Source organism: Homo sapiens, chromosome 3, assembly GCF_000001405.40.
Source record: "Homo sapiens chromosome 3, GRCh38.p14 Primary Assembly".
In the NCBI taxonomy this organism is placed as follows: Eukaryota; Metazoa; Chordata; class Mammalia; order Primates; family Hominidae; genus Homo; species Homo sapiens.
The window spans coordinates 13,814,015-13,921,649 of record NC_000003.12 but is presented as its reverse complement, the minus strand read 5'-3'; the positions used below and the strand labels follow the sequence as shown (position 1 = coordinate 13,921,649).

The 107,635-nt window shown below is 48.5% G+C and overlaps 1 protein-coding gene and 1 long non-coding RNA gene across 6 annotated transcripts, besides 13 other annotated features; one reads left to right on the top strand and one right to left on the bottom strand.

Annotated features, from left to right (window-relative positions):
- Positions 1-13,707: 13,707 nt before the first annotated feature.
- On the bottom strand, positions 13,708-26,091 carry LOC105376957 (uncharacterized). 3 transcript variants are annotated; one of them, XR_001740602.3, is made up of 3 exons: positions 25,771-26,066; positions 23,294-23,347; positions 13,708-18,010 (listed from the first exon to the last, which is right to left on the bottom strand). It is a non-coding gene; the product is annotated as an uncharacterized LOC105376957 (long non-coding RNA). The 3 variants fall into 3 exon arrangements; XR_007095823.1 differs by having other exon boundaries at positions 16,527-18,010; positions 26,026-26,091; XR_007095822.1 differs by having other exon boundaries at positions 16,527-16,744; positions 17,714-23,347.
- Positions 14,065-14,234: an enhancer, noted in NCBI's record as "experimental_64801 CRE fragment used in MPRA reporter constructs". NCBI's record gives its function as "activates a minimal promoter by MPRAs in K562 erythroleukemia cells, with activity observed for both the introgressed and non-introgressed 3:13948998 variant alleles {active_cell/tissue: K562}" and the evidence as "EXISTENCE:reporter gene assay evidence [ECO:0000049][PMID:34662402]".
- Positions 17,364-17,658: a silencer, noted in NCBI's record as "tiled region #1925; K562 Repressive non-DNase unmatched - State 24:Quies". NCBI's record gives its function as "represses a minimal TATA promoter and a strong SV40 promoter by Sharpr-MPRA in K562 cells {active_cell/tissue: K562}" and the evidence as "EXISTENCE:reporter gene assay evidence [ECO:0000049][PMID:27701403]".
- Positions 25,816-25,955: an enhancer, noted in NCBI's record as "active region_19494". NCBI's record gives its function as "activates an Ori minimal core promoter by ATAC-STARR-seq in GM12878 lymphoblastoid cells {active_cell/tissue: GM12878}" and the evidence as "EXISTENCE:reporter gene assay evidence [ECO:0000049][PMID:35858748]".
- WNT7A (Wnt family member 7A) lies at positions 41,579-105,392 on the top strand. Of its 3 annotated transcripts, XM_011534091.3 has the most exons (5): positions 43,513-43,574; positions 43,723-43,795; positions 46,477-46,703; positions 66,847-67,118; positions 102,227-105,392. In XM_011534091.3, exons 3-5 carry the CDS (start codon positions 46,607-46,609, stop codon positions 102,704-102,706), a joined length of 849 nt encoding a protein of 282 aa, XP_011532393.1. In that variant the 5' UTR covers positions 43,513-43,574; positions 43,723-43,795; positions 46,477-46,606; the 3' UTR covers positions 102,707-105,392. The 3 variants fall into 3 exon arrangements, with proteins under 3 accessions (NP_004616.2, XP_047304819.1, XP_011532393.1); NM_004625.4 differs by lacking the exons at positions 43,513-43,574; positions 43,723-43,795 and adding an exon at positions 41,579-41,904; XM_047448863.1 differs by lacking the exons at positions 43,513-43,574; positions 43,723-43,795 and adding an exon at positions 42,089-42,151.
- Positions 41,601-42,102: an enhancer, noted in NCBI's record as "H3K4me1 hESC enhancer chr3:13921045-13921546 (GRCh37/hg19 assembly coordinates)". NCBI's record gives its function as "activates a minimal SCP1, AML or CMV promoter by ChIP-STARR-seq in naive H9 embryonic stem cells {active_cell/tissue: H9 hESC(naive)}" and the evidence as "EXISTENCE:reporter gene assay evidence [ECO:0000049][PMID:30033119]".
- Positions 42,605-43,106: an enhancer, noted in NCBI's record as "H3K27ac-H3K4me1 hESC enhancer chr3:13920041-13920542 (GRCh37/hg19 assembly coordinates)". NCBI's record gives its function as "activates a minimal SCP1, AML or CMV promoter by ChIP-STARR-seq in naive H9 embryonic stem cells {active_cell/tissue: H9 hESC(naive)}" and the evidence as "EXISTENCE:reporter gene assay evidence [ECO:0000049][PMID:30033119]".
- Positions 66,517-67,484: an enhancer, noted in NCBI's record as "H3K27ac-H3K4me1 hESC enhancer chr3:13895663-13896630 (GRCh37/hg19 assembly coordinates)". NCBI's record gives its function as "activates a minimal SCP1, AML or CMV promoter by ChIP-STARR-seq in primed H9 embryonic stem cells {active_cell/tissue: H9 hESC(primed)}" and the evidence as "EXISTENCE:reporter gene assay evidence [ECO:0000049][PMID:30033119]".
- Positions 66,517-68,454: a biological region, named in NCBI's record as "P300/CBP strongly-dependent group 1 enhancer GRCh37_chr3:13895244-13896443".
- Positions 66,704-67,903: an enhancer, noted in NCBI's record as "P300/CBP strongly-dependent group 1 enhancer chr3:13895244-13896443 (GRCh37/hg19 assembly coordinates)". NCBI's record gives its function as "activates an origin of replication core promoter dependent on BRD2, BRD4, P300/CBP, MED14 and CDK7 cofactors, with strong dependence on P300/CBP, by STARR-seq in HCT116 cells {active_cell/tissue: HCT116}" and the evidence as "EXISTENCE:reporter gene assay evidence [ECO:0000049][PMID:35650434]".
- Positions 67,485-68,454: an enhancer, noted in NCBI's record as "H3K27ac-H3K4me1 hESC enhancer chr3:13894693-13895662 (GRCh37/hg19 assembly coordinates)". NCBI's record gives its function as "activates a minimal SCP1, AML or CMV promoter by ChIP-STARR-seq in primed H9 embryonic stem cells {active_cell/tissue: H9 hESC(primed)}" and the evidence as "EXISTENCE:reporter gene assay evidence [ECO:0000049][PMID:30033119]".
- Positions 68,576-69,080: an enhancer, noted in NCBI's record as "H3K4me1 hESC enhancer chr3:13894067-13894571 (GRCh37/hg19 assembly coordinates)". NCBI's record gives its function as "activates a minimal SCP1, AML or CMV promoter by ChIP-STARR-seq in primed H9 embryonic stem cells {active_cell/tissue: H9 hESC(primed)}" and the evidence as "EXISTENCE:reporter gene assay evidence [ECO:0000049][PMID:30033119]".
- Positions 70,944-71,238: an enhancer, noted in NCBI's record as "tiled region #1149; HepG2 Activating non-DNase unmatched - State 20:ReprD". NCBI's record gives its function as "activates a minimal TATA promoter and a strong SV40 promoter by Sharpr-MPRA in HepG2 cells {active_cell/tissue: HepG2}" and the evidence as "EXISTENCE:reporter gene assay evidence [ECO:0000049][PMID:27701403]".
- Positions 86,417-86,917: an enhancer, noted in NCBI's record as "H3K4me1 hESC enhancer chr3:13876230-13876730 (GRCh37/hg19 assembly coordinates)". NCBI's record gives its function as "activates a minimal SCP1, AML or CMV promoter by ChIP-STARR-seq in primed H9 embryonic stem cells {active_cell/tissue: H9 hESC(primed)}" and the evidence as "EXISTENCE:reporter gene assay evidence [ECO:0000049][PMID:30033119]".
- Positions 87,606-88,106: an enhancer, noted in NCBI's record as "H3K4me1 hESC enhancer chr3:13875041-13875541 (GRCh37/hg19 assembly coordinates)". NCBI's record gives its function as "activates a minimal SCP1, AML or CMV promoter by ChIP-STARR-seq in primed H9 embryonic stem cells {active_cell/tissue: H9 hESC(primed)}" and the evidence as "EXISTENCE:reporter gene assay evidence [ECO:0000049][PMID:30033119]".
- Positions 105,393-107,635: the final 2,243 nt, after the last annotated feature.

Here is a 107,635-nt window from a genome sequence, read left to right as displayed (position 1 = left end):
TTAATGGTGCTCACCCAGATTGAGGGTGGGTCTGCCTCTCCCAGTCCGCTGACTTAAATGTTAATCTCCTTTGGCAACACCCTCACAGACATACCCAGGAACAACAGTTTGCATCCTTCAATCCAATCAAGTTGACACTCAATATTAGTCATCATAGTAAGTAATAGTAATTGAAATAAAGTGCACAATAAATGTAATGCGCTTGAATCATCCCCAAACCATCCCTGCATCCCCCATACCACTGTTCTTGGAAAAACTCTTCCACGCATCTGGTCCCTGGTGCCAAAAATGTTGGTACCACTGTCTTAAGAAATCTCTGCCTATGCAAATTGTAAAGATATCCTCCTATATTTTCTGCTAAAATCTTTATATTCTTAGCTTCTGCCATTAAATGTATTAATTGTCTTGAGTTAAACTTTGTGTATACTGTGAGGTGCTAGTCTAGGTTCATTTTTCTCATATCGATCCTGTTATTTCAACATCATTTGTTGAAAAACTTTCCTTTTCATGGGATTCGTTAGTACCTTTGTCAGAAGTCAATTGACTGTACACACAGGGGTATATTTCTTTGGTATCTATTTGATTCCATTAATATATGTGTCTGTCCTGACAATACCACACTGTTGCAATTAGAGCCACTGTGTAACAAGACTGGAAGTAAGGTGGTTTAAGTCCTCCAGATTGATTCTTCTTCAAGATTGTTTGTATAATGAAATCATTTGCATTTCCAATACATTTTATATTAAGGTTATCAAATCCTGTAGAAAATTCTGCTGAGATTATGATTGGGTTTGCAATGAATGTTTAAACTGATATGGGAGAAATGCAATTCCAGAAATGTGACACCTTTCTATATATGAACATGGGATACTTCACTATTTATTTAGGTCTTTAAAAAGATCTCTTAGAAGAACTGGAACCAATTTTACTAAAACTATTCCAAAAAATCACAGAGAAGGGACCTCTTAACTCATTCTACAAAGCCAGCATCATCCTGACACCAAAATCTAGCAGAGACAGAAAGAAAAAAGAAAACTTCAGGCCAATATCCCCGATGAACATAGATGCAAAAATCTTCAACAAAATATTAGCAAACTGAATCCAAGACCACATCACAAAGTTGATTCACTATGATGAAGTAGGCTTTATTCGTGGGATGCAAGGTTGGTTCAACATATGCAAATCAATAAATGTGATTTACCACATATACAAAATTATAAACAAAAATCATATGATCATCTCAATAGACACAGGAAAAGCTTTTGGTAAAATCAAACATCCCTTCATGATAAAAACCATCAACAAACTAAGCATCAATGGAAAAATACCTCAAAATAATAAGAGCCATCTATGACAAACCCACAGCCAATATACAGAATGGGCAGAAGCTAGAACTTTTTTCCTTGAGACCTGCAATAAGACAAGGATACCCATTATCACCACTTCTATTTAACCATAGGTCTGGAAGTACTATGTCAGAGCAATCAGGCAAGAGAAATAAATAAAAGGCATCCAAGCAGGAACAGCATCAAACTATCTCTCTTTGCTGATGATGTGATTCCATACCCAGAAAACCCCAAAGACTCCACCAAAAGGCCCCCTAGAACCAATAAACTACTTCAGTAAAGTTTTGGGATACAAAATCAATCTACAAAAATCAGTAGCATTTCCATATACCAGTAACATTCTAGCTGTGAGCCAAATCAAGAACACAATCCTATTTTCAATAGCCACAAAAAAATACCTAGGAGCACAGCTAACCAAGGAGGTGAAAGGTTTCTACAAGGAGAACTACAAAACACTGCTGAAAGAAATCAGAGATGACATAAATAGATGGAAAAATATTCTATGCTCATGGATTGGAAGAATCTACATTGTTAAAATGGCCATACTGCCCAAAGCAATCTATAGACAACAGTATTTCTATCAAACTACCAATGTTATTCTTGACAGAACTAGAAAAAAACTATTTTAAAATTCATATGGAACAAAAATATAGCCTGAATAGCCAAAGAAATCTTAAGCAAAAAGAGCAAAGTTGGAGGCCTCACATTACCCAACTTCAAACTATACTGTAAGGCTACAGTAACCAAAAGAGCATCGTACTAGTATGAAAACAGATACATAGACTAATGGAACAGAATAAAGAACCCAGAAATAAAGCTGCACACCTACAACCATCTGATCCTTGACAAACTCGACAAAAATAAGCAATGGTGAAAGGACTCCTTATTCAATAAATGGTGCTAGGATAACTGGCTATTCATATGTAGAAGAATGAAACTGGACCCCTACCTATTACATAGAAAAATCAACTCAAGATGGATTAAAGACTTAAATTTATGACCTCAAACTATAAAAATCCTAGAAGAAAACCTAGGAAGTACCCTAAATATCCTTGTTGATATCAGCTTTAGCAAAGGATGTACAGCTAAATCCCCAAAAGCAATTGCAACAAAAACAAAAATTGACAAATGGAACCTAATTAAAATAAAGAGCTTCTGCAGAAAAATAAAAGATCCATCAACAGAGTAAACAGACAACATACCAAATGGGAGAAAATATTCATAAAATGTGCATCTGACAAAAGCCTAATATCCAGAATCTATAAGGAACTTTATTTATTTTATTTTATTTTACTTTTTTATTATTATACTTTAAGTTTTAGGGTACATGTGCACAATGTGCAGGTTAGTTACATATGTATACATGTGCCATGCTGGTGTGCTGCACCCATTAACTTGTCATTTAGCATTAGGTATATCTCCTAATGCTATCCCTCCCCACTCCCCCCACCCCACAACAGTCCCCAGAGTGTGATGTTCCCCTTCCTGTGTCCATGTGTTCTCATTGTTCAATTCCCACCTATGAGTGAGAGTATGCGGTGTTTGGTTTTTTGTCCTTGTGATAGTTTGCTGAGAATGATGGTTTCTAGTTTCATCCATGTCCCTGCAAAGGACATGAACTCATCATTTCTTATGGCTGCATAGTATTCCATGGTGTATATGTGCCACATTTTCTTAATCCAGTCTATCATTGTTGGACATTTGGGTTGGTTCCAAGTCTTTGCTATTGTGAATAGTGCCGCAATAAACATACGTGTGCATGTGTCTTTATAGCAGCATGATTTATAGTCCTTTGGGTATATACCCAGTAATGGATGGCTGGGTCAAATGATATTTCTAGTTCTAGATCCCTGAGGAATCACCACACTGACTTCCACAATGGTTGAACTAGTTTACAGTCCCACCAACAGTGTAAAAGTGTTCCTATTTCTCCACATCCTCTCCAGCACCTGTTGTTTCCTGACTCTTTAATGATTGCCATTCTAACTGTTGTGAGATGGTATCTCATTGTGGTTTTGATTTGCATTTCTCTGATGGCCAGTGATGGTGAGCATTTTTTCATGTGTTTTTTGGCTGCATAAATGTCGTCTTTTGAGAAGTGTCTGTTCATGTCCTTCGCCCACTTTTTGATGGGGTTGTTTGTTTTTTTCTTGTAAATTTGTTTGAGTTCATTGTAGATTCTGGATATTAGCCCTTTGTCAGATGAGTAGGAACTTTAACAAATCAACAAGCAAAAAAGCAAATAATCCCATTAAAAATTGGGCAAAGGACATGAACAGACACTTTTCAAAAGAAGTCATAGAAATGGCCCCCAAACATATGAAAAATGCTCATCATCTCTAATCAGAGAAATGCAAATCAAAACCACAATGAGATATCATCTCAAACCAGAATGGTTTTATTAAAAAGTAAAAAAATAATAATAACAGATGTTGGCAAGGCTGCAGAGAAAAAGGGACATTTATACCCTGTTGGTGGGAGTGTAATTTTAAGACCAGCCACTGTGGAGAGCAATTTGGAGATTTCTCAAAGAAATAAGAGCTGAACTACCATTTGACAAAAACACAGAATCAACCCAGGTGACCATCAATGGTGGACTGGAAAAAGAAAATGCGGGACAAATACACCATGGAATATTACACAGCCATAACAAGAATGAAATCATATCCTTTGCATCAACATGGGTGCAGCCAGAGGCCATTACTCTAAGCAAACTAATGCAGAAACAGAGAACCAAATACCACATACTCTCACTTATAGGTGGGAGATAAATATTGAATACGTATGGACATAAAGATGGGAACAATAGACACTGGGGCTACTAGAGGAGGTAGTGAGGGAGAAGGCAAGGGCTGAAAAACTACCTTTTGGGTACTATGCTTTCTAGCTGGGTTACAGGTTCAGTCATACCCCAAACCTCAGCATCACACAATATACCTTTGTAGCAAACTTGCACATGTACCCTCTGATTCTAAAATAAAAGTTGAAAATAAAGTATCTCTCAGTAAATTTGGCAGTTTTCAATCTAAATATCTTACATGTTTTGTTAAATTGCCCCTAAGTAGTACATGTTTCTTTGATGCCATTTTAAGAAGGTGTGATGTGTATTTTTATATATTGGTGGGTTCAGTATCCTAAAATATTCACAGAGTTGTACAACCATCACCACAATCAATTTTAGAACATTTTGATAACCTTAAAAAGAAACCACATATCATTCAGCAACCATTCCCCAGTTCCCCTCAACCCTCTAGGCCTCCAACTACTAATCTATTTTACATGTTTATAGATTTTCTTATATGGGAAGTTTCATATAAATGATATTATACAATAAATGGACTTTTGTGGCTGGCTTCTTTCTCATAACGTTATGTTTGCAGGTCTATCTACGTTGTAGCATGTACTTCATTCATTTTTATTACTGAAAAATAATGATTCAGATAGATATGCCACATTTTATTTCTGTATTCATCAATTATTACTTATTTGGGTTGGTTTCACTTTTGACTACTATAAATAATGCCACTGTGAACATTCATGTACACTTTTTTTGAACAACTGTTTTCAGTTTTCATGAGTATATGCTACGTGTGAAATTTTTGGGACATATAGTAACTATTTAACACTTTTGGGGAAATCTCAAGAATGTTTTCCACAGCAGTTGCATTGTACATCCTCATATATGAAAGTTCCAATTTGTTCACATCCTTGCCAACACTTGTTATCTTCCATTTATTTTTATTATAGTCACCTAGTGGTTATGAAGTGGTATCTCATGGTTTTGATTTGAAATTTTCTAATGGCTAATGATATTAAGCATCTTTTTTTGGGCCATTTGTATATATTTTTTGGAGAAATGTCTACTCAGATACATTATAGATTGAATGTTTGTGTCCCACCAAATTTTATATGTTGATATCCTAACCCCTCCTGTGATCGTATTAGGAAGTGGCACCTTTAGTAGGTGATTAGGTCATGAGAGTGGAGCCCTCATGAATGGGATTAGTGTCCTTAGTAAAGAATTCCCAGACAGCTTCCTCACCCCTTCCACTATGTGAAGACACAGTGAGAAGAAAGGGACCAGGAAGTAGACCTTCACCTGTCCCTGAATCTACTGGTGCCTTGATCTTGAACTTCACAGCCTCCACAACTATGAGAAGTAGATTTCTGTTGTTTATAAGCCACCTAGTTTATTGCATTCTGCTATAGCATCCCAAACAGATTAATATGAGATCCTTTGCCTATTTTTAAAAACTAGGTTATTTGTCTTTTTATTATTGACTTGTAAGAGCTCTTTGTATACCTTGGATACAAGTCCCTTATCAGATATATGGTGTGCATATATTTTCAGTTATATCTTTGGTTGTCTTTTCACTTTTTAAAATAATGTTCTTTAAAGCACAAAGCTTTCGATTTTTATGAAGTTCAATTTATCTATTTTTCTTTTGTTGTTTATACATTTTATATTGTATCTTAGAAGGCTTTTTCTAGCCCAAAGCCATGAAGGTTTACTTCAATAGTTTCTGCTAGAAGGTTTGTGCTTTTAGATTTAACATATCAATTAATGATCCATTTTGAATTCATTTTGCTTATGGTATGATGAAAGAGTTCAACTTTATTCTGTTGCATGTGAATATCCTATTGTTTCAGCACTATTTATTAAAAAGATTTTTTTTCCAAATTAATTATGTGTTACACATATTGGATATCCTTAATCATCTCTTAATGATTATAGGATGTCTCCTCTCTTGTTACTGATTGGTGATCTGTGCTTTTCCTTTTTTTCCCCTAATCAGTCTAATTAGAGTTTTATGTATTAATTTATTTATTTCAATAGTTTTTGGGGAACAGGTGGTTTTTTGCTTACTTTAGTGGTGATTTCTGAGATTTTGGTCCACCTGCCACGCTAGCAGTGTATATTGTACCCAATGTGTAGTCTTTTATCCCTCACCCACCTTCCACCCTTCCCCCAAGTCTCCCAAGTCCATTATATCATTCTTATGCCTTTACATCCTCATAGCTTAGCTCCCACTTACAGGTGAGAATATGATATTTGGTTTTCCATTCCTGAGTTACTTCACTTAGAATAACATTCTCCAACTCCATCCAGTTTTCTGCGAATGCCGTTACTTCATTCCTTTTTACAGCTGAGTAGTATTCCATGGTGTATATATACCATATTTATTTATCTACTCATTGGTTGATGTGCACTCAGGCTGGTTCCATTTTGTTTGCAATTGTGAATTGTGCTGCTATAAATATGTGTGGACAAGTGTCTTTTTCATATAATGACTGCTTTTCCTCTGGTAGATACCCAGCAGTGGGATTGCCGGATCAAATGATAATTCTACTTTTAGTTCTTTAAAGAATCTTTATACTGTTTCCTATAGTGGTTTGTACTATTTTACATTCCCACCAGCAGTGTAAAAGTGTTCCCTTGGCAAGGCGCAGTGGCTCACACCTGTATTCCCAGTACTTTGGGAGGCTGAGGCAGGTGGATCACGAGGTGAAGAGATCAAGACCATCCTGGCCAACATGGTGAAACCGCATCTCTACTAAAAATACAAAAATTAGCTGGGTGTGGTGGCGCACGCCTGTAGTCCCAGCTACTGGGGAGGCTGAGGCAGGAGAATCGTTTGAACCTGGGAGGTGGAGGTTGCAGTGAGCCAAAATTGTGCCACTGCACTCCAGCCTGGTGACAGAGTAAGACTCTGTCTCAAAAAAAAAAAAAAAAAAAAAAAAGTGTTCCTTTTCACCACATCCACACAAACAACTATTTTTTTTTATTTTTAAATTATGGCCATTCTTGCAGGAGTAAGGTTGTATCTCATTGTGATTTTCACTTGCATTTCCCTGATAATTAGTGATGCTGAGAGTATTTTTTTTTTCATATGTCTGTTAGCCATTTGTATATCTTCTTTTGAGAATTGTCTATTCATGTCCTTTGCCCACTTTTTGATGGGATTATTTCTTTTTCTTGCTGATTTTTTTTGAGTTCCTTGTGGATTCTGAATATTTGTCAGATTTTGTGGATTCTGAATCTTTGTCAGATGCATCGTTTGTGAATATTTTCTCCCACTCTGATTGTCTGTTTGCTGATTATTTCTTTTGCTGTGCAGAAGCTTTTTAGTTTAATTAGGTCCCATCTATTTGTCTTCGTTACATTTGCTTTTGGGTTCTTGGTCATGAACTCTGCCTAATCCAATGTCTAGAAGAGTTTTTCCAATGTTATCTTCTAGAATTTTTATGATTTCAGGTCTTAGATTTAAGTCCTTGATTAATCTTGAGTAGATTTTTGTATAAGGTGAGAGATGAGAATCCAGTTTCATTATTCTACATGTGGCTTGCCAATTATCCAAGCATCGTTTGTTGTATAGGGTGTCCTTTCCCCACTTTATGTTTTGTTTGCTTTGTAGAAGATCAGTTGGTTGCAAGTATTTCACTTTATTTCTGGGTTCTCTATTCTGTTCCATTGGTTTACATGCCTATTTTTATACCAGGACCATGCTGTTTTGGAAACTATAGCCTTGTAGTATAGGTTGAAATCAGGTAATGCGATTCCCCCAGATTTGTTCTTTTTGCTTAGGATTGCTTTGAGTATTTAGGCTCTTTTTTGGTTTCATATGAATTTTTGGATTTTTTTTTCTAATTCTGTGAAAAATGATGTTGGTATTTTGATGGGAATTGCTTGGATTTGTAGATTGCTTTGGATAGTATGGCCATTTTCACAATATTGATTCTTCCAATCCATGAGCATGGGATGTGTTTCCATTTGTTTGTGTCATCAATGACTTCTTTCAGCAGTTTTTTTGTAGTTTTCCTTGTAGAAATCTTTCACATCATTGGTTAGCTATATTCCTAAATTTGTTTTGTAAAAGGGATTGAAGTTCTTGATTTGTTTCTCAGCTTGGTCACTGTTGGTGCATAGCAGTGCTACTGACTTGTGTACATTTATTTTGTATCCTGAAGCTTTACCGAATTCATTTGTCAGATCTAGGGGGGTTTTGGATGAGTCTTTAGGGTTTTCTAGGTATAGGATCATTTCATCTACAGAGATAGTTTGAGTTCCTCTTTACCAATTTCGATGACCTTTATTTCTTTCTCTTGTCTGATTGCTCTGGCTAGCACTTCCTGTACTATGTTGAATAGAAGTGGTGAAAGTGGGCATCCTTGTCTTGTTCCAGTTCTGAAGGGGAATGCTTTCAACTTTTCCCCATTCAGTATAATGTTGGCTGTGAGTCCGACATAGATAGCTCCTATTACCTTGAGGTATGTCCCTTCTATGCCAATTTTGCTGAGAGTGTTAATCATAAAGTGATGCTGGATTTTGTCAAATCCTTTTTCTTCATCTATTGAGATGATCATATAATTTTTGTTTTTACTTCTGTTTTTTGTGATATATCATATTTATTTACTTGTATATGTTAAACCATCCCTGCATCCCTGGTATGGAACCCACTTGATCATGGTATATTATCTTTTTTATATGCTGTTGGATTTGGTTAGCTAGTATTTTGTTAAGGATTTTTGGCATCTATGCTTATCAGGGATATTATCTTTAGTTTTTTTTTCTTGTTATGTCCTTTCCTGGTTTTGGAATTAGGGTGATACTGACTTCACAGAATGATTTAAGGAGGATTCCCTCTTTATCTTTTGGAATAATTTCAGTAAGATTGGTACCAACTCTTCTTTGAATATCTGATGGAAATCCGCTGTGAATCCATTTGGTCCTGGACTTTTTTTTGTTGGAAATTTATTACTGTTTCAATTTTGCTACTTGTTATCATTTGGTTCAGAGTTCCTATTTCTTCTTGATTTAATCTGGAAGGATTGTATATTTCCAGAAATTTACCCATCTCCTCTACATTTACTAGTTTGTGTGCATAAAGGTGTTCATAGTAGCCTTGAATGATCTTTAGTATTTCTGTGGTATTGGTTGTAATATCTCCCATTTCATTTTTTTTCTTCTTCTTCTTTTTTTTTTTTTTTTTTGAGATGGAGTCTCACTCTGTCGCACAGGCTGGAGTGCAATGGCACGATCTCAGCTCACTGTAACCTCCACCTCCTGGGTTCAAGTGATTCTCCTGCCTCAGCCTCCTGAGTAGCTGGGACTACAGGCATGTGCCACTATGCCTTGCTCATTTTTTTGTATTTTTAGTAGAGGCAGGGTTTCACCATGTTGGTCAGGCTGGTCTTGAACTCCTGACCTCAAATGATCCGCCTGCCTCAGCCTCCCAAAGTGCTGGGATTACAGATGTGAGCCACCGTGCCCAGTCTCCCATTTCATTTCTAACTGAGCTTATTTAGTTATTCTTCTTTTCTTGGTTAATCTCGTTAATGATCTATCAATTTTGTTTATCTTTTCAAAGCACCAGCTTCTTGTTTTATTTATCTTTTGTATTTTTTGTTGTTATTTAGTTCTGCTCTAACCTTTGTTATTTCTTTTTTATTCTTTGCAATTTCTTTCTATTCTTTGCTATTTTCTTCGGCTGGATTTGGGTTTGGTTTGTTCTTGTTTCTATAGTTCCTTGAGGTGTGACCTTAGATTGTCTATTTTTACTCTTTTCAGACTTTTTAATGTAAGCATTTAATGCTATGAACTTTCCTCTTAACACCACTTTTGCTATAACCCAGAGGTTTTGATGTCACTATTATTGTTCAGCTCAAGAAATTTCTTAATTTCCATCTTGATTCTACTGTTTACTCAAAGATCATTCAAAAGCATTTTATTTAATTTCCATGTATTTGTATAGTTTTGAGGGTTCCTTTTGGAATTAATTTCCTGTTTTATTCCACTGTGGTATGAGAGGATACTTGATATAATTTCAATTTTCTTAAATTTATTGAAACTTGCTTTGTGACCCATCATATGGTCTATCTTGAGAATGTTCCATGACCTGAAGAAAAGAATCTACATTCCGCAGTTGTTGGGTAGAATGTTCTGTAAATATCTAGTAAATCCATTTGTTCTAAGGTAAAGTTTAAGTCCATTGTTTCTTTGTTGACTTTCTGTCTTGATTCATGTCTAGTGCTGTCAGTGGAGTATTGAAGTCCCACACTATTACTGTGTTGATGTCTGTCTCATTTCTTAGGTCTAGTAGTAATTGCTTTATAAATTTGTGAGTGCCAGTGTTAGGTGCCTAATATATTTAGGATGGTGATATGTTCCTGCTGGACTATTCTTTTTATCATTATATCATGTCCCTTTTTGTCTTGTTTTACTGTTGCTGCTTTAAAGTCTCTTTTGTCTGATATAAGAATAGATAATCCTGCTTTTTGGTTTCCATTTGCATGGAATATCTTTTCTCACACCTTTACCTTAAGTTTATGTAAATCCTTATGTGTTAGGTGAGACTCTTTAAGGCAGCAGATACTTGGTTGATGGATGTTTATCCCTTCTGCCATTCTATATCTTTTAAGTGGAGCATTTAGACAATTTACATTCAACATTAGTATTGAGATGTGAGGTACTGTTCTATTCATCATGTTGTTGCCTTAAAACCTTTTTTTTTTATTGTATTATTGTCTTATAGGCCCTGTGAGATTTATGCTTTAAGGAGGTTCTATTTTGGTGTACTTTGAGGTTTTTGTTCTAGATTTAGAGCTCCTTTTAGCATTTCTTGTAGTGCTGGCTTAGTAGTGACGAATTCTCTCAGAATTTGTTTGAAAAAGACTGCCTTTCCTTTGTCTATGAAGCTTAAGTTTCACTGGATTCAAAATTCTTGGCTGACAATTATTTTGTTTCAGGAGGCTAAAGATGAGACCCCAATCCCTTCTGGCTTGTAATGTTTCTGCTGAGAAGTCTGCTGTTAACCTGATAAGTTTTCCTTTACAGGTTATCCGATGTTTTTGTCTCATAGTTTTTAAGATTCTTTCCTTCATCTTGACTTTAGATAACCTGATGACTATGTGCCTAGGTAATGATCTTTTTGTGAAGAACTTCCCAGGTGTTCTTTGAGCTTCTTGTATTTGGATGTCTAGATCTCTAGCAAGGGCAGAGAAGTTATCCTCAATTATTCCCTCAAGTAAGTTTTCCAAACTTTTCTCTTCTTCCTCAAGAACATGAATTATTCTTAGGTTTGGCCATTTAACATAATCCCAAATTTCTGGAAGGCTGTGTTCATTTTTTTCAATTTTTTTTTCTTTTTGTCTTTGTCTGATTGGATTAATTTCAAAGCTTTGTCTTTGAGCTCTAAAGTTTTTTCTTCTACTTGCTCTAGTCTATTATTGAAACTTCCCACTGCATTTTTATATCTCTAAGTGTGTCTTTCATTTCCAGAAGTTGTGATTGTTTTTTCTCTATGATATCTCTTTCTCTGGTGATTTTTTCAACCATATCCTATATTTTTTTAAATTTATTTAAGTTGATTTTCACTTTTTTTTTGGTATCTCCTTGAGTAGTTTAATAATCAACCTTCTGAATTCTTTATCTGGAAATTCAGAGATTTCTTCTTGGTTTGTATCCATTACTGGGTAGCTGGTGTGATTTTTGGAGAGTGTTATAGAACTCTGTTTTGTCATATTACCAGAATTACTTTTCTGGTTCCTTCTCATTTGGGTAGGCTATTTCAGCAGAGAGGTTTGAAACTCAAGGCCTTCTGTTCAGATTCTCTTGTCCCTTTGCGTGTTCTCTTGATGTGGTACTCTCCCCCTTCCCCTAGGAATGGGGCTTCCTGATAGCTGAACTGCAGTGATTGTTATTTCTCTTCTGGGTCTAGCCACCCAGGGGGGCTACTAGGCTCCAGGCTGGTGCTGGGAGATGTCTGCAGAGTCCTGTGATGTGATCTGTATTCAGGTCTCCCAGCCATGGATACCAGGTTTCTCAGGTGATGGGTGGGGCCATGAAACTCCCAAGAGTTTCTGTGTTTTGTGTTCGGCTACCAAGGCAGGTAGGGGCAGGGTTAGGCAGGTCTGGGCTCAGACTCTCCTTGGGCAGGGCTTGCCACAACCACTGTAGATAATGGGGTTGAGAGTGGTTATCAGGCCAATGGGGTATGTTCCTGAGGGGCTCTTGGCTGCCTCTGCTGTGTCATACAGTTCACCAGGGAAGTTGGGGATAGCCGGTAGCAAGAGGCCTGACCCAGCTCCCATGCAGTTGGTGAGGCTGGTGTCACGCCCACAGTGCCCCACTCAGACCTTGCCCCAGGCCATGAGCTACCCTGCTGAGAAAGCACGCACAACTTTCGGACCTCACCCCTCTCTGTCTGCCCGCTCTGTTGGCAGCAGCTCCTGTGTTCCTGCACGCATTCATACCCACAACAGCTCCTGCTCATCCCCCAGACTCTGTTCAAGAAAACTTGTGCCCAGTCGAAATCACTACCAATTTAAGTTGAGAACTTCTTTTGCCCCACAACCCCTCCCCAATTCCACTGTCTGCCTTCCCCAAGGGTCCCTGTGAGATATAGTCAGGGATGGCTTCCCTGGGCTTGGCTGCTTCCAAATCTTGGTTATTGTGATGGTGCTGCAACAAACATGGGAGCGCAGATATCTCTTCAAAATACTGATTTCCTTTATTTTATAGCATATACCTAGCAGTGGGATTGCTGGATCATATAGTAGCTCTATTGTTAGTTTTTTAAGGAACCTCCAAACTGTTCTTCATAATGATTGTACTAATTTATATAACCACTGACAGTGTACAAGAAGTTAAATCCTTCTCTCATGATCTAGATTTTCAGATTCCCCAATGGGGATGTATGTTCAGAGGGAGGTTTTCCCCCTCTCACACTTTGGGAACCTATAGGTTTTCACTTGTTGCACAGAATTTGCAGTGGCATGTCACTTCTTTCAAAGGATCTGTGAATTCTTATGGTTTTCCTGATATGTTCCTGCAATGGTTCTTGAGCAAAAGATCACAGTGTAAGTCTCCACATGCTGTTCCGTCCATCCATTTGGTAGCTGCCCATTAGCCCTGTCTCCTACCCACCACTTCGCCTTTGATGTATAATACTTTTCATGTTCTGTTGAAACTGTTTGCTAGTATTTCATTGAGGATTTTTGCATCCACATAAATCATGGATATTGGCTTGTGAGTTTTTTCTTGTGATGTCTTTGGCTGTGGTATCAGGGCAATGGTGGCCTCATAAAATGAGTTTGAAAGGTTCCTGCTTTATTTTTTGAAAGAGTTTCAGAAGCATTGGCATTAATTCCTTTCTGAATGTTTGTTAAAATTCATCTGTGTGGCGCGTGCCTGTAGTCCCAGCTACACGGGAGGCTGAGGCAGGAGAATGGCGTGAACCCGGGAGGCGGAGCTTGCAGTGAGTCGAGATCGCGCCACTGCACTCCAGCCTGGGCGACAGAGCGAAACTCCGTCTCAAAAAAAAAAAAAAAAAAAAAAAAAAAAAAAAAAAAAATTCAGCTGTGAAGCCATCTGGCCCTGGGCTTTTCTTTGTTGGGAAGTTTTTCGTTGCTAATTTAATCTTGTTTGTTACTGGTCTGTTCAGGATATCTATTTGTTCTTGATTTGGTTTTGGTAGGTTGCATGTTTCCAGGAATTTATCCATTCCTTCTAGGTTATCCAATTAGTTAGTATATAATTCTTCATAATAGTCAATTATAATATTTTTATTTCTGAGGCATCTGTTGGAATATCTCATTTCTGATTTTTAATAGGATTGTTTGTAACACAGAGATAAATGCTTGAGGTGAGTGATACTACATTCACCCTGGTGTGATTATTATGTATTGCACGCCTGTATCAAAATATCTCATGTACCCTATATAAACTGTAACTATTATGGATACATAGTATATATATAAAAAAACTAAAACTAAAAATATGTTACAAGATGAGTTAGTGCAGTGTATTCAAAATAATTAATCATAGTACACAGGGTATCTCAAGATTTATGTGCCAGGACTGAGGACAAATCACAAAGTCTAACTATAATTCAAAATACTTAATATATGAGAAACCAGGAAAATGTGATCAATTCTTTTTCTTCAAGTTCAAAGGGACATGTTCCAGATGTGCAGGTTTGTTACATAGGTAAATGTGTGCCATGGTGGTTTGCTGCACAGATCATTCCATCACCTAGGTATTAAGCCCAGCATCCGTTAGCTATTTTTCCTGATGCTCTCCTTCCCCCTGTCCCCACGACAGTCCCCACGTGTCCCCAGTGTGTGTTGTTCCCCACACCCCATGTGTCCATGTATTCTCATAATTCAGCTTCCACTTGTAAGTGAGAACAAGCAACATTTGGTTTTCTATTCCTGTGTTAGTTTGCTGAGGATAATGGCTTCCAATTTCATCTATGTCCTGATCCTTTTCATGGCTGCATAGTGTTCCATGGTGTATATGTATCATATTTTCTTTATCCAGTCTATTGTTGATGGGCATTTATGTTGATTTCATGTCTTTGCTATTGTGAATAGTTCCGTAATGAACATACACGTGCATGTATCTTTACAATTAAGTGATTTATATTCCTTTGGGGAAAAACCTAATAATAGGGTTGCTAAGTCAAATGGTATTTCCGCCTCTAGATCTTTGAAGAATCCCCACAGTTGAACTAATTTACACTCCTACTAACAGTGTAAAGGCATTCCTTTTTCTCTGCAACCTCGCAACATCTGTTGTTTTTTGGCTTTTTAGTAATAGCCATTCTGACTAGCATGAGATGGTATCTCATTGTGGTTTTTATGTGCATTTCCCTAACGATCAGTGATGTTCAGCTTCTTTTTCATATGCTTGTTGGCCATGTGTATGTCTTCTTTTGATAAGTGTCTCTTCATGTCTTTGCCCACTTTTTAATGGGGTTTTTTCTTTCTTATAAATTTAAGTTCCTTGTAGACTCTGGATATTAGAACTTTGTCAGATGGATAGATTGCAAAAATTTTCTCCCATTCTGTAGGTTGTCTATTCACTCTGATGATTGTTTCTTCAGCTGTGCAGAAGTTCTTTGGTTTAATTAGATCCCATTTGTCGATTTTTGCTTTTGCTGCTATTGCTTTTGGCATTTTCATCATGAAATCTTTGTCTGTGCCTATGTCCTGAATGGTATTGCCTAGATTTTCTTCTAGGGTTTTTATACTTTTGTGTTTTACATCAAGTCTTTAATCCACCTTGAGTTAATTTCTGCATATGGTGTAAGGAAGGGTTCCAGTTTCAACTTTCCGCATTTGGAAAGCCAGTTCTCCCAGCATCACTTATAAAATAAAAAATCTTCCCCCATTGCTTGTTTTTGTCAGGTTTGTTGAGGATCAAATCACTGTAGGTGTGTGGTCTTATTTCTGAGTTCTCTATTCTGTTCCATTGGTCTATGTGTCTGCTCTTGTACCAGTACCATGCTGTTTTAGTTACTGTAGCCTTGTAGTATAATCTGAAGTCAGGTAGCGTGATACCTCCAGCTTTGTTCTTTTTGCTTAGGATGATTTGGCTTTTCAAGCTCTCTTTTAGTTCCATACAAATTTTAGAATAGTTTTTTGTAATTCTGTGAAGAGTGTCAATGGTAGTTTAATGGGAATAGCATTGATTCCACAAATTACTTTGGGCAGTATGGCCATTTTCACTGTATTGATTCTTCCTATCCATGACCATGGAATGTTTTTCCATTTGTTTGTGTCCTCTCTGATTTCCTTGAGCAGCCGTTTGTAGTTCTCCTTGAAGAGGTCCTTCACTTCCCTTGTTAGCTGTATTCCTGGATATTTTTTTCTTTCTGTAGCAATTGTGAATGGGAGTTCATTCATAATTTGGCTCTCTGCTTGCTTGTTATTGGTGTATAGAAATGCTAGCAATTTTTACACATTGATTTTATATCCTGAGACTTTGCTGAAGTTGCTTATCAGCTTAGAAGCTTTTGGGCCAAGACAATGGAGTTTTCTAGATATAGGATCATGTCATCTGTAAACAAAGACAATATGACTTCCTCTCTTCCTACTAGAATACTCTTGATTTCTTTATCTTGCAGGCTCATAGCTGTGGCCAGGACTTCTAAATCTCTCTAAAGGAGAGAAACATAACTGGCTATTCTGGTTGTCGCACCTGTATTGTCTTATCATGATTCCTAGCTTCTTTGCATTGGGTTATAACATGCTCCTTTAGCTCTGTGAAGTTCATTATTACCCACCTTCTAAAGTCTACTTCTGTCAATTCAGCCATCTCAGCCTCAGCCCAGTTCTGTGCCCTTGCTGGATAGGTGTTGTGGTCATTTGGAGGAGAAGACACACTGACTTTTTGAGTTTTCAGTGTTTTTGTGTTGATTTTTTCTCATCTTTGTGGGGTTATCTACCTTCAATCTTTGAGGTTTCTGACTTTTGTGAGATCTTTGTGGATGTTGTTATTTTCTGTTTGTTTTAACAGGCCACTCTTCAGTAAAGCTGTTGTGGTTTGCTGGGGTTCCACTCCAGACCCTAGTTGCCTCGGTTTTTCCCATACCTGGAGGTATCACAAGTGATGCCTGCAAAACAGCAAAGAGGGAAGCCTGCTCCTTCCTCCAGAAACTCCAACTCCGGGGCCACTCACTTGTTGCCAGCCTGAATGTGGCTGCAGGAGGTGGTTGAAGACCCCTGCTAGGAGGTCTCACCCAGTGGGAAAGAACAGGATCAGGGACCTACCTAAAGAAGCAGTCTGACTGCCCTTTGGTAGAGCAGGTAAGCTGAGTTGGGGAGGACCATTCCTCATCTGGACCATTTGTATTCTCCAAAGCCAGCAGGCTGGAACAGCTGAGTCTACCAAACTGCAGAGATGGTAGCCACCCCTCCCCCTGGAGCTTTGTGGGACAAAGCTCTCCCTGGGGGTAGAGATCAGAGCTCTGTCTATAGAACACTTGCTGGAGTGGCTGAAGCCCCTGCAGGGAGGTCTCACCCAGTGAGAAGAAATGGTTCAGGGTCCTGCTTAAAAAAGCAGTCTGGCCAAGATCTGGCAAGGCAGCTGTGCTGTCCTGTGGGGATCCCCCCCTTGTTCAGACCACCTGTATTTTTCAAAGCTGGCAGGCTGAAACAACTGAGTCTACCAAACCACAGAGATGGCAGCCACCCCTACCCCTGGGAACTTGGTCCAGACTCAGGCAGACTCCAGCCTACTGCTGCCGGCTGGCTGGAATTCCAAGCCATTGGGTCTCAACCTGTGAGATGCCATGGAAATGGGGCCTGCAGAATGATGCCACTTGGCTCCCCAGACTCAGCCCCCTTCCTAGGGACATGCACAGATGAATCTTCTGCCTTGCCACAGATCCTGGGGCTGGAGTATGCAAAACTCCTGGGTGTCTGTGTGTGCCTGAGTGGCCACTCTGCCAAGACTCCACACAGGCCATGTATCGAGCCCAAGACCCTGGTATTGTGGCTCATGAGGGGATCTCCTGATCCACAGCTTGCAGAGATCCATGGGATGAGTGTAATTTCTGGGGAAGGGTCACGCATTGACTCACCACTTCCCTTGGCTGGGGGTGGGGGTTCCCTTGGCTTGGTGCTGCTCCCAAGTGGGTCATCACCCCACCCCACTTCTTTTCATTCTCTGTGGGTCAAGCTATTTGCTTAGTCAGTCCCAATATGAGAACCCGAATATCTCAATTGAAGGTGCTGAATTCACTTGCTCCTTTCATTCCTCTCTGTGAGTGCCACAGACTGCAGCTACTTCCAATCAGCCATCCTGGCCCCTCAACAACCAAATGTGATCAATTCTTAGTATACCATCCATACACATGCTGAAATACCAAAAAAGATTTCTGAAAAGAAAGCAAAATATTACAGAAATAAGTGCAATTACTATTTCAGCACAAGATTTTTGGTAGAGAGGAAAAGATTAGATTTTGTTAATTTGGGCTCAAATCCAATGCATTTTTCCCTCTACCTAATGAAATATTACTGAATTATCATATGGCTTAGAGACTCCATTGTAGGGTTCACTTATACCCCCACATTTCAACACCTCTGAATCATGATGCATCTTATAATCAATGAAATACCATAGTCTAGGAGGTTTTTTAAGTCTTAGTGGTACACAAAATAATGGCATATCTCACAGTTCATTACAAGTTTGATTTGATAAAATATGGTACATGACCCTCATAAATAGGTTTCCCTTCTAACTTGTTGGTTTAAAAAATAAAAGTAAGGTACTACGAGAGTAGGGACTCTGAATCATACCCTATCATATTCCTATTCCTTTCCAGTGTATTTGAATTTTTATTCTGCTACCTGAATTAATTTAAATTATGCAAAAAATTATAAACACTATACTGAAGAATCTTAAAGCTTATAAGTTTTTCTTTTTGGTATCTGATAATATCAATTTATTAGAATATGTTTACATGAATTCCAAATTTTCCAAATTAATAGAATAATTCAGTATGTACTCAGGATGAATTTAGTGATTTACAAAGTTTCTTTTCCAGGTGATTTTCCCAAACTGGCTTTTCACCTGTATGAGTTCTCACATGTTGTTTATCCACGTGCATGAGTCTTTACATGCCAAGTAATTAATGAACTCTTATACATTCTGATGAATGTAATAAATTGATAATGTTTTCTCCAGTGTAAATTATTTGCTCTCTAAATGAGGTCTTTATAGCTAAAGGCTCTGTGACATAATCATGAGGTTTCTCTTCAATGTGCATTCTCTGTGGTTAATGAGGTATCTAAATAATTTAATACATTGACTATATTAATGAGATTTAGGAGTATTAGGAGTTTTTACATTAGTAAAAGAGAAGTTATTTTGAAAAGTATTTCCACACTAATTACAGTTTATACTGTATTCTCTCCAGTATGAATTCTCCAATACTAATGAAGGATGATTTATAGTTAAAGAACTGCCCACATTGCTAGCATTCAAAGGACTTCTTACTATTGTTGTACAGAAACTGAGCTACAGGTACAAGGTTTCTCACATTTACTACATTCACGGGGTTTGTAGTGGGTTGAATAGTGTCCACCTCCCCCTCAAAATTCACATCCACCCAGAATCTTGGAATGTAACTTTATTTGGAATGGGGTCTTTTCAGATGTAATTATTGAAGATAAAGTCATACTGAAATTAGGATATGCCCTAAATATGATGACTGGTTTCCTTACAAGAAGAGTAGAAGAGACAGAGACACACACAGAGAAGAAAGCCATGTGAGGATGGAGACTGGAGTGATATAGCTACACATCAAGCAATGCCAAAAATTACTGGCAACCAGCAGAATCTAGGAGAAGGGCATAGAACAGTTTCTTCTTGAGAGCCTCCAGAAGGAACAAACTTCCCAAATCCCTTTATTTCTGACTTCTGGCCTCTTAAGCTGTGAGAGAATAAACTCCTGTTGTTTTAAGCCACCCAATTTGTGCTTATCTGTTTTGGCAGCTATAGGAATCTAATTTCCCCTCCTGTGTGATTCTTCTGATATACAATAAAGTATTATCCACTGAAGAAAGCTTTGCCATATTTGTTATATTGATTAGGATTATCATTTCTACAAATTTTGGGTGGCTAAAGAATTTTAACCCCTGGTACTGTGGCTTTTTACTTTAATTAAAATCATAAAAATTCTCTCCAGTATGACTTCTCTATGCACAATGAAGTGGAATTTTCTAGTGAAGGCCTTCCTACATTTATTACACTTATAGGAACCTCTACACTATGAACCTCTTGATGTCTTATGAAGTTTGTTATAACTGAAAGTTGTCCCACATTATTATATTAAAAAAAGTTTTACACATGCATAGGTTGAACTAATAATTTCCCACATTTTTATGTTTATAATATTTCTTGCTAGCACAGTTTCTCTCAACTGTATCAAAATTACACTTCAAATGCCCTCAAATAACTATGAGATGCTGCTTTCCTTGGAGGAATTAGCTTTGAGCTCAGATAAAAACTGGCTTCCAATTTTACTATATTCATTTCCTTTCTCCACAGTCAATGCTTTATTGAAGATGAATGTACCTAGCTTCAAGTCTCCCTCCCCTCCTTTTGAAATAAATTTTACAAAGAGCTTTTCCTTGTGAATATTCTTTCAGTCAACTTAGGAATACCCTTGTTCAGAATTGTCCTATTGTATGTTTCATGTCTCACCTTCTAGAACTATTGAGAGCTCAATTGCAAATGACCTCTTCCCTAGCTGAAAAAGTACTCATTGTAAGACAACTGGTGCAGAAATAAACAATTCAGGGAAGATAACATTTGAGTAATTTCAAACATGATCTTGCATTATGCAGAAAGCCAATAAAATAATCAGAAGGAAGATGAAAAGATGAAAGAGAAAGTATATAGAACAGAGAGTAAGCACAAAGAGGACTGGACAGGAAACGGAGTTACTAGAAATAGCAGCTAGAGTGATGTCAGAAGGGAATGGCAGAATAAGGACCTCCAAAACTCCCCTACTCCATAAAAGCAATGGGAACACAGGCAATAATTATTGAAATCAAGTCTTTCAGAACTCTAGAAATTAACCAAAATCTTATAATAATCCAGAGAGCATTTATTCAAGAAAATGGCTGAATATTGGTAAGGACAGCATTTCTTTTGGCATATAAATTGCTCTATTCTTACTCACTTTATCCCAACTGCACAGCACCTTTGAAAATCAAAAATCAGTAATCATAGTTAAAATCTGCAACCTAGCAGCTACTGGAGAGGAAGAACAGGTTGAAACATCCAACACCCCAATCCTAGACAACTGTCCTTATTTAATCTGGAGCTTCCTAAGAAAGCGCCACTCAAAGGTCTTCTCTTTATTTTACCTCACTCAGATTTCCTGCAGTGTGAAAGGCCTTTTCTCCACAGGCATTCATCAAAAATCATCAATGGCAAGTGTTTAATACTGCAGCTGCCTGAGGTAGTGATAAGAGTGGATCAAATAACAAGCTAACCAAAAAAGCTTTTAAAAAGTAAAATCCAGGGAACAAAGTGTCCATGGGGGGCTTTAAGCATGCATAGGAATAGCATGCATACTCAGGACTATAAGTATGCTAGGAAAGACATGACAAGGCCCTAGGTTCTCACCTGAGGCTGTCCAGGAAGCTCTGCACGAGCCAGAAGTAAAATCTAAGACAGGGTCATGAACTGCCTCTCCAAGTGTTGAGAGCATGCCTAGACACACACACACACACACACACACACACACACACACACAGTGCCCCTCAGCAGTCCAAGAGTCTTAGTTCTATACTTTAAAAAAATATATCTCCAATTCATAGCTGATTTGCATGGTAGCAAAACAGAGAGTTCAGTGGCCACAAATGAGAACAATATACAGACTTTCCTGAATGAGCCTGATCCCATATCTCAGAGCCCACCAGTGTTAATACCCTGGGTGGGTATCCTTTCATCTCATTCTCTTTAGTCATAAAAAGTATCTATCTATGGTTGTTGCCTCCATTTCCTCAACTCCTATTCTCCCAGAATGCATCCAACTGGCTTCTGTTTCCTGCATCTGAAGGAAAGGACACTGGTTCCACTGAGAGCCTCAAGTAACATTCATGGTGCCAAAACTAATGGTTCCCTCTTAGTCACTCTCCTGCTCACTTTCTTAGTGGTCTTCAATGCAAGGTGGCCCCACCTTTCTTCTTGAAATCATCTCTTCTCAGATATCCATGTCATTACATTTACCTCGTTTTCCATCTACCTAACTGGATGTTCTTTTCTATCTCTGTCATAGACTTCTCCTCTGCTCCATCTCTAGATATTGATGTGCCCCAGGACTCACAGAAAGGCTCTCCATGCTTCTCTATCTGCACCCTCTTCCTGGCATTCAATATTGTCCACATGCCTATGCCTCCCAAATGTAGATCTACTTCCCTGTCTTCTCCTGTGGCTTGCAGACCTCTCCACATGAATATCTAATAGGCAATTCAAACTTAACAATGGAAAAATAGAACTCCTCCCACCAAAACAAAACAAAACAAAACAAAAAAAACACCAATAATACTTTTCCTGCTCCAAGTCTCTTTTCCTCTCTGTCAAGAATCCAGTGTTACAAACCCCCATGTTGCACATGCCAAAACTCAGGAATCAGATTTGGTTTCTTTTATCCTTTATCCCCCATGTATATCCATCAGTAAGCCCTGCCTACTCTACAGCCAAAATAATGTATATCCAAAATTCAACCACTTTTATTCTACTGCCTACTCATGCCATCATGTAATACAATATATAACCTATTGATAGGCATGACTATTGTGGCAAGATCTGCTTGATGCTCACAAATCTTCCCCACATAAGAATACTACATTTCCCAGTCTCCTTTGCAGTTACTTTAAGACAGTGTGACTGAGTCCTGGCTGTTGGAATATGCAACACTCAGTATATGCTACCTCTAGCTGAGCCCCTAAAATGTCCCACTCAATCTTCCTGCCACAGGTTAGAAGCAAGGGATGAGCATTACTTTGAGCCTAGACCCTGAGACACCTTCTGGAACAGCTGCCCAGAGTCACCTCCCGACCACATCACACTGTGTGTTGAGCAAGAGATAAACTTTTTTGTGTTAAGCAACTGAGATTTGGAAGCTTTTCTGGCACTGCAGCTAGCATGTATACTAATAGACATATAAACCACATGCAGACATTGATCCACTTAGAACAGCAGATACCTCTGTGAAGGCTGGATTTCAGCCTAATCTGCAATTATTTTTATTTTTCACAAGGATAAAGAATACGTGTAGTTCAGGTGCAGATAACAAATTTAAAAGACAATTCCTGCATTCCCCTCCTCTTGCAGCTGGAACACCCTGTCTGTATACCAACTGCTCTTCCCTCACTCACTCCCAGAGTTCCTTCATCTCCACGGCTTTGGTTCACAGCTAGGGCAGGAAGGCAATTATGAGACACAGTCAGTAAATCAGTCCACAGTTACTTACCAGCACCCAACAGTCAGGCCCTGGGCATGGTGCAAGCCAGGCACCAAGAGGTGAATAAATCATGCTGTCTGGCCTTGAGCAGCTCCACAGTCTGGCAATTTCTTCCCAGAGTGACCGCTCTTCACAAGAAACTGCTGTGTTAACAAGCTCACATGCTGAAGATGGACTTACCTGAGATCCAAGGTCATCCAGTCTCTAGATTTGTTTCTTCATCTTTGTCCAAAACTAGCAGAAGAAGCAGAACAGAAAAGATAATTGCGTCATGGCTAGGATAGAGGAGTGTACTCAGATGGAAGAAGAGGAGGGACATAAAAGGAGAAGTTATCAAATGAGATAGACTTGAAGACTTGCTTAAGTGGGGTCTTAACGACTGAGTGGGAGTTCACCAAGAGCACCTAGAGTAAGGGAAGGTACATGCAAGGGCACAGAGGGGTGAAATGATCTTTTGCTTTCAAAACACTGATGGCTTCAGTTTGGTAGAAACACAGGGTGTGGGAAGGGGAGAGGCAGTCAGGGTAGGCTCCTCTGTATGAACTTGGACTTGATCCACAGTGTTGTCACAACCCTGTGCAGACTTTGCCTTAGGGTGCCTGGTCAAATGGGCAAGTGGGACTGAAATCCGGTAAGGCTCAACTCACCAAGTCATGTACCCTGTCACGGGTTTGGATCCACCAGGAGAAAGGGGTGCCATTTCCACCATGCCCAAAGATGGCTGTGTGGTCTAACAGGAGCCCTGTTTATCCTGCCCCGGCATCACAGCTTTCAAAGCCTTTTTACACACAAGATCTCACTGTGTTCTCACAACTCCATGAAGAAGGCATTGTGAGTACCATTTTATAGATGAAGAAACTGAGGCTGAGATGTGAAAAGACAAAACCTACAGAAGACATTCCTAGAGAGGTCCCTTCAGGTTCCAGTGATTCCCCTTTGGCTAGAAGATCCTGGGAAAACCAACAAAGCTCTTGGCATTTGTCCTCTAGCAATCTTTTCGTCATGGAAAAACACAGGCTTGATGTATACAACTGACTCATAGTGTACACTACATTACACGGCCACAAATACAAATTTTAAAAAGTGAGGTGAAATACTAACTACTTCTATCGTTCTAAGATTTTTCCCCACCCCAACAGATTGTCTTTGTAGGAAACTCATCTATAAAGGATGCCAGCAGAGACCAGGTCACATCTGTTTTAATTTTGGATGAAATTCCATTTCGTGGCCTCTCCTCAGATGGGGAGGTGCCTGCAATCTCACACATTTCAAATAAATTTTGCTGAGAAACCAGGGCAGGTAATATCTGATTTTTACCTAATACTAGCTTGGGGAGAAAATGGGACTTTGGGGGAAATTTCCCCAAATTTTTGGTTTACAAAAATCATTCTTGGTTTAAAAAATCAGAGCCCAACCAAGAGAAGGGAATTTCCCCTACCTTGGCCAAGTTCCCTAAAGCATCCCGGCAACAACACTGTAGGAAGAGATTGTGAGTGAATTAGGAACCTTAATGAGCTTCTGAGTAAAACGGCCTGGCTTGCTCTCTGAGGAGTAGATGATGGTACCGAAACCCTTGGGGCAGTAAGTTTCATAATATTCCCCTTCCTTTTTATATCTAGAAAATTTATTCAATACATAAAATTCATTGAGAATTATACTAAAAAATATATGGGCTGTCTATAAAACAAATGCTAAGGGGCTTTCTAAAGGTTCCAATAACCAAGCCAGTTAACAGGTAGGGGAGTACTCCGCGGCCATTAGAGAAAGCCTTCAGTACAGTTCTGGCGCCATCTCGTGTCTAACATTGAGCTCAGCACTTAGAAAATACACAGCAGAGGAATGTACTGGGAAGAGTGAGTGGCCAGGTGTTCCTGAAAATTTACAGAAGGGATGGGGAGATGCAACTGGAAAAGTAGGCTAGGGCCCGCTCCTGACGGTCTTTATCTCACAGGCGCTGGCAACTAAGCCACATGATCAGATCTGTGTTTTAGAGCAATTCAGCAGTAAGCACACAGGCACGGTGGGTGACAACGGCTCAGATACCTAAGGGCTCAGTGCTTCATGCCCATGTTCACTGCCTGAAGTCTTGTGCCAAACCACTGGATCAGCAGCTCCTACTAGAATGTATGCAGGCATTACTGGTTGATTTGTTCACGTCTATATCCCCACTGCCTAGAACAGTGCCTGGTACCTAAATGTTTTTATTTTAAAATAAAAGGACATTTTTTCCATATATGACTACATGATAACACTGTCAAAATACAGAGCCCCCACCCCATCCAGCTGCACAGCAGCCTGAGAGGAAGGCATCGCTTTCCTCATCTTACAGATATAAACAGTGGGGCTCAGTGAGGTTGCCCTGGTAAGGGCAGAGGCGCAGCCCCCCGGGTAAAATTCCTTCACAGCCAGGCTGCAGGGACCTCCAGCCTGTTGCAGGTAAACGAGCTGGACTTCGGGATCCAGACCAGGCTTCCCCGGCGTCCGTTGCGTCACGCACTGACCCTTTCTAGACCTCAAGTGACAGCATCTACACAGGAGGCGCCAGGACCGTTCCCCAAAAGCAAAGTCTTTAAAGTGACATTCCCCAGAACCCCCACCCGCTCCCAGGTGAACTGGAGCCGAGGGACTTCAACGGAAGACACCACATCCGATCCTACCCGAATATACGAAAAGCGGACCCGAGCGGGGGGCCTAAGGCTCCGCACACTCGTCTTCGGCCGCCCTCCCCGCTCTCATTTTATAAAATGCCGACGCCGAGGCCGCCAGTGAAAAAGATTCTCGTCGGTGGTTACAACTCGGGTCAGGGGAATCCAGGAGCCCCAGTTTTCCGTTGGGACGGAAACGGCGGAATCCAAAAGTGACAGTATGACAGGATTTCCAGAGCCGACAGACCAGCCCTCAGCAATCCCCACCTCTTCAAGTCGGCCCGGCCCTCTCGGCCTCCGGCTTCTCACTCGCTCGGCTCCGCTCGGCTCCACCCGGCTCCGCTCGGCTCCACCCTGCCCCGCTCGGCCCCACTCATTTCCGCTTGGCACCACCCGACCCGCGCCTCGTCTCTGTTCGGCTTCACTCGGCTACTTTCGGCTGCGCCCCACTCCCTCGGCTCGTCCACTTGGCCCCATCCGCTCCGCTTGGCCCCGCCCTCTCGCTCTGCTCCGATCGGCCCGCGCGCTCGCCCTCTTTGGCAGGTGGAACAACGCGGGATGTCCTGTTCGCCCCGCCGGGCTCGGGTTGGGGGTCGTTTGTTCCATCTGGCTTAGCTCCCGTTTCGGCCCACAGCGGGTTGCGTCGGGTACAGGTCGGCTCCATCGGGCCTGCTTCCCTCCCCTTCTTCGGTCACCTACGAGGTCAGCTCGTGCACCTGTCTCCCCCTCACCTACCCGACAGCTCTAGGGCAGCTCGGTTCGAAACGACCCAGGAGGGGTCTTGCAAAGTCTTCCATCATCGTGGGCACCGCTCAGGCTGAGGAACGAACTGAGCTCCGGGGTATCTTGACTTGGCGACGCGTCTCGGGACCCCCACATCACACCTGGATGCCCTGGGGTAGCCCTCGCACATCTGAGTCTCCCCATCTGCAAAATGCAGCTGTTGCTAATTCTGCTCTCCCGGGCCCGGCGGGAGGATTAGGGGCCAGTGAGCACTTGTTGAGAGCCCTTTGTGTGTAAGGCGGAGTGTGGACGCAAGGGACACCCGAGTGAGCGGACAGCGAGGTCAGGACCCTGTGTATGGAGGCGCACACAGAGGATTAAACCAGCATGTTTGCAAAAACGCCTGGCCCTCTGCTTTTTCCGCTGGCTGTGTGGCGTTGAGCACGTGGTCTAGCCTCTGGAGCCGTTTCCCCTCCCTAAGATGGGCAGAGCTCCTTGGCAAGCAAGAACTGTCCGTGTGTGCCTTGCCCTCCAGCTCCAGACATCTCACAGAGGCAGCACAGGTATCTGTCTCCTGTCCCATCCTTCAGGAGGTTGGGTCGCAGGAAGGATGGCCTGTTACAATGACCCTCCGCATGACTTCAATTCATTCCACAAACTTCTGAGGGCCTGGAACTCAATGTTGGGGAGACAGGGCAACAGTTGGGTACTTAACTTGCAAGCTGCAGAAACTGACTTAGCCACTTTAAATAAAAACAATTTGTTGGAAGGATACCGGGAAGGTGGTGGAATACAGGAAGCCTGAAGACAAGGTTCAATAAAGCAAGAGTTGGGCTGTGCCAGGTAGTCTTGGTGCCAAAGACCTCTAAACAGTTACCCTTGGACACTGCTGCTATGTGAATGCACGCTAACCCTTTCTGCTGTCCCCGTTAAGTCTCCAGAGAGAGGGTCTGATTGGCTGGGTGTAGGTGTCAGGAACTTCTTCACGTTGAACTAGGTCCTGAAGGATGAGTAGAAATTTGCTAAAGGGAGAAGGAAAGAACATTCCAGGTAGAAGGACCAGCATGTACAGGGCATGTACATCACTGGAAAGAAATCTCGGGGCCATCTTGGACTTGTGCTTGCCACAGTGTGCCAGGTGCTTTCCTGGTCATGTCATTCAGTGCTCAAGAGAACCCCATAAAATTGATACGAATAATTTTTTGGAAAAAAGTATTATATTGTCTTTATTAAAATGATAAGTGCTTTTATAAACCATTCAAGCTATATAGCAAAATGTTGCCAAAATGGAGAGAGGAGGGCAATCATTACAAACCCTAGTTCCCCAAACCTAGAATTAATATTAGGCAACATCATTCCAGATGTTTGTCTAGGTATATATTTGGAAGGTGGAGTGGGAGTGGAAGAAAGGATGGGAGACGTAAGAGAGGGAGGATGGGTAACAGGAAGGAAAGAAGAGAGGCAGTGTGCAAGGAAGGAAGGAAAGGAATTTTATTAAAATGAGATTATACTGTATATGTCAATTTAAACAATAAAATACATGAAGCATATTTCCATATGAATTTAACCAAAGGAAAGGAAATTTGAGTGAAATAAAAGCAGTTGTTAACTTTACATATTCGATTTGTTAGCAAAATGAGTATTTTTTACAAGATCACTCCAGGTTTGTGGAGAACATTAAGAGATTAGGGGCCATCTCCCCGCTAAATTACATGTTTAAATCCTAGCATTTATTTTTCCCTGTTATGAAGAATGAGAAAATTAAGTCCTTCACACTTTCTATCATGCTCACACCTAACATACTGCCGTTGGGCTATTGATTCTATTTATTTATTTATTTATTTATTTATTATTTTTTGGAGACAGAGTCTTGCTGTCTCCCAGGCTGGAGTGCAGTGGCACAATCTCGACTCACTGCAACCTCCGCCTCCCAGGTTCAAGCGATTCTTCTGCCTTAGCCTCCCGAGTAGCTGGGATTATAGGAGCCCACCACAATGCCCAGCTAATTTTTGTATGTGTTTTCAGTAGAGATAGGGTTTCACCATGTTGGTCAGGCTGGTATTGAACTCGTGACCTCAAGTGATCCGCCTGCCTCACCCTTCCAAAGTGCTGGGATTACAGGCATAAGCCACTGCCGCACCCAGCAGTGCTATTGATTTTATAATGCCAAGGTCTGTAATATTCACAGACCTTGTAATATTCTGCCACCTCCCTTCCCTTGAATATTTAATCGTAGTTCTGGGTTGGTTTGTTAGCATTGCTCACCTCTAGTCATACATTGACTTTTCCCTTTCCTAGTTTCTTTTTTTTTTTTTTTTTTTTGAGACAGAGTCTGGGTCTGTCACCCAGGCCAGAGTGCCAGTGGCATGATCTCAGCTCACTGCAACCTCTGCCTCCTGGGTTCAAGCGATTCTCATGCCACAGCCTCTTGAGTAACTGGGATTACAGGCATGCACCACCACACCCGGTTAATTTTTTTTTTTTTGTAGAGATGGGGTTTCACCATGTTGGCCAGGCTGGTCTTGAACTCCTGGCCTCAAGTGATCTGCCCTCCTCGGCCTTCCAAAGTGTTGGGATTACAGGCAAGAGCCACTGTGTCCCTTTCTGAATTTCTTATTTAGATTTATCTCTTGATTGCCATAGACCCACCTTATGGATAGGAACATTAAGGCTTGTTCAAAGTCACATTGCCCATGGCAAATCAGTGCAGAGCCAAGATTCTGACAAATATTTGCCTCTCCAGAGGGAGAGCTCAGGAGACCCATGGCAGCTGTGAGATTTTGGACTTGGGTATTGGCATCTAGGGAAGGAGGGAGTCACTCTCTCTTCTTGAACTTTCTGGGGCTGCCAGAGGAGCCTGGACAGGACTCGGGGCTAACTCTGCCTCAAGGGGTCAGATTAAGGGTTGGACAGGTTTCCTGTAGTGCCTCTAACCCAGCCCTAGAGATCTAAAGAAGGAATTAGTGATTCAGGTGACTGGTTCTAGATTTTTTTGGACACGGAGGACTAAGAACAGAAAGTAGGACAATGAGGAGGCCCAATGCATCTGTTTTTCTTCCACTAGAAACAAAAATCCCCCAACCCAGAGGCCTAAACAATAATAGATTTTTCTGTCACTTAAAAAAAAAAAGCCCAGAGGCAGGCTGCGGGGCTGCTATGGCAGCTCAACCATGCCATCGTGTCCCTTCTTGTTTTCCATTTGGCCGTCCTTCTCAAGATGGCTGCCAGAGGAAGGGGAAACTCAAGGAACTGAAAGCCCAGGGGCTTCCACCTACATCTCTTTCAACAGAACAAAGTCATGGCTGCCCCTAGCTGCAAAGGATGCTGGGAGATGTAGTTTCTAAAGTCAGTCACAAGACAGAAAAAGTTTATCTTCAGGATAATTGAGATTTTTCACTACTTTTTAGTCTACAATAATGAAAACAGCTACACTTAGTCATTTACAGATATTCATTTGAAGTACCATCGAGGGACCAGGCACAGAGCCAGCTGCCTTGTGTAAACTGGTGAACGAAGGGCTTGTCCTCTCCTCACCTGACTTACTTAGGGAATAGTCACTGTGTGCAAAGTACCTAGTATCTATTACTTCATTTAATGTTCATAACAGTACTAGGAAGTAATTACTATTATCCCCATCCTACACACAAGTAAACAGAAGCTCTGAGAGGCTAATAATCTATCAAGGCTCCATAATTATGTAACAGATCCAGAATTCAAATCCATGTTGGTCTAGTCCAGAGCTTCAGCCATTAACTATTCCATACTAGTGGGTTCCATCCATGGCTGTGTCTTAGAACCTCCCTGAAAGCTTTTTATATGCTCCACAGAGATTCTGATTTAAGTGGTTGGAGGTAGGGTTCAAGCATCAGTCTGTTTGTAATTATCTTATTTAATCCACACAACAACTGGAGATGAAGGTATTTATCTTTCTATTTAAAAATCAGAGAAACTAAGACCCAGAGATGCAGACTCACTTGCCTAAAGTCACACAGTAATTCCACAGTGAAACTGGGATATATGATCAGATCTGTCTTCTCCAAAAAGCCATCCTTAGCTCCAGAGAAAGGCAGCCTCCCTAAAGCTGGGGGATATACTGGCCAACCACTCTGCTCCAGCCCCAGAAGCCTCCCAGGGAATGTGTGTGCATGAGGGGCAGAGCGCCAGGTGGCAACTAAGTGATAAACAGGCCAGGACATGCCAGGATGTGTGCCGGAAGCCCAGCCCACTAAAGGCAGAGGTGTGGCTGGGCCAGGGTGGGGGCCGGACGTGGGGATGCACTTTTTCCCCAGCACAACAAGCTGTGGGCTTCCTCCCTCCCAGCTGAGCCCTGCCTGATATGGCAGGCCCAGAATGGGTCGCTAGCTAGAGAGTGGAGGGGTGGCAGGAGGGCAGGGGCCCAGGGCCAGTCCCCAGAGGAAGTCACATGGCTGGGGGCACAGGCATGACCCAGGAATGGTGAGGGGAGGGAGATATTTCAGGCCCGAGAGGAAGGGCCCAGCCCATGAGATGAATCACCCGGGCCGGAGATTATCCTGAGGAAGACCTTGGGGGTGGAATGGTGATAAGTGCTCTCCTCCCGAGGTGACCAGGAGCCCACGGGCAGATGGCCAGCGGCCGGTGAGGCAAAGTGTGGCTGGGAGCGCACAGATGAGTCTGAGAGGGCCCACCAGATCCAGGTGCTTTCCAGAAGGGACTTCTCAGTGACCCTACAACATGAGGGGAAGCCCTGGAGACCAGTCACTTGCACAAGGTCACAGGGCCAGAGATGGGATTTGGAGTGGGAGTGTGCCTTTCTGTTTCCGCAGCTTGTCTCCCCAAAGCAGGGAGCTAAGACTGCCACTGCCCTCCTGCTCCAGGGGCTTCCTGGGTGGACATGAAACTTCACTGATAAGACACCAGGCTTTAGACTCCGAATGGCAAACCAGGTGTCAGAGCTTATGCTTGCTCCTGGATGAGGCACTAGACTTGTCCCAGCTTCTTATTGCAGGAATGGGAAGTAGGGAGTCCAGAGGCTCACCCAGAACAAGGGGCTTACCCAGGATTCCAGAGCAGGCTGGACAGAGGCCAGTGGACCTGAGTCCTGCCTCCCAGCCCACAGATGATGATCTTCTGGATCTCTAAGGGTGGCCATCAGCATCACCTGGGAACTTGTTAGAAATGCACATTTTGGGGTGCATTTCATTCAGTCCCAGATGGACTGAATGTGAACCTGGGCAGTGGGCATCCCTCTGAGCATTAACAAGCCCTCCTGCAGGGGATTCTGGTGCCAGCAGAACATAAAGTACACACACACACACACACACACACACACACACACACACACACACACACACACATATTCACCGGGTGGTATTTGGTATAAAATGGCCTCACAATGGTCTTTACCTCAAATTCAATTAAAACAATCCCATCCACCTGATGATCCATCCATGGGCTCACAAACCATGAGAATGCAGAGGTCCTTCAAAATCAACAGGGATTTGTTTCTCAAGCTGGAGGGATATGTGGGCTCCTTGAAAGGGGAAACTTGTACACTACTCCCCCTGGCCAATAAACACACTCAATGGTGGTTTAACTAATTTTTAGTACACCATTGCTTAGATATGTACTATCATAAAACTAAGCGTAGGCTCTTATGCTATTAAAATCTGCAAGTTCCAGATGAAATATAAACTAACATAAACACCAGAAAATCTAACTTTTAAATGAATGATAATTGACATATGCCAGAGAATGTTACTTTGCTGAAGCCAAGTGGCAGCTTGTAGCCTGATCATGGTGTCAATTGTCACCATGTAGGGCCCATTAAATTTGGCACCATCTATCACCCTCTGTCATGAGATGAATCAAACCTCCCAACCCCTTTCCTCTAGCCCACCTCCTCCTAACCCTTTCTTCACACAGGGCAGGGGCTTCAGTGAATTACTGCTTTCTTCTCCTGGGCTCCAAATCACAAAAGTGGTTTTCCTGGGAACCTTATGACCATAAGCAAAAATGCAAACTCAAACAGCAAAGTTAATTAGAGGACAGTTATCAGTTATAATGAGGTCATCCTAATAGTTTGAAATATGAGGATGTTAGATTCATGTTAAAATGAAAAAAAAAAAAAGACCATTTGAAATTCTCATTCTTGGAGCCCTGAGCATTCCTCTCTGGAAACCTGGGAGTCCATAGATCCCTTTTGAAGAGACAGAGACTTAGAGCTGGCATGCCTTACTCCATTTCTGAGCTGGAGAAATCAAGGGCCACAGAACAGTGGGGACCCACTGTTCCCTTCTCTGATCCCTCTAACCTCTATCAGCTGATTTCTCACTGGTATGAGGAAGAAGTGTCCCAGTCACCATTGTATCCAAATGCAAGGGGCTCCCCTGGGATGAGTGAGCCGCTCTCCCTGAGAGAGGTTTGAGCACAGTTGGCCACTACTCAGTGGAGATGGGATAGACTTCCCTCCACCTCTGCCAGGAAGTCCAACTTGGGAGGTCTTGAGGGGGACCTGGGCATCTGTTTCATACCTAAGTAATTTGGATGCACATAGTAGTTTGAGAAACAGTGGCCCTGATCATCTTTAAGATTCCTCTGATCCTAGAGGGCTGGATTCCAATACACATCTTTATCGCCATAATCATCATCATCAAATAACTATCATGTGTTGAGTGCATGCTATGTGCCAGTTGCTCTGTGAAATGTGAATGTGTTATATATATGATTGCTGTAACCTATGAGATGGCATTATTATTATCATCATCTCCATACAGATACGGAAATAGGCTAAGGGAGGTTCACCATTTTCCTAAGGTCACACAGCAAGAGGCTGAGCCGAGACTCAAAGCTGGGTGTGTTGCCCCAGTGCCCTAGCAGTATTTCATATCCAACTCTGCCCCTAGCTGGCTATGTGCCTTTGGAGCCTCTCGGGCCTGCAATGGGGCTCAGTCTCCCCACCTGTAGGATGGATTGTCTCTTTGCAGCCTCTTCCACAATCTTGGCCCCCAGATTCACAAACAGATTGATGGTTCAGCAAGGGAGTCAATAGGACTTTGGCAGCAGGGGGAGGGAGACATCAATTTTCCAGCCCCAAGGCCCATGTTCCAGCTCCTCCCAGTCAGGATGCTCTGGTCCTACCCATTCTGCCCCCAACTCCTGCCCCCTTGATAACACTGAATCACTGGCCTGGGTGAGGCCTACCTCGTGCATAGCAGTGGGTATTAGGAATGCTGGGATGGAGATGAAATCTATGTAGGCGAAATCAGTGCAAAGGAGCCTATTATTAGCAGGAGTGAGGAGATGTGGGAGAAGACAAAAAGGGAATGGAGACATGTGTTAACATAAGTGCCAGACACTCAGCTAGACGCTCAGCTAGATGCTGGGTAAGCAACTTAACCCCTCAACATCTCAATTTTCTCTTCCGGAAAATGAGGTTTTTATGAGGAGTGCATGAGAATCATCCAATTATTCATGTGTCTAACAATTATTCATCAAGGGCCGCCCATGTTCCAGGCATCATTCTATGAAATGCAGCTGTTAAGTAACAAATATTCCTACTTGTGGGGCAGACAGTGCAATGAGGAAGATAGACAAACAAAAGTCAACAAATACACAATGTAAAGTTGGGGGGTGCTGATACATTCTAGGCATATAAATAAAGCCAGAGTAAGAGGTGGTCTAGACAGTGCCATGAAAGCGCAGGGTACTCAGGGGTCACCCCCATGGGGCAGCGATGTGGGAGGTGATATTCTGCTTGAATGAAGTAATGGGTGAACCATACAGCCATCTGGGAAAAGTGCTGCCAGCAGCAAAGAAATATAAGGCATCCATCAGACAGCCTGGCACATACTAGGTCCTCAGTAAATTGTGCATGCTATCACAGTGCAAAGAGAGAGGCTGTTTCCTTATTTGAGCAGATGGATGGTCTCTGTGTTCCTGCTGCTCCCCAGCTGTAGGAATGTAGTCTTCAGACCCCAGCTTTTTGCCCTGCCTGCTCTAATCCTGGGAGAGAGGACCTGGGGGCCAACAGCTCCAAGGCAGAAGGAGGAAGAAGAGATTCCATCGGAGGCAGCACAACCTCCTACCAGCCTGGCGCACAGAGGGGGGCTCCCCAAGCAGACACCATGGTGCCAGTCACAGGAGTTGAATGCTGGATAGCCACAAAATAATAGAGGCTGATCTCACTGGTGAAAACCCACATGGGACTGGATAACAGCCCTGCTCTGACAATGTGGGTGCCTTCCCATCTACAGGATGAAGGCTACAGGCCTTTACAATTGACACCCTAATGGCTTCTGCCACCTCCTTCCCACCTCTCCTTCTTTCCAGCTCCTCTGCTCTCCACGGGCTGATTACCCGGGGTCTGGTGATCATCACTGGGTGTGCAGCTCTGGGTGCCCTCTGGAGGTGCCCATGTCAGGGGATGGGGAGCAAACAAACACACAGATGAGGCTGTGGTGTTTGTGGTGTTTATGGTGGCTGCTTGAACAGGGGCTAGCACAGAGGCTGTGGAGGTCAATATCCTTTTGGAGGAGTTGGCCAGGGATGGCTTCTGGAGGAGGCAAAATGAAGCTTGTTCAGTTCTCAGCTCTTCAGAGCCTTCTCTGGTCACACTACCTGAGGTTCCCCACGGAGCTGTTCTGTGTCACAGCTCTGAATTTCATTTTCTTCTGAGAACTTTCCCACATGAGAGTATTTCTTTCCTTCATCAATTCATTCAACAAAAATGATGCTCCCGCTGGGTGCAGTGGCTCACGCCTGTAATCCCAGCACTTTGGGAGGCCGAGATGGGCGGATCACAAGGTCAGGAGATGGAGACCATCCTGGCTAACATGGTGAAAGCCCGTCTCTACTAAAAATACAAAAAATTAGCTGGGCATGGTGGCGGGCACCTGTAGTCCCAGCTACTCGGGAGGCTGAGGCAGGAGAATGGCGTGAACCCAGGAGGAGCTTGCAGTGAGCCGAGATCGAGCCACTGCACTCCAGCCTGGGCGACAGAGCGAGACTCTCTGTCTCAAAAGAAAAGAAAAAAAAAATGCTCCCAGTACAGGGCTCCCAGCAGCTCCAAACACTTACTGAAAGCTTTGGCTATGGTTTATGCTGCTGAAGTTTTCTTCTAAGCATCAATGAAGAAAACGGAGGGACCAAACACAGGTGGAAAGTCTCTATAATCTCACCCTGGGGGACCCGCCGTTAGAGACCACCTTAAACACAAACACCCTTTCTTGATCCGTGGCAGCACCAATGGTGGCGGTGGCCTCTCTCTTAATTTAATTTACAAGCGTGTACACGGCACTGGCTATGTTCCTGGCAATGTGCTAAGCACTTTACTTGTAGTATCTCAAACCTCAAAACTACCCAAGGAGGTAGAAACCATTACTGTGCCCAGTTTACAGATAAACTGAGGCAACGAGGGATTTAAGTAACTTTTCCAAGGTCACAAAGATAATAAACGGTGGAGCCAGGATGTGGACACCTCTAGAGCCCTCACTGACAGCAGTGTCTGGTATACAGCAGGACTCCATATCCCTTAGAGATTATTGCTGTGGCCGAGATCTAAGCTGATCTCCTTCTGTATCCAGCAGGGGGCGACAAAGCACCTGGCTGACTGTGCACCTGCCCCAGGTATGGTTGATTTGGCTTAAAGAGGAACAGTACCTGCTGAAGAGGTATCCTTCTCACTTCTTAATCCAGGCAGAGGGAGCTAAATGGGGAGAAAAATTCTGGGCTAGCATGACTCTGCCAAAGAAGAACTTTCTGCAATGGGTCCCATTGAAACAGTCATGAAACCGTTATTCACACTAGGTTCCAGGTTTTGGAATGAATCCTTGGAGGAGCTCCCAGTCAGGTGAAGGATTAAATTACCTGAACATTATTAGGCCCACAGAAATCCAAACAAGTTAAAAATAAACCGTTCTGGATCACGAAGCTAGTAGGTCTCAGAGTTGGGATTCAAACTCAGACCTATCTGACCCAAAAGTCTGAACTCTTTTTACCAAACCATGGTCCTCATGTTGATGAAAGCCCTGTCCTGGGTGCTGGAGACAGAGATGAAGGATACAGCGTTTTTCCCACAAGGAGATTATGTCCTGATGGAGGAGGGAGGGGAGTGAGGCCATACAACATTTGGGGTGGGAAGGGCTCTGCCAAGATCAGCACAAGAAGGGTGAGAGCACAGAGGAAGAGATGCATTAAAAGGTGGTCCCTTTGAAGATCATATCTATTGTGTTTACTGCTGTACCCCAGCAGTGAACCCAGCCCAGGGCCCAGCACAGTTTAATCCTCAACGAATGTTTGATGACTGAATGAATGAGGAAGACACCAAGTGCCTAGGATAGGAGTAATGTAGATCAAGGAAGGCTTTTCAGATGAGTTGACATTTGGGTGGGATTTGGAGGATAAGTTAGAAGTTTACCAGGTAGAAAAGAGCTAAAGGCATTCTAGACATATGCAAAGGAAAACAGGCTGCAGTAGTAGTCTCTCAACTTTTTAAAAAATCCTAACCCAAAATGTATACACATACACATCCAATACACACACACACACACACACACACACACACACACACGCACACACACAGTTGGAACCTTATGCATAATGCCCTCTGTTATTTTCTGATCTATTTCTTTTTGTAAATGCTAGTGGCAACCCACTAATTTGTTGTGATATGTGCACAAGTGTTTGGGGAAAGTGGAGGCTGTAAAGGTAATTTTGAGCTAGACCATAAAGATCTCTGGATGTTAGGCTGGTAAGATGGAACCCTTTTTAGTTCTGCCTCTCCTTCCTTCCCTGTGAAGCCAAACACTACAAATTCCTTTTCCTTCTCTCACTGTCTGATGAACTCCCTGCCTCTCAGGCTTGTCTTTGTCACCTTTAGTCCCTCCATTTCCCCAGCTGGTTCTTTAAATCATGCTGAATTCCTGGGGCTCTGCACTGGGCCTTCCCCACTCATCCTTCTTGGTCTCCCAGGGTGTCCTCTCCTTGCCTTGATTTGAATGTCTGCCCACTTCTAGCTGGGGATATCCAACCTAGAAGTGACAGCCCCAAGCCTCTCCCCGAGCACCAGTCACCCTTCAGTGACCTACAGACACTTCAGACTCAGCATGTCCAAAACCAAGTTTCACTCCCTGAGACCTCCTGCTCCCAGGGTCCCCAGTCTGTATTTTTCTCACCAGCCACACTCTCACAGGACAGGACACTGTCCTGGAGGCCTTCCTTATCCTGTCTACCCTGCCTTCAAACTCGGTCTCAAATCCACCCCCTTCTCTCCCCACCATCTGTCCAGGGTAAGCCTTCTCTCCCACAGGTAACTGTTGAGACCTCCTGACTTGCCCTCCTCTCTTGCTCCCTCCTCTGTTGGCTCCCATGACAGCCACCATGAACCTTCTGAAACAAAAACCTGATCATGTAACACTGCTACCCCCCTTAATATGCCCTGTGTCCCTAGACTCCCCATTGAGCCTCTTCCCTGCATATCTCCTTCCCTCTAACGCCCCAATATCCAGGCACCTTGAACCTCCGTGGCCCTGTTTCCTCTGGTTTCAAAAACTCACTTGCTTAATACCAACTCACTCTTTTAGGATCCCATTTTAGGAACACTTCCTCTAGGAAGCCTTCCCTGATCCTCTGAGACTGGCTGAGGAGCTCCTCTGTGTTCCAACAGCCCACTGTGCACCACACATCTTGGTGCCTAACACCTTTTTTCCTATTGGAGTGTCCCAAGTCCTTCCCCCTCCTCCATTAGATGGGCAGCCTAATGGGGCTGGGGGGTGGGTTAAGAGCAGATGCTGAAGTCAGTATTTTCTAGGTTCGAAGCTCAGCTCAGCCATGGACTGGCTGTGGGAATTTGATACTTTATTTAATCCCTCCCTGATTCACTTTCCTCATTCTATCAAATAATGATGGCTGTGATAATGATATCAACAAGTGGAGTACCTACCCCTTGGCATTTTCAGGGGATTCAGTGAGTTGATATGCTGAGGCTGTAAATGACAGTGCCTGGCATGTAATAGTGCTACCTATGTGTTTGATCATGAAATCGGTCCTCAGATGGGTTGCTCCAGGAGGGGCAGAGACTGGATTTATTTGATATACTGATCTGTCTTGGCCATATTCTTCCCTGCTGTGTTCCTCCTCTTCTTCCTCCTCCTCCTCTCTCATCTTCCGATGTACCCAGCACCTGCATGGGCTATTGGTATGTGCCTAGCACCTGGCCTGACATCCGGTCACAAGTACACCCCAGCATTCATGACATGAGTGAAACTTTGGTCTAGGAATGATGGTGAATGCAGAAAATAAAGGTCATATTTGGAGATTCTTTGGAGGTAGACTGCTCAGGGCTTGTGCTGACTTCATCTGAGGGTGGAAGAGGAGGAAGAGGAGGAGGAACAATGCAGGAGGGAAGAACATGGTCAGGACAGACCTTGTGATTTCCTTTACCAAACTCTTAGCTCCTCCAACCATCTCCAGATCATTACAAGCCACCTCCATTCACCCAAATACTCCAGCCAACATCGGGGTCACCTATCATTCCTCTTTCTCTTTCTCTACCCACCCCCACCGAATCCTTTCAAGTCCTGTCTGTGCAAGACACAGGCCCCGTATCCTGGGTCCTTTTCTCCTCTCTGCACCCCACTTCTACCCTTATTGTCCTAGTTACAACTGCTGTGTAACAAGCATCCCCTCCAAACTTAGTGGCAAAATAATCATTATATTCACAAGTTATAGGGCTCAGGAAGTTGGGCAGGGTACACTGGGGATACTACACGGCCACTGTCCACCATGCTTTAGCTTGGCAGACACAAAGCCAGCATGACATAATGGTGGAGGTACCTTCACCCACATTTCTGGCACCTGGGCAAGGTGACTCCAGTGCTGAACTCACCTGGGACTGTGGGCTGGAGCAAGCACAGGTGGCCTCTGCCTATGCCTGGGCTTCCTCACAGCATGGTGGCCTCTAGGCCTCTTCCATGGTGGCTCAGGGCCCCAGCACTGGTGCGCCAGCCAACAAAACAAAGACTGCATTGTCTTTTATCGCGAAGACTTGTAATTTTTGAGCATCACTTCTGCTACATCTTATTGGTGGAAGCCATCACAAGCCCACCCAGATTCACGCAGGCAGAGCACAGAGAACCCACTTCTTCATGGGAGGAGTGTCAAATAATTTTGTGGTCATGTTCTAAGAGCACCACCCTAACCCAAACTACCAATGTCTCACCTGGACCCCTACTGTCATCTCCTCTCTGGTCTGCTTGATGGCGCACTTTACTCACCTGTCCCCATTCCCACAGTGTGTTCCCTTAGGACAGCCACGGGGAGCTTTTGAACACACAAATCAGATCAGTCACCCCCTTCTTCATCCCTCCAATGTCCCCAGCTGAACACACCACTGAAATCCAAGCTCCTTGACGTGCCCACACAGCTTTGTGGATCTGTGTATCCCCATCTCCCTTCAAGCTCAGGCCTTCTCTCTCTCTCTATTGCAGCCCACCATCTCCTCCCTGGGGCTCATGCCCACCTCTGAGCTTTTGCACCTGCTGGTCCCCTTCCTGCAGTGCTGGACCCCTGATGCTGTGTCCTTCAGGCCTCACCTCAAATGCCACCTCCTCAGATCTAAAATTAACCCTCCAACACCCAGTATTCCCTCTCCCATCACCCTGCTTAATGGTCTACTATCTGCAACTCTGTTCTTGTTCACTTATCATCTGTCTCCTTCCTGGCCCCAAGAAGAAAGACTGTTGCCTTTCTTCTTCCTTGTGTCCACGGTGCCCACTATCGTGGTTGGCACAGAATATGGAATATGAATGAATACCTGAATGGTGGCTTTCGGGTGTGTGTGTGTGTGTGTGTGTGTGTAATTTAGAAAGGCAATCTTGAAGGATAGTCAGGACTGGGTGCAGGAGGTTACTACAGTTGGGCATACTTTGTTTCCCATATGGTTGTGCCACTCGCTAGCTGGTGACTCTGGGCAAACACCTTCACCTCCTTGAGCCTCAGTGTCTTCAGCTGAAACCTGAGTTCAGATTTGCCAGACCTGGGCATAGGGACAGCAGGTCCAGCAGGAACACCAAGCCAGGACCACAGCCACTCCCAGGGAGCTCAGTCCCTGGAGCCCGAGAGGAACACTCTCCGGAGGCGCAGGCGCAGCCGCTCCTAGAGACTGGGCAACCCCCAGGTGGCAGGCGGGACCGGTCCGTGCAAACAGGGAACAGGTACCCGGAGGATGGACATTCGCTGGCAAAAACATAAACTGCCGCTCGGAGTCTTGGCACCACCCAATTTCCAGGGACGGTTAGACTCCCCCTAGCTCACTGGATGAGGTGTACACCAAAGAAGGGTGTTAGCCCCCTCGGGTCGGCCAGGGCACTCAAAGCATTCTGTTCCCGGGAGCGAGGCCGAGGTGCACCACCCGCCGCGTCCGCCTGGTGACGCCGCGAGCGCGCTCTGAGCGGCCAGCTGCGCCCCTCACGCTCCCGCGGCTCAGGCGCCCCACTGCTGTTCCGCGCGGGGCAACTGGGCCTCAGCCCGACTCAGTCTGTCGGCTAACAGCAGGATCCCAGAGGAGGCTGCCCAACCTGGGCACCCCCTGCCGCCACTCTCGAATAGGTGGGAGTAGGGAAGAAATACACTGAGCCAGTCAGCCCGTCGCTCCGCGAAAGGGGGCGCCCTCCCCTGAAGCTGGGGTTGGGGAACTGGGGTGTGCCCTGTCAGCCCCAGCTCCCTGTTCCGGGCTGGAGGGAGCAGGGCAGCAGACCAAGGCACTAGGCCTCTCGGCCGAGTCTGGTCCACTCCACCCGAGGGCAGCCTCTGGACGCCCACTCGCCCTGCAATCTGCAAGTTAGTGACGGGTGGGGGGCGAGCGGGCTCCTACCGCCTCCAACCGGGCTGTGCTCCCCAGCCTGCCACCTGCACCCCGGAGCAGGGAGGGGGCCCCCGGGAGCGCGCATGGAAAGGCGCGAGCGCGCGCCTTGTGCAGGCGGCCCTGTCCCGCGGGCGCAGGGGCGCTGGGCGGGCGCTCCGGGGAGGCGGGCGGGGGAGGGGGCGGGGGAGGGACGGGGGAAAGGAGGGAGGGGCGGGGGCTGGAGGCAGCAGCGCCCCCGCACTCCCCGCGTCTCGCACACTTGCACCGGTCGCTCGCGCGCAGCCCGGCGTCGCCCCACGCCGCGCTCGCTCCTCCCTCCCTCCTCCCGCTCCGTGGCTCCCGTGCTCCTGGCGAGGCTCAGGCGCGGAGCGCGCGGACGGGCGCACCGACAGACGGCCCCGGGGACGCCTCGGCTCGCGCCTCCCGGGCGGGCTATGTTGATTGCCCCGCCGGGGCCGGCCCGCGGGATCAGCACAGCCCGGCCCGCGGCCCCGGCGGCCAATCGGGACTATGAACCGGAAAGCGCGGCGCTGCCTGGGCCACCTCTTTCTCAGCCTGGGCATGGTCTACCTCCGGATCGGGTAAGGGCTGCCTGCGCCCTTTCCGCGCGTGTTTCGACAAAGTTGGCACGGCCCGGGGAGGGAGGTGTGCCGCCTGCGAGCCTCTGCCGGCCAACTTCCACAGCTTCTCTGAGAGGCCGGGTGGGTGCGGTGTGGGAGCGGTGGACGCACAAAGGCCCCCCGCAGGACACCCCAGGAGATATAGGCAGGGGGACTGGCCATCCTGAGGACGTCTGAGTCTGGAATCCCCCAGGACCAGAGACAGCCGGTAGGGACGCTCCAGCCTGAGGGACTCTGGGGGAGGGCTAGCTGCTGCAAAGGTTCAGCCCATCCCGGGGACCCTTCGGACCCGGGCATAGGGACAGCAGGTCTAGCAGGAACATCAAGCCAGGACCACAGCCAATCTCGGGGAGCTCAGTCCCCGGAGCCCGAGACGAACTCTCTCAGGAGGCGCGGCACAGCCGTTCCTAGAGACTGGGCAGTCCCCAGGTGGCTGGCGGGGCCGGTCCGTGCAAACAGGGAACAGGTACCCAGGAGGAAGGACATTCGCTGGCAAAAACATAAACCGCCGCTCGGAGCCTTGGCACCACCCAATTTCCAGGGGCCCTTAGACTCCCAGAGCCCCTTCCCGGGCCAAGGGGACAGCACGTCCCACCCCCAACAAACACACACAAAGGTGGGACGAGAGGCGGTCTGAGACACAGAGGGAGACAAGCGCTAGAGAGAGGCGGGACACCCCGCCCCCTGGAACTGGGCAGCAGAGGCGGCCGGGCGCGCGAGCAGCCCTCCGGCTTCACCTAGCGTTTCTGTGGAGGTGGGGCTCGGGGGCGCTCTGGCTGGAAGGTGGGAGGGGGCAGCTCGGGACGCGTCCTGGAGCTGCTTGTGCAAAGCCGGTCACCCTTTGTACTTAAGACAACGCGTGTGAGGCTCGGAGCGGTGTGGGGGCGGGGGGATCTGGGCATGGATAGAGGTTCTGGCGCTGAAGGGCCCGCTTGGTAGGTCTCACACACCCTGCCCCTCCAGCCCCCAGCAGTGAACCCATTACCATCCCTTTTGAGGAGGGGTGGACCGCAGGGGCTGCGGCGAGGGGATGTGCGTGGCAGACCCTTTGTGTTTTGTCACTACTACCCCCCTACCCCGTCACTTCCCCAGTCCACGTCTCTGGAGCGGGGATTTCGCAAGTTGTCCGGCCGCGGCCGCTAGCAGGTGCGTGCAGAGCCGACCAGGGGCCGCCAGCCCGACCAGCGGCGGAGAGGCGGCTGCGGGGCTCGCGCCAGTACCGCCAGCCTGCCGGTGTGTTTTAAGTGTTATTGATTCGCCCGCGTCTGGGTGGCTTTCCTTTTTTTCCCCTGCTTTAATCTTCATCTTGGCCCGCGCCCCGCCGCCCCGCGCACATTCAGCATCCAGGAAGCCAGTAGGGCCGATTGGCTCGAGCCGATTGACTCGGGCCGCGTGCGGCTTTATCTCCTTTTTAATTAGAAACGGGGAGGAGGGACACGGGTGGCGGGGGAGACAGAAAGGGAAAACAGCAGAAAATAACCTCCCCTGGCCGCCCCGCCCGCCCGCGGGCCGCCCTCCCGCCGGCGCCGCGGCCTCCCCGGATTGGCCCTGCGGGGGCCCAGCTGCCCGGCAGGGAGGGAGGGAGGGAGTCCTGCAGGGCGCTGGCTTTCCGCCCCAAGCTGCCCTCTGGGGTAGGGAGAGGTCCAGGTCGGAGAGGTGGGAGTTGCAGGTGACTTCGGGCCAGGCCCTGCTGCTCCCTGCGCCTCGGGCTACTCATCTGTATAGTGGACATGAGGGGTGAAGTCTCAACGTCCCTAAAAGGTTTTTCCATTTCCCCAGACGTGACGGCTCTACCCGCTTCTGGCTGATGGTGGGGCATCTGCGGTATTCTTATTTTGCTCGGATAGTTCAGGTGACTCCGCACTAGCCTATTGCAACAATCAGATCCGATAACGATAATGATAATTACAACACCACCACCACATTTATGGGGCACTCACTATGTGCCTGGCACCTTCTAAGCACTTTCCATGTTCTAGCACATTTGATTTTCACAGCAGCCAATGAGGTGGGGACTAGTTATCAATACCCTAATTTAGCCATGGAGAAACTGAAGTGCAGAGGGAAGGAAACTTGCCTAAGATCGCACAACTAATAAGTGAAGGAAGCTTGGATGAGAACCTAGGCCAGACCCTTAGGGGCTAGTCTATTGCACCTATGAATTTTTGGCCCCAGTATGCCAACCTATCCACTCTCAGCTGGTGTAGAAATTTCCTGGTGGCCAGCTAGGTGCTCAGAGGGTCCTCCTGACAAATGATGCCAAAACGTCTCCACTTAATCTTCTCATGCTGCTTCTTCCTCAGACATTCCCAGCATTCTAGTGTGTGTTAGACTCGGGTTTAGCGCTGAGATGCCAGTGCAAAGCCAGGCTGTCCCACCTCCAACACCTGCTAGCTGAGAACCTTCCTCCAGGTCCCAACCTCTGTGAGCCTCAATTTTCAAATATGTGAAACGGATGTGATGATTCTTGCCCCACAGGGCTGTGTGGAAAGGTCACATGAGCTGCTGTTTGTGGCAGCACCCACCATACTGCCTTGGCACATAGTAGGGACACTGCCCAAGTTTACTGATGCATTTGATGCATATTTGGGGGGCACCTGCCATGTAATAGGTACTCACCCGGAGCCACATCTTTGAAGTGCCACAATCCATTTATTCAGCAGTCATTTAGTGAACCAGCAGACAGCCTCCCTGCCCTCAGGGAGCTCATCCTCTCAGGAGGAAGACAAGTGATCAAGTGAGCATGCAAATTAAAAACACAGACATGAAAACATTTCAGTAGACCATGAGTAATCAAGAATATCCAGTAAACAAAACAGAGATTGTGATGGGAATTTATTAGGGGTAGGGAGGGGAGGGAGGAGCCCTTAGCTGGGCTGGTCAGGGAGGTGACCCTTGAGGTCATGTGAATAATGGCAAGAAGCCAAGCTTGTGAAGATCAGGGGTGAGAGCGCTTCCAGGGAGAGGAGGAGCAAGGACAGAGTGCCTACTGCAGGGAGAAGGCTGGCACGTGGCAGGAGCCTAGGGAAACGGCAGGAGTGATCAGTTGTGCGCTTGGAGGGCATGGGTCCATGTCACCTCCTTGAGTTATTGGTACAGGAGAACCTCACTCTAACAAATTGCAACTCCAGAAAACTGCCCACAGCTGAGCCCCAGGACGAGGCACTTGTCCAGTGGCTCTACCTGCAGCCCTACCACTGCCACCAAGCCAAGCCACCACCAACCCTAACCTGCCTAGTCCCTCTGCTCCTGCTCTGGCACCCCACAGGTCTTTCCTACATGGAGTGGGGACCACCAGGTCATGTCAGTGTCCTGCTTACACCCTTCAGTGCTTCCTGGTGCTGCCTGATGCACCTGAGAAAATGCCAGCCCTCAGCCATCTCCTCTTCCCAGGATCTCCCTGCATCTCAAGCCCTGGCTTTGTAGCAGTTTCCATGGGTTCTTTCTATTCCTTGAAGACCCCGAACTTGTCTCCTAGAACTTTGCATTTTCTGTTCCCTCTGCATAGAATACCCTTCTCCAGATCTTCCCACAGATGCCTCCTGGCAATTCAGATCTCTGTTCTGTTCTAATGTCAACTCCTCAAGGAAGTCCTCTTGATCACCTCAGCTAAAGTGGCCCTCACTTTCCTCACCACCCCCACACCCCAGTTGCCATCCCAGCATCTTCCTTTACTTTCTTCATAGTACATATCACTGTCGAGATGGCCTGTTTTATTCATTTGTGACATCTGTGTTGTCACCCTCCCTAGTTCCTTGAGGGCAGGGCATTGCCTGTCAGGTGCACAGCTGTCTCCTAGCATGGTACGTGGCACATGATGGGTATCCGATATATATCAGTGAATAGTTGAGGAAGATAGGAATTCTCCTCATAATAGTCGCACACATCCTCTAGGCCAGTCATGCCCGGAGTGGGATACATGTACTCCATTGACAGCAGGAAGAAAATGCCAGGACTTCTACTTACAATTACTTTTTAAGTTTTTTTTCCAACAATAAAACATATACATACATGAGAGTATATGTTACATATACATTAAAAAACAGATTTTTTTAATGAACATCTGTGCACCCATCACTCCTTCAAAGGCACCTGCTGCATGAAACTTTGAAGTCATCATTTCCTTGCTTGCCTTTACAATTTTACCAAAGAGATGATTCCCTAGCAATATAGAGCTTCTTTTGCATGTTTTTGAACTTCATCTCAATTGCATCCTACCATAAACTCAAAGGCAACTTGCCTTTTTTACTCCATGTAATGTTTGTGACATACATCATCTTTTTTTGTTTCTAAAACAAAAATCAAGTGTGTGTATGTTTCACTGATATTGGGTATACGCATTGATTCAAGAGCCTATGTAGAAATTATAGGGTTTCTATTCGAATGGACATGAGTTAGGGGTGCAGGATCAAAAAAGTTGGGAGACCACTGCTGGGGGCAGTGGGGTGGCCAGTGCTGGACACCTACGAAGGGTTCCCAGGCCATGCCCCCTTGCTGGCCTAATGCTCCATCTCTCTGTGTCTCTCCCTCCAGTGGCTTCTCCTCAGTGGTAGCTCTGGGCGCAAGCATCATCTGTAACAAGATCCCAGGCCTGGCTCCCAGACAGCGGGCGATCTGCCAGAGCCGGCCCGACGCCATCATCGTCATAGGAGAAGGCTCACAAATGGGCCTGGACGAGTGTCAGTTTCAGTTCCGCAATGGCCGCTGGAACTGCTCTGCACTGGGAGAGCGCACCGTCTTCGGGAAGGAGCTCAAAGTGGGTATGTGCTCACCCAAACACCCCCGCAGAGTCTTACCGGCTCTAGGGACACCAGAATACCCTCAGGTGCCCTCTGGAACTCCCTCACCTGCCCCTGCTAGAATATCCCTCAGTATGGGGTCCTGCAGGTGCATTGACTTGCATTCAGGACTCTCAGTGAGGGTCAGGTCTCTGGTTGAATCCATACCCCCTCAATCGTTTATTGACAGAGGTGCAAACCAGCAACCAGTGACCCAAATGTTAACCTCTGATACAGTGCTGGTGTTGTGTTTTGAATTGAAGCCCAAATTTTAAAATTTGTTGTTTCACCTAAAATATAGGAATTTCTGGTTTCTTTTGAAAAGTTGGCAGATCTACTCTTAATTTACATGTGTGCCCATGTGGTTGCAAAGACCTTAAACTGAGAACACAACTCCCTTTAGTTGCAGCAGTGAATGGGCAACCCATTCACTGCCGCAGTCCCCACCACTCCCTACTGCTGCCCGTCCTGTGCATTCCTGTGACATGATCCGCTTGACTCCTGTGGGCTTTTGACTTTGCAACTGTTTTATGGGAATGGCGTGTGCAGACACATACATACACACAGAGTTTTGAGCCACACATTTGACTTCTGAAGCAACTATAACAAAAGTCTGGTGGAAAAGGGTCAGAGAGAGCAATGCTGGTCTCCAGGAGGCCCTGGTCAGTGGCAGGAGGCCGTGCTGTGTGTCTTCTGGCTTGTGTGCGTGTGCATTAGGGGACCAGAAACTGCCACAGGCTGGCTTCTGCACTGTGAACTTCCCTGAAAGCCAGGTCAGCCTTGGATATCTTTGGGTATCCTGCCGCCTCCTCCTCAGGTCACACTGCTGTCACATCTGGGCTCCCAGGCTGTCCCACGCTCCCCCATCTCATTGCCCTGTTGCTCCTGGCCATCCTGCAGTCCCTTCTGCACCCAGCAGGCAGGATCATCCTTTTACATGGAAATCAGATCATGTCACTGCGCTGCTTAAACCCCTCTGGAGGCTTTCTTGCATCAGAATGAAATCCCCACTGCTCATCTAGCTGCTGCTGACCTCTGCTGCCATCTTCCCCCTTCACCTTGCTCACTCAGCCTTGTCCTTTTTCCCAAACACACCACACTGGACACCAGCTATTTCTTCTGCCTTAGCTCCTTTCCTCAGCCCCATGCCCCTGACCCTGTCCAGGTCTTCTAGACCTTTTCGACCTTGTCGAAAGTCCCCTCTCACCTCAAAGCTCCATCCCATCAGCCAAGCACTTCACACTGTCTCAATCCATTCCGAACTGGTTTGCAATGTCAGCTTCATGAGGGCAGGGGCTCTACTCCCATGCTTACCACTGAACGCTTTCTTCCCCTTGCCTTTTGGAAGGAAGCACAGCCTTACCCATCCCTGCAGCAGGCCTGGTTTTGTCACCATATTCTGTGAGTGCCTTCTTATTTGCACCTTACAGAACTGTAGACAGGATCTCAGTATGGGGTCCTGCAGGTGCATTGACTTGCATTCAGGAATCCCAGTGAGGGCCAGGTCTCTAGTTGAATCCATACCATCCCAATAGTTTATCGACAGAGGTGCAAACCAGCAACCAGTGACCCAAATGACACCTGGTGACAAATGTCACCAGGTGACATTTGGGCCACTGGTGAAGTTGGCAGAGGATCTTTCCAGAGGCAAACCTTTTCCAGGGTCTTTGTTGTGTAGACTTTTGCCTTGCACCGTCTGCCCTGCTTTTCCCTCTTCCCAAGCCCAGGGCTCACTTTTTAGTTGGAAACAGAGGCCCAGAGAGAGAATGGGACTGTCCCGGGTCACATAGTGAGTGGCATCAACACTGAGACTCCAGTTTAGGTTGCTTAATCTGTCTTGTGAGCCTCCCCTTGCTTGTCGCTTGTGGTTTTTGTGCTTTCTTCTACTCAGATAACACACACAGACACACACACACACAAAATTCCTGGGACCCAGGCATGGGCTCCAGCATTGTTTTAAATTTGTGGCTTCTGATATATAAGATGTTATAGATGAGGAAACTGAGGCTCATAAGGGACTTGCTCGAAGTCAAGTCAAATGAGTGGCAGGGCCTCTCAGGACTGGGTTCATTCCCGTATAATTTTCAGTCTCAGAACAGTCAGTATATCAACTGGCATTGGAATAGTCCCCACAGAGGTCTGGGGTGGAGCAGGAGGGCTGCAGTGCAGGGCAGTGCCTGGACAAGGATCCTCTCCTGTTGAGCAGCCCCCAGCTGGCCATGGTTGTAGAAGAGAGGCTGAGGAGGAATACTGCCAGCGCACACCAGGGAGGAGCAGAGGCCAGTGGCAAGAGGCATTCTAGTGGGCTTGGCAGGCAGAGGTGGCTGGGGGAATTCCAGCAAAGAGAGGTGCCCAAGAAAATCCTTGGGACAGCGATGCAGGGCAGTTGGTCGGAGGAGCCTGGAAGGAAATAGGAGCTGGAGCCAGGAGGTATACAGGGTCAATTTAACAAGTTTGAATTTCTGAGTGGGAGTCGTTGGAGGATTTTGAGTGTGGGAGTGACTGCCAGAGGATAGGTTGAACTTATGAAATTGCCACTATGAAATGATTTTTGGCCCACAGAAGTGGCAACATAATATATGTTGATATACATATATTATGCATTGACTTGCATTCAGGACTCCCAACGAGGGTCAGGTCTCTGGTTGAATCCATAGCCCCTAATAGGAATAGGAATCCATTCAACCTTATAGGAATTTTAGAAGATTCATGAAAGAGTGAGTATAAGTTCATTGATTATAATACTTGTTGATTTATTCATGCATTCACCAAGTTATTTGGTGTCCACTGTGGCTGGAGGCTCCTGTTCCAGTGTGTGTGTCCAGGGAATGGCTCTGGATTTGTGAGGGAGGTGAGCTATGGGCATGTCTGGGGAAAGAGCATGTCGGGCAAAGGGAACAGTAGATGCAAAGGCCCTGAGGTGGAACGTGCTTGGGGGTGGCTTAAGGAACAGCGAGGGGCTGGGGTGGCTGGAGTAGAGTGAGGAAGGCTGAAGGGGAAGTGCCAGGAGCTGGGTGGTGCAGCATCCCTCAGGCCAGGGCAGGGGGTCTGGATTTCCCTTCATGGGAATGGAGACCTTCTGGAGGGGAGACAATAAGGGAGGGACAGTATCCGACTTTGGGTTTAGCAGCATCACTCTGGCTGCTGGCAAAAGCATGAACTGCAGGGTAGGGTGGCAGTGGGGGTCTGGAGTCTGGTCGAGTCTTCCAGGAAGGAGGTGATGGTGGCTCAGCCTCAGTGATAGCCATGGAGACCTGCTTTGAAATCCACCAGCCAGGAAGGAGGGAGAGTGACAAACTAAGGGCCAGCTAGGAAGAAGGGAGGGTGACAAACTAAGGGCCAGCTAGGAAGGAGGGATGGTGACAACCTAAAGGCCAGCCAGGAGGGAGGGAGGGTGACAACCTAAAGGCCTGCTAGGAAGGAGGGAGTCACTCTGGTCTAGACTTCTAGGGTAGTGGCAGTGGGAAGAGGAAGATGAGTCAAGATGAGAGCCCTGAGAGTCTGAAATGCCCCTGAGCTTAGGTTTCCTCATATATAGACAGGTGTCCTGCTCCAGGACATCAAGAAGCAAGCATGACATTTAGGGTCACTGCGCTCCTCCTCAGTGCTCTCACCCCCATGGGGTTGCCACTTTCTGGGAATGACCAGCTAACAAGGGCTGTCTTGCAGGGGTAAAAATCTGGCCTTTGGAGCTGTGGCCATTAAGTCCTGACTTTGAGCACCAGGACCCATTGTCTGCCTTTAAAGAGAAACTTTCCAAAGCTCCACCCCATACTTCTGCTTACATATCATTGGCCAGAACTTAGTCACATGGCCACATCTAGCTGCAAGGGAAGCTGGGAAGCGTAATCTTGTATTCAGAGTGGACATGAGACCAGCTGGACTCTGTGACTGAAGAGGAAGAGTTCTTCATCGCATGCCTGGCTCCCTTCTGAGTATTCAGTTTTCCTGCATAGAGCTGAGAGGCAGCAATGGGCAGGTACCAGGCAAGGTCCCCTTGCATGCTAGAAATTGAACCCCAATTCAAGCCACCTCTGGTGAAAGGGGGACTTATGTATGCCTAAGGAACTGGAGAGCCAGGGCATGGTGCTGACTTTCGAAATGGACTGGACCAGAGGTAGCGTTGGCATCCGGCAACCCCAGGGCCACCTCTTGGGGCAGCGGGACGGCCTTTGCACCTGCAGTGCCACACCTTCCAGATTCAAGTACCCCCAGAAAGAGCATTGGCCTTTCTCTAGCAGCACTTGGAGAAGTTCTAAGATTCACTCGGATTGGACCAGCTAATGGGGCTTTACTTTTGGTTGTGTGCCCATCCCAAACTAATCACAGTGGCCAAGGGCAACAGTGCTTTTTCTGGCCCAGCCTGGTAGCCCCACCCAGACCATCTCTCAGGGGAGAGGAACTGCTCACGAGTGTACTAGTCTGCTAGGGCTGTCAGAAGAAAGCCCTGCAGACCAGGTAGCTTAAACAGCAGAAATGAATTGTCCAGTTTCAGAAGCTGGACGTCTGCCATCCAGGTGTCAGCAGGGCTGCTTTCTCAGAGGCCTCTCTCTTGGGCTTGCCACCTTCTCCCTGGGTTCTCACATGGCCTTTCCCCTTGTATATGTGCCCCAGGAATCTCTTGTGTCCTGGTCTCCTTTTTTATAAGGACACGAGTCATATAGGATTAGGGCCCACACTAACAGTCTCATTTTAACTTAATTATAATACTTCTTTAAAGTTCCTATCTCTAAATGCAGTCACACTCTGAGGTACTGACTCAGTTCACAGCAATGAGTGGCCAGAGTGCAGCATGGTTCAGGCTTTAGGGAGAAGGCAGAGGGAGTGTGGCGGGCTCTCAGAAGTGAGACCTCAGGATGGAGGGAGGAGTCTGGACAGTGGAGATGGCCCTTGATCTGGGACTTGGAGGGTGGGGAGAAATTTATCAGTGAGTGGGATTCCAGGCAGAGGAAACAACAGAGCAAAGGCATGGTCATGTGAGAGCTATGGTGGGAATGAGCAGGGGCCTGCAGCCTCAGGAGACGGTGGCTCAGAGAGTCCCCTGTGAGATGGCAGGCTAGCTGTCAAGACCCTTGAATGCCAGGGATTGTTTGAGTGGGGTGTGTGGCCCCACATCAGTTTGACCAACTGCTACCTTGGGCGGGGGGTGTCTAAGAAGGCCTTCACTTCCCTCTAGACTTTTCTTTCTTTCCTTCCTTCCTTCCTTTTTTTCTTTCTTTCTCTCCTTCTTTCTCTATCTTTCCCTTCCTCCCTCCCTCCCTCCTTCCCTCTTTCTTTCTACTTTTCTGTGTCTTTCTTTCCTTTCTTTCTCTTTCTCTCTTTCTTCCTCCCCTCCTTCCTTCCTTTCTCTCTCTCTCTTCATTCCTTCCTTCTTTTCTTTCTTTTTTCTTTCTTGCTCTCTTTCTCTTTCTCTCTCTCCCTTCCTCTCTCTTTCCCTCCCTCCCCTCTCTCCTCCCTTTCTTTCTTTCTGTCTTTCTTTCTTTTTCTTTTCTTTCTTCTTTTCTTTGTTTCTTTCTTTCCTTTCTCTTTCTCTCTTTCTTTCTCTCCCTTTCTCCCTTCCTTCCTTTCTCTCTTTTCCTTCCTTCCTTCCTCCCTCCCTCTCTCCCTCCCTCCCTCTTTCCCTCTTCCTCTCTTTCTTTCTTTCTCTCGTCCTTTCTTTTCTTTCTCCCTCTTTCTTTCTTTTCTTCCTCTCTCTCTCTCTCTCTCTTTTCTTTCTCTCTTTCTCCCTTCCTTCCTTGCTTCCTTCCTTCCATTCTCTCTTTTCCGTCCTTCCTTCTTTCCTTCCTTCCTTCTTTCTTTCATTCCTCCCTCCCTCTCTCTCCCTCTTTCTCTTTCTCTCTCCCTCTTTCTCTCTCTCACTTGCTTTCTCTCTCTCTTTCTCCCTTTCTCTCTCTCTCACTTTCTCTCTTTCTCTCTCTCTTTCTTTCTCTCTTTCTCTTTTTCTTTCTCTTTCTCTTTCTCCCTTCCTTCCTTCCATTCTCTCTCTTTTCCTTCCTTCCTTCTTTCCTTCCTTCCTTCTTTCCTTCCTTCCTCCCTCCCTCCTTCCTTCTCTCCCTCTGTCTCTTTCTCTCTCTCTCTCACTTTCTCTCTCTCTTTCTCTCTTTCTCTCTCTCTCTCTTTCTTTCTCTCTCTCTCCCTTCCTTCCTTCCTCCCTTCCCTTCCCTTCCCTTCCCTCCTTTCTTTCTTTCTCTTCTTTCTTTCTTTCTTTCTTTCTTTCTTTCTTTCTTTCTTTCTTTCTCTCTCTCTCTCCCCCTCTCTCCCACTCCCTCCCTCCTTTTTTTCTTTCTCCTCTCTCTTTCTTTCTTTCTCTCTCTCTCTCTTTCTTTCTTTCTTTCTCCCTCTCTCTCTCTCTCTCTCTCTCTCTCTCCCCCTTCTTCCCTTCCCTTCCCTTCCCTCCCTCCCACCTTTCTTTCTCTCTCTCTTTCTTTCTTTCTTTCTTTCGTTCTTTCCTTTTCTGACAGGGTCTCTCTCTGTCACCCAGGCTGTAGTGCAGCACTGCAAATATAGCTCACTGCAGCCTCCACCTCCTGGGCTCAAGCAATCCTTCCACTGGGATTACAGGCACACACCACCTCACCTGGCTAATTCTTTTCTGTTGTCTTATAGAGACGGGTCTCACTGTGTTGCCCAGGTTGGTCTCAAATTCCCAGCTTCAAGCAATCCTGCCTTGGCCTCCCAAAGCAATGGGATTACAGGTGTGAGCCACTGCACCTGGCCATTTTTTTCTTAAATAATATTGTGACCTTCCTCGAATTTACCCCCAACACAACTTGTCATCCACGTTTGTGAGCCTCCCTCATGTCTTCCCTGCCTCTCCCTCCCTGGCTACACTTTCCCTACCTTGAATCTTGAGTTTCCCATTCCCTTGCTTATTTATGTTTAATGTATCATATGGAGATCTTCCCCAAAAGTAAATGACTTCATTTTGGTTGGATTGAATTGCTATTGTGCCAAGCTCCTCCCCCGCTGGAAGCACAGCTCCAACACTGGGACTGGCCAGCTGCATGTCTGCCCAGTGAGTGGGTGAGAAAGACAATCTAACAGCATCCTGATTTGCACTTCCCTGAGAAGTGATGAGGTTGAAATATCTTCCTGTATTTACTGGCTGTGCATGTTCGCTCTTCCACGAGTTACCTCTTCATGCTTTTTCCCCATTTTTCTGTTGGGTTGTGGGTTCTCCCATTGGGTTTGGCCAGTGTGGTTGTAGTCACAGTGCAGGGAAACCAGGGTTAGACCAGGTAATGCCTAGGGATGAGTGGGTTCCTTGGGGTGAGTGGGCTCCTCAGGGTGAGTGGGCTGTGGGAGGCTTCACTCTATCTTGTATCTTTTCACTGAGGATCAGTGTGGACCAGGAGCCAAGATAGCCCTTTCTCATCCGTCACTTCATTGGGTCCTTGGCACCCTTGAAAGAAAGTGTGTCCACCTCCGTCTCATTCCTGGGAGACAGGCTTAGAGTCAGGCAGAGGCTGACCAAGATCATGTGGCTGTTTTGTGGCAGAGCTGAAATCAGTTGTGAGTCCCCCCTTGCTAGAGGGATTCTTCTGTTTGTGTGATCCTGCCAGAGATTCTCAAGTCTGCCATGTATTTGAGAACCCCTTGTCTTGCTGCAGGTGTGGGGCTGCCAAGTGAGTACTGAAATCAGAGTCACATGGCCGGGTTTGCATCCCAGCCCCACCCTTACCTTGCAGATGACTTTAAGTGAGTACTTCACCTTTCTGACAGTCTGCAGAATGGGGGAGCCACACACCCACCTTGCTAGGTGGTAGTGGCATTACATGATACGGGATGTAAGAGCCTGGCTCATTGTTATCCATTGGATGACATCCCCTGCCCGCTTCCAGGAGGCCTGTGTGCCCGTGTCATATGAACACAAGCTCAAGGAACCCGGGACCCATGCTCTAGATTTTCTTAGTGATTACCATCCTAAGCTGACCATTTTGACTCTACCTCCAAACTATATCCCCCAATCTGTCCAGTTTTCACCACCTTCACCACCACCTCCTGATTCAAACCGCCATCTTCAGATACTTGTTGCCTGGACAATGACATCAACCTCCAAATGCACTCCACCTCCTCCCTTTCATCCTGCAACCCACGCAGCCATCCAGCATGACATCTTCTCCGTGTTGCTCCGTGTGGCATCCTGCTGTGTAAAACCCTCCCGCGGTTTCCTGTTGTTCTGAGAATAAAACGCACACCCATCCCCTGCTCCTTTATGGACCTCTGCCAAAGTCCCTCCCACCTCAGGGCCTTTCCCTCACTGTTCCCTCTGCCTGGATGCTCTTTGCCAGCTTGGCTCGCTCCCTCTGTCTTTCTATCCTCTACTCACCTGTCAGCCCCTCGGAGAAGCCTTCATTACCCCCTCTCTAGTGTACACTGCCTGTCCTTGTCCGCTCTCACTGTGTAGCATTTTCTTTATGTCACTTTGTTACTCCAGGATGTATTCTCTGTAACTTGCTCATCTGTGCAGCGCTGTGTAGTGGTTCAGCCCTGAAGCTTACTGCTTGGTCATTTACCAACAGTGGGCCTTGACCAAACGGGAGTGATAATGGCACCATTCCCACAGGTGGCGAGAGGATGAGGTTAATTACTGCACTCAGAACTGTGCCTGGCACACAGGAAGTGCCCCATACATCGTAGCTGTGTTGTTATTATTGTCTGTCTTTCTGGCCAGAAGGCAGCTCTGTGAGGGAGCAGGGGCCTCTGACCCAGTGCCTGGCACATGGAGGGCACAGTCCCTGTGGAGGTGCTCAGTGGATGTAGGGACATCACAGGTACCAGAGCAGCCCCCTGCCCCAACTCCTCTCTGCAGCAGGAGATGGCACAGAGGGTACTTGGGAGATGCAGCTGAGTGATAGTGGGCAACCTGTCATATCCTGCATATGCAGGTCTCCACTCAAAGGCCACCTCCTCCAGGAGGTCTTCCTGGACCATCCTGTCCAAGACAGCACCCTCCACCCTTCCCTGACAGGGCACCCTGCACTGTTGTCTTTGCAGCACTTACCACTTTTGGAAGTGACTTTGTTTACTTTTGCAAGAACCCATCTGACATTAGTCTTCTCTGCCATCATGAGGCTCCATGGGGCCCAGATCTGCTGATCCTCTTCTCCCCAGACCGCCAGCATGTGTCCTGGGGCCTGGCACACAGTAGGTCCTCATGGAACACGTGAAGAAGTGTATGGCCCCCAGGCAGGCCAGCTCCTTTCTACCTTGTGTGGCCCCAGTTGCTCCGAGCCCTTGAGGACAGGCCTGGCCTTGTTTATCTTCCAAATGACGGGTCTGGGGAGCACCTCATGCACAGCAGGTGCTCCGTTTTCTCTGTTGCGTGAGTGACGGCTGTTTACTTCTCACCCCAAATAAAAAACTGCACGTTCATGTCTGCACATTTTCATTGAGCTCCATTCTAGCTGGGCAGCCTCACTCATCAAGATCTTTTTAATGTCAATTTGATCAACCATCCTGTTAGCTATCCTGTCCATCTCTGCATTGGCTCAAAATGGGATAAAAAATGTTGACTAGGTCTAGTGCCTAGGAAAGACCCCTGTGGCATGATTCAAGAGGAGCTGTGCCCGTTCCCAGGCTCCACCTGCCGCCTACTGCCAGCTGCCCCGGGGAGAAAAGGACATTCCCTTGGACAATAAAATGGGGGAACTCAGCATGTTATACTCCCTGCTCCTGGAGAGTCAGGGTGCCTGCCGGCATATTAAAGGTGCTGAAATGTCCTGTAGATAAGACAGCAGCTTGAGCTGACTCAATCTAGAGGGTCCACTCATTTCCATCCTTGGACTCACTGACTGCCCAGTGGAGCTGCTCTTAGGGGCACACACACTGGGGAATATCACCCTGGAGACCCTCACAGCTTGACCATACTCAGAATGTGGTTTATAGGTCAACTTGGAATCTACCAAAAAGTATATCCACCCACCACCAATTTCCATATCTTTCCCCAAGGGTACAGAAGAGGCACATCCTCGCTTCGGACATTGCCATGGGCAGCGAAATCCATTCTAATCCACATTACCATTGAAAGTCCCTTCAATCATGCATAAAATTCAGAATGCCTGAGTTTCCATACAAGTACAGGAAAGCATGCACATACATGTAAAATGTATATGCGACAACACAGTGTATAGAATGAAGAGTATATATCCACAATATAAGTATATAATATTTTAATTTTTTTCTGGTACATTTGGTTCAATTTATGGAAGTTAAATGTTCATGGGATAAGACTCCCCCACTTGTATGTCCACTCATTTATTCACGTCCTCATCCCACAGATATTTACTAGAATCTCTGCAGTAAATGCTGGGGTGCAGGCTCTGTCTGGGGCACTTGCTATCTGGTGGGGACAAACTGGGAAGTCAAGGCTGAAAAGTGCTCTGAGGATCTAGTGGAAGAGAAACAGGCACTGGGAGATGAGCACAGAAGCTGCCCACATGGGTCACCTGAAGTAGGGGCCGTCCACAACCCAGGAGGGGAAGGGGAGTGGCAGCAGGAAGGGCTTGGCTGGGCGACGCAGACAGGAGCCCTGGGATCCAGAGTGGCTTGGCACGAGGGACTGCAGGGCGTAGCGTAGGGAGGGTAGAAGAGGCTGGGGAAAGAGGTGGGACCAGGCATCCTGCAGGGTTTTGGGACCAGACTCAGGGGGTTTGCTTGGGAGGGAAGTTGTCAGAGGTATTTAATCAGAGGAGAGACAGGATGTAGGAAGATAATCAAATTCTTTGCACACACAGAACATTGCTATGTCTCCAGCATTATCATCGGCAAAGAAATGGTGATTTCCCGCCATGTGCTCCTGGGGATGGGTGCATTCTTTTCCACATGCTCACGACCTCCTGTTTGGTACCCCCCTGCCGGAATTTTTCCAGGGATGGGCACAAATGACCTAGGAGTCAACCCCTGGAGTCCACCCTCCTCTGTCTACAATCTGGGAAACTCTGATGCATTTCTGGGCTTCTGCCTCTGTAGAATTTGTCACCACTTCTCTTGGGCAGTCACTTGAGCAGCTCTCTCCTCTCCCCAAGGTGACTGCCTGGGCTGAGGGTCCCATGTCTGGGGATCCCCACACTCTGCAAAAAGGACTCCATCATTTTACCCATCTAGGGCTGTGAGAGTGCAACACATGTCTGGTGAGCTGGTGAATGCTTAGAAGGATGGATTTGAAGACCTTTCCAGTGAGAGAGACAGAAGCAAGGGGCGGGCCAGCTCCATTTTCTCTCTGCCATTTCTTAACAATACGCCATCTTGCCCAAGCAAAAGACCTATTCTTTCCTTATTCTTGCTTAGAATGCAGCTAACAAAGGACTTTTTGTCTCGTTTGCATTTTTTTTTTGCAAGCCTCAGTTCATCCTGGGTTTTAGCTCTCCTGACACTATTCTCTGAGATGACTCTTTTGTTATAATGTTCTCTTCCCAGCTTTCATGTGGTAGACAGGCAGGCAGGCAGGCGTGCGTGCGCATGCAACATGCAGACACACACACACATATACACATACACACACACACATATACACATACACACACACACACTTGCTTTCACATGCACATTCATTCATTCATTCAACTGTTGAGGCTTCACAGATAAATAATCCAGGTCCCCACAACCTAGTGGCGAGAGACTGATCATTCAATTCAATACAAAGTAAGGATGGACAGGGTGCTGGGCCACAGGTGGAGGGAGGGGACATCTGGGAGGCCCCTCAGAGTAGGGAACTTGGGAGCCATGGCTTGATGGATAAGGTGCTAACCAATAACGCATCTAGTAAGAGCTACTGTTTATCGATCCCTTACCAAGTGCGGGCTGAGCTTGTCATGTGCATTGGCTTATTTAATCCTCCCAACAACCCTGGGAGGTAGACATTTTGTATTCCCACTTTACAAATGAGGAAACTGAGGCCTTGAGAGGTGAGTTAGCTCATTCAAGGTCCCGCTGTCAGGAAGAGGGGGTCAGGATGTGAACCCAGATTTATCCACCTCCAGGGCTCTGTTTTAAAACTTCCTGGGCTACATTCACTGCCCCTTAGCAGGCAGATGGAATAAGAAAGACAATTGCAGGCTGAGGGAACAGCATGTGCAAAGGCGTGAAGCCAGGAAGGAGTAGATGCTGACCATTGGCAAGTGGTCAGCAGTGTGCTCTGGCCTTGCTCAGTGGGAAGAGAGACCCTTGGATGGAGAAAGACAGAGGCTGGGGCTTGCACACACCCCTCCCCAGTTTCCCGAGCTGTGGGCCTGTTACCTTACCAAGCTCCGCCCAGACACAGCTCCCTGCACCCCCAAATCTTCCAGTTATTCATTGAGAGGCTCCCTGGTTCCTCTTGGTGAGACAGCCCCATGTGGCATTCTGAGCCCAGAGGGGCTATGAACTGCCATGCCACGGGGCTGGCAAGCGCAACCTTTTTCCATCTGTATATTTTCCAAATCATATATTTCAGCTTGTGTCACTGCAGATTGCTTGCTCTCTGACCCATTGGCTTTAAATAGCAAAAGAAAAAAAAATACAATGCACTTTGTGGTTTCCAGTAAGATACCGTAAATACACCCAGATAATATTCCGGTGCAAACCATTTACAGTGGCTACACAGGGCGGTGGAATGGAATCTTTTGGGCAGGCTTGGACATCAGTTTATTTCCTCTGTACCCGCTGGGATCGTTATGGAGCTGGAACCACAGAGGGCGTCAGCTGGGCTCCCCATTTTCGTCTCAGTGATAATATGTATCGTTCTTTATCCAGCACCTTCTGGGAGCTCCATAGAGGCTTCATTCCACAGTGGTCTCATTTAATTTTCACAACTTGGCAATGTCCTCCTAAGGGTTCCCACTTCACAGATGGGGAAGCTGAGACTCAGAGAGGCAGAGTCCTTGCTTGGGGCTCCCCCAGTGAATGAGAAGTAGACAGGAGGGACTGACGGGTTTTGTCTTATCTGAGTTCTGAGCTGAAGTCACCTGGGATATCACAGGAGGGAAGGTCTCTTGGCTTCTGGATGAAAAGTTTACCTGGAGATGTGGATGGATTGAGAGGTAAGGAGGGCATGGGGGAGGTGAGGGAGCCAGGGGATCTTCTGGTCTTGCTGAGTCACTGGTGACCTTGAGCAAGTCTCCCATTCTCCTTGAAGCTATCATTCCAGTAGGAGCCCCCTGGCTTTGTTTCTGTGGCTCTAGGAATCTCTTCTCTGATTCTGGGGAGAGGAAGGGCTGGCAGAATCCACACCCGCCCACAGCCTCACCTCCTCCGGTGCCGCCCTGGCTCACCTGCTCCCGCCACTAGCTGACCACACCACACCAGGGCCATCACTCAGGCTACCCCTTGGCCTGATGCCTTCTTTGCCCCTAGAGAGCCTCATGACCTCCCCACTCAAGGCACCACCCCAGATATCCCCACTCCCATCACTGCCCTGTGTCACCTTCTTCAAAGTCCTCAGCTGCCACGGAGTGGCATGATCCTACTGCCTGTCCTTCTACGAAGGCAAAGCCATGTCTGAACTCCTCATCTGAGTTTCCTCATGCCCTAGAACAGTGCCTGGCACATAGTAGATGCTCAAGAAATATCTGATGAGTGAAGGAACAGACGGCTTGGTCAGGGAGGTGGAGGGGAAGGCAGGATTTGAGGGAGGTTCTTCCTCTGCTCCTGGGCAGGAGGGAGGGGCAGGTCCTTCACAGCAGACTGTCCCCACTGCCAGGGGTGGAGGATCTGATCCTGGAGGGCACACAGGCCATGGTGGCCAAGCCCAGGGTTCACTCACAGGCTCCACATGGATGATCTGGGCAAGAATGTAGGCCTGGAGTCAGTAGGACTGGAATGGTTTTCAAAACCTTGAGGCAAGGGAGTGGGTCAAACTCTGGGGCCAGCTGTACGAGTTTGAGTCCTTACAGGTTGTATCACATGGGCCTCAGTTTCTGCATCTGTAAAATGGAGATAATAGCAGCCCCCACCTCCCACGTTGTTGCCATATATTGTAGATCTATATTCAGTGCTTAGAACAGAGCCTGGTGAATAAGAAACATTTTGTATGTCTTTGCTCAGCTTTTTATGTACTATATGTCATTGGACATATGATCTCATCCCATTTCCACAGCAATAGAACAGACCACCCTTGCAGGTGTCTCCTAAGATAAATGAGGCATTTATCTTAGGCATTCGGGAAATTACCCACCTGAATGAAGGGGCTTCCCCGTACAGCTGAGAGAAGGGCTGTTCTCGGAGCAGTGAGCATGACCAGGGTCCAAGGGAGTTCTCTGGAGTGGTTAGGCACAGCAGGTGACCTCCAGATTTGCATCCTAACTCTTCCTGGGCAAGTCACCTCATCTCCCCAAGCCTCAGTTTCCCTATCTTACCTAGGATGAGTAAAGGAAGCAGACATGGATGGAGTCTGAGATTTATTTTAAGATTCCAGGAGGCTTTTCTGCTTTCTACCATCAAACCCTGTTCTCAGCTCAGCAAGCCATCCGATTTGAATGGTTTTGATAAATTATTTATTGATAAGTTTTAATTGATAACAACTGAATGCCATCTCGTTTTAGAAGTAAGTGCATTCTGACAAGAGTTGATGTCTTAAGCCAGAAGAATCTCTAACCATGGGGTTTCCATGCACTGGTGGGCCAGGAAGGGAGCTGGGGTGGGGCTGAGGAAGGACACAGACCAACTTGGGCCTTGAATTCCAGTTCTGGCCAGTTTCTAGCTGGGTGACCTCAGCAAATCACTCTAACTCAGAGCCTCCATTTCCTCAACTGTAAAACCATGGGGAATGACATCTACACTGGGGAATGTTGTGAAACACCTTCACAGAGGACCAAGCATGGGTCCGGAACCTAGGAGGTGCCCAACAAATGTTACCTTCTCTCTACTCTTTCCCATCTTCCTTAAAAAAAAAAACCCAAGTGTCTGGCTAACTCTGTGCTCATGCCTTGGGGCAGTCTTGATTTGATGAATGGGCTAGGAGATGGGCTATAAGGGGCTGGAGTTTATCACAGGTTCCACACCTGCCTGGTTAGATCCTCTTGGAGCCTCAGTTCCCCCATCTGTAAAGCAGAGAGGCTGTTATTACCTCCCTTGAGGGTTGCTTTCCTAGGGAATAGATGGGCATTCTCTTCTAACATGCTGAGCATGGAGTCTGGCAAACAAAAAGCACCCAAGAAAGACCATGTGGTTGAAGGCACACAGTCTGTGGAGACCAAGTCAGAGCTTTCTTTCATTCATTTATTCATTCCACTGCTATTTACTGGGTACCTACTCTGTGCCAGGCCCTGAGGACACAGCAAGGGCCATGACAAAGTGCTTATCTTCAAAGCAATTATATCCGAGAGGGACAGGGGTCATGGTGGTAGGGCTGGTATGGGGAACAGATAATCAGCAGCTAAGTCTAAAATGGCAGGGAGCAATAAGGGCCATGGATAAAACAGATGCAGGGCAAGTTCTTCTCTGTACCACCCAGTGGCACCTATAATTTCATCAATTATTATAATTATAATGCTCACTACTATTTGTTTAAGTACCTGCTAGGTGCCAGGTGATGTCTACCTCTTCCTACAGGGTAGGTGCTAATAACAGATGAGGAAATGGAGGCTCAGAGAGGTTAAGTGACTTGCCCAAGGTCACACAGCTTTTGGCAGGGTTGAAATTAGGACTCAGGTCTGTCTCACCCCTCACACATTTTGGAGGAGGTTGGAGACGGTGGGAGTGACAGATATGGTCCCTGTCATCTTGTAAACCTTAAATTTGCCTGGGCAGACAAACACTGGATCAGCCTCACATACTTGCCTCTCTGCTGTGACCTTCAGGACATTGTGAAATGGGACTCGGTGATAGTAACAACAACAAAACTACAACGCAACGGCTGATGTTTACTGAGCACTCACGGCATGCCAGGCACTGTGCTCAGCACCGCTCAACACCCCTTGTTTTGTAATTCAGTTCACTTAGACACATAGGTGCTGTGTAATTGTACCCATTTCACAGAGGAAGCAACGAAGGGTCAAAGAGGTTAACAGCCCTGACGTTAGTCACACAGCCAGCTGGATGCCCAGGGTAGTTTCCTCCATGGTAGTGTGGGGGTGGAGTGGGATTGGATCATCCCAGTCTAATGTGGGCAGGTAAGGCCAACGTCAAAGTTAATGGCAAGAGTCAAAAGTGACTCTTCCACATCCAGAAGGACTGGACTTTACCAGCCAGTACCTGGGTCCCTGAGAGCTCTGAAGCCAAGAATGACTGGCCCTCATCGGTGTCTTGACTACAGCCTTCGCTTGTCAGGGGCAGTGGGTGCTGAGGAAGCCCAGCTTGGTGGGGAGGGGAAGGCCATGGCACTTGATGAGACCTCACTCTGGGCTGTGGGGAAGAAAGCTCTCCATCTGGAGCTCGGGGGGGTGAAATGTGCCCCAAGGTGCAGCTGCCCTTCCCCACCTCAGGGGTGGGATGGAAATGGTGAGTGGGTGGAAGCCATCTGTGGTTAGCTGTCCATTTCTCACCATCTGCACCATCATGCACTGCTCCAGAGACTGAGAGACCCAGGGACGGTCACCACTGGGCTGTAGAGCAGAGGACACACGAAATTACCACAGGAGTCTTGGGCTGACAGCCCCCTCCTCTGCCTCCTGCCCCTTCCCCAGGGAGAAACCAAGGGAGAGGGGCCAGTCTTTGAGGACAGGCCAGGCTTTCTGCCCCGCCTTGATTCGCAAACTCCATTCTTGGTCTGATAAAGAGGACACAGTCTCCCATCAATGGCTGGAGCCTGCCGGTGGTGCCTGCCCACTGCACCTGGGAATCATTTCATCCCTGGGGGCAGTTCTTGGTCTACATGGGGTGCCCAGAGGCCGGGTCTGCAGCTCAGCTCTGCTGCCCACATGTTGGGTGTCCCAGGCAAGCCAAAAGCCTTTGTGTCTTCGATTGTAAAAGAAAAGCCCTACTCCTTACCTCTCAGCCCTCTTGTACTTGTAGAGACTTGTTACCTCCATCATAGATAAGAATTGTTATAATTGGAGCATTTGGGGCCACTTCCTCATGCCAACCTCTGTGCTAAGTGCTCTACCATTGTTAATTTTTATCATCACATTTTACAATGGGGGAACTGGAGCACAGAGAGGTTAGGTGACTCACCCAAGGTCACACAGCTGGAAAGCAGTGGAACAGATTTCTTCCCTGCCCTCCATCTGATTGTCCTTTTCTCTCACGTCCTTGAGGGTCTATTCTGGATATTGACTGTCTCCCTGAGGGTTTGGTTTTCTTGTGAGTTTGATACTCTCGAGTGTGAGCTGGTGCCTGGGGTTGGAGAGCTTTCTCTTTGCTCTTCTAGGCTCTCGGGGAATCACTGGACCGGGGGTGAGTCTTCCCACTTGCCTTGGAGCCCTTGGAGCATGCAGGGGGATATATTTGAGCCTCAAATCTATGCAAATGCAGGAAGTGGCGATCAATTTCCAGGAGATTCTGGCTTCCTCCAACCCCACCTGCCCACCTCCTGCGCTGGCTGGTGTGGACCTGTGTGCCTGTCTAGCTTTGCTGGAGGGTGGGGACAGGTGCAGACTTTTCCTGTCTGTCTGCCGTTTCTTTGCCCGAGGATCTATCCATGAGGCTCTATCTCTTTACCAAGGCCCTGCCTCAGCAGCACTCAAAGCCTGGTCTCCTGACACCTCATGGGCTTAATTCCAAAGCTCCCTCCTTGGCAGAGCTCAGCAACATGCGTCTATTCCCACCTATCTTGCTGGCAGTTCTGTCTTCAACCTGTGGCTGAGACAGCTTCCCTTGTCCTCCTATGGCCTGGTCCAGCATGCAGATCTTACACAGCATTTCTTGATTTCATGCAGCAAAGGCATTGTTGGGTTTTATTGCTGGACCAGAAATCGAGCCTGTTCCTGTGCCCCATGGCTCCCCTGTCCTTGCTGCCCTGTGCTAGTCCCTCTGATGGGCGTGTGTTACTCAGAGATGTTTTCTTCCTTCTTCTTCTTCTTCTTCTCCTTCTTCTTCTTCTTCTCCTTCTTCTTCTTCTTCTTCTTCTTCTTCTTCTTCTTCTTCTTCTTCTTCTTCTTCTTCTTCTTCTTCTTCTTCTTTTTCTTCTTCTTCCTCTTCTTCCTCTTCCTCTTCCTCTTCTTCCTCTTCTTCTTCTTCTCCTTCATCTTCTTCTTCTTCATGGAGTTTCGCTCTGTCACCCAGGATGGAGTGCAGTGGCACAGTCTTGGTTCACTGCAACCTCCACCTCCCAGGTTCAAGCAATTCTCCTGCCTCAGTTTCCCAAGTAGCTGGGATTACAAGCATGTGTCACCATGCCCAGCTAATTTTTGTATTTTTAGCAAAGACAGAGTTTCACCATGTTGGCCAGGCTGGTCTTGAACTCCTGACCTAAAGTGATCTGCCCACCTCAGCCTCCCAAAGTACTGGGATTACAGGCGTAAGCCACCATGCCTGGCCCCCTCAGAGATGTTTTCTAGTACTAAGGAAATGACTAATGCAGAGAGTTGCGAGCCCGGTAGGTGCTAAAATAATACCCTTTCCCGACCCCCAAAGTTGAGCTGAGTTCCCCAGGGGCTTCATTCCACTTGGTGCCAAGTTTCATGTTTGTGGAGCCAGGCACTGGCTATGCATTTCTGCATTTGACATGCCCCCTTCTCCTGTACCTTCTCAGCAGCTCCTGTCAGGCAGGCGCTGGCACTCTCCAGACTGAGATGCGGACAGGAGAAGGAGCTCGCCCAAGTCCCAGTCAGTCAGTGGCGGAGCTGGGACTTGAGCCCAAGCATTCTGACTCCAGAGCCTCTGTGTTAGCAGGGACACCATGGGTGGGCTGGCATGGCACGCCACGGCAAAGACAGCCCTGGCATGGGGAAGCTGTCCAGTCCAGCAGGTGGACAGGCCTACCTTCTGCAGGGTGGGAGGGCAGCGATGGGGTGGGGGGACAAGTTGTTTGTGTCTGTCTCCCCCTCCTGGGGAGGGAGGTCCCAAGGTGAATGAGAAGGTGGGTGGGGAAGGACCTCCCTGAGCATGGGACAGAGTGACCTGAGGCTGGAAGCAACTTGGAGCAAGTCATCTGCCTCCTCACTTGCTGCTTAAGCCGTCTCCATCCTGGCATTCTGAAACACCTTCTCTGGCCCCCCTTTGCCTGCTCTGGGTTCCAGGGCCTCTTCTTCCAGGTGCCTTCCCTGAAACCCACCCAGGCTACATGAGAGTGAACTTGCCCAGTGCTCCTCAGGGCTTATACCACACACAGGGCTTCCCATAGGTTGCTTTGGTCAGTCTTCACCCTGTAAAGCAGACGTAGCCCTTGAACCCATTTTGCAGGTGAGGAGACTGAGGCCCAAAGAGGCTAAGAGGCGAGGTGGCAGCACCATATTTAGGCCAACTCTGAGTGACTGCCTGTCCCACGCTGTCTCCTGCACCCCAGCTGCTCAGGACCCTGCCCTACCACTGGAGATACTCACAGTCCAGTGAGGGGGCCACAGAAGAAGGGAGGGGATGGACATCTGAAATAGCAGGTGACACACAGAAAGAGTAGTAGTGGCCACGAAAACAAGAGGTAGGGTGCAGTCAGGTTCCATGAATGAAACATGGGGCCAAGAGCTTTCCATGGACAAACTCATTCTCCCTCATTGCCATGAGAAAGTTACCAATGATATGTCCCCATTTTACAGCCAGAGAGACTGAGATGCAGGGAGGAGTAGTCCTTGGCCAATAGTCACAGATCCAGGGATTGATGTTCCTGGGATTTAAACTCAGGCCTTCTGGCCCCAGAGCCAGTGTCCTCTGTGGGTGTTGGGGAAACGCTGCTTTACGATGCTGTGAGCTTTATGCACGTGTGCAGTTTACATGGTTACGTCAAGTGTGCTCAGGAGTGGGGAGTGGGGACTGATGGGCTAGAGGGGTCCCCCACATCTGGCCTTCCAGATCCTGGGCAACCAGCCCACATACCTTCCTCCTTTACTGCCCAGTTGACTCCCCAGGTTCTGGGGTTGAATGGATGTGTGTGTAATGGGAGGTGCTCAGCTCATCACCCTAAAAGGGAGCTTTGTTGGAAGTTAGGAACGGGTACTCAGTCGAGCTTTGGAGAGCCATTGCATTGAGCTCAGCCTCACTCTTCAGTCAGGCCCAGCCTCCTCTCAGATGCTTGGGACCTGACCCCAACTTGTCTCCTCTTCTCTCCTCCTCGCAGGGAGCCGGGAGGCTGCGTTCACCTACGCCATCATTGCCGCCGGCGTGGCCCACGCCATCACAGCTGCCTGTACCCAGGGCAACCTGAGCGACTGTGGCTGCGACAAAGAGAAGCAAGGCCAGTACCACCGGGACGAGGGCTGGAAGTGGGGTGGCTGCTCTGCCGACATCCGCTACGGCATCGGCTTCGCCAAGGTCTTTGTGGATGCCCGGGAGATCAAGCAGAATGCCCGGACTCTCATGAACTTGCACAACAACGAGGCAGGCCGAAAGGTAGGAAGCCAGGGAGGGCAGCTGGGCGGCGCTCGCGGAGATGCTGCAAAATGGCTTGTTTGTAACATCTGGTGCTGGGTGTCTGTTGAGGAGCCACAGGGCTCTGCCCTCAGCCTCATTCTGCTTGGTGCTGGCATCAGCTTGTAGCTGGTCAGGATTTGTGTATGGCACGAAGCTTGTCAGTTACTGAAGAGGTTGGATAATTGAGTCTGCCTTAAGACGAATTGAATGTTACTCAGCAAGATGGAAAGAGGGACAGATGTGAACTCTTATCCTTGGGAGGGACCAAATTAGCCTTTCTCCCTTGCTCCCTTCCTGCCTCTCTCCCTCCTTTTTTCTCTCCCTCCCTCCCTCCTTCCCTCCGTCCCTCCTTCCCTTCCTCCCTCTTCTCAGGCTTCTGGCCACATCCTGTGTGTCAGAGCCTCACAGGTGGCCTTGGTGAGTCACACAGGGGAATTGCTCACCTGGTCTGCCCCAGGATGGTGTCCTGGGGGAAATTACCAGGCCCTGCCTGTCTAGTCTCATGGCTGGGAGCTCCTGCCCAGGGTGGTGCATCCCTGCAGTGGTCCCAGCTGCTCCCTCCTCCCTGTTTTTGTGGTCCAATCACCCTGCAGGTCCCAGGTCCCAGGCTCCCTCCTGCCTTGAAGCCCTCACTTCCTTGAGGCAGACAGGAGGAGGACACGTGGCTTCCCTCTCCCAGCCTCAATTTCCTCACCCACGGCTCCCTGGCTGGGCCATGGTGAGAATTAAAGGAGAGAATAGCACGTGGCCCGCAGCAAGTCAGGGTCAGGATGGATCCCGTGGGAGTGTGTTCTGTGAGCCACACAGCTCCACTGGGCATGAGGCTTGTGGCTGTTGCTCTGTCATACTGCCATGAGCCCGTGGGCAACACAGACACTGGGAACTGTCAGAGGCTGTAAGACCAATCTCAGTGGGCTTCCTGGAGGAGACAGGCCTCGAGAGATGAGCGAGGTTTGGCTAGGCAGGGAAAGGAGGTGGAAGCAGCCAAGATCTGGTGAGTGGGGGAGGAATGGACACAGACCCAGAGGTAGGGGCAGGGGGCCAGTTAGGGACCACACTGGCTAGTCTGTGAGGCCCTGAAAAGGGAACCCCTGCAGGTTGGGGCCGAAGAGTGCAGCCTTGTGTTCTGCCCCCAGATCTGCCTGTGGCTGCCATGTCCTTGTCCTTCAGGTTTCAGCCATGATGTCCTCTCCCCAGAGAGGTTTCCCTTTACATTCCTTCCTAGCCTTTTCTCCGAGTTTGCCTTGTTCCGTGGCTTTCTCCCCTCTCTAGACTTTAAGCATACCGAGGACAGAGGCCTGGGCTGTCTCAGACACAGCAGCACTCCAGAGCGTGGCACACAGTAGGCACTCTACAAATATGTATGGAGTGAATGGATGAGTGCCTTGTGGTTGCTGGGGAGCCACTGTGGGGCAGAAGTCATAGACCCTTGGGAGGCAGAGGGCTACTTTGAGTGGGGTCAGGAGCTGGGTATGAGTGGAGTGCAGGCCAGGCCTGACCTGATGTTTTTGAGCAGGAACAGCCCTCCCATCTCAGGAAAGCTCAGTAGAGGGCCATACATCCTCCTGCCTGCCCAGTGCTCTCTGGTTAGGGAGGACCTTTGGGGATGGCTTTCTAGAAAAGCACTTCTACAGACACTATGTATTTCCTGAGCCAAGAGGTGGGACTGTGGACTCCCCGGTGTATGCAGAGAAAGGGCTGAGTCACACCCGTCCCGCCCCTTTGTGCTACAGGGATGGAAATGGAGGCTCAGAGAGGGTACCAGCTGACCTGTGGGGACTCAGGTCAGTGACCACACACACCACTCAGCCAGAGCACGGTGAGGTGGTCTTCCAGCCTAGCCCCAAGTGGCCAGTCCCTCACTTGCTGCCATGGGACACCCCAAGGGCCCCGACGAGGGCAGGAACAAAGACAGCCGCCAGCTGCTGTGGGTTCCAGCCCCTCTTGCGACCTCAGTTTCCACATCTGTCGATTGGGACTATGACCCACTCCTTGTTCCGACCGGTGCCAGTCAGTTCCCCAGGATTTTGCAACACGCCATTTACTCAAAGGCATGGGACCCCACCCCAGAAGCCCCCTCCCAACAGGCTGCCATGGGCTCCACGCATGGCAGGGCTGGGAAACCGACAGGAGCAATGGGGCCAGCCTACTGCTGCTCCTGGCTGAGAGCCTCGGAAAGGCTCGCAGATGTGTTTATCACCCGCTCCCTCACTCCTGCCATGAGGAAACAAGACTCAACCTGACCACAGGCTCTGGGGCTTGTTGGCAGCTGGTGTGAGAGAAGGGGAAGCGGGGAGGCTGGGGTGGGGGGGTGCACCATGTGGCTTCTGCAGACCTGATGAGGGGCTGCCCCTGGGCTGAAGGGGAGCCCCCAACTCCCCTGGCAGTCGAAGGAGAATAAATGCTGCAGGGGCGTCCTGCCCTCACAGGTCCCCAGTTTGAGTCTAAGCCCAGCAGGATGTGGGCCATGGGGCAGGGGCAACACCGCAAGGAAGCTGCAGGGCATCCCCTCCTTTCCCTCATTGTCTCGTCAATTGTGTGGTCTGCAGGCCGAATCAGAATGGTTAGGTGCCAATATCTTTTGGCGAGGTGATTTTAGAATTATAGTTTCCCCTATTGGCATTTCGGGGCCTTTGTACTTTGGATTGAAATCAGTGGCCGCTCAGGTCGGGGGTCCCAGAATACGAAGTTCACATCCTAGCGTATGATGTGTGGAATCATAGGCTCCTCAGTTGGGAGGAAGGGAAGAGTCAGAAGCATTGTGCTGAAATCTTTGGATGGTGGAATCTTTGTGGCTTTGAATAATTTCTTTCCAGCCTTTTGGCCGCAAGGAAATTAACTACCCACAGTTTTTGCCCTCAAGACTAGACGTTCAGTCTAGTGAGAGAATCAGGTACAAGAAGCAAAAATTGTGATTCAGGGCTACACACTGTAGGAGAAACGTGATACAGAAAGTGAAGAAAAGAGGTCAGAGGAAGAGTGGTTTGTTTCCTCTTGAAGTCTAAGAGTGCTAGGCAGAAGAAGGGAACTCTTAGCAGGGCTTTGAAGGATAAGGAGTCCAGGTGGACGAGGCATCAGGAAGGAAGAGGGCAGTTCAGGCAGCACAGGCATGTTCAAAAGCATGAAGTCCTAACAGCATGCTGTGGGGGCTCCGTGTGGCCGAGGGTGGGGAGGACGAGTGACGAGGCTGCAGAGGGGCTAGATCCTAACACACAGCCTTGAATGCCAGAACAAGGAGTGGGACTTTGTCTTAGGCCAGAGGTGCCCAGAAGAGGCTTTGGTGGGGCAGTGCTTGGGCAGGTTTCTGGCCCTGTCTGGGATAGAGTGGAGTACAGAGTGAAGGGGCTGTGGCCACGGTTGGTGCCTAAACCCAGCAGGAGCCTCGGGGCGCACGGCTGGGGAGGCTGTTTAGGAAGCCTAATAGGTAGGAGATGTGTCAGGTGTACTTGGTGTGGAGGAACAGGGTCGTAATGGAAGCCATGGTGTTTGTAGGATTGCCCGATGGGAGGGTTAAAGGGGGAAAGCAGGAGAGAGCCTGGGCCACAGCCTGGGCAAATGGGTACTGGGACGGGAGGGCTATGGGAAGGGAAGGACAGTCAGGGAGGTTGGAGGAGAACCAGAAGAACCTGGGCCTTCTGGGTGCATTTGTGAGTGCGTGTAGACATCCCCCTGCAGGAGTGCAGAGAAGCCTGGGCAGCTGCGAAACCCAGCCAAGGGCCAGGGGTCTCCGAGCCTCCATGATAATATTGTACCTGGCAGGCCAGGCTTTCGAGTCCTTACTGTACAGAGAGAGAAGTGCACCAGGGAGCTCCGGGGGCCTGGGGGAGGGTGGAGGCTCTCAGCAACCCCTTCATGAGAGTGTGGTGACTGAGCCCAGGAGAGGCAGCCCTGGGGATGGGGGCCCAGCTGGGACGGGGCTGGCCCCTGCTGGAATGCGCCTCTTGCTCCAAGGGAGGTGAGCTCAGGGGGATGGAATTCCGCCGAAGTGAAAAGTCACCTCCCAGTCCCTGCCCAGCCTCTTGCACACGGAGGGGTGTCGGTCTTGTCCCTTCCTGCCCTGCCCCGTCTGGTCCGGGTGCTCCTGGGAGCTGGATTCCCACCCCTGCCCTGGCCGCAGGCAGGCCTGTGAGTCAGGGGACACCAGGGACCAGCCCCTGGCAGCTGGGGCGGAGCCCAGATAAGGCCTGCTCAGCTATGCTCCTCTCTGCTGTCCCGAGGGCCACTTGCATATTTGACCAGATAGAGTGGCCAGTGGTGGCATGTCGAGGGCCTGAGGAGCCAGGCCCCGCCCAGCCCGAAGCTGACTGGCCAGGCCAGGCTGGAAGGAGGCATCCTCAGTCTGCCGTGCCCTCCATTCCTGCCCCGCCCCTGGGCACAGGTGTGGGTTCTTGCCCTTGCGAATGGAAAGGCTTGCAGCCAGGACTCAGGGGACTTGGAGCAGGAATGGTCTTGCACACATCTCAGCCTTTCAGGGCCTTGGTTTCTTCCATGGCAGGGGCTTCTTTCCTTTGCTCCCAGGAGGGTCTCCAGGTCTGACATGTGGGCTGGGGAATGACATGGGGTTCTTGGGACCATTGTACCCCAACCCTGTCTGCAGCTTCTCTCCCACACACACCACCTTCCAACCACACACTCCTGCAGTCAACCAAGCTTGTTCGCACCTCAGGGCCATTGCACAGGCCGCTTTCTCTGTCTGCAAAGCTCTTTCCTTGAATCTTTGCAGAACTAGCTCCTTGTATTCCTTCAATTCCTGGCTCAGATGTTGCCTTAATGGGGAAGTCCTCCCTGACTTCCCTCCCCTGCTGTCTGTCTCATCTCTCTCCATCACCCTACTTTACTTGCATGTGAAACCACCGCACAGAATGATCTCATTTGCACAGCTCTTTGTGTCTTTATTGCTTGTTGCCTCCCACTGCAGGGTCAGCACCACAGGGTAGTGATGGCCTAAGTTCACCCCTAAACCTAGAACAGTGCCTGGCGCATCGTAAGTGCTCAAGAAATATTTGTTGAGTGAACAAATGATATGGCAAGTGCTTGCTCTGTCTTGGGGGGATTTCCAGGAGCAGGGCTGCAAGGTATAATACAGGACTCCCACTTAGAGTTGAATTTGAGATAAACAAAAGTACGTCCAAACTATTGCACAAGACATACTAAAAAATGATTCGCCATGTATCTCAAATTCAGATTTAACCAAGTTTGTGGTTTTGAATTGAGCTGATATTGAGATAATTGTAGATTCACATGGAATTGTGGAATATGAAGAGATCTTGTGTACCCTTTGCCCAGTTTCCCCCAATGGTGACAGCTTGCAAAACTATAGGACGAGGGTCACAACTAGGATGCTGATGCTAGGACAGTCAAGATGCAGAGCACACAATGGTCCCCAGGTTGCCCTTGTATAGCCACTTCTACTTCCCTTCCCCTTCCGAATCCCCAGCAAGCACTAATTTGCTCTCCACTTGTATACTTTCATTATTTTAACGATGTTACATAGGTGGGTCTTACAGTATAACCTTTCCAGACGAGCTTCTTTTCATTCAGCACAATTCCCTCAAGCCTCCTTCAAGTGTTGTGTATCAGTAGCCGGTTCCTTTACCTTGCTGAGTAGTATTCCAGGGCACAGAGTCTCCACAGTTTGTTTTGCCATTCACCTCTTGAAGGATGTCTGGGTTGTTTGCAGGTTATGACTATTACAAATAAAGCTGCTGTGTCCATGTGTGTACAGGTTTTTTTTTTGTGTGTGTGAATGTAAGGTTCTATTTCCCTAGAATAAATGTCCAAGAGCACAAATGTCTGATGGCTGTATGTTTAGCTTTATAAGAAAGTGCCAAACCATTTTCCATTTTGTGGGAGAGTGGGTGTGTCATTTTATATTCCCACTAGCAATGTGTGAGTGGTACAGTTGCTCCACATCCTCACCAGCATTTGGTGACATCACTGTTTTTAAAATTTTTTTGCCATTCTGATAGATGTATGTTATACCTCATTGTGGTATTGATTGGCATTTCCTGAATGGCTAATGATGTTGAATATATTTTCATATGCTTATTTGCCATCTGGATAGCCTTTTCAGTGTAGCATCTGTTAATGTCTTTTTGCCTATTTTCTAAGTAGGTAGTTTACTTTTTTAACTGGTGAGTTTGGATATTTCTTTATATACTCTAGCAGCCAGTATTTGGTCAGACATGCGGTTGGCAAATATGTTTTCCCAGACTGTAGCTTGTCTTTTTTATCATCTTCATAGGGTCTCTCACAGAGTAAAAGTGTTTAACCTTGATAAGTTTTAACTGATAAGGTCCAATGTATCTATTTTTCTTTGAATGGACTGTACCTTTGGTATCATCTAAAAACTCTTTGCTCAGCCCTAGATCCCAAAGATTTTGCCATATTTTTTTTCCTAAAAGTTTTATGTTTAGCATTTAACTCTGTGACCTGTTTTTTTTAAAAAATTCATTAATTTAAAAAAATCAATGAAAATTTCTTTTTTAAATTGTATGTTACGTTTTTATTTATTTTTAATTGTGATAAAATATACTTGGCATGAAACTTGCCATGTTAGGCATTCTTGGGTGTGCACCCCAGTGGCATCAAGCACACTCTCACTGTTGTGCTGCCATCCCCACTTTCCATCTCCAGAACTTTACCATCTTCCCAAACGAAGACTCTGTCCCTGTTAAACAACCACCTCCCATGTCCCCCCGCCCCACCCCAGCCCCTGGCACCCACCTTTCCACTTTCTGTCTCTTTGAATCTGACTGCTCTAGGCGCCCCACATAAGAGGCATCATATAGTTTTTGTCCTTTTGTGTCTGTCTTATTTCAGTTAGCGTAATGTCTGAAAGGTTCTGTGATTGCTTTGAATTAACTTTTCTATGAGGTGTAAGTTTAGGTCAGGTTTCGTTTTTCAGCCTATTTATGTGCTAAATCCGGGAACCCTCCCTAGCCTCCACTGTCAAGGACGGTGGCCTCGGGACAGTGCCAAGGAAAGCTGTAGGATTGTTTTAGAGCTGGAGATTCTCTCTTCTGTGGGCATTTAATCAATGAGAGACTGAGACCCTGAACTGGAGGGGCCCCGCCAAAGCCACACACCAAGGGAGTGGAGAAACAAGAGCTGCACCTAGGGCCTGGCTCCTGGCTCAGACCTCCCTTCCGCTCCCTAGAGCTGGCCAGGGTCGGGGAGCTGAGCTGGATGAGAGGCTGAGGTAGGGACCAGGAGGTCCATGGTGGGCTTGAGAAAAGCTTAGTGGGATGACCAGGCCAGGGTGTCTGGGCCTAGAGAAAGGAGCCCAGACTAGACCAGAGAGGAAGCTACCAAGGATGGGTTGGAGGGGGACCAGCCCAGGCTGGGGCGGAGGGTGCCCACGAGGCCTGAGGTTTTGCCAGTTTTCTCTGATGACACAGCGAGGGCAGAGCCCAGCCAGGTCCTGTCAGTGATGCCACAGTGATAGCAGTGGACAGTACCCGGGGAGGAAGGGGATGAGATAAGAGAGGCCGCATGGGTAGGGGCAGGGGCGGCCCTTCCCACAGAGACTGGAAACGTCTGTGACCCCAGCTTCATGCAGCCTGGTCCCTGGCATCCCACTTTGCTCTGGGCTGGTAAGACCACCCCACCCCCAACCTGGATGGACGTGGGCAGCCGGGGCAGGCCCTGAGGAGGCGCTGAACACCCAGGCCTGGAAGGAGTCAGGTGGCTCAGCCATGAGTGGAGCAGCCTCAGGAAGGTGTCACCATCCTGCAGTCCCTGAGGACTGGGGGTGGTGTGGTTAGGAGGGTGGCAGGCAGGACCAGGACCCACGGGATGGAAGAATATGGGGAAAAGGCAGCTCAAGTGAGAAGGAACTTGCTATCAGGAAGCAGGATGCAGTCCCTATCAAAGCAGGTGGTACAGGTGGAGGGAAGGTTTTCATTTGCTGGGAGAATATGGACATGATTCTAATATCAGCACTTGAAATATATATACTAATTTAATCCCCACAGTAGTCTTATGAGATCAACATTCCCTGTTCTCTCCGTTTTACAAATAAGAAAACGGAAGCACAGAGAGGTTAAGAAAGTTGCTTAATGCCACACAGCTGGCAGGTGCTGTGCTGGGATATAAACCCAAGCAGCCTAGCTCCAGATCCAGGTCTTAACCTCAAACTATCCTACCACCCTCAGGAGTCTTGGACTCAGATGCCTTTATCCCCACAGTCTCCTGATCCTGAAACCCTGTGATTCCAAGATGTTAACCTAAGATTCACAGATGCTCTGATTTGAGGAATTTGGAGACTACAGTCCTCGGCCCCTAGAAGGCCCCACTATGTGGTCATTTGGGTTGTGGGTTATCCAGGCACGCACACGTGCATCCTCTCCTACTCTGGTCACTGTGGCCTTGGGGCAGTCCTTGAGCCACCACCTTCTGCCTGGGAGAGGACACATCAGGGCCAGGGAGGAACCCGGTTGTGAGTGAGAAGAGGGGATTCTGTGTGCCACCTTGGCAGGTGAGGGGCCCCAGGCTGTCATGGGGGTTCAGGATGAGACTGGACAAGGAGATGGCCAGACAGAGACCCACACCTGGTGCAGGGACCAGGGCACCTCCTGTTTTAGCAGAGTTCTGGACTTGTTCAGCCTGATGAACAGCAGTGGGAGAGACTTCTCTTCTCCTCCGATCCTTCCAGGTAGTCGTGAGACTCGCCTCGGTGTCTCTCAGAGCCCAGCCTGGGCCTGGCATACTCTTGGTGACATAAAGTGGCACACATCCTAGGCCATGTCACAAACAGCCACCAGAGCACCACAGGCAGTAGGGCTGGGTGCATCTGTCCCTGCCTTCTCATTCCCAGGAGTGTACAGGGGGCAGGCAAGAGGCAGGTGCTCCCTGTGCTGTGAGGTGGGCTCTGGAGTCCACTCCTGGCTTTGCTGCTTGCTAGCTGTGTGGCCTTGGCCATGTTACTCTGCCTCTCTGTGCCTCAGTTTCTCCAGGGACACTTAATAGCGCTATAGAGTATTATGAAGATTACATGATTAAAAGAATTTAAACTGCTTATAGCTGCACTGTCCAATATGATCACAAGCCACATAGGGCTACTTAAATTTAAATGAATTACAAATAAATAAGATTAAAAATTCTATTTCACAGTCCATGTTTCAAGTGCTTGGTAGCCACCTGTGGCTCGTGGCTTCCTACTAGACCATTCCGTGGTGGCAGGAAGGTCTGTTGGACATCACTCTCTTAGAGTGGCGGGCACGGAGTAAGGGCTGAGACGTTGACTACTAAGGGGCCTGAAAATGTCTTAGCTGCGGTGGAAGCTCATCCTGTCACCTCCCTGGCCTCCTGCCAGCCCAAGGGGGTCCCAGATGCTGGCCATCTGATTTATCTTGGAAGGAATTCCCAGTGTGGCTGCTGGCCTTGCAGCTGGGAACTCATTTGAAACTCACCTGAGATGGGGAGGGGGCAGCATGGCGAGGCCCTGAGAGCCCCCTAAGTGAGGTAGAGTCAGGGGCTCAGTTACACCACAGTGAGATCAAGTCAAAAGACGCACACCGGGGACAATTGCCGCCTTTGTCCTCGGGAGGGGGATTGGGACTCCTGGGTGTTATCAAATCTGCCGGGAAGAGGGAGGGAGGGGAGCCAAGTGATGGGAGGAAGGTGGGTGAGGAGAGGGGCAGGAGTGGTCCTAGAGGGAAGGAGAAACTAGGTGTTCTGGAGGGTCTGGCACCAGGAGTTGGCAGCTGTCACTTTTCCTAATCCTCAACACTTGTGTCTTTTGAAGAGAAATCCAGGTGCACCTGTGTCCCTAGGAAGGACTCCTTGCCTGACAAAGGCACTTCTTTAAATTACCTCCTTTCAGTGTGCGTTGAGACACTGTCAAGGCTGCTCACAGTGGCAAGCACTTGCTCTCGCTCTGTCCCAGGTGGGGTTCTAGGTGCTTTCCTGGGGTTACTCCGTTTGATTGGCCCGACATCCTTGGGGACCCTTGGTAACTCCATTTCTCAGATGGGCAGCTGAGGTCTGGGCAGTGAACGTGAGCAGCATCCCAGGCTCCTGGACAGGAGAGCTGGACTCAGGGTCTCAGGGCCTCCCCAGGCCATGGTGGGGAAGGGACAGATTCCCAGCCAGCTGGGCATGGGCAGTGAGGCCAGCACTCAGCTGCTCACTGCAAGGCACTGTGTGCCCCTCTCAAGGCCTGCCCTTCCATGTGCTGGTCCCATCCCAAGTGCTCTTTGTAAATGATCTCACAGGGAAGGGCCTATTGTCATTCCTGCTTGACAGATGAAGAAAACTGAAGGCACAGAGCAGTTCAGTGGTGTGCTTGAGGTTGACCAGGTAAAAAGCATCTGAGCCAGGGTTCCCTCCAGCCATCCCAACTCTGCAACCCAAGCTCTGTTCATCCTTGGTGCAGCCTCTTCTTAGCTCTCAATTGTGTGTGTGTGTATTTTTGGACCTAGATGGATTGGTAGCATTTTGAAATAATAAAGATTCCAACAAGGCCAGGCACGGTGGCTCCCGCCTATAATCCCAGCACTTTGGGAGGCCAAGGGTGGGTGGATCACCTGAGTTCAGGAGTTTGAGACCAGCCTGGCCAACATGGAGAAACCCATCTCTACTAAAAATATAAAAGTTAGCTGGACAAGGTGGCGGGCACCTGTAATCCCATCTACTTGGGAGGCTGAGGCAGAAGAATCAATTGAACCCAGGAGGCAGAGGTTGCAGTGAGCTGAGATTGCACCACTGCACTCCAGCCTGGGAGACAGAGTGAGACTCCATCTCAGGGGAAAAAAAAAAAAAGATTCCAACATGACATTGGTAAAACACTTTATGATTTGCATGACCTTTTTTTTTTTCAACATCTTTTCCTGGCCAAGTCTCACAGCTTTCCTCCAGGTGAGCAGTGTAATTGTGCCCGTTTTGCAGGTGAGGCAGCTGAGGCTCTGGTTGGGTACTGCTCAGTCCCCCGGAGGTGTTCTCTGCTGGGCTGAGAGTTTTGGATGGGAGGCAGGTCAGGAGCTCCTGGCCAGACCATGCGGGGAGGTGTGAATGACCTGGATGTGGAAAGAGCTCCGATCAGAGCCCCGACTGTGCCACTTGTTTGCTGTGTGCCCTTGGGCAGTCACCCTTCTCAAGCCTCAGTTTCCTCATTGAAAAAAAGGCAGTGAGGATTTGTACTTGTCAGAGCTGTTGTGCAGATTGCATGAGATAATGCCCCTGGAGTGCCTCGTCCTACGCTCTCAGGCATGATGAGTGCTTGGAAAGCAGTCATTGCTGTTATGAATATCATTGTTAGTATCAGTAGTAGTAGTGATTTTAAAGCCACAGTCAAGTTTTAATTCTTACATCTTATTCCTAAGGACTGTTCTAGCTCTAAAACTCTGTTTTGTCCATTCGCTGGCTGTAGAGTGTGCTAGCAGACTCAAGAGAAGGAGCGGTCCAGGTCGCCATTGAGATTTTTTGCTGCACTGAGCAGGGAGGGCCACAGGACACCAAGCCATGGCAAGGCCACGCTGGTCCTCCTTTATCCAAAATAGGTGATGTCCACCTAGGTCTTTCAGTCCTTGTGAGCAGCCACTTCCAGAGGGGGCCTCTGCCCTTGTCCTTTCAGCCCCATGCCACACATACCCAAGTACACACCACATTCCAGGACCTTTAAAGTTGTCCATAAAGTCCAGTCTCCAGCCCAGACCTGCCTCCCGAACACAAGTCCTGTGCATCCAGCTGCCATCCTGCCTCCCTGCTCCAGGATGTCTACTGGCCCATGAGCACTCGTCTACCACAACCTAACTCCTGATCTTTCTCCCACAAACTTGCTGGTGCCTTTGTCTCCATCCCCTGGTTCAGTAAATAGCATCTGCATCCTTCCAGTTGTGTAAGCCAAACCCTGGCCCTGGCCTTGGCCATGACACTTTTCTTTCTTTCACACCCCACATCCAACATGTCAGTTCTACCTACAACATCTGTCCAGAGTCTGTCACCAAATAACTTATACCCCCGAGCTCATGATCCAAGCCACCAGCCTCTCTTCCCTACAGTGACACAACAGTCCCCTGCCCCAGAGTCCTATTCACCAGCATCTCTTCCCTGACATTGCACAATTGTCCCCTTGCCCCAGGGTCCTATCCACCAGCATCTCTTCCTTGCAGTGGCACAACGGTCCCCTTACCCCAGGTTTCTACCCACCAGTATCTCTTCCCTGCAGTAGCAAAACAATTCCCTTACCCCAGAGTCCTATCCACCAGCATCTCTCCCCTGCAGTGGCACGACAGTCCCCTTACCCCAGGGTCTTATCCATCAGCGTCTCTTCCCTGTAGGAACACACCAGCCTACTAACTTGGGCCCCTGCAGGCTTTTCAAATGTCAGTTAAACTCTGCCTCCCTCACTTATAATCTCACCATGGCTCCCATCTCACCCAGAGTAGACACAGAAGCCTTCACGGTGGCTCACAGGCCCCTCCCTCACCCCTGTCTCCTTCCCCTTCGCTCTCTCTGTCCCCCTGCAGCGGTCTCCCTGTGGCTCCTCACACACACTGGGTATGTCCCTGCCCCAGGTCCCTTGCACTTACTGTTCCCTCTGCCTGGAATGCTCTCCCTGCAGACACTTACCCTCTCACCTCCTCAAGTCTTTTCTCAAATATCACCTCTCAAGGAGGCCTTTCCTGACCACCATATTTGAACTCACCCTCCAGTCTGTCTCGCTGCTTCCTGTTCCCTTCCACGTTTTGTTTTTCTGTGTAGCACTCATGGCCACCTGATATAATATTGGTACTTTGCCAAGTGATCCCAGTGTGGCTGGGAAAAGTTAGAGTGCCTGCTGTAGAAGGCCTCCTGTGGGAACGGCACAGGCCCAGACAGAAGCTTCCCTCCCACCTTTTCCCCTCTGTGCCTTCGATATTTGTTCCAGTGGGCCAGCAGCACATGAATATTTTATACCTGTACAGCTTTTGTCTTACTCCAGGCACTGTTCTAATTACTTCATACGCATGAATTCCTAAAATTCTCATAAGAACTCCATGAGATCAGCCTGGCATTGTCTCCCTTTTACAAATGAGGAAACTGAGGCACAGAGCGGTTCAGCGACTCGCCCAAAGTCATACAGTTGATAAGCAAAGAGCCAGGATATGAACTCAGGCAGTCCAGCTCCAGAGGCTGCATTCTTGCTCTACTTCCTCTCTTTTGTGTATTCATCCACTTATTCATTCATTAAGAATTTATAGAGTGTCTTCTTTGCCTTAGGTGCGACGTTTTAGAGACGAACAGATCACTAAAAACTGGTTCCTGCCATCAGGAAGCTTAGTCTAGTGGGAAACGCTGAACAAGTAAATAAGGGAAAAGGAAAATCATATTCATTCAGCAACCATTCACTGACGCCTGAGATTATTTCCCAGCCTTTAAAAAGTTAGAGGAGGCCAGCCCCTGGTGTATTCCCTGATTGTGTTCATTTCTAAGCCAGAGAGCCGAATCCCTATATGCCAGCTCTGTTTTAGGCACTGAGGTCTGAGATAAATAATATACCATTTTTGAATTTGAGGGGGATTACATTCTAATGACAGAAGGAGAAGAGTGAATTACTGCATGTAAATATGACAACATGAACTGGATTTGGTAGAGGAGTGTGTAGGGGACTATGGGACCCCAGGATAGGAGCTCTAACCATTTGGGGATTGGTTTGGATGAGTGCATGGCTGAGTGGTAGGATGAATGGATGGATATATAGATGGATGGATGGATGCATGCATGCATGCACAAATGGATAGATGGATGGATGGATATTTGCTAGATAGATAGTAATGGGAAGGCTGGTTGAATGAATGGAATATGAATGAATAGATGGATGGATGGTTAAACGGACAGATCTTAGAAGATGGTTGGATGGATGTTTGGGTAGTAGGATAGATGGATGGCTGAATGGGTGGATGGATGGATGGATGGATGGATGGATGGATGAATGAATAGCTATTTGGAAGGATGGTTGGGTGAATGGATGAGCAAAAAGCTGAGCTCACTGCTGGAAAGTTGGACATTTTCCCAGTGAGATCACCAGATCAGCTGAAAGAAAGGATGGAAATCCATGCATTCGTTCATTCATTCATTCAACAAATATTTATTAAGCACCTATTTATGCGTCTGGTACTGTTTTAGGCTCTGGGATTAGACATGGTACTTGCCTTTATGGAGCTGACATTCCGGGGGAAGGGAGACAACAAACAAATAATAGAATATATATATGGAATCTGTTGTCAGAGAGTTATAAATGCTATGATGAACAAACAAAGCAGGATGAGAGGGCACAGATGTCAGGAGCAGGGGCATTTTATTTTAGGCGATCAGGAGAGGCCTCCTGGAGAAGGTAAGTTCTGAACAGGAAGTGAGGAAATGAGCCATCTGGGGAATTGCATTTGAGTCAGAGGGAATTGCAAGGTCAGAGCCCAGAGGCAAAGAGGCCAGTGTGGCTGTCAGGGAGGAGAGGAGGTCACAGAGAGATGTGTTAGAGAGTGGGGAGTGCAGGGCCCTGCTTCCCTGTGAGAGAAGGGTTTGTCTGCATCTTGGAAGCCTGCGGAGGACATTGAACCCGGGCTGATCAGCGTTAGGAAGGGCACCACCCTCCCTGCACCCCTGCTTGCTGGTTCCCAGCCCTGCTCCCTCCTGGCTGCTTGGCAGTTGGGAGGCTGTCAGCATTTTAATTACAGATCCACGCTCTCAATGGTTTACAACTCAACTGTAAAACAGGCCCTGGGCAACATGTGGCACCTCTGAGTGATTTACTTGCTCACCATTTCTATATTTAGTGCCATTTAATGCTTGTTGGCCAAGTTTTCAGAGAGAAAAAGAAGGAGGAATTTGGTGGTAGAGTGGGGAAGGGGTCGGTTAAGTTTTGTTTGTTTGTTTTTAAAACACACAGATGTATTTTTCAGTTGTTTTCTGAGATTATTTCCCAGGCTTTAAAAAGTCACAGATGGACCAGCTCCTGGTGTATTCCCTGATAGCGTTCATTGCTAAGCCAGAGAGCTGAATCCCTTGCAAAGTTGCCCTTTTCTTCTTAAAAGCTGTGTGCACTTCCTGGTGAGGGTTAGGTTTAAAGGACGCCATGGGCTGAGGGTATGACTAAGGGCCAAAGGCATCAATGACTTAATATTTCACCTGTTACGGGCTGGGCTTCAGGCCATGTGCTCCCACCCCCTATCTGGGCTCCCCTCTGAGACCCCCAGCCTCAGGCTCTTCACAGCTTCTCAAAATTCACCTGGGGAATGTGTGGAAATGCAGCTCCCGGTTCCATGTGTGGGTCTGGGGCAGGGCCTGAGATTCTGCATTTCCGACAAGTTTCCAGGTGATGTGGATGGTGCTGGTTGGTCCAGGAACCACACCTTGAGCAGCAAGGATTTCAACCAGCACTGTCCAGTAGAAACATAATACCAAACACATGGGTCATATGACATTTGCTAGTTGCTACATCAAAAAGGTAAGAGGTGACATTAAATTTAATAAGATATTTTATTTCATCTAAGATATCCCAAATATCTATCTGATATTGATTACATATCATTTCAATATGTAATCAATATGCAAATACTGAGATACTTTTTAATTTTTCTGTAATAAGTCTTTAAAGTCTGGCATTTGTTTCACACTCATAGCACATCTCAATTCAGACTAGCCACAGTTCAAGCACCCATATTGCTCATGGCTCCCGTTTTGGAGGATGCAGATCTAAATCCAGCTTGAGTACCCTGGTGATAGGGAGCTCGCTACCTTCTGGAAAGTCCACTCCATACCTACAGAATCCGAGCTGAGAGTTGCCCTTTGAGACTAGCTGGGGAGACCCAGCTTTACTCTCTGGGTCCCTAAGCCAGTTGGCATTCTTGGTCCAGAGCAGTCCTGCAAAACTTTGGGGGCTCCAACCAGGTCCCCTTGAAGCCCTTTCCCAGCTCCCTCCTGTGAGTCGGGTACCTCCCGTTCTCTGCCTGAGCCAGCCCCAACAGCAGCCCTGAGATGGTTTTTTAGGTAGTTCATAATCTCTGATTTTCTTGTTGAAGGACCAGGCTCAGAGAGGTTAAGTGGTATCCTGAGGGTGACCCAGCCAACAGGTGGCAGAGCTGGGGCTTGAAGAAGGGACTTTAAAACCTCTTCCTCTGCTGTGGGAGTCTTCAGTTCCTTCCGCACACCGTGGTTTCAGAGGACCTTTCAGGTCCACTGTTGCTCCTGCACATGCACCAGCCAGCAGGCCTACATGGTGCTGACAGAACCTCAGAGACAGCAGGAGGGTGAGGACCCGAAGCCGCACAGCTGAGAGAGAAACCCACGTCCCTCTGGGCCCTGGGTCTCCACTCCTGCAGCAGCTCCTTGTAGCTCAGAGCACTGAGAAATTGGTTATTTCTCAACCATGCCCCCCACCTGCTCTGCCCAGGGGAAGAGGCCCCACCGCACCCTCAGCTGGGAACTGCAGACGCATAGAGATAACCGGGGTGTATTTCCATTTGCCCGACTGGAAAACCTCTACACCACCAAAGGCAGGAACAGAATATCTCAGAGGTGTCTTTGCACACACATCCGGGGGCTGTTGCGGGGCAGCGTGGAACCTTGGTTCAGGCCAGTCCAGCCTCTTGGACACCAGCTCCTGCACGCTGGACGCCAACACAGGTCGGGAGAGGCCAGAGCTGCTCCTCATGTCTCAGGGAGCTCCTGTCTGGGATGGGAAGTTCATAGGGCTTCTTTGGTAGCTGGCCACCTGGGCAGGGCCTTGCTGGGGCCCAGGCAGCTCAGATGGAGGTGGTCAAGGGCACAGAGGATGTTCAGCCAGGTGTGACCCGGCTCCTGGGTCCTTCCTCCATGTTCCAGAGCATCGTCGCCTGTGTCCCTGCCCCAGAGACTTTCCGGGATGCTTCAGCCTTGATCTTCTGTGGACTAAGTCAGGGCCTCTTCTACAATAACCCACCATGAAAGAATGGCTATCTAGACTCCTGAGCAAAGGTGAATTCATTCATTCATTCATTCATTCATTCATTCACTCACCCAGAAAATGCTTGCTGGGTGTCTCCTGGGAGGCAGACCTCCTCTAGATGCTCCCGAATACAGCAGATGGGGGCTCTGTGTTTCTGGAGCTGACATTCAGGAGGGGAGGGGAGAGCAAGCAAGTCATCCCAAAGTACCTCAGGTGGCCGGGGGGATGTGAGACAGGGGGATGTGAGAGGGGCTGATGCGGGGCACTGTGGAGAGGGGGCCATCCAGGGTGGCTTTACGTTGCTGAGCCGGAGCTGAGGAACTGGAGGAAGGGTGTCACAGGCAGAAGGATCAGCTGCTGTGGAGTCCTGGGGCAGGAATGGGCTTGGTGTCGTCCTGGAATACCTGACATTTTAAGTGTTCACAGAAGGGTTTTGGCGGGGCTGAGAGGCAGTGGGTGCCCTGGGGCCTCAGAGGACAGGGCAGAGGATGGTGTTCTCATCAGAGGCTACCACTTGGCCTCCGGTAACTGCCCACACCCCCAAAACCAGACACCCCCAGTAATGCCCTGCAGTGTGCTGGGCTCCAGCCAGGAGGAGCAAGGTCCCTGGCTCTCAGCACTCAGTCTCATGGCAGTTCCATCTAGGCCTCCCTTCAGGTCCCAACTTGCCTTCCTTTCCTACCTGGGGCTGCCACTGCTGCACCAAGCTTCTCTTCTGCACCCACACCCGCTCCCTTGGTTTTTCCAGCCCCAGGGCATTGCACTCCTGCTCAGGCACAGGTGATACCCTTCCCTCGAATTTCCAGTGGCGAACTCCTCTTCATCCTTCAAACCCCACAGGTCACTTCCTCCAACTGCTCATGGGCCCCATGGCAGTACATACAGGCCTTTATTTTGGACCAGTCTTCCTTCTACCGGTCTGGTTGTCTCCCTGACTATCTGGGCTTTTCTTGAAGACAGAGACTTTGTCCAACCACCCTCACTTTACTGGCACCCAGCACAGGCCCTGCAGTGGGAGGTTCCACTGGAGGGTTCAGGACTGCCAGAGTGGATGGAGGACATGACCAGGGCTCTCCACCCCTGGCCACATGTGAGAATCCTGAGAAGCTTTTTAAAATAGCAGACACCTGGCCACACCTGAGACCAGTGAAATCCTAACCTCTGGGGGTGGGGTCCAGGCATCAGCAGATTCTGAAAGGCTGGGATTCTGCAGATGACTCTGAAGCAGAGCCTGGGGAGAGCGTGCGGATGCTGCTGTGCCCATCTGGAGGCCAGGGCTGAGCCCTGCATGCCCACACGAGGGCCGACACCCCTGTCATTGCACGAGCAGCTGTGCTCCATGGCCCAAGTTCCTAGGGACACTGGCCCAATGGGGTCTCTTGTCTTTTTTTTTTTTTTTTTTTTAAAAACCAGCTTTACTGAGATATAATTCTCATGCCATACAATCCATCCTCTTAGAGTGTACAAGTCCAAGGTTTTTAGGGTATTCACAGTTGTGCAACCGTCACCACAATCAATTTTGAAACTTCTCAGCACCCCTCAAAGAAACTCTGTACCTACTAGTAGTCACTCCTCATTCCCTCTCTCCCAGCCCCTGGCAGCAACTCCTCTGCTCTCTGTCTCTATGGATTTCCTGTTCTGGACATTGCATACACCTGGAAGCATACACGCTGTGGTCTTTTGTGTCCAGCATCTTTCACTCAGCATAAAGTCTTCAAGGTTCATCCATGTTGCAGCCTGTGTCAGTACTTCATTCCTTTTTATGGCTGAATAACGTTTCATTGTATGGAAAGACAACATTGTGTTTACGCATTCATCCATTGATGGACATTTGAGTTGTTTCATCTTTTGGTTATTATGAATAATGCTGTTATTGACATTTGTGGACAAGTTTGTGTGTGAGTGTGTTTCTGGTGTTAGTGTTCCCCCAGCCTCGTGGGGAGGTCCCATCCCTCTTTGAAGTCCACCATCTTTGGGGTTGTCCCTGACAGAGCCCAGGTCTCTGGCCAAGAGAGAAGGGTCTGAACTGATGTAGGGGGCCCGTGCTCTGGGTCCTCTAGCTCTGTGTCCCATTGCTCTGCATCCCCATGGGGGTGGCCAGAGCCAGGCAGGCCAGCAGGAGCTGAGGACGCTGGCTCAGCCCTCATCAGATGCACAGTTTGTAGCTGATTTACCACCAAAGGGGTTCACAGCGGTTTTGCCCTCGGAGCTGGCCAGGCGGGTGGTCCTCTGGTTTCTGCGTGCTTTCCCGTTCTCTCTCTGGTTCTACCTGACTGAGCCCCCACCCTGCTTCTTCCTGCATCGCAGGACCTTTCTGCTCAGGTCTCTAGTCTGTCCTCTGCGTGGACACCTGAGAGAGCTTCTCCAATGCCATTCCACATGTGCTCCTCTGACCCCAGCGAGAACCATCAGGACAAAGACCCCGCCGGCCCTCCAGCCTGGCCCACTGCCCTCCTTCCTGTTTCCTGACTGCTCCCTGCTTCCTTCTGCCCTCGGCCTTTGCCCATGCTCTTCCCTCTGCCTAGCCTGCCCTTTCCTCCCTTTTTGTCTCGTCGACTCCTCTTCAACGTCTGGTTCTCAGCTCAAGGTCACTTCCTTACCTGATCACTCCAGTCGCTTTCTTTCTTACTGCTCTCAGTCATTCATTTGCAAGTATTTACTGAGCACCCGCTATGTTCCTGGTCTAGCTGCTGGGGACACAGCAGGGGATGGACAGACCGGGTCCTTGCCCCTGGGCAGTTGACATGCTGGAGGGAGACATGATAAGCACAACTAAAACGTGTGCTGTGTCACATTTGACGCAAGCTAGGGAGCAAAACAAGCCGGGGCAGGGGCGGGAAAGACCAGGGCAAAAGTCAGGGAGAGCCTCATAGGGAAGGTGAGATTTGAGCAAAGGCTAGAAGCACTGAGGAAGGGAGCCATGTGGAGAGTGGGGAAGAGTACCCCAAGGCAGAAGGGCAGCAGGTGCAAAGGCCCAGAGGCAGGAGCATGCCTGGGGTGCTGGAGGAACAGCAAGGAACCCACTGTGACCAGCATGGAGTGAATGAGGGCATAGGAGATGAAGTCAAAGAGGAGATGAAGTCAAAGAGGCAGCAGGGGATGCCTGGAGGACAGAGGGAAAGAACAGTAAAAGGAGCCCCGTACACCCGACTCCCAGCACGCACCCAACCCACAGCGTGCACCTGACCCACAGCGTGCCCCTGACCTCCAGTGTGCACCCGACCCCCAGCATCAGCAGCCCCAGCTTGTGGTCCAAGTCCTCTACCTCGTTTTCTCTCCTCAGCTCCCCACAACTGGAAGGGTTTAAGGAAAACCCTAGACAGCTTGTTATTTCACCCACACATGACTGTGTATCTCCAATCAATAGGGACTTCTAAAAAAAAACCATGGTGCCATTATCACCCTGAGCAAAATAAACAATTGCTCAGTGCTGTCTAATACCCTGCCTGATTCAGATTTCTCAAATTGTTTTAAAAACATTTTCCAGCCAGGCTGTGGGGGAAACTTCTGGGAGCTGTGACCACAGGAACGGGAGCAAGTTTGCGCTTTCCTTCAGGGCCACCATTGGTGGAAGCTGGTATCAGCCTTATGCCCGTGTGACAGTTGACAGCACAGCCACCTCCCCCTCCAGAGCTTAAGCTTCAAGGGAGTCAGGGGCTTGCCTCTTTCTGCCCACCTGGCCACCAACCTCAGCGCCTGGCCAGGGAAGGGATTAAGTTAGCGTGTGGTGGAAAGGTGAATGAGTGGATGAATGAATAAGTGAATGTATGACTGACTGCCAAGGCCATTTCAGGGTGCTCCAGCAGTTGGGAGAAGCACATAGGTTCAGTGGCTCCATGTCCCCGCTGTCAGCCTCCCTGCCCCTCACGCTGTGGTTGGGGTTACCCAATTGCCTCACCCCAGGTCACAGGCCACAGTCCCCACTAACCTAGACTCTGGGACAGGCCTGCCCAAGGCAACCCCTGCCCCGTAGTCAACCTAGCAGCCTGCAGGGAGGTCACTTATGAGAGAGAGGCACCCAGAATGCATCTAGGAGAGGCTGCACTGTGTGGTGCTGCACTGTGTGGGGCTCGACTATTCCACCTCCAAATGGGTTTGCTACTTTAAATGCCCCAGTTTACAGGGGAGCAAAGCTGAGACCTGGCCCCAGGCCCCCCATGCCAGTGTGCAGTGGGTCCATCTGCTAGCCACCACCATATGGGCTCCCTTCATGTTTGAGGGTGTGTGTGTGTGCGCTTGTGTGCCGGGAAGTATGTGGGCAGGACTGTGTGTGAAGGGCTATCTGTGCATATGTTGTGTAGGGATGGACGGCATGAGAAGCACCTGTGTGTGAGCATATGTGTCATGCATACCTGTGAGGGAGTGTGTGAGTGTGCGCACAGGCGTAAGAGTGTGTGCTTTGAGTGTGCTGATGAGTGTGAGGGTGTGAGCCTGTGGGGGGTTGCATGGGGCCATGCCTGGGGAGGTTGTGTATGTGTGAGCACATGGTGGGATGTGACTGTGTGCAGGCCACACAGGTTACTGGGGGGGTAGGAGCCTAGAAAGAGATGAATCTGGGGTGAGGGGCTGTGTGTCCACAGTTCTCGGGCTCCTAAGATACCCCAAAGTTGGGCAGAGACCAGTTCATGGAGGGTCTTGAAAGCCAGGCAGAGGAATCTGGGCTTTAACCTCAGGAGCCATAGACAGCATCTAAGCAGTTGTAACCTGGCAAACACTGAGTTTCAGAAGGCCCCCAGTATAGACCAGAAAACCTCTCTCTGGCTTGAGTGGAAACCTCTCTTCCTGTACCTCCCAGGCTGCATTCCAGGGGCCCTGTCCTATGGGGTGCACCTTTTCCCTGCCATCCCCTCCATGTCAGGCAGGAATATTTGCTTGAAGTCAGTGCATCCAGAATGACTTAAAGAATGCACCAAAAAGAAAATACCTCAAATGTTTACAGAAAAAAAAAAAAGCCATTTTTTCTGCTCTTTCATCTGAGTCGCCCAGAGGTATACAGCTGCAGCTGGCTGAAATGCAGCTTTCTGCTAAGATGGATCGACATGGGGAGGGAGAGGAGGAGCAGGAGGAGACTGAGAAGGAGGAGGAAGAGCAGGAGAAAGAGTAGGAGGAGCCTGAGGAGGGGGAGGAGGAGGAAGAGCAGGAGAAGCTTGGGAAGAAGGAGAAGCTTGAGAAAGAGGAGGAGCCTGTGAGAAGGAAGAGTGGGAGGAGCCTGTAGAGGAGGAGGAGTGGGAGGAGCCTGTGGAGGATGAGGAGCAGAAGGAGGAAGAGTAGGAGAAGCTTGGGAAGAAGGAGAAGCCTGTAGAGGAGGAGGAGCCTGCAGAGGAAGAGGAGGAGCAGGAGGATGGGAGCAAGAGGAGGAGGAGGGGGAGAAGGAGGAGCATGAAGAGCAAGAGAAGGAGAAGGAGGAGCAGGAGGAAGAGCAGGAGGATCTTGAGGAGGAGGAGGGGGAGCAGGAGGAGCCTGAGGAGGAGGAAGAGGGGGAGGAGGAGGAGGAATATCATCAGGAGCAGGAGAAGCAGGAGCAGGAACAGGAGGGGAGCAGGTGGTGGCAGCTCTGGATGGGAGCCTGTAGCACCTATCCTGGTGTGGGTATCCACACTTATTGTCTCCCGGGGTTGGGGGTCCAAGGCTGCCTGCCCGCTGACCTCCACGTTGTCTTTATTCAGTGCCTTGGAAAGGGTCCCTGGTTTGGACATTTGCAAGCAGGACAGGTCCTGGGCGGGACTCTGGGGAGATACACCTATAAGGCAGTGAGGAAGGCAGCCCTGGGCATCGAGAGAAGTTGGCCAGTGATGCAGCAGCCACAGGGACTTATGCTGGTCCCATGAGAAACCTGGAGCTGGGTTAGCCCCATGGAGGCAGGGAGATGGGCCTTTGTACCCAGCACCAACCAGTCTTTGGCTGGGGGGCTGCCCAGGGAGGGGGAGTGGTCTTGGGTGAGACAGCTCCCATCAGGGGAGGGCAGTGCCTAGGGAGGAACTCAGCTGCTAGCCATCAGCAGCAACACTCCCAGCAGCTGCAGAGGGAGTGTCTGGTCCTGAAGGACAGATCCCAGTGGCATGCGACAGTGTCCACTACACAAGCCAGCCCAAGTGACCATCACCGAGGGAGCAAGGCCATCCTAGCCCACCCACCTTCCTTCTGTTCGGCCACATTACAGCTCTACAGCCAGATTGCTGGACTCCAATACCAGTTCCATGCTTCCTGACTGTGTGACTGTGGTCCGCACTGCCACCCCTTGTCTCCCCAGTCTGCTCATCTGTGAAATGGGCTGATGATGGTCAACCTTCCTCATAAGGTTTCTGTGTGCATTCGTGTCAGGCACTGGACACCGCAGCTACCTCGGAGGCAGCGGCTTTTATTAGAGGTGGGCATGGATCCTGCCCTTGTGCCGCTCAGTCTGCTGAGAGGTTTGGGCATACACGTAGGAAGAAGTGACACTGAGCAGCTTGGGCTTGAGGCCGGCATTGAGCCCTAGGCCGAGAAATTGTCCTCACTCTGATCCTGACACCAACACCAACATTTCCTGCAGAGCCTTGAACAATGGCACAATCCTACATAATCACAGTAGTGATTATGAGCGCCTCCTTCCCCTGGAACTCCACCTTCGGTCATTTAACCCAGCTGCTGCATCACCAGGTGTGTTCCATTGAGCCCATGTCATGAGGAGACAAAGCTGGAGCTCAAGGAGGGACTCACTTACCCAGTGTGCCCACCAGAGTCTGGGAGATGGCGTAGTCAGGGGTGACAGAGGCAAGTTTAGGTAAAGGATGACTACAGGGATGTGGGCAGGATTTAAGGAATCCTAAAAAGGCCTTAGGGCTGGCAACATTGGGGAGCTCTGTCTGCCCTGGAGGGCAGTGTTAGTAGAGAAAGTGTGGCTTGGGGAAAAGGGGCCTCCTGGCAGGCGCTGTGGTTCTAGGCAGAGGGAGACAGTCACAGCCACCATGTGGTCCATGGACAGGGAGTCCAGGGTGTAAAAGTCCTGCCTGTATCTTCTCCTGCCCTCCAGTCCCTGTGGGATCACCCACTGGGAAGCTGGAGGGCAAGGAGGGACACAGCTCAGCCTCCCAGGGTAGAGCAGGGGTGAGCAGCAGCCAGGGACACCTTCTGCCACACACAGAGGATGATGGACCCGTGTTTCACTTGGTTGGTGCAGGGTGGGTGCTTGGAGACAAGAAACATGAACAGATGGGGCATGGGGCACAGGAGAGGAAGCCAGCGGAACTTGGTGACCATCTCCTGCCTCAAGTCTCTGGAGTCTGACCCAGGCATGGCTTTCTGTGAAAACTAAGCCATCAGCCCTCCAGCCTGAGGTTGAGGGGCCTCCACATCCAGCAAAGCTCCCACCTGCTTTCTGTCCATCTTTTTGACCGGGGCCCACCTTTACCATGTGATCAGCTGGCTTGGATCTTTTTGGAGGAGGTTCAGGAACGAGCCTCCTGCTTGGGGGAGGGTGGCTGGGGTCTGAGCATGGGAGATAGCAGTACCAGCAATGTGGATGGGAGAAGACGCTGCGGGGACCAGGAGCACATTGTGTGAGGGGAGAACAAAGGCAGCCATTGCAGGGGCTGCTTAAAGATGCCCTGGGGTTGCCATGCCAGGCAGCAGCAGCACAGACATGCCTCCAGCGCTGGGAGGGTGTTTGCAATAGGACAGGGGTTCTGGGGTGAGTTGACCTGGGTGTTGGAGAAGGCAGGAGAAAGGATGAAGGGCTGGGGCTTCAACAGCAGGGCTCCCAGGAACTCCTAATGACCTCTGGGGGAAATGGTCACTTCCTCTCATCTCTGCACCTGCTGCACTGCACAGAAATGGGCTTTCACTCCAGGGACTTCTGGGAGAGTGTGGACAACTTCAGCCAACCTGCTTCTCTCCTCCCCCTGCCCTCCTTGTCTCCCTCTGTCCCCGTCTTTTCTCTCCGAGATCCCCCTGTGTTGCCTTCATTGGTAAGGAAAACTGAGACTCAGAGAAGGAAAGGGACTCGCCTGCAGGCACATAGCAGTGTACAGACAGAAGCAGGACCTCCATCCGATGGCTCCTTCCGCCCCACAGCGCCGCTCTCCCTGCCCTGCCCTTCTAGCCCTGTGCGCACTCATCCCAGCATCCACTGCTCAAAATGAGAAAAGTTCCCACAGGCTGGGCGCCAGTTCTGTGAGATACCTGGTGCCAGGCCGCAAAGAGCCTTCTCCTATTTAATCCCCACTGTTCCCTTTGAGAGGACTTGTCCCTACTTTACAACGAGGAACAAATCTCTTAGGATGCATTTGGTTGCAAGTAACAGAATGCCTTACTAGTACCAAAAGTGGTTTTGATGATAGGAGTTTGTTTTTTTCCTGCAAAATAAAAATCTGGATATGGTTTCTTTCAGAAGCTCAACAGTCTTTTCTTGGGCCCCAGCTCTTTTCACCCTTCCATTCTGCCATTGTCACCTTGTCAGCCTCATAGGTCTTGCCTAATGGTCACAAGATGACTGCCTAAGCTCCAGGAATCACATTCTTACACCACAGCATCCAAAGATAGAAAGGGAGAAGTTGCTTTTCCGGGTCTCTGTTTTTTTCAGGCGATGTGTTATGCTTTCGGCCTCCGTGGTCAGAGGTAGGCCAGCAGCAATGAGGAAATGGAGAGCCAGAGAGTGTGCCATGTTCCCTTGGGCCATTTCTGCCATCACCAGCATGTGGTGGCAGGGATGGGATTTGAACTGAGCTTCTTGGGTGACCTGACTCTGCCACAGTGCCTGCCCTTCTGCTTCAGGCTGCCTTTGGCCACATCATACTTTCGTGGAGACTGATTCTGGTTGCCCAGGTCACTGCTTATAACCTGAGGTACAAGTAGTCCAGAACTGACCACTCCCTGCAGAGGAGCCAGGCTGGCCAACCTCAGAGGGGTTTCAGAGGGGAGGAAGCAGCAGATACTCAACGAGCCCAGAGTCTCGAGCTCCAGCCCTCGAGGTCCTGGCCTTCCAAAGGCCTTTTTAGGCAAACCAGTCCTTGGCTCCCCAGACCTGCGCCATGCCATGTGTGGCTTAAAACCCATCAACTTGGGGCTGGCTATCTGTTTTACAAAGGGCACCTCCACCACCCAGATGAAAGGATTTCTGTTGCAGTTAGGGTACTTTAAGTTGTAATGGGTAGAAACCCAACTCAAGCTTGCTTAAGAGCAAAGGGTATTCATTAGTTCCTGGAACACAGTGGTCTTGGGTTGATGAATTCAGGTCTGGCTTGATCCAGGGTGCAAATGATATTCCCAGGACCCAGCTGCATGCACCCCTTCCTTGCCCCCTCTCTATTTCTCAGCTCTGCTTTCCTAGTTGATGCCATCCTCTGGCCCCATGTGGTTGCACGATGCCTGTCCACAGCTCTGGCCCCTGCATTCCCTCCTGTTCGTATCTGGTGGGAGATAACCAACAGCTCTTGTCTTCTGTGTGCGCAGAATCCCCAGGACTCACTTCAGTTTGGCCCTGACTGGTCTGAGTCACCCATCCTTAGCAATGACCAGTGGGGCTACTTCAGTTTCGGGGGCTAGGAAAGGCCTCATTGAGGACTCTCTGTTTGCAAAGCTCCAAGGTCTCACTGGGCTTGCTAGAAAACAAGGCACCAAGATAAGGACTGGGGTTGGGTGGGGCTGGGACAGGTGGCTCTGTGGAGGAGGTGGCACTGTGGAGGGCTGTAGAAGGCTGGGTTGGGCTGGGCCTGCGGAGATGAATGGGGGCACATTCCTGGAGTAGGGCAGCGCAGGATCGATCCTGGAGCGCCCAGTGCTTCAGAGTGCCTGCCATGGGTGCTGGGGGCAGGGATGACAGCAAGCAGTGTGTTCAACGCTGGGAAGCCTTTGGTTTTTAAAATTCGATGCCCCTCAGAATGCTATGGAGGGTGGCAGACACTTCCAGTCATAGGAGCACCATGTGGCATGGACCCTGTGGGAGCCAGAGGTTGCTGTCTGATGTCCCCTCCCAAGGATCCTTCCTTCTTCCAGGAAGTTCACCCCTAGGTCCCCTGGGCAGCCCGAGGGTCTGGGACAGGCCCAGAAGCACCAAATTCGATAGTATCTATTTGGCATTATGAATCAAGGAATTTTCTGGAGCCAAGTTTCTCCCCAGTCCCCTCCCAGGCCTGAGAACCCCACCCTGAGTAATTCCGGGCTCTGGGCAGCACCTGGTACATTGTTGGCACTTCCTGGGGGACCTGTCAAAAAGAGATTGATTTTTCTCCCTCCAGTGGTGCAGAAAATCCTTCCTGCTGCTCCAGACAGGTTTGGGGCATGGCTGGCAGGCAGAGGAGGCTCTGGATTGCAGCCCCACCCAACCTGGTGCAGGAGTCCCCTTTACAGACCCCAGCTGCTGCTTACATACATTCCAGGACAGGGAGCTCATTACCTCACCAGCAACCCTCTTGAACCCTGGTGAGCTTTGTTGGGGAGGTTGCCCTCTGACTGAGCAGGAATCTACTGCTCTCTGACTCCTGCCAACAACTGGGGTCCCAGCTCTGTGCTCTGGGACACAGTCCTTCCTGCTCACTCTGTCCTGGGTCAGGCCTGCAGACCCTGTGGAGTAGTGACTAGGGATCCCAGAAACTACCTTCTCCAGGCTGAACAGCTCCAGCTCATTCACTGTGGGTCCTCCAGCCCTCTCCTCTAGACATGCTCTGTTTCTTTCCATCTGCTGAGGCATAGTCCAGTTCTGAAAACTGTATAGGAAGACCATCCCCTTCTTTATTGTGGGCATTAGGCCTTAGTTAATATGGCCCCAGAGTGTTGGCTTTTCAGTAGCCTCCTAGCTCATATTGAACTTGTGGTCAATTTCAATCTTTCTCAGTCTCTCCCATACTGTGATTTTGCAATCAATTTTTTAGATATCAAAAATTGTAGATGTTTAGCCCTCTTCTGGCTGGTTTCAGCCACTGTTTTATTCTGTGGAAGGGACTGAAGTCTGCCTGGCCCTGCACTCACATTATCCTCTGTAGATGCCTGAGCTGACTGGAGTCAGATTTCGGTAGCACCAAAAGACCCTTTTACTCCCCAGATTCCCCTCTTTCTGGCCACTCACCATGCCTGAAATGTCCTCATTATGTGCTCAACATGTGCTCTTCCTTAAGCCTGCTCCCTCTTTCAGTTCTCTGTGTCTGTTTCCCAATCTGAAATGCCTTTTCCCCATCTACCTGAGTTTGGCCAGTTCTAATTTATCCCTCCCGTTATCTGACTCCAGCTCAGCCCTGGCCTTCTTGGGGGAGGCTTCCTTGAGATGCACACAGGAGCATCTCACGGGTTCAAGTTTCCTTCTCTGTTGCTTTCACTCCTTCATAGCACTTACCAATGTATGATTAGATTCAGGGGAATTATTAATTCCACAGTTACTTCTGGTTTGGAATCACAAGCTCAGAGGTGGCAAGGACTGCAAACTCAGGGAAGGTGGGGACCGGAAGCTCAGAGAAAACCGGAGCAGCACCTCCTTGTGTCATAGTCTTCCTGGGAACTCCCCAGCAGGGGTGACGCCAAATACCACACAGTAGGTCCTCACTGTGAAACAGGTGCATGAGTGAAAGCCTACGTGGACAGACATGCCCTAGGTCCTGTTCCCCTTGCAAACACCGGGCAGCACCGCTTGCACACAAGGCTCTTCATCAGAGGCGGGGGATTTCAAGGTGAATGACCTGGCCCGAGGAGTGTGGCCGGTGGGGTTCTCTGGAAGCAGAGGCTGAGATGGAGTTTCCGGTCCCAGCTATTTATTGGGGATCTGTATAAAGGAATAAAGGGGAAGAGGAGGAGCAGGCTTGGGCAGATAGAGGACTCACACTTGGATGCTGGCCCAGCAAAGCCTTGATGGGGAGCACTGGACTCGGTCCTGCCCATTATGTTGGACTGCCTCTGGCTAAAATGGCCAGACCTTTATACCCTTGCCTCTCTTGGTCCCCAGATGCAGGGCCCCACACCCTGAAGGATCTGACAGCTGGAGGCTATGCACTAATCACACTCCCAGGCCAGTGGTGTGTTGGAACCCACTCCTATGGGCTGGAAGACCCGCTACTAAATATTCAGGATTTGTCAATTGTTAAACTGCTGGTAGCTTAAAGTCAGCCATGGTGGGAACATTTAATTTATTCCTCAGAAATTGGGAAACACTACGTAACAGGGCTTTTTGTTTTTTCTTTCGAGAGCCAGTTTGAGCAACATACCACTACATGTAGCTATGAAGCAAGTCCTCCCTTGGAGGGCAATTGGCCTGGGGGAATGCTGACGTATAGGCAGGTCATCACAGTGCTAAGGAGACAAGGACTCTAACAGCACAGGCCAGCCATGGAAACCATGAGGGAGTCACTGTCTATCCTGACAATCAGGGAAGGCTTTGTGAGGAGCTGACTTTTTTCCTGACATGGCAGAATATTCAAACACTACAAAAGACAATCCCATGAAAAGTAAGACTCCTGTTTGTCCAGCTGGTCCCCTGGCACTGGTGTCCTCCCCAGAGACAGCTGCTCTTACCAATTCCCCTCATGTAATTCCAGAAATACCCTGTGCTCTTACAAGCATACATGGATGAGTCTTCTTTCTCATACAAACAAGCTCCCAAGCTGCAAGCCTTTCTACACCTTGCTTTGCTCTCTTAACCACGGACCTTGCACAGTGTCCTTGGTTAGTGAGTAAGAGCCATTTCATTCTCTTTAGCAGCTATAGGGCATTCCAACTCATAGATGTGCCGTAATTTACATAACCAGTCCCCACTGGTGGATCTTCAGATTCTTTTGGCCTTTGGATATTTCAGATAAGGTCCCTGTGAGGCTCTTTGACATCTTGCACAAGCACAAGCCTCCCCGCAGGGTACATATTCAGTAGTGGAATTGTTGGGCCATCGTCTGTCATGGTGATAAAGATTGGCCTTCCAGATAAGGAACAGCATGTGCAGGGCCAAGAGGCATGGAAGGGGTGAGCTTGCTCAAGCGGAGGCAGCTGCTGCGGAGAGAGCATGGGCCTGGGGGCCAGGAGGGTGGGGCTCGGCTCGGCCCTGCTGCAGAGGAGCCAGGTGTATCCACTGTGGTCATGGCTGGATGCCACAGGCACATTCAGACTGGGGAATTAAGGAGAGTTTAGAAAGAGACCACTGTCCAATGACCGATGGATGCGTGGATAAAATGTGGCATACCTGTACCATGGAGTGTTATTCAGCCATGAAAAGGAAAAGAATTGTAACACATGCTACAACATGCACAGACCCTGAAAACTTTATGCTGAGTGAAGGAAGCTAGAGACGCAAAATGCCACATACTATGTGATTCCATTTATAGAATAGATCTGTCTAGAACAGACAGATCTACAAAGACAGCAGGTAGATTAGCGGCTGCCTGGGCCTGGGACAAGGGGAAATGGGGAATGACTGCAATGGGTATGGAGTTTCTTTTGTGGGGTGACTAAAATGTTCCAGAATTAGATTGTAATGATAGTGGTACAATTCTGAATATACTAAAAACCATTGAATTGTACACTTTTGATGGGAGAATTGTGTGGTATGTGAATTGTACTGCAGTAAAGCTGTTTTAAAAAAGAAAGAGTTTGCTAATAAAAGGACAAAAGTAAAGGAATTCAAAGAGTTGGTGCAGCACCCTGGGGCTGGCTACACTGGGGAGTGGTTACTCCTTACGCCTGAAGACAGGGGAGGCTGAGCTGCTAGAATCCGGGGGCTGTATAGAGAGGACTTCCCAGCAGGAGCTGTGACCTTTGATAGGGTTGTGCAGACATCCTGAAGGGCCCAGCAGGGAGCAACCAGGGGGAATAACTCCCAGAACTTTCCTCCTGCCCTCCGATTTCCTGCCAGTGCCTTCCACAGGCCAAACCATCTGGAAGGGCCTACTGAGGCCAGACACCAGATTCACAGATTTACTTCCTCATTTATTTTTCTCATATATTGTGATATCTCAGCATCACAAGATGGCAAAATGGCAAACTCTAGCAGTTTCATGCAGCTGGTCTTTAACCTGCAACCCAGTGGTGCAGCCACTAATATAAAATACTGACATTCTGCCAGCTGCTCCAAGCCCCTTGATTGTCCCCCACCTTTGCCATGGCTTTTCCTTGAATCCTCTCAACTTCACCTATATCCAGCAATGGAGGGTTGATGCCTGGCTAGCTTGGCAGGGCCTGTGGGACCCTGAACATTCAACTGACAATTGCTCGGGCCTGGGGCATACTGCTTGTGGAGTGATTTGAATGCACCCCCTTGGTGAATTACCTTCTGGCATTTTCTGCGCACCGGCTGTATGCCAGGCACTGGGAAGCTGCATGGAGCCGTGTCATCTTAGAGCCTGAGCCTGAAAGCCCTCAGACCTCCTGACACTGAAGCACAGAGCCCAGGCTCTTCAAGTGGGGAGGTGAGCTCATAAGTCCCCTCGGGCAGCTCAGAAGCCTGGCCTCAAGCAGTAGGGTGCAGAGTGCAGCTTTGTCCCTCACACACTTCCTCTGCTATTGTCCCCTGCCTCGGGGAGAGGGCTGGGTGCCCATCTGGTGACCAGCCCTGGCCAGGCAGCTGTGATTATGCCTGGCTTAATGTGGACAGAATGCAGTCACTGCATCTCTCAAAATGCAGAGTGTGCAGGGCTAGCAGGCTGGATGTCACCTGATCGGAGCCCATTCAATACCACCATGGCGTCAGGCCATCAGTGGCTTCAGAAGAACAGGGAGGCCACATTCAGGGGACCAAGAGGGGCAGAAGGAGCAGTGACCCCCATCCAGGACACAGGAGCCATTTTCTGCACTAGGGCCATTGCTTAGGGCCCACCACGGTAGTAGCCCTCAGTATCACACACATGGAAATACATGCAAGCCTTGGTATTGCTTTCCCACAAAAACCTTCCAGGGGCTTCCCATTGCCTTTTTTAAGAAAACAACTTTACTGAGGTATAATTCACATGCCATACAGTGTCACCACTTAAAGTATGCAATTCAATGGCTTTTAATATATATTCACAGATATGTGCAACCATCACCACAATGAATTTTACATTATTTTCATCACCTCAGAAAGAAACCCGTACCCATTAGCCACCACTCCCCATTTCCCTTCTTCTCTGCAACCATTAATCTCCCATGTGTCATTATGGATCTGCCTATTCTAGGCATTGCATGTAAACGGAATCACACGATATGTGGCCTTTTGCATCTGGCTACTTTCACTTAGCATATAATGTTTTCAAGGCTCATCCATGTTGTAGCGTGTATCAGTACTTCATTCCTTTTTATGGCTGAATAACATTCCACTGTATACCTCATTTTGCTTATCCATTAATAGTTGAGGGAGTTATTCCGCTCACTTTTTGGCTGTTATGAATAATGCTGCTATGAGCAATCATGTACTCATTTTATTGTGGACATGTTTTCATTTCTCTTGGGCATACGCCTAGGGGTGGAATTGTTGAGTCACACATTCTGTGTCTAACATTCTGAGGAGCTGCCAGACTGTTTTCCAGAGTGGCTGCCTCCTTTCAGATGCCCACCAGCAGTGCAAGAGGGTTCTGATGGCTCCACACCCTCGCCGACACTTGTTATTGTCTTAGCCTCCTAGTGAGTGTAAAGGAGCATGTCGTTGTGGTTTTGATTTGCCTTTCCCTGGGGACCAGTGCTGCTGAACATCTTCTCATGTGCTTGTTGGCCATTGATTGTATCCATTGCATTTTTATAAATTGAGATATTGCTTATGTGAAAAAAGTACACAAAGCATCCCTGTTCACTTAAAAGAATAGTTACAAAGCATGATCCATGTAACCATAAACCATATCAAGGAGCAGAATATTGCCAGGACCCCCAGAAGACAGCTGGGTGCCCCTGGCCAACCACAGCCCCTCCCCGCCCTGGGAATAACCTTGTCTTGATATTGGTGGATGGGCTCCTAAACAATACTATCCAGTTTTGTCTGCCTTTGACCTTGATCCAAATGAAATCACTCTGTGGAAATCATTTCTGGCTTGCTTCTGTCCCTCCACACTGTGTTTCTGAGTTAGTCCCTGTCAGTGTGGCTTGCTAGAGCTGTTCATTGTCATTGCCCTATTGTGTTCCACTGAAATGCACACGCTGTGGTTTATCCACTCACTATGGATGGTCATCTGGATGGTGCCCAGGTCAGAGCGATTATGAACATTGCTGTGTGGACATTCTTGAACCTGTTTCCTTTGCACACACAGTGTGATTCTCTAGGGTATGTGTCTTGGAAATGGAAGGTCTGAGTCATAGGCATGTGCATCCTCAGCCTTAGTAGATACTGGAAAACGGGTTTCTAACATACGTGTACCAGGTTGGCATGCCTCCAGCAGTGTCTGAGGGCTCCAGGTGCTCCATATGCTTGCCAACACTCAGTATTGTCAGAATCCATTTTGAGCATCCCCCAGGTATCTCTGTCAAAGCCTCCAGCTCAACTGGGCCTGAGTGCATCAGAAACACCTGCCTCACTCTGCCCCCAATTGTGTCATCACACCTCCAAGCCTTTGCTCTTTCTCCTGCTTCTTAAGCCAAGGCAGTAAGGCAGGCTGGAGATTTGGGAACTATCCCCTCACTGACAACCTGTGTTGGGGATATCTGTGTTGTTTTGGGGACACAGATTTGTGGGACGCAGCCTGCATTTGAAGGGGCTGCTCATCCAGCATGGGCTGCGTGTGGGGGGGTCCTGGGAGACTGCTGCCTACAGGAGGTACTCTGTGATGCCAGGTGTTCTGGAACCAGAGCCTTCAACCAGCCAGTCCTGTTCCTGAACACTTTGGATGCCTGTGGCATCACTGGCTCATTTGATTGCAGATACTGAGGTTGAAATGTGGTGGCTCTCCCTCCCTGGTGGTTCTGTTGACCAAACACTGGTCACCTCTCCTGGAAGGAGAGCTCTTAGGGCTAGGAGGACCCTGAACATGGACCCAATTCTCAGAGTCAGGGACTTAATCTTGTCACCTCAGTATCCCCAGCATCTTGAACGGGCCCAGGGCCAGAGGCAAGACTAGCGAGTTTTTTGAATGTCTCATTCTCTTCCAGCACCCTGATTTTCTCAGAAAAGCTGGAATTGTCTTCACTATATGTTAGAGTTAAGGAAACTGAGACCTGGAGAAGAAGCATCACATGGGAACTAAGTGGCCAGCAGGCACTCAGTTCGCCCCTCAGCTCCAAGCCCCTTGCCTCAGAATGTCTCACAGACCAGCTCTGAGACTTAGTTTAGCCTCAAGGCTTTTTTTTTTTTTTCTGTAAAAAGGAGTCAATCATACTAGCTTCATGGAATTAATAAGATGCCATACATAAAAGCATGGGCCCAGTGTGTGTGCAGGGGGTTAATAAATGTCCACTCACTTACCCCTTCCTCCATTCATTCTTTCATGATATAACAAGCAAAAGCAATTTGACAGTCTGAATGAAGGAGAATAAAAATGCTCACACATGGTGAACCAGCAACTGTGCTCACTTGGGAAATCCCCATCTCTGTGCCTGTACACAGTAGGAGCTCAATTCATGACTTAGGATGGTGGAGGAAGGGAGAGAAGCTTTAGTCCCAAAGATATTTCTTTATAGTTGAAAAAGGAAGAAAGGGGTGGAGGGAGGAAGGAAGGAAGAAAAGTGAGAGAAAGAAATAAAAACAATTTTTTAAAGTACACTGAAAATAACCTGAATATGCTGTACTCTGGGTGTTGGGTAAAATGTTGCCTTCTCTTATTGCTAGGCTATTCTAAAACAAAGGTAAGCAAAATATGGCTCATGGCCCAACTCCAGTCCACTGTCTTTGTAGGTGAATAAAGTTTAAATGAAAAACATCTGCCATTCAATTCTTGAACTTCATATAAATGGAATCATAAAGTATGTCCTCTTTGGTGTCCAACTTCTTTCCCTCAACATTACCTCTTAAAGATCCATTCTTTGTGCATGTGTGAGCAATTCATTCTTTCTCCTTGCTGTATAGTATTGCATTGTATGAGTACAGTTAGGCACTATCGTTATCCCCCTTCTACATATGGGGAAACTGCTGCACAGAGGGCTGAAGTGGCTTGCACAGCACAAAGGCTGGAATGAGAGGGCCTAGAATCCAGGTCTGAGTTTCCTACACCAGAAAGAAAAAACTAAAGCCAGACCCAGATAGGTGGGGCAGGGGTGGGGGGCGGGGGGGAGCTGGGGGCTGCACTTGGCCTTGGCGTGCAGTGACCTGTGCTGTGCTCTTCCCCGCCCTCCCCTGCAGATCCTGGAGGAGAACATGAAGCTGGAATGTAAGTGCCACGGCGTGTCAGGCTCGTGCACCACCAAGACGTGCTGGACCACACTGCCACAGTTTCGGGAGCTGGGCTACGTGCTCAAGGACAAGTACAACGAGGCCGTTCACGTGGAGCCTGTGCGTGCCAGCCGCAACAAGCGGCCCACCTTCCTGAAGATCAAGAAGCCACTGTCGTACCGCAAGCCCATGGACACGGACCTGGTGTACATCGAGAAGTCGCCCAACTACTGCGAGGAGGACCCGGTGACCGGCAGTGTGGGCACCCAGGGCCGCGCCTGCAACAAGACGGCTCCCCAGGCCAGCGGCTGTGACCTCATGTGCTGTGGGCGTGGCTACAACACCCACCAGTACGCCCGCGTGTGGCAGTGCAACTGTAAGTTCCACTGGTGCTGCTATGTCAAGTGCAACACGTGCAGCGAGCGCACGGAGATGTACACGTGCAAGTGAGCCCCGTGTGCACACCACCCTCCCGCTGCAAGTCAGATTGCTGGGAGGACTGGACCGTTTCCAAGCTGCGGGCTCCCTGGCAGGATGCTGAGCTTGTCTTTTCTGCTGAGGAGGGTACTTTTCCTGGGTTTCCTGCAGGCATCCGTGGGGGAAAAAAAATCTCTCAGAGCCCTCAACTATTCTGTTCCACACCCAATGCTGCTCCACCCTCCCCCAGACACAGCCCAGGTCCCTCCGCGGCTGGAGCGAAGCCTTCTGCAGCAGGAACTCTGGACCCCTGGGCCTCATCACAGCAATATTTAACAATTTATTCTGATAAAAATAATATTAATTTATTTAATTAAAAAGAATTCTTCCACCTCGTCGGGATCCGTTTTCTGCAATCAAAGTGGACTGCTTGCTTTCCTAGCAGGATGATTTTGTTGCTAGGACAAGGAGCCGTGTAGAAGTGTACATAACTATTCTTTATGCAGATATTTCTACTAGCTGATTTTGCAGGTACCCACCTTGCAGCACTAGATGTTTAAGTACAAGAGGAGACATCTTTTATGCATATATAGATATACACACACACATTTTTTTTTTTTTTTTTGCTGTTTGCTGCTACTTATCCAGAAATTTAAGCTGGTCCAGATTTGGAGACGTTTTTTCCAGAGTATGTTTTCCATCCTTTTGCCCTCCCCAGTTCAAACTTCACCATTAGAAAAATCCAGTTTGGAATAAATAGAGAGGAAAAATAATAAATTCCCAGCAGTTTCCATCTTTCGGAAAGTGAGCCACCGGATAAGAGAGAATATTTTGTAAGAGACTATTTTTATATGAATATTTTATTTATATCGAGTCTACTGTATCATTCCACGGCCTGTGCTTCTTCTTAATTCTGGTACTCACTTAGGGGTAAGGAGGGGCGATGCCTGGTTGTGGCGTCAGGCCCCATGGGGCCCCTTGCACAGCTGGATTCTTGAGTTCTGTTTGCCAAGTGGGCACAAGCTGCCCCTGGATGCCTGGGGTTGAGGCATCATCTCATCCATGTTAGCCGGGAAAGAAATCAAATCCCCAGCCTCAGCCTGTTAAGCTCAGGCCTTTCAAGCAGGGCCACTGAGTGGTAGCTTCGAAATGAGTCACTGTGGTGGGTGGTCATCGTGCCCCTCACAGGGACTTGACCGTCATCCTGCAGCAGAGGCCAGTTCAGGGAGCCCCACACCTCACCAAGACACTAGCCATTGCCTGCGTGTCCTGGAAGGTGAGATGTAGTCCTCAGGTGAGGTGACCCAAAGCAGATGGGGTGAGGGGCCGATGAGCAGCCGGGCCCAGCGGGGCTTCCTGGATATCCTGCTCCCAAGGCCAAGCAGCAGAGAGAGGTTCAAGTGAGGCCACTTTGCTTTGGGTCCAGCTACACCCAGAGCCTCAGCCTAGAAAGCTGTCCTCCAGCAGGCTGGGGGTGTTCTAATATGTGTCCGTTTGCATTTCCGGTGTGTGTGTGTGTGTGTGTGTGTGTGTGTGTGTGTGTGTGTGTGTGTACTGTATCTTCTTAGGGACTTGAGTGTAGTCACGTGACTTTGCGCCTTGCAGCGCCTCCGCCGTACTCGTGTGTGTATGTGTCTGTGTGTTTCCGTGCTACCCAAGCGTCTGTTTCTCTCCGTGTGCCTGGGAGATCAGGTCTCAGGCATGGAGCTGCATGCCTTTGCATCTGCTGCTCCCCAGAGTCTCTGCTTGCATGTGAGGGCTGGTGGTATGAGGCAGACAGCAGAGATTGTGTGTGATTGTGTTGAACCGCCAAGAGAAGGCACCTCTGAACTCTGTCCCCACACCCATGGGTGAAAACCAGACACCTCTGAGACCACAGCACAGCCCCATGGCCCCACCTGCTGGGAGCCCTTCAGTATCTAGGCTGTGTCTGACTCCTCAGTGTCCACACTGAGCCTGGATCACAGCATGGGCAAATAAAAGTGACTGGATGGTTGCATGGTTTCTTCCCTTGGACATTTTTTTCCATTTTTCTTTTACTTGGGTGTCTGGAGGAGTGGGCATGTGAAGGGGCCATGGAGTGAATGGATGGAGGGATGGATGAATGTGTGAGTAGGTAGGTAGGTGAATGGGTAGATGTGTGGATGGATAAGTAGGTGGGTGGGTGAATGGATAAATGGATGGATGGGTAGATGGATGGATGAAGGGATAAACAGATGGGTGGATGGATTGATAAGTGAGCGGATGAATGGATGAATAGCTAGGAAAGTGGGTGGGTGGATGAGGGTGGGTTGATGAGGTAGGTACACCTACAGATAGGTAAGTGAGCAGTTTCTTGGGAGTCCACAGGTCACATTTTATCTTTGCTTTGGAAAACCTAGCAGATCTGCCATGATCAGGATGGCTTCCCGACCTTGCAACCCTTCTGCTTCTGACCTCCTTGGCACCTGGGAATGGGGGAGATTCTGACCAGCCTCCCCAGATGAGTGTTCAATGATAGTTACATAAACACAGTCTCAGAAGAGTCATCCCTGTGTCCTCCCTCACTGTGGGTTCCCAGCTCTGGGGCCTGCCCTCTCTCGGGTGCCCTGTTCAGCTGTGCTCTGAGCCCCAGTTTCTCCACCTGTGAAATCAGAATAACACCTACCTCACAGGGCTGTTGTGAGGATCCTCCCAGTAATGACTGTATGGCACTTTGAGTTGCAAAGCAATGGATGAATGCTAAATATTATTATTAATTATTATTATCACTATTCTCTCCACAACTATGGGATTCTTCAAACATGGCTTATGGTAATAAATATTTGGTTCTGCATTGGGCAGAGGTATCCACCAGCCCCTTTGGTCTATTCCTAAAGTGGCTTTTCAAAAAAACTGACGTTACAAAGGCCAAAATCGTTAGAGGCTGAACCAAAAACATCAGAAAGCCCAGGACTATAGTGATGAGAAACCAAATGCCTGGGGTCTTGGCAGGAACCCAGTCTCAGAAAGTAAGCTGCTCAACACAAGGGCATTTTTGCCACATGGGAATGTGGGCCTCTTCATGGTCAGATCCTCTGATTTTTCAAGAAAGGACAAGCATCCAGGTTTTTAAGTAAAATATCCCACTTTTTCTGTACATTGACAAACACCATGAGGATGAAGCAAAACATGACTGTGGGCTGAACTTGGCCTTCATGCCACCAGCATACAGTCTCTGACTTGGACACATCTCTTGTTTTAGAACTGGAGAAACTGAGGCCCAGAGAGGGCCAGGGCTCAAGGCCACACAGCAAATTTGGCAGTGAGAAAACAAAGTCCAGGATGTGTGCCTCCCAGGGATGGCCTTGCACCAACATAGTGCACCAATGGAGGCAGCAAAATAATTTGAGGGAAACGGTTAAGAGGGATAAAGTTCCTATACACACACACACACACACACAGCCTCTGGACTTGAGTTTAAAACTAGCTCAGGGCTTCACGGAGCAGGAACTGGACTTTCCCAAAGGCCCTGAGGAGATGAACCAGTGCCTGAACCTCTCTGCAGAGGGTGCCCTGCCAATTGGCAAGGGAGCCCCTCAGCAAGACCTGAGTCAGAACAGACCTGGGGAGGCTTTTCCCACCAAAGGTCAAGACAGTCCTGGGGAGGCTTTTCCACCCAAGGGCAGGCACAGTCCTGAGGAGGCTTTTCCCACCCAAGGTCAGGACAGTCCTGGGGAGGATTTTCGACCTGAGGTCAGGACAGTCCTGGGGAAGCTTTTCCCACCTGAGGTCAGGACAGTCCTGGGGAGGCTTTTCCCACCTGAGGTGGGGCTGTCCCCTGCACACTTCAAGGCAAGTCTAAGACATGTTTCCTGAGACCCTAGGAAGCCTCTTGCTCCCACTTCACAAATGACAACCAGTCTCAGGGAAGAGAAATTACCTCTTCAAGGCCTCACCACCCAGAAGCAAGGGAAGGAAGGCTATAGTTTGGGCTGTCACACATCATCTGAGCCATCATCACCTGAGCATTCCACCACCTCAAACAGAGGCTTGAGGAAGATGGAGATAAGAGGTTCAGGCTGTGGACCACACAGGCTGTCCATGCCAGATGCAGATTGCCATTGTCAAATTCCTCCCCAACACCAGGCACATTCAACAGGCTGCCAAGCTCTGGCAGTTTCTCCCTGGGGCATCTCATGAGTTTTCTCACTGCCCATCACCTTCTTTGGCCACCATTGTCTCTTTCAGGTGAGAATCTGAAAGAATGCCAAGGCTTCCTCCAGGTCTCCCTGCTTCCACTCATACCCCATCAAGCCAGCCTCCAAGCTCTGGCCAGACCAACTCACACCATACCTACCACCAGCCATGGCTCCCCATTGTCCTGTAGGTAAAGTCCAAGTTCCTTATCCCACAGTGACCTTGCACCTGCCATGCTGGCAGCCTTTTGCACAGCAGTAGCAATGGTGCCACTTAGGAGATAAGCACTCTGCCAGATGAGGTTCTAGCAGTTCTCATGCCCTCTCTTTCATCACCACACCCTATTTGTCTCCAGCACAGAATTACTGTGGTCCCATTTCTCTGTACATCTTGTCCTTTGCTGTCTCCTCTGCCCAGAGCACTCACCTTTCCCCCACCTGACAAACTCTTCTGAAGACTCCTCTGAAAAGTCTGTTCATGCTGCTTCAGGGAGGATGAGACCCAGGGCCACCCACATGCAGCCCTTGCCCACATTCTTTTCCTGGCCTGCTAGAATCAGAACCACACTCCTTGATGGTGCTCCAGAGCCTGCTACAGGGCCCACCCACATGAAAATTCACTGACAGGCACAGGACTGGAACTCATGTCCCAGGCTCGATGACCAGGTTCCTTTCCTGCTTGGGGAATTGTGTCAGTGAGCTATGGCTGAATAACAAACTACCCCCAAACTAACTGCCTCCAGACACTATGGATTGATCTTTGCTCATGAGTGCATGGGTGCACCGGGCACTTCTGGTCTCAACT

Coding starts and splice junctions, on each gene's coding strand:
- WNT7A (NM_004625.4), top strand. CDS start 41,834: ATGAACCGGAAAGCGCGGCGCTGCCTGGGCCACCTCTTTCTCAGCCTG. Junction 46,704..66,846: donor CGGGAAGGAGCTCAAAGTGG/GTATGTGCTCAC, acceptor TCCTCCTCGCAG/GGAGCCGGGAGGCTGCGTTC. Junction 67,119..102,226: donor ACAACGAGGCAGGCCGAAAG/GTAGGAAGCCAG, acceptor CCTCCCCTGCAG/ATCCTGGAGGAGAACATGAA.